Source organism: Daucus carota, chromosome 2, assembly GCF_001625215.2.
Source record: "Daucus carota subsp. sativus chromosome 2, DH1 v3.0, whole genome shotgun sequence".
NCBI lineage: Eukaryota > Viridiplantae > Streptophyta > Magnoliopsida > Apiales > Apiaceae > Daucus > Daucus carota.
Window position 1 is genome coordinate 43234170 of NC_030382.2, and position 123715 is coordinate 43357884.

Consider the following 123715-nt stretch of genomic DNA (forward strand, 5'->3'; position numbering starts at 1 on the left):
TAATTTAATTTTGAATTAAACATTTACTGTATATTTAGTTCTAAAATTAAAAATCTGAGAAATTATGTTCATATACCCATACCCACCTATTCTTTCCGTATCACAAACTCATATTTTGGATGTCTATATAAGAATTTCAATTATTTTTTTTAAAAACCAAACACAAAGTATGAATTTGAAATAAAACAAAATCCAGAATACCCCAATCAAAGACTCCTAATACAATTAGATCTGCTTTTCACAGACAAATTTGGGATCTGCAATCCCATGTAAGATCAGATTAGAATCATGAAATCCTTTTGTATCGGATTGAAAGAGGCATAGCACAAAATATAACTTTTTCACGTATATATATATTTATTAAATATATTAAAATGGTCCATTTCGACCAGTTTGGAAATAACAATAGAATTAAACCGAGAAATAACAATTCCTATTTAGATTAAATCCAAATCAAACCGCCAAACTATAACATTACTATAGGCTGTAGCTCATATTATTTCATATCAACGCACAAAAACAAAAACAAAATTGCCATGATAAATCAAAATGAAAAAAGTAAGGACAGTTGATTTAATACAAAAATACTCAGCTACAAAAAACTGGAACAAATTAATGACACTAAGTTACAAATTGTAACAATACCCAACTGCCAACTTCACATGTCCTTTACCTTTTTTTTCTCCCTCGTCACCAAGAAAAGGTTTAGAATGGTAATTTACCAAACAACATACAGATGTGCAAACATATGTAGTATTTCAGCAGCTTTTATTGTTTTCCTGACAACTCTTGCTGTTTTTCACTATGAAATTTTCTTCCAGCCTCAACAGCTTCCCTGAAAAAGACAGAAAGAGGTAGTGAAACAATTTGATAAAGAACCAGCTTTTTCCTAATAAAATTAATGCCTTTAAGTTGCTATCTTTGTTAATTACTTTCAGACCATCCATAGACTAAGATGCAACATCTTCCTAGCATTGCAACACGAATATAAAAGCCCCAGCAACATTAAGATGTGCTATACATGCTGGAGCAAAATGAGCCAGATAATTATGAAATCGAACAGGCAAGACTTCCATTAATTGGTTCTGGTATTGACATGCAACAGTGATGCGAGTTGGTAAAATATAAAACTAAATAGGCAAAAGACTCCAATTGGAACCTGAAAGAATGTACAAGTTCCTTATTTTCAGGGTCAAGCTGCACGCCTTCATAAAAAGCATTGGCTGCTTCCTCAAATTTCTGCAGTGGACAATGGTAATACATCTCAGTATCAATTACAAGTTGACGAAGTAGACATTCCAAGTATATAACATGCCTGTATTAAACGATAAGCTGCCCCTTCCCGATAACAAGCTTTTGCCCAATCTGGCCTCAGTGCTCTGCAGATTTTTGCATCGGCTAAGGCATGCTCGGCTTGTCCCAGACGTAACCAGCACAAACTTCTATTAGAATGTAAAGTGGCATCTGTGTGATCGAAATCAATTGCCTATAAGAGAAGGAGAACTTTAGCTACTAGCTTAGGAAAAGAAACAAAAGAATATTGATAAGCGTTTATCTTTCTGAGGACTACATAACAGCAGGTATTAAAAATTCTACACTATGAAGTGAGACCAAGAAGTCAATGGGTGGTAAACAAGTTGTTTTGTGTTGTTCTTGTTCAATTTAATCAACTTATTTCTTCGCCTCAAGAACTTTTGGTTAGTATTTGCTCCTCCAATTTATCGGGATCAGAAGATCCTCGGTCAAAGCTGCAGCTCCCAAAAAAAACAGATTATATGAAGATTTGCTATAAACATATAAACAAGGTAATTACTTATTCATACAACTAGTAATAATTGTGATTGATATGAATGCACCAAAACCGTTACGTGTTCAGTTCATCTTGCAGACAATCATAAGATGCTATATTATGTCATAGACTTTTTTCTCATTTGTGAAGACCTATTCCGCAATAACAGCGTGCATACCTGTGTATAAGCATCAACAGCCGCTGAATAATCCTTTCGTCTGAAAGCATCATCAGCTCTAGATTTTGCTTCTGCAGCTTTCTTCTTTGCCTCGGGTGTTACCTGATGCATTATCATAAATTTAACACCATGCACAACTATGATGCAGTTCCATGACAAAACGAATTTGTTACTTTTGGTCAAGTTTATGTTAACGAGTAGACCTAAACAAATAGCATCACAACCCTAACTGAATTGTAATTCCAAATTATTGTCTTGTCCAAATGGAAATTAACTTGTGAGAAACTTGTCTGCGTCAATTATCTTTCATGGTTACAACATTTACATACTAATATAAACACCTTTAATGCAGCTACAGGTAATATATACATCAAACGGGATCCGAAGCTTAAGCAAAAACATTTATGGTGATTACCAATGATCCATGCATATATATCCAGTCTATCAGGCCAAGCTCAAATGCTCAATCAATGTTGGCCTTTTTATTGCGAGCAAGTCATGGTACCACGACTATACATGATAAATTGGAAAAGTAGTCTACTACTGAAAGACAACATACAAATGAGTTGTTTTTCTGTACTAACATTGACGCATGCTGCCAGAGCAATAGCAAATACTTTTTAGTTACTGGAAATTCTACTCTATGAAGCATGGACACGTTACAAGTGAACACAGTGATTACCATATTGATAAGGAAAAAATATGATGTATGACAGAAGGTGAAAAACTAATTCTGGTGAGAAGGTACCTCAACCACGCTTTTTTTCGAGCCTGTTGTATCCCCTCCTGACGTATCAGCAATATTGGTGGATTTTAACTGAATGCACAAAGTAGAGAATTAAAATAAAAAAATAAATTCTGGACTTGCAAAGACAAGATAACAATTGGAGTATTGGTAAATTCACTGGCCCCTACTATAGAAGTCGGACATATCAGACGACAATATATGCTTCAGTTTGTTTTCGAGATAATTTCTCCAAAAAAAAAAAGTTTAGTTGCTTACATGATACACTTGACTATCTAGTTCAGTATATACATAGCCTGCTGCATCCTATAAGCATCTAGAGAAGTTGCTAAAGTAATACCCGATTGAAGGAAAATCCAGGTTACCTGTTCTGTTGCAGCCTCACTTTGCATGTACTGAATGAGCCCCTCCACACTCCATGATGGAACATTTTGGATTTTAGATGTTAAGGGTAGAAGAACTGAAACGGCTGACTTATTACCTGCTGCAGCTGCAACCTGTATTGGTTTTAGGCCATCCTGAAAAGCAAAAAAAGGCAAAATCAACATGAAGTTATGAACGTGCATGCAATGAAGTAGACAATGCCTATATTTCAAATTATGAGAAGTAAAATAACAAAAGCAATAAAAACATATAAGAAATCTATATAAAATACAACAAATGTTCTGAAAGCATCACCTCAACAGCATTAGGATCAGCACCAGCTTTTAATAAGCAATTAATGATATCAGCGCTGCCATTATCAGCTGCAATGTGCAAAGGAGTTGCTCCACCAGCACTAACATCTACACGAGCACCTGCCTGTACAAAGGAGATGCAAATTTAGCCAGGACATTTCTTTGACCAATTGATTCAGGTTATGCTTAATAATATCTCTGTCCACTGCTCACTATTTTTTAAGTGTTATATAAGACAAGTTCCTATGATGAAGACAATTACGCAGATCAAAGTTATCTAGAATTAACCTTGATAAAATTTATAATAAGTTGCATTTATACACTACAAAAAGAAGACTATTACAGATCTTTAAACTTCCATAATATGGTAGCAGACTGGCAGCATTGTATAAGGAGTCGCTTCCATCAAATAGAGTAGTGGGTTATAGTTAGGACTGGGAAGGCTGCATATAATTAATTCTTTCTATTAAGACATCAACTACCAATTAATTTGTAATACTATCCAATATTTCAATATATCATAAGCGTAAGACTGATCTTATCCATTAATTTGGCTGTGGATAGCAGATATGATCTATTCCAATCAGGATTCTCTTCATTGTTCAATCCTATAATGAGGATCATATTTCTTAGCCATTTAAAATAATATTAACATATAAGAAACTAATTTTAATAATATCATTACTAACCAATATAAATTTTTCATAATTTTAACATAAAACAGTGCTAATTGGCTTAGGGTTAGAGAACTTAAATCATTATATGCTAAATTTTGGCCCATCAAATTGTAACAATACGATAAACACATAACACACGTTACGGCTTTAAGCATATAGTATACTACTCCCTCTGTCCTGGTGAGAAGTATACACTTGGGAAAGAGGGCTTGACACGCATTTTAAGGCTCTTGTAAAATATAGTAAATAAAAAAAATTCAAATAAAAATTTTCTGCGGAAAAAACTTTAATGTCTAATTTTTTATTCAGAAACAAAAAAATTTAAAAATTAGTTATAAAACTATACTGTACAGAAGCCTTACAACGCGTGCCTAGCTATGCAAAAAAACTGTATAGAAATGAGTGGGACGGAGGGAGTACATTGACCAAAAAGGAGGAGGATGTTTATAAATACAGCTGCGTGATGTTTCATCAAGAAATTGCTCTTGAAAAAGAATCCAAGAGATGTCAATCAATTGTCTAGGGAACTGAGTGTAAAAAAGTATCTAAATTCTGTCTTAGCTTTACATATATTACAAAAAACAATATTTACACAGACAACAAAAACCTTTATAAATAATTTTCCTTTCGTGTTCAGCAAATCATCTCTTTAGAAGGTGAATATGACACGTCAACAAAGTAAGATGAAATATTTAAACCACCAGGGAAAGATTTGCACTCTGTTAATAGAATCTGTTCAAGTCCAGTAACAATACATGACCAAGCACCTATAAAGTTATATTCTAAGGACAATGAACGGAACAATACATGACTGAAGACTAATGAAGTTAGAAAGTGACCTGAATCAATATTTCTAAGCATGCCAATGAGCCTGCTGCAACAGCGGAGAACAGAGGAGTAATGTTGTCATCAGTTTCAGCATTTGGCTGCAACCAAAAAAAAAAAAGAAAGATATTTTATGACAGCAAAAGGTATCCCACAAAAAAACAATTCATTTAAAAGAGGAATAGATGCCTTTGTTATCTCACTGAGAAACGATGTTAAAAGACATTAAATCATATAGTGGAAATATATAAATACTTATCACGAAAATGTACATGTTTTGAAATTAATTTCAAAAATATTACACTTTCATCCATATTCATGAGCTAAATCGGCGTGACATTCCCTATGTCTAAAAAATTCAAATTCATGGACCAACGCAGGCAAAACAAGATACATACATGTGCTGGTTCCATCTCCTTAAAAAACATAGTCACAAAACATATAATATACAAATAATACAAAAATTGGCAACTTTAATGCTTTTAAAGTTCGAGAATATTAAGCATTTTACAATTCCACCGCTGTAGCTTTTGTTAGGGTTCAAAGCAAAGGATGCACTATTGGAAAAAATATATGAAATAAATGGGCACAAGTTGATCACTAACAGTGAGACAAAAACATAAGATGAGGAAGATCCGCAAAATGAGCAAAAATTAATAATTTAAGCCTCTCCCAATATAATGAAACATCACAGTTGAATCATGAATGGCCTTCGTAAGACGAGCAAACTCACAATTACTTTTATGTGATCTAGAATTTTTTTAACCATTCATTAAATTGACCTAGAAAAAATTGGTGCAGTAAAAAGAAGAGGCTGCTCGTGACTCCCAGTCCACTGCTTGAAAGCATCATATGTTGGCAAATATAAATAAACTTGAAGAAATTAGACAAACCAAAAAACTGCAAATTTGCAAGCTTACATACATCAGCATGATTTTCCAGCAAAGCTTTTACAGCATCTTGCTGAGCGTGACCAGCAGCCCATAATAGAGGACTACCAGAATCACTTTGGGAATTAACATCGGCACCTCTGGATAGTAAGAACTTCAGTAACTCAATATCTCCTACAAGAAAGCAATAATGAATTTTACTAAATGTGAACAAAACTGAAATGGGATGGAAGAGGCTAGAGGCAGTTGTGGTAATTGAGGTATTACATCACTAGAAATGCTACATTTGGGGTCGTTTCCCAAATGTATTTATCAAGTTCCATTTTTAGATTAATAGTATGTGACTTGGCTCATAGCTCAGCTAGTAGAGTTCCGCTCTTGCGATAGGGTCAGCTATTACTGGTTAACAAGGATCCAGCTGATCATATTACAATAACAGAGACAAACACCGCTTAACACAAAGATTATATAGTAATAATAGATATCTACAGCATAATTAAGCTCCAATAACTAATTCACATTGTGATGTAAACAAAAGTGATGAAAATCAGAGGGTGCCTGCCACCTTTAACTTGGGTTATTCAATTTGATTTGCAATCAACTAGCCCTAACGATCAACAAACTCTGGCTACCATATCATCAAATGAAATGCAAAATATCTATATGCAAAGATAATAAAGATTCAACAATGTGTGTGTGTGATCTATATTTTGATGGCAGTGATAATTTCTAGTTCTCTCTTGGACTGAGAAGAAAGATAAGAAACTTTTAAACCAAAATATTATATACACCTATTCCGGCTGAATGATGTAGCGCTGTGGCACCCAATTCACTAGAAGCTGCGACATCAGCGCCATGCTCAATTAGGTATTTGGCTGTGGCAGTATGTCCTTGCCGAGCAGCGTGGTGAAGAGGAGTATCACCTGCAGAACATGTTCAGATTTTAGTTTATAAGAAAATAGAACAGAGATAAACAGATAGCAACTCCAAAGTCATCCGGCAAAGTTATGAGACCAATGTCAATGAAGTGCTAAGTGCTAACAATGCCCAATATGAAATTAAGATCAGTATTGACAGCTCTGAAATAAACAGCTAAACAACTGACACAAAAACTCATCCGGCGTATGCACATATATATGTATACATAACAAACTACACAACATAATCACAAGTAATATACCATCTTCATCTTTTACGTTGATATCCAGCTTCAAATCTTCTATTAAAAACTTGCACATCTCCGTCTTTCCCTCTCTCGCAGCAAAGTGAAGAGCTCCCCTCTTATTGGCATCTTTAACTTCCGCCACGGTTTGCGCCATCCCCTTTCCATCATCCAATTGTGCAGCTATCTCTATCAAATCCCAACAACCAAATCAACAATTATACCCAAAAAATTGTTTTACAAAACAAATAATAATAATTAATTAATACAAACTCACTCTTGAGGACATCGATATTCCCGGTAGTAGCAGCATTGAGAAACTGGTGAACTTTTTCTCTAACTAAAATCAATCAAATCAAAAAAAAAAAAAAAAAACAGAGTAAGCTGCAAATAATTAGAGATATAAATGTTTGTTTGTGATTAATTCATAAAGGAGAAGTACCTTCGAGTGCTTGAGAAGCATCGAGAGACATGATTCAATTCTGCTGCTGTGCTGCCTTAAACCCTGAAAACCCTAGAAACTGCTTCTTACTTCTTGCTAGTATAGCTTTGTGTATAATAAAGATTTTTTTTTCCCTTTTTTTTGGGTACTAGTCAAAAGACTCAAAACGGGGTATACGAAAATAGACGACTGCTGTCTCCCTGTAATCTGTACAGGAGGAGTGCAGCCTTTGCCCGGATTTTAAAAAATATATCAGAATTTGGGTATATTTAATTGAGATTCGAAATTATATTATAAAATTTGGTAATTTTTGATCAAGATTTTAAGTTATGTATAAGAAGTTTGAAGATGTTCATTTGTAATTGGTTAAAATTCATTAAAATCTGATGGCATTCAAATGTGATAGATTTTTATTAGATTTCAAAAACCGATAAATTTATTTTGAAATTCCATTGAATTATATTGAATGTGGTTCAAGGGGTTGTGTATCATTGTGACTGGGTAAAATTATACATATAAGGTACATTAATTCAACAAATATAGTTCATTAAATATAATTATCTTTTTTTTTGCTAATAGATGAATGATCGGAATGTTTCAGATTTTACATATCTTCTAAACATGACACCTAAATGACACATAGATGACAAATGGATAATATAACTAAAGGTTTATATTTTTGACGATGTTTTAAAAGGTCACCTTGGAAAAAAGATGACCAACCATTTTATTTTATATTGATTATATTTAACCGATCTTTAAAATATTCCATCTTTTATTACTATATTAAAATAATATATTTTATTTATGAAAAAAATATTATACTACTTCTCAAAATATATTCTAATTAATATAAATAATTTTACTAAAAATAATATTTTACAAATCCAAGAGGGGTATATTCGATTGGGATTTTAATGGATTATTTTTCATCTATGAATTTTAATGAATTATATGTGATTTTGATTTTGTGCGGATTTTCAATGAAATGTCGTAGAATTGATATGGATTCTTTTTTTTTTTGATAAAAAGAATCAAATCATTAATCAAAAGCCATACGGCATCTACAAGCATAATCGAAATTGGACGGACGCTGAATTATGTCGCTGTTGAGTCCTTCCTTATTGGAGAGGCAACTAAGCGATTTGAAGATGATTTGAATATATGTACTCATTTTCACCTAATTGGTTTTCACCCGATTGGCTTTCACTTAACTGTTCTGAACAATCGACCATAAATGCGATTCCATAATAACCTTCAAACCTGAATCAAACCCATAAAAATCATGCCGATCTATAACCTCGGTTATTGAAAACATCAAAACACACCAAAACAAACAAAAATCAACTCTCACGAGAAGGATAGACTAACAAAACTCAAATAAATTGGGAACTTATTGAAAGGAAAACTAGATTTCAAATAAGAAACGGAAAAAAGAAATTGGGGCTTTCCACCGGTAAAACCGGTGGAAGCTCCCTCAAAAATCTTTAATGGAGCTGTGGATTCTTTAAGATTTAAGCACAATACTTCAAAATCTCAGAGCATCTCCAATAGTCTCTTAACTCACTCCTAAATATAATATAAAATATTGACACTTAGTGAGTTAGAGTAAGTCCAACAGTGTCCTAGTTGGAGCCCTAAATATAATATAAAAAATTATGTCCTAGTAGTTTAGGACATATTCTACCAACTTCAACTCCAACAATGTGCCTTATTTTCACTATATGTTTAATATTTTATTATTAAAAGTTCACTTTCATCATTAAAACATAATATAAAGTAGAGAGAGAAATAGAGTGTTGGTAGGAATTTATTATAAAATATGGGATAGGGCAAGGAGAGAGAGCCTCAAAAATAGGGCTCGAAGGGGTTGTCCTAGTGATATAGGGCATCACTAGGACATTGTTGGAGCAACTTTTTTTTTTATCAAATACCCTAAATTTTAACTTAGGACATGATATAAGGCTTCTCTTGGATTTGCTCTTAATGTGTGTTCAACTCCAACAACACTCCTTATATTCACCCCTTATTTTGTTTATATTATTAAAAGTAAGTCATGTGCATAAAGGTACAAAGGAAAGGGGATGGAAAGAGAAGGTTTGCTTACAAATTTGTTATAAAATAATAATTAAGAGTGACTAGTAGCTCCTAAAAGTGAGGAGAGAGAAGAGAAATTTGAAGAATTTAAGAGTGACTAGGAGCCTATTGGAGCAAGCAAAATTACAATTCTCTTCAAATTTCAATTTAGGAGCTTTTATGAAGAGGCTATTGGAGATGCTTTCATAAATTTTGATGGGATTTCCAAAAACTTAAAATACAGTGAGAAATGTCCCAAAAATCCATTATTTTATGAAATTCAAAAAAAATCCATCAGCATTTGAATACCATCGGATTTTATTGGATTTTAAACAATCACAATTGAATACCATCAGATTTTAAAATATAATTTAAAATCTTAACTGAATACCACCAGATTTTATAGCATAATTTAAAATCATAATGGAATACTTCTATGTTTTAGTCAATTTTGAACAATACCATGAATCCAGTATACCCCTGTGATTTTATCCAGTGTTATAACCCATTTTCAAACTGCTGCGTTTAAATGCCCATTCAAGTACTCTTTTCACGGTTAAAAGAAACCACCGACTTCAATGCTGTCATTAAAATTTCGCCGCTATTAATTGAATAACAATAATCGTATCATCATCACTGTAAAACACACACACACACACACACACACAAACCCTCCTGCACCATCATCCCCCAGATCCTCTCAATGTCGTCGAACCCCACCACCGCTTACACCTCCATCCCCACCACCCACCCTAATCTCATCTCACGCGCCCACTCCATGATCTCCACGCGCCGCCCCTGGCGCCAGTTTTTTGACCCATCAGCCCTAACTCTCCCCCACAACTACACCGAAGCAATGAACGGACTCAGACGAAATGTCAACTACTTTCGAGTCAATTACACTCTGGTAATGCTAATTATACTGTTCTTAAGCCTCATCTATCACCCTCTTTCCATGATTGTCTTCTTGGTTGTGTTTGTGGCTTGGTTGTTTCTGTTTTTCCTTAGAGACGATTCGATTATGTTGATGGGTCGGAGCTTAGACGATCGGGTTGTGCTTGCTGGGTTGAGTTTGGTTACTGTTGTTGCTTTGGTGTTCACTGATGTTGGGACTAATGTTTTGGTTAGTTTGTGTGTTGGGGTGGTGGTTGTTGGTTTACATGGGGTGTTTAGGGGTACTGATGATTTGTTTTTGAGTCAAGAAGAGGCTGCTCAAGGCGGATTGGTTTCGGTTGTTAGTGGGGAAGGATTGCCTTCGACTTACCCTATTCGTTGATTTGTTACCAATTGTCGTCTAATGGCAGAAGTTAGGGCTTGTTTAAGTTAGTTTATTTCAGTACCTTTTAGGCGTTGCTCTTTTTGCTGTGCTGGTCAATGGGGTGAGTTGCGATCTGTGTTTAAAGTCATTTTCGATTATGATGGATATTATCTGGAAAATGGTGCTTTAGGTTGCTGCTGGTTTGTGTAACTTGGATCAATTGATAAACTCAGGGTTTCTTTGAGTTAGTTCCGAGACTCTTTTTCGGTTCTATTGGTGCACTAGTCACTAGTAGTAGTAAGAGAGTGAGTCACAAGCTAAGGCTGAGGTCATTTTATGGTTGGTATTATCTGCAAAAGGCCGCCTTTAGCTGCTACTGGTTTGCTCAGCTCGGAATTGTTGAGGTTTTAGTTGTCATGCTGTAGTTGGTTAGGCGTGTCTCTTGAATTTGTTCTCCAGCATTGGATAAGTGGATGGTTAGGATATCCGTTTTGACATTTTTACGATATTAGATATTTGCCTGTTCCTGTACGTCTTTTTCTGAAGAGGTAAGTTACTGCCGCAAAGTAAGCCTGCTTATTTTGTTGGCTTCGAAGGGTTTATCACATTTCCTGTGTCAGTGGCGGGCATGATCGTCATGTTCTAGTTTCAGTATCTTTCATTGTATATTTAGCTTATTTCCATGTACGTTGTCATACTCGGATGTTACTGACACCTTATAGCACGGCTTTATCTTCAAAATTGTAATTACAACATTATTTTGCAAGGGAATCTAAGTTAAGTAGCTAAATGATATAATTTCTTTTATGGATGATTTATTCACTATTGCTAGATACATAAATTGATAAGTACATGCATTTGAAATGTTTTGGTTCATTTCTTTGTGCAATTAAGATGACATAATAATGAATGCGAACCACAACACATATATTGGTCACAAAATTGTGCAGTATCTCCGAAATCAATATTCTTTGCATCTTTATCATATATATGGGAGATTGGAATAGGAGGGTTGTAGAAGGGTATTGGCTTTATTATTGCTTGTAAAATTAGGTGACATTTGTTGTTGTTGCATGCTTATAAATCTCACAATCGCTGTACCATGCTTGATCTTGTTTCTTTATCTCTGTAACGTTTTATGGCTGTTGCTTGTCATTAAACTATTTAAGTTAATCATGTTCAAGGAGGAACTTTTAACTTCACTACCGTCCATGTACGATCCATGCTGGATCTGACCAACTGCCCATCCTACCTCCTCTACGTTCTTGACAGCCCATCTTTGTCTCAGTAGAGTCTTTCAGTGGCATGTTTCGGTCCTCTTCCCCATTACTTAGAAAAAGTGAGCCACCGGTTCAGGTACAAGATACTCTCATTACCGCCTCATTGTTGTGGCTAAACCAAGGATAAGCATTAGTCACTTAAAAGTTGAAACTTGCCTTAAAATGTCTGTTGAGGCTTGATCCTTAAACCTTGTGTGGATCTCACCAAATCATGGACGAGAGATAAAATAACATATCGTTCTTTCCATCTTGTAGTAGTTTAGGTGATTATGTATGGTACAAATTAACATATACGTGATGATTATAGATAGGGCTTGAGGGTGAACCTCAGGAAACGACCTAAGGTTAAAAGGAATGGAAATGTAATATCAGGGGTATTATGATGAATATAGGGGTTACTGGTTAGGCTCTATATTACATAAATGCCATCTAATGTGTGTAATAAAATCCTTAGAACCTCAGGGCTCAGGCTATTTACCTAAGGTCGATCTCAAGCTATTCTTTCTATTATATCCATGTAGTTTCAGAAATTTGTATGTTATTTGAGCAGTGTAATACCTAAGTTATGTTGTAGTGTAATCCATAAGTTGTGGTGTAGTTACAGGGCTGGACATTTCATTTATTTTGATTAGGAAATCTTGGTTTTGTCTCACCTTCTAAATAATTAATAGAAGTCTTGAAAGTTATGCTCAGGTGTAAAGCCATTATACTAGTTTCAAAACGCTTGCTATTGTAATCGCGTTGATAATTTTTGATAGTTTCGTGTTTTGTAACGGAGACCATCCACGTGTATTGGACATGCCTTGCGCTGATACTATTCAATATGACACGAAAGTTACATGCTAAGACATTCACTTGCCAAAACACCAAGACAACGCATCAGGTCTATGGTGTAAGTGATATATGTGCAGTCTCATTATATGGTTATCATTGGTCACTTGGACAATGTATAGGGCCTTTGGTGTAAGTGGTACTTGTGCAGTCTCGCCTCTCAGCATTCTGTATCATTGATCATCTGTGTGAATTCTATTTGCACCCCGCTGAGTCAGTTTTCTTAGGTTATTCGTTTGTTTTGTATGCTTTTAGGGCTGCAGGCTCGCTGTGGCAATGCTATAGTCTGCAGATGCATTTCAAACTACTGACTGCTGTATATTGTTGCTATGATCTTGTTTGATTTGATATGATATATTATGATGCAAGAAATTTCATATGAAATTTCCAATAGGTGCAATGCAATGTTATGTGCCACCCGTGCTATTTGTACTTTTTAATTTTTTATTTTGTCAAAGATTGTGCATCCGGCCCTATATTCAGGTAAAATTAATGGGGACAGCTTCTACCTGTTCTCTAACAGTCCATTGTCAAAAACTAAACATCAAGAGTTTTATTATCCAGCTTACATTACTTATTGATCTCCTTTCAATTTCAACCAAGTGTATACATCTACTGGTACAACTCACTGTAACATAAGAAGGGTCCTGGGTTCATCATGTACATGTATTAGTAGCATATGTTCAGTGGAGAAAAATGCTGGACAGCTGAACTCTAAATTTTTTATCCAGGGGAGTATCGTTCAGCGGAAAATAACCTCATTCTAAAATTTTTCTCATGCAACACACTAGACGTATGGTACTAACTACCAACATTCGTATGGACCAGATCAGCAGTCAACATAAAAAATACATAGGCACCATGCAAATTATATAAGAACCCTCTCCGTGTAATTTGCCCCCCCTCCCCAAAAAAAAAACCCAACTTCTAATGGTGCATTATGTAGGCATGTCAGATATTTAATAGAGTGACGAGGCTTAGAATTTTCGCAATCCAAGAACCTCTTGCAATTTCATTAGAAGGTATCAAAATATTAGCAGCAACGAAACTTTGTAGAGAAAGTAACAAAATTCATTTCACTGCTGATATGTATACAAACATATCGGCCTGTAATTCATGAAGATAATTCTACAACCTTGATGTAAGTTTCACAGAGTAGCAAGCCACATGAAAGCATAAACATCAAACTAATCCTCCTCGAGGTTAATAGAATCCTTAAACTTCCCGTACAGAATCTTCTTTAATTCAGCCATTTGTGCGGTAATTGATTGCTTCTCTTCCTCCAGCTTCTCTAAGCTCTTGTCAGTCGTTTCTTTCAACTGATCAATTCGAGTCTCAACTTCATCCTTAGACACGTGAGCAAAAACCTCTCCGATCTGGAAGCGCACCACTTCCTCGTCAGTAAGTATCAACTCATTGCTTGCATCCTCGAGATTTTCGTTAGTTTCCTGTTAGTACAAGAAAAACGAGATTAAAATTATAGCTCATCAACAACACACTCTTTATTTTGGTAAACCATAAAGGGAAAACCTTTTTGTGCGCTCTCAGTATCTAGAAAAAGCATCCCGTACACGAGATAACAAGGGAGCACCATTGTAAAGTAATAACATCATAAATGTGGATGGTATTAACAAATTTCTTTTTGCTCTATAAATATAATTAACATCTACAGTCACATATGCTAGGACTGTATCATATAGACAATTAGTTCTACAGCTGTTTCTGGAAATCATACTTCTTAGCACAGGACATAAAGTAAGAACTTATGATAAAAATAGGGTCATGTCACACTTAGGGGAAGAAAGGGTTATAGCACACCCTAATATAGCCAGGAAGGCTTTGATAAGCAACACAGTTTGTATTTTAAAAACTATTAACTGCTCTTCTGTTTTTGACACGTGAGATAAAGCAAGCATACTTATATTAAAGGGTGGACTTGTATACATTGCATTGCCAGGACATCAATACCAGCAGCCAGTACGTATGTATGCAGTTGCATATTTAATTACTGGAATTCATGTATGCATTACAAGTACTCATGTAGGCAGTACACTGACAATTGACAATGTAATATATATCAAATATAGCCTTCTAACTATAGACATAAACTACTTAAACCTTCATTAATGCCAACAAGTCCATAGGATAGGCTGAGGGATATGCACTTCGAATCACAGCGAATAGCATTGCACTTGTTAAAGAAACGAAACAAGGTAAAAATGGGTAAGGTGAGTGATATTTGCTCAACCTAAAAGTAAAAAGTACTTGTGATCCCTTATAACCAAACACAAACACTCGGGAGGGTTGAGAAAGGAAGGGCTGGGTTGCGTTATGAAGGGGAGGTTGGGTTGGATGTAAGGCTTAGGAAGGGTGGGCACAACCCTTACATTATTAAGATGAAGGGTTGTAGTGTAAGGTTGGGTAACAAAATGTAATATGGGTACATACATAAAATTATGCGTACACAAACATCATAAATTTGATATATATCATTTTCTTGCTTAAACTAATTACATATTCATTATGTAAATAAAAATATAACATAGAATACTTTATAATTTGAAAATTTTCGCAAGAATATAAATTTATTGGTGTAAAGATATAAATATAATCATAATAGCCTATTAGGTTGGATCTCTTCTAATCAAACAAAATGCTCATTCACGAAGAAAAAAGAATTGAAAAATGCTCAAGCAAGTGGGTCCACGTGGCTTTATCATCTCCATACCTTACTCTCTTTGTAATCAAGGTTTTTATCAGCTGGTTGAAGTTCATAAAATCAATGGGATGATTACAGACACATAAATAAGTTATTATTATTTATTTACTTTTTCTAATTTTAAGAGATACTCAGATGAGATTTCACCAGCGATGTCAGTTCGTATAGGAAGCTTAGAATATAAGTCGGTGGCAAAATATGGAAAAGAAAGATACGGAAGAGTGTATAAAGATTGATTTTAACCCTTATCAACACCCGGAATTGAGGTGTTAGAATTTATCCTTTTTTGTATCCAAACCTCTTCTAGTCCACCACCAATCCTTACAAACCCAATCCTCCTAATCTGAAATTTTTCCGAACAAGGTTTTCAAAATAATGAATCTGCTGCAGAAACAAACTGGTGCCGGCCTCCTGATAACACGTTCAAGATCAATTTTGATAGGGCATGTCTTTTAAACGAAAAAAAATCAGAAATTGGTGAGGTTGTTGGAGGTTTGGGGAATTTGTGGTTTCTCGATGAATTTAGATAAATATTATGGGCCAGAGGTGGTTAAAGCTATGGCTGCGGTTGAGGCCATTAAGTTGCTCATGAGTTAAAGTTATCTAATGTATTTTGGAGAGTGATTCTATTCACAATTAGAAAATTAAATGCTAGGGCAAAGGAATTTACCGAGAGTGGAAATTATTGCAAGAGGGTAAACAGTTCCAAAACCTTTTACATCACATTGTTTGTAAATTCGTTATTCGTCCAAAGAAGTGGCAATCAAGTGGCTCACATTTTGGCTAGATATGCCAAACATTCAAACACAAGATGCATTGGTTAATAAATGTCCTCAGTTGATTGTAAATACTCTCCACGAGGATTTTGAAATGTAGTTGGTTGGTTTTAGTCACTCGCTCTCAACAAAAAAACCAAACATTCCCTCCACAACTCTCAAATCAAACACCCCCTCGATACATAAAGCATGGAAATGCTCAGCCAAAGGCTTAAAGAAACATAAATACCCGACCTCAGAACAAGTTCAACCCTAAGTAAGCCTCAATTTCTCAACTTTCACGACCCATAAAAAATTAAACATCAGATTCATAAAATTAGCAGGAGAAAGATCATTCTAGCATTACACCACAATCAATACACACAAACTGTACGAGAAAAACAAATAATTTATACCTTAGCAATCTTGATTTCATCAAGAAGGTCGTGCAAACGATTGTTCAATCTGCCAAACTTGTTGATGTTTTGCTGATCTTCCCACGTTACCTCCGTGTCTGAACTTCCTCCGCCCTTTCGATTTCCATTTCAATTTGCACCCAACAATTATTAATAATTACACAAAAAAACAACAAATAGAAGCAGAAAATTAGGGCGGAATTGTAATTAGGGGAACAATAAACCAACCTGTTGCATGATTGAGTTGGAGAAGAAGGCAAGATTATAAATCTGGTAGTAATTAAGTGAGAAACTGGAGACGATGGGACAAGTTGCAAACTAGCAGGGACTAGAAATTAGGGATTTTCCATTCGTCTATTATTTTTATTTTAAGAGTTGTTTTACCTTTTTTTTTTCTCAGCTTACTTCGTTTTTGATAAACTAGTTGTATAGCCTATAACCGTGCGAAACACTACGCGTATATAGTTCGTAATTTATTATTTAAATTTTAACACTATTTTATTAATATTTTGATATTAGGGAGTTGAATTTAATTTAAATTATATTAACCAACCGATTATATGTTCTCATGAAATTATAACTTTTACATCTTATTGTCTATTTATAAATATTTTCTGTTAATAATATGTGATGATTATTATTCAATTAATTTTAAATCAGATTTTTCATACGGAAATTCCAGATAGTAGCATTGTATAATTGGCTTTTCCATTTGATACCACAAGACATTTTGGACTTCCAAGCGGCACTACCGAGCTATTAAATTATACTGTAAATGCCCTTCCGTCAGCTGAAACGTTACTCAGGCGTTTAAAAAAACAAATTAAAATAAACTAAAATAACACGTAATACATGTTTAAACATATAAACAAAAACAAAATAAGTTTAAAAAACACAAAAACGCAGCGTTGAGTAGAAGGGGACTAGGGTCAAGCACGTTGATGTGGATGTCTTGGCCACAATTCAAGGACTTACAAGGGAGATTTGACTGAAAAAGAAAAGAGAGCTGCAAGAGGTGAGACAGTGCTGGTTAGACATCTCAGGGTCAGGGATCAATCCAATGCTGCCAAGGCAGCAGCTACGACATCTCAGCCAACTGAATTCAATGATTCCCAGTTTCCGATGTCTCAACCACACTATCAAGTCTAAGTTCCTATGTTATTGAATTATTTTGGATATTTGTTTTGGTTGAATTTGTTTTGAAACATGTTTGCTGCTGAAATGTATGACTGACGGCACTACTTGGAATGCCATGTTGGTTCTTTTTTGGAGGGAGATGCTTTTTTTTAAAAAAAAATTTAATTGTGCAACTAACGTTTGCTTAACAGAGTGTTATGTTAACATCGTTGTCAATAGTTCAATGGTGCCGCATGGAAGTCCAAAATGTTTTATGGTATCAAATGGAAAAGCCAACAGTACAATGCTACTATTTGGAATTTTCCTTTTTCATATTTTGTATATTTTCATATGTATGAGAAAAGATAGTTAGAAAGAGTTATGTAATGGGGTATTTGTATTGAAATAGAATACGTTAGAGTTTAAGAAAAGTTATAATTTAATTTTTAACATTATTATAATTTTTTTATAAGATATATTATATGATAGTGTATTGCAATGAGTGTTTTTAGTATTTAAAACTATTTAACAATGTAAGAGTAATAGACTTCCATATGTTGTAGCCTTGTAGATTTAGAGAGAGAGTACCAAACCAAAACATATAACTAAAAAGTTAGGATTACAAATTATACCCATGTTGTCTTATTATAGTATTGTATGTATAATATAGATAGCATATTAAAGTTTGATATCGTGAACTATCGGCAAACAATATGACTAAACCACTACGTGATCAACGAATGCTGTAGACTACTAGCAAGACAAAAAAATCAAGTTTAGTTTCGTTAAACGGTCTGCGAACAAAATTGCACATTATTCAGCACAACACAGTTATTCAATAAATGATCGTATTTAGAAGGTGCAAGATGTCCATCCCGATTTCAATCTTGTATCATCGAATGATTTGATTTGTTAATAGAATTCGACTTTCTCTTGGTGGAAAAAAAAGTGTTCGATGTCGTGAAGAATGGTGGGATGGGGTTCATGGAGTCTGCATTGAGGAACCCAATATTCGGCACAAATTTTTATTTAATTATAAATAATATTTTTGATTTTTAAAATCTATATATAATTTATCATTTATAAATAATTTTAAACATTATTATCAAGTAAGTATTAATATTTTTTTGACTTTAACAATTATTAAGATCATAGTTTTGCTTATTGATTATGCGGTTTCTCTGATGGGTGTCATGAGCACATCCTAAACACTAAATTTTATGCATTTAACTCTTTCTGACTGCTGCTACTTCTTAATAATGGCGGACCTTCACATACGGTTTTTCTATGATGTGCCATGAGCACATACTAAGTGCTAATATCTATGAATTTGGAAATTTTTAATTGGCTTATCCCCTCAAATAATGGTGGACCCTCTGCATTTACAACAACCACACCAATCAAAATCATCCAAATTCATAAATTTAAGAGCTTAGCATGTGCCCATGAGCACACACCATACAAACTCATCTACATATACAAAAAAAAAATGTTAGGTACTCAAAAAGTTTTCTCAAATTTCTTCTAAAATTTAGTTGACAATGTATGATTTGTTACCCTCACACTAATAATAATGATGATTTTTGTGATTGCTCAGTGTATTTCAATTTTTTGAAATCTCACCGAAATCAATGAGATTTTGAATTATTGTACTTGAATCCTAAAAAATCTGTCTCAACTCCGCGATATTTTATCAAAAATCCGTACAAAATCAAAATCATATATAACAGACTAACTCAGTTAACTCTTGTTTTCTAAAATCAACTTTCGCCGGATGGTATAAAATCTCAAGATAGTATTAAATATTTACGTCAACTCTGAAAAGAGAAGTTTAAACATATTATAGGAATTTTTTTTAACAAATAGGACTAATATTTGAAACGGAGGGAATACAATTTATTAAAATTTATAGATTAAAAATAATTAAATAAATTCTAACCGGATACACCTCTTTAGTAATAAACAGCATTCCGGCCTAACATTTAGAAAAATTGCAAAAAGAGTACTAACAAGGAATGGACGCATGAAATTTGTAGCCACACATATACCGTAAGAAAACACAAAGAAGAAATTATATACTATCCAATAAGAGATTCGAAATATAAGCCACCAACAATAGTTCTGCTTTGTGCTTTAAGCAAAATAGTTGTGGAGCCCCCGAAAGCAGGCTCGAAAATGAATGAGCCACTCATCTTAATAAAATTATCCAATAGCCAAAAAGCACACTGATATTGAAAAGTCGCATCTTCCTATCCACAATTTGCAAACAATTTTATAACACTTTTCATTGCCTGATTATTTGTCTTTTCTAGCGGGGGCTTCTTTTTATTTTTTAATGAATATTTTGAGCTAGTAGAGGAACAAAGTAATTATGTTATTCCATCCATTCTAACACAAAATCATCATTATTCTCATCCATATCTTAGTAGTTGCTTTCTCTTCTTTTAATCATTTGTTATACTTGGAACTCTATTTTGATCCGAAGGAAATCATGCGAAAATTTTATAAAATTATGGGACTAAAAATTATTTCCTTCAGTCGAATTTATATATTATATAGCACACGGTTATCTGACAAAAAAGGAGTTTTATTTAAATCATATATTAGAATTGTGAGTAATTTATATTGAATTTAAACCAGAAAAAATGGTTAAGAAAATCAGTTTCCATATTCTTTTATTCAATGTTGAAAATTTGGAAAAATCTTTTTTCTGGAAGGGAACATCACCCATTGATTATCAAAACATAGATGTATTTAGATTTTTATTGGTTTTAAAAGATATTTCACCGATCTTGAAAGATTAATACATTGTGAGTAAGCCATAATTGATATAGAAGTAAGAATTTCCTAAATATTATTAAAAACGATTTTTTACTATTTTTAGTGTAAGTTTAGAAAAAAATCATCAAAATATACTATATTTTATGAGTATAGTAATGATTTATTAAATCTAAAATAATTAATATAAAATTAAATTTTTAAATAACCGCTAGCCAGAAAGATTGGTTACACAGAATGGGGGTTCCTGCTGATTTTGATTTTAAATTATTATTATTTAACTTTTAGATGCATTTCATATAAGTATACTTATTATTTAAAATTTCTTTTGTGTGAATAAGAGTTATATTCCTATGTTTTTTATTATATTATGAAATTACAATAATTAAATAATTTGATTAAATAGGATTAGGATAATAAAAAACAGGGAAAGTGAAAAAATGTGATTAATATGGATAAACATAACATAAATCTAGGAGATACAGGAGTAGCTTTGTCAACGAAAGACCAGTCCTTGATTACAAAATGTATGTCTAATCTCTCATCTATATATCTTGAGGAGATTAGTGGCACCCAGTAGTATTCTAGAGAGAGAAACAGCTAACCCCAAATTTTATTCTGATTATTCTAGAGAGAGAAGCGAAGATGGATAGGGTGTTTTCAGTGGAGGACATTTCCGACCAGTTCTGGTCGCCGCCGGCGAGAGAAGAGTCGTCGAAATTGATGATGAATCGGAGTGATTCCGAGTGGGCTTTTCAGTCTTTTCTCCAGCAAGCTTCTGCATTGGAATCGGAACCACCTTCTCAGCCTGTCGCTGTCGCCGGAGATGTTAAGAATCCGGTGGAGATCCCGGCCAATGTTCCAGTGGATTCGGAGGATTATCAAGCTTATCTCAAGAGTCGTCTCGATTTGGCTTGTGCTGCTGTTGCTTTGACTCGGGTTGCTTTTACTTTTCTCTCTTTTTTAATTTTTAATTTTTAATTTTGTGTTTTTGTGTGGTTACAATGAAGATGATTTGTTGATCTTGCGTCTGATTATGTTGTGATTGATGATCTATTTATCTCAAATACTAAATCTTGCATTAGGGTTTTTTGTGTTGATGATTTTTGGGCTTTTTTCTTTGTCAGAGGCATCTTTGTTTTCGCCTGCTAATTTTGAGCTGGCAATCAGTGCATCATATGTCTACATATGTATATCTATAAGATGTGACGGCGGAGCCTGTTTTCTTCAGCTTTTCATGACCAAAGTTTGGAATTTTGATTTGGTTTTTTATGATTTACCAATTTTGTTGGGGGTTGGAAGAATATACACATTTTTGCTATCTCTTTTCGTTTGTGACATGTTCTGTAAACTTAAAAAAATATTAAAAAATCATAAAAAGTTCAATTTAGGGATGTAACTATGCGGAATACATTTGACATGGAAATCTATGCGCATCATTAATGTTTGATGATTTTTACGACCCCGGATAAAGACTTTCAATCAGATAGCCAGTTTTTTCTGTTGGGTTGGATGAGATTATGTTTCTTGTCCAGTTCCACATTAGTCTGCACAATATTTAGTTATTTACGATGGCCGCCAAATGACCGACATTGTCGTTATGTGTTAGGATATGATGTTTTGTTTTATTGCAGGACTTTGCGAGTGTAATGATTTATAGCTGTAGTAAGCGTAAGGAATCTTCCAATCCTTGTATTTCTCCACGTCAGAAATTTTAACTTCTTTGTGTTTCATCAAAAAATTTCTTTCCATGTCCGACAAACTAACCAACAAATTCTTTCAGTAATCTTATTTTAGTTGATTCTATGTCTACGAGTTGAAATGTTTTTTTTTTTACAGAATTAGGAGCTGTAATATGACCAAGTTGAGCTGCAAACATGAACCATATCTAACTCAACTTGTATTACACACTTGTTTCATTATATAGATTGGTTTATTATTGATCATTTTGTATAAATTTCAATCTCATCGATGTATTCTTGCAGAACTGTCCAGCATGTATATGTATCTAGGATAGAACATGATAATATTTAAGAAAATTTGCATGTTTTTGGCTTTAAACTAAGCATCAAGTGTCTGATATGTGTACTCAAGGTGGCATTCAATGTTTAGGATTGACAAATTACATAAACTTTATGATTAATGCGTTTTGTAATAGAAGTTTATGCTCATTTGAACATAGGCCTCCTCTTTGAAACCACAAGATTCTGCTGCTCTGCTTGAGAATGGATCACAAGCATCAAATACATCACAATTGGTATCTCAGGCTCCTCCAAAGGGTCAGTATCTTCAAGCACTATATTGGTTTCTTTAGTCTTTGTTTTGATTCTTTAAGTGTACTTTTAAAAACATTATTGCTCTTGGTGCATTATCAACATTGTGCCCTCTTCTAATAATGCATACAAATGTTTAACTGTTTTAACCTTTTGTTGTGCCGAGAAATGATTTCCAGTCAAGTTTGTATAATTTATGTTCAAGTCAGAGCAGTCAACTTATTATGATATACAAAATAAGGAAAGCATTTAGAAGTTTAGGCTAACTCATTTCCTTCTATTATCTGTGGCAAAGAACACAAGGTTCCATAAAATATGGAGAAAATGCATCTTTGATGAATAAAATGGTCTTTTTTAAGATAAGTTGCTGGAATTGCCATTATTTAGCTTCTATCCTACTATATGACATTATGTTAAAATAAATTAGAAGCGGTCAGAACTTTCAGGTTCTTAAGTACATCTGATTTGTTGTTTTAGGATTTCTTTTCAAAAATAGGCATGCATGATCTTTGTATTATAAATATGTTTGCATATGGTATAATGTATATGGACGGGAAGGTGATGCTTGTTAATATGATATGCAAAGAGGAAATTTTTGTAGTTCGCTTCGCTCTCCACATTTGGCATAATTTTCTGGTAGTTAGAAGTATTACTTGAAAATTATCGATCTTATAAGTTCATGTTTTTTCTTTAACTTTGACATAGCTTGCAGCAGAGACAGAATCTTTTCTGAAATGTTATCCACTTATCTGCAACCTACGTTATGCATAGTTCACTCCCAGTGCTGCCTTATTATAGAACTATTTAGTGTGATGAGCTTTGGTGCTAATTAAGTTGCAAAGCTCTTTTTGCCTGAGAATCTTATTATTTTTAAACCAAGCTACATGATTATAGAACTACTTCTTTATGATTATAGAACTACTTCTTTATGGGTTGTTTAGTTGGAAACCTACAAGGATACACTAATCTTTTAAGAATGCGATAAAAAAGGCAGCTGTGTTAGACATCTGAATTGTAGCTGTGGGTTTAAATTTCACAAATGTGAGAGTATAGTAGAAACATTCTGGATATGTCCTTTTTACCCTTGCCCCTTCCCTCCTATTGCAAAATAGCCCATCTTTGTGCATCGTTTCACCCCAACAGTAACTTTCCACTGGGAAAGTGAAGTGTTAAATGCAACATGATTAGTACACAGATCGGATGTTTAAATACTACTGGCCTGTGTGCAGGATCTGGGCACGACTTATCCAAGGAAGAAGATAAGGATGCTCCTGCAGTAACTCCATTGTTGCCTGCCTTGCAAAAGAAATCTGCAATTCAGGTGAAATCAACTACGAGTGGCTCATCTAGAGACCATTCAGATGATGACGACGAACTTGAAGGGGAAACAGAAACCACTCGGAATGGAGATCCTTCTGATGCAAAACGTGTGAGGAGGTATCTGGTTTCAACTTTTATGTTACCAACCATAGTGAATACAATACATAGTATTTATGTTATGTGTGCTCTTTGTGAATCCTATGTACATGATATAACTTAAATCCTTGTATTCTCAGTTGCTCGTAAACATGGATTGTGTTTTCATTGTTTTCCACTAATTTCATGCGATATCTTTTTTACATTCATATTCCCAAATAATTTTTCAAGCACTTTTTCAGAATGCTTTCCAATAGAGAATCCGCTAGACGTTCGAGGAGAAGAAAGCAGGCCCATATGACTGAGCTGGAGACACAAGTAGGGTTTCCATATGTGTAGCTAGCAAAATTCATTTTCGAATTTACAGTTGGAAGTATCTTTTGGCATGCGTGTAACTGGTTTTGTCCTTGTTTATTTAGGTTTCTCAATTAAGAGTCGAAAATTCTTCGCTGCTGAAACGTCTTACAGACATAAGCCAGAGGTACAATGATGCAGCTGTTGACAACAGAGTTCTAAAAGCTGATATCGAGACCATGAGAGCTAAGGTATAGCTGAGCATCTTGCTTTTGACTGCAAGTTGAAGTCTGAAACCTACAACAGTATGTGGTTTCTCATGTTATTTTTAGTGCATAAAAAAGCTGTCTAAAAGGTTTCCATTCCCATAAAAATTGTAAAGGCTTGTAGGTTGCATTGGAAGCTGTTTCTCTAATTTTTTTTGACATTTGTATTACAGGTGAAGATGGCTGAAGAGACTGTCAAGAGAGTCACTGGTTTAAACCCGATGTTCCAAGCTATGTCGTCTGAGATATCCACAATAGGCATGCCATCATATTCTGGGAGCCCGTCTGACACATCAGCTGATACTATTCAAGATGTTCCAAAACAACACTTCTATCAGCCTGCTCCTATGAGTCACTTGCCTGCTCAAGATCAGAGAGCCCAGAATGGTTTGCTGCAGGTTCCACCCATAGACAATTCACAACAGCATTCTGCATCAGGCCCTGTTGAGGGAAACAAGATGGAAAGAACTTCTTCGATGCAGCGAGTGGCTAGCTTGGAGCATCTTCAGAAGCGGATCCGCGGAGGTGTAAGCTCATCTGAGGCCCAGGCCAGTGGTAAGCAGTAGAAGGTAGTCAAAAGAACTTGAAACGTGAGGATTAGCCAGAGGTGCTGGTGTGCTTCTATTTCAGCAGCCTTTGTTGGTTTTATAGTAATAGAAATCCTCTTATCTCATCATAAATTATTGCTCTGTGGATACAAACCCAATTCCCCAACTTAGATTATGTGTAGTTGCTGATAAAAACAGCATCTTCTTCAAATTAATGATTTGAACTCTTTCTTTGGGATTTCACTTTCTGTGCGTTACACCCGGTCCTTTTAATCTGTTTGGTTGGGCATGCATGCATGCATGCATCTACATAAATTTTATTCTGCTCTTGCCATTGAATGTGCCTATTCCGGTTTTGTAACACAAAGATTGCTCAAAATGTTATATAATCGAGCTAGTAGGTACAGTGTTGGTTTTGGTAATGGCAATAAGTTTGATGAGCGTGAGAGCTTTCTTAGTGGAAACACCTTGATCCAAAAGGTCAAGGGGTTCGAACCTCATTTGCTATGGGCACTCACCCGAGTTGACAGTCGGAAGATTTCATCAAAGGAGATCGGGCCCCAAACCGTGTGTACCATAAGGAGTTTCCTTATTGGTCTTTATCAGCCAGTCATATACTTGTGTTTGATTATGGAGCTAGTCGGGTTCCCCCGGTTAATTTGATGTAGATGTATCGTTTCACCAATACGGTTGATGAGTTCCGGCAACTTTCCAACATCGCGCGATAAACATTTAGCTAGATTTTAATGTCTGGCTAGATTTTAATATATCCCAGACGTATTTTAATTTAGGTGGATACTCTGAAAACGTGTGATACCCGTGAAAATATAGCTCACTTACTGAGGAAATATGAGTCATGTATATGTAAAGTTTATAGTTCGTTATGATCGTCATCTACCAGTCTTTATGCTTTTCTATATTCTTATGTAGTGTCAGTTGAAAGCCGCGTGTCTTACATATTTCATACAATTTGAACAAAACCACCGAAAAAAAAGAGAATGATTGATGTCATATTCTGTAGGGAATATAAATCTCAAATTTATAAAAGAGTAAACTTCAGAGTTGTGGCCGAATTTTACACCGATTTTCAAAAATTTGGCCAGAATTCCAAATTATCAAAAAAGTGGCCAAATTTTGGTTCCGCTTTTCAAAAGTGTGGCTGCCGTTAAATGTCACTTAACGGGAGCCACATTTTTGAAAAACGAAGCCAAAGTTTGGCCAGCTTTCGGAGAATTTGGAACTCATTTTTACCCTCTGTCTGTTACTCCTGTGAGTGACATTTAACATGAGCCACACTTTTAAAAAACGAAGTCAAAGTACTCTAGCCAACTTTTTGAAAATCGGTGTAAACTCTAATCACAACTTTGGAGTTTACTCTTTATAAAATGATGGATTTATAGCATTTTTTATACCTTTGAAATTAGGTGAAAATATATGAGATTTTGAAGTGTTTGTCTAAAATTACTTAAATATATGAGATTGAAGGATTTGTTACAAAAACATTCTACTTAAATATATGTGATTTTAACCCAGGTAATGGGAGTCTAATACATTTTTGTATTGATGATGATCCAAGACTTTGCATAAACTTAAAAAATCAACAACAAATTTTTAAATCTATAGTTTATTATTTTTTTTGACGGATCTATAGTTTATTATTAAATCACAGTAAATAATGTAAAAGGATATCAATCCCTGCCATGAAAAGATAGAGTAAGAAACCCTCTTTCAGTTGCAAACAAGTAACTTTAATCATAACATAATGCTATAATTATTCGTCTAGTACCAATATTCAAAGGCTACCGTGGTGGGATAAAAGGAAATGGATCTACATGATCTCACAACTTCCAAATATGCAATACTATCAATGGTACAAAATGGAGTAAGATATTCCAAGCTTGCTATTACACAAATCTGCGTATGCCTTGAGAGTTCATTACCTGTCCTATGCGCTCGACACTTCCACATCTTTTTTGTTTTCTTCGCTAACTTCTATAACTTTCCCGTCTGCTGATTCTGCGTCAAGCTCTGGCTCTTTTTTTAACTCGGACTCAAACTCTTTTGCAGCCTGCACAAGTATATACATCTTCTATTAATTTCACACTTAAATCTTACACAGACCAAGTGACGTTACAGTAGCATGTGACGTTACAGTAGCATGTGACGTTACAGTTCTTCTTCAGTACAAAGGCAATGTTATGTCGGTATTACACAAATTAGAGATGAAGAAAGGAAAGAAAAGGAAAGGATTTACACAACCTTAATTGATCTAGAAGTCCAGAACTGGCTATCTAATATATTTATAGTTACTAGGAGACTTAATTGATATTCATAAGCAGTTTCAGTGTTTGCTCCACAAAATGTGAAAAATGTAGCATAAAATGCCACACTGGCACACTATAGTACTATACTCAAGCTCAAAATCATATTTCATCAAGATTACATCTAAACGACTAAACCCTATAATGATTAATCCCAGTCTTTGAGGAGCTTGACAGAAGTATTTATTAATATTACGTAAATATACAGTAAATCCAAAAAAAACACAATTAACGGAAGTGGAGAACACTGTTCTGTAATGAATGTTCGGTAACAAGGACTTCTGATAATAGGCAATTAACCCCCATTCCCCACTCCCAGCTGGGACGATCAACACTTGGCAGACAAGGAACTCATCAGACAATCAAACATCAAACCAAAGGTGTCTATTGCCCCAAACCTCCTAAACAGAGGTGCCCCTAAGGAACCTCTACAGAAGACTAAACAATGGATTGGAGAATGCATGACCCAGACCCGAGTAGAAAACAAGAAAACCAATTAATCTCAATCCAAATATACATCTAAGGACCTCGTGCAGGCACACAAAGGCTACCAATTTATCATAAATACTCGTCTTAGTAACTCCTAAGATCATATTCAATGCAAATGCTTAATTTGACATCAAAAATAAAAGAAGAACTCCGATGCAAAGCTAAACATGGATATCGAAAACCACTATGCTACATTTGGCGCTAAATATCGAACAATGCTGTTATAATTTATGCAAAATTATACTGCCATTTACACCAGTCCACTTTCCCTAAATTTTCACTTGCCCCGACTTTAATACAGATCCAAATCCTATCATAAACCCATGCCAAGAACACAACTTTAAACATTTCTTAACAACACAATCACTTCACATGTAAATTTGATACCTAATAAGCCCATCAAACAAAAAGCAGCAAAATCAAACCTCAAAACACACACACACACTATATGGACTAATATATAGATACAAATATATACAACCTGTTGGAAGCTTTTGACAGTCTTGCCAATACTCCGGCCAACCTCCGGCAACTTCTTGGGTCCAAACACAAGTGCAGCTACACCAGCTATAACCACCAGCTCAGGCATGCCAAGTCCAAACATACATGTGCAAGACAGACCCGGGTTGGTTCCGGGTCGGGTCTTGGGTCGGCCCAGAACAAGAGCCTTGGTCTGTCGGGTCAAAGCAGTGGATCTGAAAAAAGCAGAGCTCTTGGAGGAAATAAAGAGAGATTGTGAAATGGGTTTTGTTGAAGTCGGTGACAGAGTTGCAGCGGATGATGAGAGTGCCATTTCCATCGTTTCTTGAAAGATGGAGTGATAAAAATGATTTTCCGGTGTAAATATAAGACTATTGTTTATTTGTCATTATTGTGAAAAATAATGGGCTCGTGTTTTATATGGATGTATGGAATAGAATGATAAATGAGATTATGTTGTGTGCCTAGTTGGTGGCTTTCTAGTGGTGGACTGGTTGGTGAAATCGACTCACTCTTCCTCTCTAGGCACACGAGGTGAATCGGAAGAAGACTGAAGAAGGTTGTTAAAAATAATAAGTAGATATTGTTTTAAGCATGAAATAAAAATAGATAATTAAATATATTTTCAAATTTGATGTCAATGATTAATATTAATTTTGAATATACTCGAATTTATTCATTTGGTTGTTAAATTGTTAATCTCATTTTGTTTTATCTTATGTTTTAATAAAAAATATATTTGGTGCATATAATTATGTACAAAATTTTGTAATAACATGCGGTTAGTTTTAATTGGATTCTTGAAATAGGTCCCCTATATTTATATTGACGACTCCAATTAAAACATTCTATACCATTATCATGTCATTATGTACAAATTTTATCTACAAAATTTTGTGCATCTAGTGTGTGCCCATGGACACATATTAAACGCAAAATTTTATAGGTTTTTTAATTGGATTCTTGAAATAGGTCCCCTATATTTATATCGACGACTCCAATTAAAACATTCTATACCATTATCATGTCATTATATACAAATTTTATGTACAAAATTTTGTGCATCTAGTGTGTGCTCATGGACACATATTAAACGCAAAATTTTATAGGTTTTACCCATTCTTATCAGCTTTCAGGTCTTAATAATGGTACACTCCTGCATATACAACCACCACAACAATTAAAATCTCTCAAACATATAAAATTCTGTACTTAACATGTGCTTATGGACACACACTAAACAAACTTTTTTAAAAATACCTAAAGTGGCTGCCACATCACTTTCATTTTAACATCGTTATCTTACGGCATGAAATGATGAAAGATAGCAACACACATATGGGTGTTTGTTTCAGACTTATAAGTCCAGCTTTTAGATTATAAGTTAGGAGTATTTATGTGTACCGTTTGTGTAATAAATCAAGAATCACTTATAAAAAGCTAGGAATGCTAACTTTTGTTTCAGGGCTTCTACTTATTTCTCAAACACTTTAATCACTTATAAGTCCTATCTTGCTTCTAACTTCTACTCCATTTATTTATTTTAATCTCACCCAAACGCTCCTTAATTTAAAATTTTCAATCAATTTTGTGACTTCTCTGGATGAGATCCACAGAAGGCATCATCTAGTCAGGTCAGGCCTCTGTATCCAAATCCCACCATCCCCAAGACCACCCGCCCCGGTACGAGCTCTATCAGGTCAACTTTAGCAAATTATGTATTCTAATTATTAAATTATTCTAATGTTCAATACATTAACCGATACAATAAATAAATAGAAACAAATTATCACATTTCGTAAACTTTGAAGTGTGACTGTGTGCTCGAAATCTTTAATTTCAATTGAAGAACTGTGCGCAAGATATTTGTTCTAATTCAAATTTAAGGAGAAATTTGATTTCAGGCTAATGATTCTCCATCCTGAAACAAGTCAGCAGAGATTTGATTCTTTGATGTAAGAGAAACATACAGGCAATCCTAAAAAGAGAAACTCTGGCATTAAACTGCTAATTTACACCTACAACTAATTCATTTCATTTGCACTCACAATATAGCAAGTTCAAAATGCTGACAATAGCTTACAAGTCATAAAAGATGATGAGTTCATGATCTTTCTCCGAATCTCAGTTGAGGATTTTTGCTTGGCTCGAAATGTCGACATCAGTAGGACCATTGATCATCTCAGCCACAGCCACCGATGACCAAACTATGAGAGGAGTGAAGAACAGAATGAGACCAACAGGAACCATCCACAGCTCACTATTCAAATCATGATACTGGAGTTCCCAGTAACTCAAAATCAATCCACCTACCAGGCCTATTACAACTGATCCCAACAAAGCCTTCTTCATAATCTTTCGAGACCTCTTTATTCCATCCTTCTCTTCGTCATATGATTCGACTGCAAGACTACTCTGTGAACAATACATGTGATCTTAAGGAATATGCAGTACGCGTAATTATTTATTTATACAGGGAGAAGAGACATACCTTAGTTAAGACCTATGAGGGAAATGTCTGTTTAGATGAAACCAAGAACGACGGTATCTGCCCACAGGCCACAGATAGCTGTAATATAAACAATATATGTGCAAGTAGAAGTTGTCGAATACGTAAGCTAGGAGAGAGACATGGGAGCGAATAATGTGATGAAATTTTGGAAGATGTTCATACAAATAACGTTATTCCTGCTTTCATCAAACGTGCCCCTTTAAAGAAAGGTTGTTGCTAGTAAACAATTGTAGATACGAAAAGAAATATATACGTGTTAGTATACATACTATATCCAAGCAGCTACACGGGTCTACTTAGTCATTTATTTAGTAGTGTGGTCTTTGTCATCTCTACCTCCTACTTTGCAGGTTCTTCTCGCCCATGTATATTGTGTTTACTTTTGGGGACTAGACTAGAAATGCCAATCTTCAAGAACCTTTTATATGGGGAGACTAACCAAGGTTTATAGCATTAGGGGCAATTTTTTACTGGCCCTGAATAAGATATAGGAGGTACATCAGAAGAAAAGAGCGGTCCAGGGGAAAATGAAGAGCAACAAACACAAGATTCACATTACTCGTAATCACTTTACATTTACTGCACCATTTTGCCAAAGACCCTGGGCACCATTGTTGGATTTCTGGTTCCGTTACTCTGAATAGACTTTTTTGGCACATTCTGATTTGCAAATCCGCGGGCATAACTCTACGAGTCAAGTTCTAGATTGGTTTCCTTTACATAAAACAACTCCAAACAAAAAAAAGAAAAAAGGCTACCGCCTCCAAAACCCCGTTTTCCCAAGAAAGAGCCTAATCAGGGTGGCACAGGCAATACAATCCCGTCTATCCCCCTAAAACATGGCACCCAACAATGCAAAACCATTAGTCATGGTGCATCCAAGCACTCCCAAATTTTTTTAAAAAATTCCAACCATATCCAATACACAATCTAGATTCCATCAATTACCAGCACAAAAGAATCGTAAGCAATGTTGTAAGTTTATAGTTCTTGCATGACTTTCAGTTCATCTGTTTCCAATTTATCAATGTGAATATATTTCTACAAATTATAACTACTTTACCTCCATCATATATAGTCTGGTCTTTTATAACATCTCAGTTTCATTTACTTACATTATTATTACGAATTAAAAAGGATACGTCCAATGAAAAGATGTCAAGATAGTCCAATGATGTGATAACAAAGCAGTCACAACTATCTAAATATCCACTACTTTTTCTTCCCCTTTCAGTCGCCCCCCTACAGGCTACAATATAGGGTCAACCCAGAAGCTGTCGAATTAAAATTGTATGACCAATTTGTTATCGACCATTATGAATGACAAAGACATATGCATATGGAAGTGAAATTTCAGTATTTGACTTCACCAGATAAGTGCGCATGTCATAATATCTTCAGTAACTTGCAGCATAAACTAGCTAGATTGATGCAATCTGTAGGCTTTATATACAAATCTATAATATTGAAAACTTCCCTGCTCCTTTTGGGAAAATGATATTTGTGTTACTTCAAGCTAGATCACTTTTCATCATGCAAACTTTGTCCTGATCAAATTGTAAAATTATGATGGATTGTATTCATGTCAATTCCTTTCTGCTTCACAACTGATTCCACATGACTCTTCAATTCTCTCATCCTGCATACCAAAAAATTTATTGTATCAGACCTTCTGATGATTCATGAGCAAACATCTTAATATTTTATGTGTATGAATATATTACAATTTTCCTGAAAAAAAATAATAATATCCTGTATATGCCCGTGTGTGCACCCGCGCACGTCTGTTATCTTTCTGTGTGAATCTATGTGCACGCTTATCCGAAACATGTTATATGATGTGTATTTACGAAGGGCTTACATCCCTGTTTCGCAGTTAATGACCATTCACCTCTACAGATTGACTTCACTGTGTCGATCATATTCGAGTTCTAACAATTTATTTAGGGCACATTGACAAGTAAACACACAGAAGGATGACTAGCTGAGATTCCCCTTCATGCTCAAATTTAGCACGTACTCGAAATGTGCACGACTATACCACCACAAAATTTAACCCCAGTTACAAATTTATACTTAGTAAACGACTGGGTCACAAATGTCACGTAAATAGAATTTCAAGGTGTTGAATTGAACAATTAATGAACAGAAATTAAGAATATAGAAGAGTACAGACATAAATAAGCATAAACACGTCAACACCGGACAAGTTGTGTGATTCTTTATTGCACTTGTGTTAACTATCACTAAAGTTTGTTCTACATTCTTACCTTGCTATCTCCGCCCTTCGTTTGGCTTGCTCGGCAAGTGCTGAAAGCTCAGTGTAGCTACTCTTGTCAGATGCAAGGGTAAAAATTTCAGGTGGTTGTAACCCGTGGAGAGTCCTTTGTGCAGCAGCCCATCGTGCTTCTCTGACATCTTTTCCGTAGTTTGTTTTACTTGTGAAGGCAATCTGTTATAAGTAATAGTTAAGAAAGAGAGTCATCACTGAAAAAACTGGTAGAGGGAAAGGCCAACCATGATTTTACCGACTTCATATATCAAAGTTCAGAGTACCGAATATGTGACTAAAATTTAAATTTCCGCGGACAAATGCTATTTTTAAAGATGAGATGTAAACCTTTTTGTCCAAAAGATTATTCCATGCCTTCCCTCCTAATATATACCGGATAGCAAATTTGAGAAAGTCCAGAGGGATGTATGTTACAAGACTGTAAAGCCAGATAACACCAGCCCAACCCCAACCACATCCTTGTATCTTTGCAAAACTCCATGACATATAGACAGCTAATAGAGTCGCGATCTGCATATGATACTAATGTCAACAGTTGAATCAGAGCTACTAAGAAATTACCATTTCCAACTGCAGAGCAATGTTGTCCAAATTTGGAAACAGATATACTCCAGAAGTTGCAGCATTGCAGAATTTAGTACATATGTGAAGTAATCATATATTCATTTGCATGATGTGAAATTTCACAGGTAAATCCCTATTTCCTGATAATTATTTAGTTTTTAATTTGAGACATTATATTAATTTAGTGGAATAGGAAAACAATTACAAATCTAACATTTTGAATAAGAATTCAGTGGATTGGTTTGTGTTTTACCACACTATAAAATATTACTCATAAAGGGGAAGGTGGACATATAGTTAAATAAACATTAATCTCGAAACCACAAAAATTCTAGTAGCCCTTTCATTTTTTAAGATCCCTTAGACCTTTGAAGTTACCTAACTTTACCTGTATGAAGGATATTGATAAATATATACATTCACTCCAAGATTTTTTTTTCTTTGAAAGGGTCTGTAAATTTAAATGATAATACTAGCTCGGTGCTCAATGCTCATACATGCAACAGAACAGAAAAAAGTATCACACATACTCACCAGCTGAGCTACTACAAAAGCCCCTACCAAGAATAGTCCGGGGCGTTCAGCATAAGACCAGCTACGAGACCTTGTAACAAAGATAAGGGCTTGGCTCACTATGCTGACTTGTAGGTACAAAGCAGACATCATCTCTGCAGGGCTATCTCGCAATGATCTCACACCAAACTTATCCTGCATTTAGAAAACAAGATAGAGAAGTTGAGTTTGTAGAGTTTGCAAAGATGCAGTTAGTTTTTGTACTACTTATGACAGGATATACTCGACCCTACTGGAAAAAAATCAGTTCTCTTCACAGCCCAGAAAAATAGTACAGTCATTAGTGCCAAGTAGCCTCCAAGAACAATGCCAGATGCAAATATCTCGTTTAATTTCCAACTGTCTGGCATTGGAGATGGTTTAACTCGATCCTTTGAGATAGTCATGATCGTTCCTATCAGTAGACAACACATGAAATAAAGAAAAAAAATGCTTGATAGTGAATCAAATTAGATTGGGCAAGAATGCGTTACACAGATTTTGCAAACTGGTAAATTAATTCTCACCATCATTAAGAAGTGCAATAATCAGAACCATAAAAGGGGAGACATCAAATTTCCATATCAATGCAATAAGCATGAAGCCAAACTGCAGATAGTATGTTATAAAATATTTACAATTTTTGTAATCTATAGCAAGGTAGAAACAAACAGATATATGATAGATCTAAGTCCACTTACCACAATACGTACGGTAATAGAAACAGCATATATCTGGAGAGAAAGAGAGTTTCAGGAGGTGGCCAGAAAATTATAATGCAAATAGATACAAGGGAGAGAGTTACAGACCGTGTAATTCTTCATTCGTTGAAATATAGCCCTACTAGTTAATACTGCACTAATAATCACACTAAGCCCAGGTTCAGTGAGAACAATGTCAGCAGCACCTCTAGCAGCATCTGTAGCATCAGCAACAGCAATGCCAATGTCCGCTTTCTTTAATGCAGGAGCATCATTTACACCATCTCCGGTCATACCACATATGTGATTTTTCTCCTGCAGCCTCTTCACGATTTCATATTTATGCTCTGCATGGGCAGAGAACAAATGAAGAAATTATTACGACTGAAAAGTGCATTTCAGGCCAGGTGAAGTATTAACTGATAAGCATTATTTAAGTGTTTTTCTTTGGCAAGGAATATATGTATTTCATTTGTTTTTAACCCTCAGCTAAAATTTCAAAGGAAATAGTTACAGGGAGTAAAGAAAAAAAAACACTTTTGGTAAAGAGTACAGTTAGAAAACACATTAAAGATCCACTTATAAGTACTCAGTTTAAGATATTGTATATAATGCTATGAAGTAGTTGACTGTTTAAGAACCAGCCTGTCTAATATTTGATGACAGCAGAAGAGTTTTCGCTGTAAATTAACTTACCTGGAAACACTCCAGCAAATCCATCAGCTTTCTCAATCAGCTCATCTCTGTCAAGGGTCGCATCCACGTCCTCGCCGATCAATGCAGAAGAAGGATACATATTAGTTCCCATTCCAAGTCTGCGGGCAGTTTCTTTACCAATGGCTAGCTGGTCACCTAAACAATATTGCAGCATATTCAAAAGTAAGATTCACATATATTCAATGACAATAATATTAAATTTGGGAAAGAAATGAGCACAAACACAAAATTTGTATACCGGTTATCATTTTTACATTTACACCCAGATTTAAGGCTCTTCTGATTGTTTTCGCACTATCATGCCTGGGTGGGTCAAACAAAGCTAATAAACCAACAAGTTGCCAAGGTCCCCCTAGACTATCTTTTGATTTCTCAGGTACTTCCTGTAAATATTTCTTAGAAAAGGAAAATTAATAGAGCAATTAATAAAATCAGATATCTCAGTTAGTTCATGTTTTATCATCTTCGTACCTGTCTTGCAACAGCTAAAGATCGAAGTCCACGTTCAGCAAACTTCTCGATTACAGCATGAACTTTCCTTCTAGTGTCCTCATTGCAATTGCATAGTGCTACTATCTATTTATAGTGAACAGTTATTAAACCATGGACACATTTGATCATTATAATCTCAATTTACAGGAAACGCAGGCATACTTGTTCAGGGGAGCCCTTGCTAGCTCGATGCCAGTTACTTTTAGCATCGATATAGGTCAGAGCAGTCCTCTTGTCAACAGGGTTGAAAGGTAAGAAGTGAACTTCTTTGATTCCAGCTCTTGCCTGCGAAAAGTAGTTCACATCGATAGAATTGAAAAGGATGGTTTTGTTGAATCATGCAAGTCAATTATAACACTGATTATACATGATTGGATAAACAAAAAACTATTTAAATATCTATAGCATACCTCCTTGGGGTCGGCAAGCGTTCCAACAATTGCAGCATCAATTGAATCTTGATTCTCTGTTCTTGAAGCCCTTGCTGCAAGTAGAATCAAGTGCTCTTTTCCAGTGCCCTTTTCGAAAACCTCAATGAGGTTACTGTCAACTGTTAGCTTGTTTAGAGTCAGTGTCCCTGTCTTGTCGCTGCAGAGCACATCCATAGCTGCCATTTCCTCTATGGCAGTCATTCTTTTTGTAATTGCACCCTGTAGAGAAAGCCTGTGGGATCCTATAGCCATGGTGACAGACAAGACAGTTGGCATCGCAATAGGAATTCCTCCAATCAAGAGAACAAGTAAATTATCAATTATATCCCTATACTTGCGCTGCTGTATTAACATGCCGATCACCTCTATAACAAGTCCCACTAAAATAGAGCATATGCAGAAGTTACCAATGGATGTAAGAACCTTCTGAAAGTGTCCTACTTGATTGGTACTATCCACAAGATGGGCAGCTTTACCAAAGAAAGTACGTACACCCGTTGCAATTACAATAGCGTTTATTTCACCCTGTTTACAAGTTGAGCCTGAAAATACTTCATCTGATGGATTTTTGGTAACAGGGAGGCATTCACCAGTCAGAGCAGACTGATCAATCTTGAGTGGATCACCCTCAAGGAGACGAGCATCAGCTGGGATAATATCTCCCAACTTTATACTTATGATATCACCTGGAACTAGTATACCCGCTTCTTGCTCACTCCATTTACCATCTCTCAGAACCTACACGAGAGTACAATACTACAATGACATAATTCTTCTTTTTATATTATCTTTTTTACTTTAAGAGTTTTGAGTACGCAAACAAATAGGAGTAAAACCTTAGCTTTTAGGGCAAGTCCAGCCATAAGGGCTGCTGCTGCATTGCCTGCGACATTTTCTTCATAAAAGCTTATAGTAGCATTAATCAGCAATAAAACAATGATTCCCAGAAAATCCTGCCAGTCTGGAGGTCTTCCTTGACCATTCGCCAAAACAATGGCCATCAGTGCAGCAAATTCCATAACCCATGATAAGGGATTCCACATAAAGCCAAAAAACTTCAACATCTTGCTATCCTGTTAATATTACATATGAGAAACTCATGATGTGAACTTTTATCAAATAATGATAGGAGGATCAAGATTAGAAAACCTTAGACCTTTTTTTCTTCAAGTTTGTTCTGTCCGAAAATTTCAATGCGGTGCGCTGCTTCACTTGATGACAGACCTTCTCGTGTGCATTTTAGCTGCTGAAACACTTCCTCTAAAGGAACTCGTTCCTTGTAATTTTGAATTAAAAAGTGAAAATTGTGAAAAGAATTGAGAAGCAAAATTGTACATTTGTGGGGATATCACCAAATTAAGTTTAGCATGTTACTTCGAGAAAAGAAATGTACATAATAGCAATAAAAAAACATTTGACTACGTAAAATAATCAACATTAGGGATTTCAACAAGTTCAATGACACTCCAAATCGAAAGCGACAACACAAATTTGACAAGCAACAACATAAGATGGTACCAGAACTCTATAACTGACTTGTTGAGTTCGTAGGTTTATAGTTCTTTTTAATGAATTCTAGCTTTAAATCTTTAGTTGCTACTCATGTTCAGTAGATTATTATTTTTCTGAGCAACATTGGACGTTTTGTAAGAACAGTGTTCTAACCTTCCTGTCAAAACCAATATATGATTGCAAGATACTTAATGTCCAAATAGGAAATCACGAATCCACTGGGAAGAATCACCAAAGTCAGGGAACATTTAGTAAAACCATAACATGAATGCATGGTATCCAATTACTGAAACAAATCTAATTATACAATTAAAAGAAAATCGCCTGAATATTACAAAAATTGAAAAGTTAGAACTGCAATCACTGCTTTCCAAAGAAAAATATATATACTCCCTCCGTCCCATTTTAACTGCTTTTGACTTTTTTACACGTATTTTAAGATGTTAAAAAAATCACATCTAGACATAATTATTTTTTATAAAATTTATATCAAATAAAAGTTTAGAATCTAAACTTTTATTTGATGTGAGAATTGAATTTTTTTATTGAGTATAGATATTGTTTTTTCACACCTCAATATACGTGTCAGAAAGTCAAACATCAGTTAAATTGGGACAGAGGGAGTACTAATATTCGATTTTATTCAGCGGATATCTATTACAAACTCACGAGAAATAAAATTAACTTGTTGAGCAAATAATGACAGTTAGTTGAGAGTAAGCAGTGAACAGATAGATGTATTGTTCTGTAAAACTATGTGTAAAGGTAAAGTTAAAAATGAAGCAACACAACACAGTCACGTGGTTTCGTGTGATATACGTAACAAATCAACTCATCTTCGAACTTCTATCGTCGTCATCATCATCACACTTTAATTTCTCCGCCATTGAGCAGAGGCACGAGATCGAGCAGAGTGCTTCTGTAATCTCTTTCGTCTCCACACACGAAAGTACTCTCTCTCTCCCTCCCTCCCTTCCTCTCTCTCTCTCTCTCTCCCTCTCTCTCTCTCCCTCCCCCTCTGCCTCTCTCTCTCTCTCTCTATTAATGACAGAAGTACTCTCTCTATTTCTATCCAAGTTGATAGAGAAGAGAAGCTAAACAACAAGCACGTATAACAACAAATTAAGAGGCGGTAGCGATGTAGTAACAGAAACAGTGCAGAGCAAGTATTAATAGTGAAGATTCAAGTGATTGAGATTTGTGTGTGCGTGTAAAAAAAAGGAATATATACATACCAAATCGACAGTCTCGTTTCTGATATCCTCGAGGCCGGAAGCATCATTACGGTTAATTCCTTGCATGACCTCAATATATGGCCGAGACGAAGCTTATAGATTCCGGTTGTTAATGGCGCTTATGCAAACGAGAGAGAGAATGCGAAATAGTAGTGGCAGTGTCATACTAGTGGCAACAGTGTAGAGTGGGGAGTATAAATAACAGATGATTTGTTTGTTGCAACTAAAAATCCTACGTGGCTTATTTGTTGCTCTAAATGGAAGTTTACCTAGCTGGCCTATTTGGTCACTGGTTAGCCGTGCAAGGTCAGGTCACTAGGTCAGGTCTGTCTGATGGGAGCCCAACTTTGCAAAAAATTTATCCATGCTTATTTATTTCATGTTATTATTTTTTCCATCCAGCACCTTAGTCCTTACTCCCTTGAGTTTTAAATAGATATAAAAGCCGATGACTTGGATACTGAGTTGGGAAGTAAGTTTATTAAATTTTCATCCCAAAACTTTTTAAGAAATAAAATGAGTTCGACATACAAAATATAAATAATCTAATGAAAATATCATAGTCCAATCATATTATTCCCTAAATTATTTGAAAATTCGTATATTTATTTATTTTTAGTAGATATTCCCATGAATTTTTAATTATATACTCCCTCTGTCCTACCAGATTTTTTACATCGTAGGACGTAATCTCGACATGTATTTTAAGGCTCTTGGTAAGTATAATTTGATAATTTTTTTTGAATTTTTTTTTTCCTGAATAAAAATTCAATGTCTAGACTTTTGTTCAAAACAATAAAATTTAAAAAATAAATTATGAAATTATACTTAACGGAAGTCTTAAAATGTGTGTCGAGCCCTCGGAGGAAAAAATGCGTGTCGAGTCCTCCATCTCCCAGCCTAAAGAATCTGATGGGACGGAGGGACTATATAATTATAATGAATTTGTGGCGTACTAGCAGAAAACTTTTCTACTAAGACCTTCATATTATTTTCCCCCTTTTTTCCAGCAATATACAATCAGTTACCGACCAAGAACATCAGCTTCACAAAAGAATCCTCACTCAAAATAATTATCTCCAGTTTTCCAACATACTTGAAGATGAAATTCCTTATCTAATGAACACAGCAGAAATTTTACTCTGTCACACTTTGTATATATGCGCATCTTAATCTCTGTACATGCTGATGAGTCATGGTCAGCAAGCCTGGTTTTCCCTTCGAGCTAGCTATGACTTCCGGTTCGGTTCCAAAATTTGTAAAATGGTACTTATTTGTATAAAGCAGTGTTTGCCGAAAACCTAATGGCTTTTCTGCACGGAAGGTTGTTCTTGATATGGATCGATGAAACATTGATCTTCCTTTACTGCAGCATCCCATCGTTTCCTAAATATCTTCATTTCATTGTATGATTGCCTCCTCACCTTTAAAAAAAATTAACAAAAAAACATTAGCGGTCGACTAAGATTGCCTCCTCACCCTTAAAAAAAATTAACAAAAAAACATTAGCGGTCGACTAAGATCAGAGAACATGCCATTTGTAGTAACAATTTTTATAATATGCAGCGAAGATAAAAAGACCTCAATAATTGATTATATAGGAAACTTACTGCTGATCTATTATCAAGCTTGTACGGAAGATGATTGACCTGCAAATCCCAAAAGAGGTAGCAAGTTAATTAGATAGGTGAACGAGAAAGGGAGCTGAGGCTATGTAGTTTATATCATACCAATGGTTCTGAATCCCGCACATGCTTTGCTTGCGAATGATCAGACGTTTCAGTATCATTAAACTACATAAAAAGCCGCAAGAAGAAAACAATCATTAAAGAACCATAAAGGAAGAAAATGTTAGTAATAGCTGCAAAGTGCACAGCAAGTTTGGCTGTTAAGTGCTGAGGTTAATTAGGTTTGCCAAACTGAACCAAATCACAAATGATATGGAGAACCGCTATTTCAGTAGTTTACATATATGGCACGACATGCAATTATTATAATTTTGCGGGAATGTAACACTGATGCTGCTATTAAGAAACTAGACCTACTTGCTTAGGGTGTCGGAGGGAGGCCTTGGCAAGATTTTATATTATTCAACACTCCTCCTTGTCCTACTGAACCAGACAGATAACAAACCAAACCACAGACAAAACGGATAATTAAATTAAACAAATGGGGGTGGGAGGACTAGAACCCGAGACCCTCTCTAAACCAAACAAGACAGGCAAATAGACAATATCCCCCGTTCTTCCATCAAATATTCTGCTTTTTCCCGGATACTCGGGTTTAAATACCCATGGAGTCGCCGTTTGCTTACTGGCTTGATATAATTCAGAAAACACTAGTTTTCTCGAAGCTTCTTGTTCATATCTTTCATCAAAAGGGGCTATTCGATAATGTTTGTCTAGTAGATCGACCCCCAGCTGACCCGAGTGAACATTCAAATATCTGTCCTACATTCATTCGGGAAGGTACTCCTAATGGGTTGAAGACCATATCAACAGAAACTAAACAAACGGGGGTGGGTGGACTTGAACCCAAGACCCGTCCCTAAACCGAATTTTGATACCGTGTTAAGTAACCAACTTACTTAACAAGTGTCACCCTAAAATGGTGGCTTGCTCATTTTCATGCCATATTAGTTTTCAAGAATATGGAGGCAACTTCATTGATCCATATTGGACAACCATATCAACTCCTTCAAGCCTTTTCGGAGAGGGAAAGAGAGTTAATATTTATATCAAAACAATGTGATAATCACTGCCTGCAAGAATTTAAGTAAGTTTTAAATGTATATGCTACAGATACAACCCTGTCGAGAAGGTATATATCAAGTTAAGTTCAAGCATTTATGTATTGACCATGCAAACCAAAAGAATCACCTGATTTCCATTTAAAGCACCAAGTGTAGGAAGACCCATATGAACTATGTACTCTGAGTCTACCACACCAACATTTAATGCCCGATCACCCTGCCATAGATACTCATCTTCAGAAGGAGAAAGTTAAAAAAAGACCATATCAAAGAAGCACAGCATACAATTTACCTGTGCACAATAGCCAAGCTTCATATCCAGGCCCCAAGCATGAATCAAGTCATTCTGTTTAAAAAATAAAAAGCAAAAACACTCAATTCCGTTCCGACATGTAAGGCTGCCAATTCTATCAAAAATGAGCAGATCTAGTACATATCGACTACCATAGCGTCAGAAGTATTTGTTATGTATGACAAATGTATGTTTCATGTATCACCAAATTGATAAGGATATCTGTCCATATAATCTCATTGGTACATTGACTTGTGAACTATGCCAAGAGGCAAGAACCCAAATCTGATTCATTTTATCATAGAGTTAAGGCACAATTTCATAGCTAATACCATAATAAAATATCATATTGATTGAGAAGCAATCTACCTGGACCATGTACCATGCACAACGCCAGGCTGCTCTCGAGAACACAGGAGCCATCATTTCCACCCAACTGAATAAAGTTTATTCATGTAATAAATACGAAAATAATCCATTTTAAGTAACTAGATAAACATTTTTCTACAGCATCATTAAGGGTTCCATATCATACCCTACACAAGGGGGACCTTTGCTGTTGTCATCACACCTTCCACCACCTTTAAATTTGTAATATCTCCTGCTTATAAAGAAAATCATATGAAAATGTATAAAAAAATGAAGCATTATTATAAGAAATTATTAAAATCATCAATCTATAATAAGAATCTGAAAGTGTGAGAGTTCTCATCCTCAGTCAAGGTAGGAGGAAAAAAGGGCACACGCACATACACATCAGTACAATTTTTTTTCATTTACAAGTGCGGATCAGTAATTGGTGTTTTTGAGGCAAATCTAAAGCAATAGATTTTAATTTACTTACAAAAATAATTATCATTGTACTGCCATAAGTAGCAACCCAAAAGGCGATACACAGGCATTCACATTTAATATCAGTACACCACGCTTCTGCGAAAGATAGTGACAAAATATATTTATTTAGCATTTTAAATACAATTTGAACCTGTGAAACTTTACTCTCCTCCTACGTGCAGTGATTTGATGATGCACCTCTGATTTAGCAGGATCAAGTGCAGGCTGTGATATCTCAAGTCCTTCACTTCTAACAATAGCTAGATAACTGCAAAAGAAGTCAAATATGCTGGTGTTAACCATCTTTAGCTACTTTTGCTATATAATTTTTTTAAAGGAAAAAAAATCTGTTAAGGGGGAATAAAATATTGCATTCCGTTCAGAAAAAAAAGATACATACAAAAATCAGGAATTACTTTTTTTGCTGTTTTGCTGAAGCGCCACATAAGAATAGATATTGAAGTTACCATTTTATCATTTTAAAAAAATCTCAGTTTGATCACCTTTTAGGGTTAAAATTTTCAACTCCAAGGTCTTCATCCCACAGGAAAATGTAGTCATATTCAACAACTATGTCTGGATGTAGGAAACGCTTGGCAAACCACCTGCACCATCAAAAAAATTAAATCAAGAAAGTGGATATGGATATAAGTACTTATTTTCAGAAAATGAAGGAGCTTGACTTGGTCAACTATGTATTTACTATTTACCATTTTGTTTGATTCATGGCAGAGACATGTATGGCAGAGGAACTCCATATTAGATCATTCCATTCATCCACCAAACCATCATAATGGAAAAGCATTACATCAAAACCATTTCCCAGAAACTGCAAATTAAGGGAAACAGTCCATGAGTCAATGTATCTTATATACACATTTACAGCCCATATTCCCGATAAATGTTATCTATGTTAACAATGAACATATCTCTATTGGTTGTATCAGAGTCAAACTCTTCCTATAAATTAATTATAAAATCTTGAAATCTATTTTCGGACAACAGGAAGTATATCTTAATGCATGAATATATATATGAACTTAATAAATACATCAAGATAGTCTGCAAGAAAGAAACCAGAAACTAATTGTCCATCACCTTCTGAACGATTTGGTTGACAACTTCCTTTTGCTTTACTCCCACTGCAATAGCCAATAAATTCTCTGAACGTTTGCTCTAGCAGAGAAAATAAGTAATTTCTATAAGTTACTGAATTATACATTTTAGTTTATGGGGTCAGGGTTGCAACCCATTACTAATTTTTTAGGCATAAAAGAGTCAATAATACAACACATCAATATGATGACGTAAATAACTATTGGATGAGGTTTCACCATGAAATCGATAATATATAGTATATGTTTCATAATGAAGTTTACATATAGTTTCTGCATAAATTGAGGATATCATTGATTTGGGCAAACCATCATCTCTCTTAGGAAATTACAATGCATCTAGCTGTGCAAACAACTGGGTCATTGTAATATGTATTATATAGTCCATACCTTTTTTTGGACATTACCCCACAAAGGGCGCATTTCCAAATTAGAGGTTTTAGCAACAATTCCTTTTGGTAATGCTTCACTTCCAAGAGACCTACATTGGTTCTAAGAAGAAGAATATGTCGGAGGTTAACAAAGATTTTATAAAATTGTTTTATTAAACCAAGATTCCTCAAAGCAAAGCACCTTGCAGTCTTTAGTTTGCACGTCCTTCTTTGTTCCAGTTATCTCTCCTATGGATAACTGTGGTGCCTGCACTAGGATAGTTCAGTTTAATTCATCAATATACATTAGATAATTAGCATGTCAGTTTCTTGAGGTTCATTAAACCAAAAGCATAGTCCCTTTCCAAATTCACAGACAAATTAGGCACTCAAATTTTGTTGATTCAGATAAGCTAAATTATTAAATGAAAAAATAAAAAATACTCACACTATACTGGCCACATTTGTTCTGAAATTATATTTGCAGCACATAACAATATGCGCATGTCTCAAGACAATTATATAGATAATAAACGGTTAGAGTATATAGAAATGAGTGTGATTGATTCCTCTTCGATATGGAGCGTCTATCAGAAATAGAAGACAAGACACCTAACTTATTTTTTTAACAGACCAAACCCAACACACTGGGTCAAACTACGAGACAAAAATGCTTAGCAGACATATATATTTACAATCCAGCTAATCTGTGGATCATAATGCAAAAGGTTAATTAAATAATTGATCATAAAATGGGTATGCCTTATGTGTTTATTTAACCTTGCATATAGTATTATGTGTGTATTGTCCATCCTGGATCCATAAAATTATTTCTCGGCAGTAAATAAAAATAGCAAACCCGTGAATAGAAGCACGTACCCTGAAATCATACGCTGGGAAAGCATTCCCAATGAAGTAAACACCGCCAAGCAAAGAAACAGTAAGGATAGCATTCCAGAGAAAAGACCTACACTTAGGATCTGAGAGTACATACACCTGGGAGAAGAATCACTTACACAAGTATTAGCAATTTAATTAAGATATTTCAAATTGATACACAGATCACCCCATATTGGTAATATCAAACCCCGGTAACAGATTAGATACAAAAGAAGATTAAAAGATGTAACAGGCTTAAAGGGATTTAGTAGCAGAAAAACAAGACACAAGAGTGGTGATTTACCGGAGAAAGAACATGTTACATGACTGAATGAAAAGACATACCAATCTCCACACTATGCAATGACGAACAGAAATAAATTCAGCAACTCACGACTCCAGACACATAACTAGATGAATACTTGATATTCTAAAAGATGAGCTACAAAAATAGCTTCACTACTTTTTACTGAAATACTCGTCCCGGAGAACAGTACAAAGTATATACTATTGTCAAAAAATTGTCAGGAATCTTATATTACACCTTCACTGCTACCTTAGGTAGTGCCAAGGACCAAATCTTATCAGACGTACCAGGCTACCAGACTATCCAATTTCAATCAAATATACAGGAAGACAATTTGTGACACGAGGAGGAACTTCATTAAACGCGTTCCCCTGCCTAGCAGATGAACAATTGACAACATGAAAATATCGAAGCAGAGGTTTCAGAGCTGAATGCCACACAAAAGAGTCATCTTCGATATGATCACTATATAACACCATGTAAAACCATAACAAGCTAATCAAGAAACAATCTATATTCATATTCAGCACAAAATTTATAAATATATGTATGAACTCTACCAAATAATAGCATTCCATTGCAACTAAATATCAAGGACAAGAGTCATCAAGCAACCAGACAGAGAAATGAACAGCAAATATAACAGCAACACACAATTTTCTGCAAGTTTACAATAACAAACACAAAAAAATAATAATCATGAATTAAAAGCTCAACTACAAACAGGGCTTGTTTCCACTTGTGCAAGCCCTTACATAGAAACAAAAGCACCCAAAAGAGGTATCCAAGTCCACATATCTATTCAAATTACACCATATGTTTCATGTGCGCATATACATATAAAGAAACTTAAAAGCAAAAAAGAAAAAAAAGAATAGGACTTACAGAACTAAATGACTTGATCATCATCATCATGAAAACCAACAAAACCCCACAGAAAGCAGAAGTTAAATGGGGTTTTTCTGAATGAAGAAAGCGATGCAAAAAGAAAAGAATAAAAAGCTGAGAAGGATCAACCAAAAGGAAAGAATACAGAAGATTACAAAGATTACATTAAAAGGGGTATAATAAAGAGGATAGCTTGTGTAACTGTAAATGAGAAAACTTAAAAGACCAAATAAGAATCTTAATTAAATAAGATTAATTATAATCCAAGAAAAGGGGTGCAAGAAAGTAGTAAAATAAAGACAGGGGAGTAAAAAGACAAGTCTTTGGAATATGTTACAGTGTACTTTGTTCTTGTCTGTCTTGTGATCTGGGTAATATTATGATATCTAGTTGCTTATGTTGTGAAGTGTGTTTCAAGTGTTTGAGAGAGATGAAATGGGTCCGAGGTTGAAGGGGTCGTGCTCAAACGTGTTGTAAAGTTTATTACTACAAGTCTACAACTCCGTTAGGTGTAAATTAGTATCTGGTGAGTATATACAAATCATTGACATGGGAGTGGCTGCCGTGTGACGTGTCTTTGTTTATCTGTATCTGTTTATGTGGGTCCAGGCATGAAGTACTGCTGTAAAGCATTGATTTTTTGTACAGTTTATAAGATTTTTATATTTACGTAACGTGTGAACATATGTCAAGTATGTTATTGAAATAATAAGATGATGATTAAATGCGTCTTTGGCCTGTCCCAAATTTATGGGGGTATTTTGATTTTAAATTCTTTTTACAAAATTAAGATTTTAAAAAGTACATGAGCTCTTCAATTAAAGATTTTAAGTTATATTATAAAATTTTGACACTATTTAATCATGATTTTAGATTATACTTAATAAGTTGATGGTATTCAATTAATATTATAAATTCATTAAAATTTGATGATATCATATTGATGAATTCTTTTTGAATTACGTAAGATGATGGATTTTGTGATGTTCAGTATATTTTATGCTTTTTGAATTCACTATAATCTATGAAATCTTTAGATATTGTGTTTAGAACCCAAAAACTCTATATCTGAAATCCGGCTAAGATCAAAATCAGATACAATCGATTAAAAGTCATAGATTATATATTGGAAATTTAGCAAACATACTACTTTTTCTAAGTTATTCGATGATTTTACTTGCTTCTAAAAATAATTAAGAATATACAGTGCAACTTCAATATTTTATAAAAACATATATTTACAATACACTCTCCTCGCGCTCTTTCTCACTCTATACTCCATAGTAAGTTGAAAATTTCTCCCACACAAGCTGACTATCTTCTTGCACATCCATAGGGATCCTGGGACAACAAAATTAGAATTGTGTCATGCTTGAAAACACAAGCTGACTATCTTCCTGCATATCCATAAACAGGGGATCCTAAGACAACAAAATTGGAGCGTTACCATACTTCAAATGGAAACAACGAAGAAAGAAAACTAATATTTTATTGATAAAAATTTAAAACATATACCATGATGTCTAAAAATAAAAAATAAGAACATATCGAATGTGTTAATATTTGTAAACACTGATATCGTTCAATCACTCATTCTTCTAAATATTTCATATCTTGGTATAGGACATTGTTAGACCCATCCCAAAAAAATTAAACTCCCTCTATGCTTTACAACCAAATAAAAACTTAATTAATAATTCATCATATGCACATACACATATTTCAAAACCAAATTTAAGTAATTAATAGTTAGTAAACAAAAGAGCGAAGGCGGGTGCTGTCACAACTCACCATCTCATAAGATATTATTATTCTATAATTCGCTGAGATAATACAAGTTCTTAACGGGCTCAGACTTTTTATTACTCTTTCTATGGCTTCTCTGTTACTCCGCCTTTCTTTTTTCTTTTCTTTTTGACAGAATTACTCCACCTTTCTTAATACAATTTATATTCTCTTTTATTGGTGAGCAATGTCAACGGTTTGAATAACTTAGCGGTTTATAAAGTGGTTTAGAGCGTGTTTAACTTATATTTTTAAAATAAAATTGTAGGTAATATATTATCAGTAAATTAAAAAGAAACTAGTACTCTATTTGATTAGAATTTCCGCGCTTATTATGTGCCTATGAGCACACAATAGACAAACTCTAGAAGAAATAGTCAAGACTCGAGCAATGTGTAATGTCTTTTGTTCATGAAATTCTAATTGAGTATCATAATTTTTTTTGGGAAAATGAATTGAATCCAAATTTAACACTCTTAGGTGTCGTTTGGCTCGAGAACGTGGAATCAGATTAAGTTTAGGTTTGAGATATCATATTATTTTGGTTGAGTGCTGAAATTAATATATATAAATTTTATAAAAAAATAATCTTTATAACTCAAGTTTTATAAATATCAAAAAATTTAATATACAATTATTTGATTTTTTATAATAATATTTTTTCATTAATATGTTTTTCTAATAATTTTCAACCACCCTTTCGAACCATAAATGCGGCGGAAGGAATCTAAGGTAGATGGAATGTCATTATTGTCTGCTTGTAATTACCGGTGAAAGACACATGCTCTCTGGGATTAGCAGCGCTATCTGAACATGGCCAAGTTTAAAATAGATTTAACTCTCTATATATATATATATAGGGTCCTATTCCAGTACAAACTTCTTACGCTACAAACGTACAAACTGATGATTATGACAATAATATTTAGTGATCAGCCGTTTTTAGTGTTACTAAACTCTAACAACCCCATCTCCATCTCCATCTCCACCAACTCCACCAACTCCACCTCCACCTCCTTCAGCTCCGCTTCCACTGTCACCTCCATCATCACCACCTCCACCTCCATGCCGCCCGCCCCTTCCATAACCACCACCTCCATGTCCACCTCCATTATTTTCTATCACCACCAAATCCACTTTCACCTCCACCGTGCCCTCCCGCCTCACCTCCGTCACCTCCAGCCTCACCTCTATCGCCTGAAAACACAGCCACATCCCGGTGTCACTGTCACTAGCTTCTATGCTGTACCCGCTGTTTCACCAATTTCTAAAGTGATAATCACTAATTTATATAGCACAAATCACTAATTTGCAAAGCGAAAATCACAAAAGTATATAGCAGGAGGCGTAAACAGCGGACTTGTGGAGACGTGGTGGTGGGTGAATTCGCCTCAACCTCTGCCATTATCATTGTACTATCACCGTTGACACCCCATCACCAACATCACCACTACCAAACCGTAGCATCATCAAATACCAAAAGCACCACAACTTCAGCACTAAATTATATCTATATGTTTGTATCTATCTCAATGGGAACAAAATTCAGTTGTAGCAAACTATATTGATTTACATCGCGGCAGGTTGAGAGAAAGACGGAGGTAAGAGAAACGAGGAGAGAGAGAAAGTAGATCTGATTAAAGGAAGAAAAATGGATTACTGTGTATGAGTTTTGTTATTTTTATATATGGTTTGTAGTTTGTATTTTAAGATTGGTTTGTATTTGAGCACTCCCCTATATATATATATATATATAGTTAAGTTCTATGGAGTACAAAAAAAATTGGAGTATTGGAGTACAAAGTTTGATAAAATGTAATCTAGTCATCTAAATTTCAATTTTTTTTGTCTAATAATATTTGTAAATATTTGACAACCTGCACATTATATTCTGCAACATAAACATCGTGATCAAATGGTAGAATAATTACTTTTATAAATCATATGACTCTATGTTCTGCAATATAACTAATAAGCATAACAATAATCTTAATACTTGTTAAAGTTGAAAGATATTAATGATTAATTGACAATTATGTGCAAGACAACTTATAAATGATAGATTATATCAAAATTTGGATAATCAAAGATATTATATAGGATCAAACTAAAAAATTATGATTTGTACTCCAATACTCCAATGTTTTTATGTACTCCATAGAACTTAACTCTATATAGTTATATATATATATATATATATATATATATATATATATATATATATATATATATATATTTAATTCGCTTTTTACAACACTGTTGATAAATAAAAGTATAAACCAAATCTAATATACCTGCTATTCTCTCTTTTAAAGCGTTAATGGGGTAAGGTATAAGAACTTTTTGCTCTAAGCAAATATAAAGAGACCCTTCCGGTGAACAACCATGTTTAAAACTGATAACATATCATAATAACATCTTCCCAGATATTGGTAAAACTGTCACATACTTCAAGGAAGCATGTAGGGTTTCCTGGGGTGTTGCAGTACTTTTGACGCGCCAAACTCTCAGGCTAGAAAGTATACAGATTATAATAAGTTCAACCAAGCATAGTTAGTTATCATAATATATACTAGATTTGTCCTCGATCTTTCAGCAAACTTAGACATATATACGATAGATGATAAGTCGATCTTGTTTCTAGTTCTGAGGGAACAAGTCTAATGCATCATCCAGCGGGATGGCATTTTTTTCACTGTCCCCTGCCTTGCATACTCTGTATTCCGAAGAAGCAGGAGCGAAGGTTTTCAATTGATTGAGAAATTCTAGGGAAAAGGGGCCCTTCTTCTCGCCATCGGGGCTTATGCAGTTATATGTTGGACTTTTAGGATCCTCGAGTTCTTGAGTTTGAGTCGCAGCATTTCGCTTTTTGCCATTGACATCACCAGTGAAGTTGACAACATGCACGCCCATAGCCTGCAGTGATTTTCCTGTATTTAGCTTTATGCTAGGAGTACAAGGACTAGACTGATATGCCTTGCTTTGCTGGTGTTCCTTCTTCTCAGAACCTGGATTATACACAATATGTCAAATGCTTTTGAAATATAACATGCAAGAGCAGGTAGGACACAATACACAATCTCTTCCCTCATATGATGCAAGCGGAGATACATGTGTAATGAGTTTTTAAATTTCAGCAGATAAGCAACGAACAAAAAAAAGGAAGACAATTATGGAATCCTTGCATTTGATTAGTTCTATGATATCTTATCCTATATATTTATCTATTAAATATGTTCTGTCCCCGTATTTGTGGCCAAGACTACATGATTCTGACACAATGTACCCGTGTTCCTAATTCTGATATTTTGAAATTCTGAGTCGGACATTCGATGTTATATTTTAATCACTCAGTTATAAAGTCCAAGCAACAGAGCTCATCATATATCCAATGTCAGATTATGACTTGCACCATCCTTATTATCATGACATCAAGATATTGTTGCCAACGAACAATACAGGCTAAGGGTATGGCGTCATGATATTATTGCCACAAGTGAATTTTATTATGATTATAAAGTACATTCTACATATAGCTGTACAAATAATCTGAGTATTTATTATCATATAGGTAGCGTGATTCAAGATTAACTTTATGCACAGTGATACAAAGATATTTTGTTTATATATGAAAAATTCAGAATGATAAGATAAATACATCATGTATTAGAGTAATTGGTATTTGTACCAAAGAGAGCTTCTAGCTCGATATCTAATGTATGTTATTTACACTTTTGTAAAATATTAATTTTTGATGATTACTAGGTTTATGCGCATATGGATGCCCCGACGGGTGCCATACAGTTATAGTCCAGGAGGCTCACTAGTGTCACACCCCAATGACCTTGCTCACATTAAATTTCATGTTTAGATGGACATTAAGAGCATTCTATGAAACAATGTTGCAATACTAGAACCTCCTATCATATAGAGTTATGTCAATCTTTTAAGGTTGGCACATGTAAAGATACTAATGAGTAAAAGTCAAGAAACTATATACATATAGTAAACATAACACATTCTTTCTTTTATATATGCTAGTGATACCTGATATGAATGAGCTGTCATCTTCTTCTTTATCATCTATAATACCTTCAGGTATAAAGTCAAGTTCGCTAAAATCAGCGGCAAGCACATCCGGAACATTTTGCAGCAGACGTTCTTTCGATGATTGTAGTTTCTCTTGTTCAGCCCAGTATTCATAAAGCGTACACACAGTCTGAGTTAAGGTCCAGGCTAGTTGTTTAATTGTCTCAAATGATGTGTACATTATACAAGAAAAGCAACTTTCTACTTCTAGTTGAGCACATTTAATTCTATATGGTTGATGATAGACAATGAAGCACCTCCACAAAGGCCTAATATTTATCAATGCTATTGTACGAGAAAGATTTAAGCTTGCCTCAAAGAGTCCCTTTAAATCAAAAGGCTCAATTGTTTGATTTAAAAAACAACATAAGACAAGGATATTCTTTTCTCCATCCTTTCTCATTCGCTTGATCAATACGGTTCTGCAGCAGCTTCAGTTCCCTAGCAATCCACTTACAGAAGAAAAAGTATTAGCATCGTTTGAGGGGAGAAACAGGATACCATGAACCATGACATTTTTAATAATGCATATATAATTGCAAGCCTTGAAATTATGAATTTATGAGCTTGTTGGGCCTGCTTTTGTAGTTTTCATCCAATATTATAAATGTTTCAATAAATTTATTCCCCTCCCTCCCAGTCACATTTACATATATTAAACTACAAGAGTACTCTTTCTTTTCTGACAAACTACAAGAGTACTCTTAAGCCATCTCATCTTGGAGTTATCAGTTGTATTGATTGGTTTCTTTAGTTCTTATTAAGGATCCCAACTATTGAGATTTCCTTGTGTCTGGCTTGTTGGGCTAGATGTGTTAACACATAATTGATACACAAATTTGGCGCACTTCGTAACACTCTAATTATCTAGAAGAGCAAGTGATGTATAATGGTAATACAGCCCTTAAAATGTAGCGGTCTCCAGCTTGAATCCACAGACTTGAAAATGAGTGAGGGCCATAACATACTCTTCTATAATGTAGTTTTGAGGCATGAAACAAGAATAGTATTAGTCTATTCAATATTAGGATCACAATGGGGCGGGGTTGCAGTGAGGATCTCAATTCCCGAACCTCTCCCGCACAAATTATAGCTAGTTTTTAATCATTTAATAGTATATAATTGGCAAAATATACTAACCAACAATATAGTAACATACCCTGCGGCGTAATATTATTATGCACCATCTCACCCTGCTTCTCAGAGTAACGGGGTGACAGGTTACCCATTGAGAAGCCTACTTCGACTGAATCTGGTGTGAGCCAGAGGCTGACAACTTTTGTGATGTCTAACATTTCATCTATACATTGTGCACAAATGGCAAAAGCCTAACTAGTTTGTGATTCTTAAGGCAGAAACGAGATGACTAGGGTCATTATTTTTACACAAATCTAACCATGTTAATGAATGAAAGATAAATTTTAAAAATTTACTCGGTTGTTAAACACGACCCAAGTTGTTAATGTATGACTTTCTGACACAATAAAAAGTCCTATTGATGTAACAATATGAAGTATAAGCAAAATAGGGATACATTTTTCTCCCGTTTAAGTTTACCTTGCATCCTATCACAATACTATGAAATTCTGACAAATGGTCAAAATGGTTTCTGTGTTTTGAACAGCTAAAGTGACTGGAATGCAGTATTAAATATAAAAAAAAAATGTTCGATAAGAGTATACATATGAGATAGACATATGCAAGACATTCTGTTCAAGAATACTTGGTCTGAATCTTAATCCGTTTAGACCTCTATCCTCGCCTTTGGAGGGGGCGGAGAGAAAAGGTCTAAATATTATTCATAGCATTTTGTAAATCACAAATCTAAGAGCATTCACATTTGAACCCTCAAATCCAACCCCATCCCCATAATTTAAGAAAATCTACTAACTTTTGTAAAAATATAGTCTACATCCGGAACCCCAAAATAGGGTTTGGTTTTGGGGACTAGAAATAAATCCCCATATTTGGGGTTTCACTATTCATCCCCATACACTACTTATCCTCCATTTCATTATTATTTTATTAAATATCAAGTCTTATCTTATAGTTTTATGGGGATAGAGATTGAATATGGGGAATGGGATGGAAGAAACTTTTAAAAATTTGTAAAACATTTTGAGGAATTACTATTTTTAGTAAGTTTTTGGGGTTGGGGATTGGGGCCCGGATGTGAATGCTCTAAGACAAATTTCTCAAAAACACTTACGTGTTTCATTCTTTCCTCGTGCAGATCTCTGACCTTCTCTTTTACCTCAGCCTGCTCAAGGAAACATGTATTAGGCAACAGATTTCGGAGCTGCTATATGTACACATTAAATCAGGATCAGCATTGTCTAGTAGCTAAATAACTTTAGCTGCTAAAAGCACCAGAAATTTACTTCTAGAAAAGCTAATCACATAACAATTCTACAATTGTCTGATTGCAATGTAATAAATACAGTTTCTGTTCGATATTCATATGTAAATAAATATAGGTACAAGAGTTAATAAAGGACTTTACTGCAAGAATATTATATCTTTGCATAAATCTTGAGCACGTATTGGATGGTAATTGGAGGTGACTTGGGTTGGTAAAAATGGCTCGTAAAAGCTGTATGATGACATTAAGCAGGAGGCAGACAAATTCTAAATTATTAGTAATATATGTAAAAGAGTTCTTACAGATCTCCCTATTACCGTGAAATCTAGATGAGTCAACATACAAAAAAGAAAGCGATTTTTAAACGGGTAGCGTGCTTGTGACAACAGAAATTTTTTACACAAAAAACGCATTATATAACTTCTTTAAATGCTCCACAGGCCACTTTTAGCTGCCTATAAACCACGTATGTCAAACAATTCTGTTCAGTGTTTCCACTTTGTTATACTATCTGCCAAAAGAGTTATACATGTATCACATAATTATTAATGGGTTGTGCTTTAGGTTTTGCAAATATGCGTCAACCTAATTAAAAAAACACATATCAAGAATATATTTTTCTAAATCAGTGCGGTGCCGTTACTACAAAGTTCTTTTGGGACAACATATGTGGGTGAAACCTTGAAATCTCCCCCACAAAATTGATGAAGGTGTTTATTTACACAAATTTAGGTGAACCTTTCACAACATAAATCTCCGCAAAGCTATCTAAACTATCCCAAGGTCTAAATCATGCCAAATACTATATTCCCCATGTACCTCGCAACCTCAGAGTTCAAAAGGAGGCGGGAAACAATGTCAACCAATCCTGTTCAGTATTCCTCATTAGTTATACTAGTATCTAATTATTTTGATGGGTTATGTTTTAGGCTTGGCAAATACACGTCAACCTAATCAAAAAATCACATATAAAGAATACATCTTGTTTAAAAAAATCCCGTGCCATTACGACAAAGTACTTTTCAGACAAGATATGTGGGTGAAACTTGAAGTATATGACAAGTAGAATGGGAAGAGGTAGCTTAATACTCAACTAAGCATACAACTCCAAATATTTGAAATTTTTCTGGGCAAAACACAAATAAAGGTGAACCTTTCACAACATAATCCCCCGCAAAGCTATCTAAACTATCCCAAGGTCTAAAATATGCCAAATACCATATTTCACATGTACCTTGCAACCTCACAGTTCAAAAGAAGGTGAGAACAGATACCGTTCTTGACCAAATTAAAATATTTAATGTTTTCAAAATTTTGAAAAATTTACCAATCATAATTAAATAAATTGAACTTACAATAGTAGGTTGTTTGAGGAGTCCACTTTTTATGAGTTGTCTTAACCCTTCACAGTCCTCCTGAAAAATAGGGAACTAATCAGCAATTTCAGAATTTTTAATATCATGAACTACAAGATCCTCCTCAGTTATCTCTGGAGTCCTCCCTATAATGTGGCGACAACAATTAGAGTGTAATGATGAATTCGGGTATAAGTCCATAAAACATGTTGATCAGATATTGTAATGTTTAAATGAAATGTTCTCGTGTCCTATACTTTGCTCAAGCTGGGTATTATTATATAGAACATCTATGTCCACTATAATTCCTTGGCATTTAACCTTTTAAGAATTAAGACCCATATTTATTATATAGTAATTACAAAATTATCACCCAGTCAGAAAATGAAACTTGTTACAATTTAAAGTAGCAAATTTCATTCTAAAAACTTGTTAATTACATTTTGATGTTGCAGTCTAATTTTGGCACATAACATGTAGTTGCAAACTGTAAATTATATGTATAGGCTTGTCGGCAAATTAAATGTAAACTTAGACCATATTACAGCTATGCGTTACAAACAATACTACGGTTTGGATAATTTGTACTAGCACAAAATGTATATTTTTTCTATTACGACTGGTTATTTGTTGTACTCTAAGTGGTGATTTGTACAACTGCAACTAGTAATTTGTCTCCAGTTTCTAGAATAATCAAGTTAACATAGCTTTTATTCAAGTGCGGCCCTATACATACTATATAACATACATTAATACATACAAATGTTTTTAATGTCAATGACTTGCATGGAAACTCACCTCTAGCCTCTAGGGTAAATCCGAACCCAAATGGCAAACTAGAGATTGTTGATACTTTCAAATCAAATGATATTTACTAAGAAAAAAAAATCTGCCATACGCAATCATAGTCACAGTCCCCTAAACCAAGTGATAAAATTGGTTCAGGTAGGAAGTACACGTGGTTTGGAGGAGGCACAAGGCTTTCACGGGATGGGAAAATGACTTGCCTTTCGATAAGAACAGTTTAGAGCTGGGGACAATATGGTGTGTGCCAACTGGTACAAAGGTTCGGCCTTGTTATTGTACCAAAGAAGAGATCAGTGGGTCTGAATCAGACACAAACTTAGATTATGTTCGTATACTTAATGAGTGTAGTCATGTCCTTATTTACATTATATAATTATAACGTGGAATCTAAAGGTACAAATTTGAGAACTAAAAAAAATTCGCAATTGTGTTATTTTTATTACGTGTCCAATTTTATAGCTTGAGAAGACCCTGTTTGTTTAAAGACTAGAGTTGCTCGTGATTTACCTCAGTGATATCAGTCTCCAATAACATTTTGATACTGATAGGTTTTGTTGAGCCAGAAACCTTAAGTAAAACTTTCATGTCATTTTCATCACTTGAGTCCCTCGTTATACCTGAGAACAGATGTATATCCAGTTGTAAAATAATAACAGGGGTGCTGATGATAATAATAGTATTAATCTCAATAAACAAAGTATGAATACTATTGTTGGCGCAAATGTAAGGGAGAATTAAAAACTTTAGTATGTGATAATCCCACTCATATCAGAATAAACCAATTCTTTTTCAGTATCTTAATGTTTAGGTGTAAAATTCATAATGTAAACAATAACAAAATAATTACCTACACAGGTAAAAATATTGTGTAAGATGGGCAATCTACGTACTAGGTTCATGAAGAAACACAGGAGGATTATAATTCTAGAATGTATGGCAGAAAACATAGGTTCATGGTATTTCATCCAGTTCACAGGAATTAGAATGTTATTTTCAGGGGCTAGTTCTGGTTGTGGAGGTTGTTTGGGTGGAATAGGAAACTCATTTGTCTTAACAGGCAACTCAAACCTAATATACTTAGAATCTACCAAATACTCAAAATTAAGGTAAAACCTAGAAGTAATAAATTCATGCCAATAAAGTATAATCAACACGAACCTGTGACTTGCATAAGCTGGTGAGGCTTTTTCTGGAGGTAATCATTAGGATCTGATTTAACTTTTACAAAGCTTCCGGTCAATTTTCTCCCAAAGGTATCAGGTTCCTCCAATAGCTTCTGAACCAAAGTTCTCTTCAGGTATATAAGTTTAACGTTATCGGCACAAACGGAAGCATAATGGCACTGAGGTCTGCTAAGCTTTTCTGGTTCCTCAGACTTTTTATGTTCACTCATTTTCCTTTGCCTTCTGCCGACTAGAGAGCTCTCGTCTTCAGACACCTTTCTATATTCACTTGATTTCCTCTGCCTTTTACGGACTACAGAAGTTTCGTCTTCTGACAAATCTACGATCTCATCCTCCTCTGATGACAGCTGGTTCTCAGCAAAGTGGCAATCCAAATATTGAGATATTCTGTGTTTGTTCAAAGTCTTTCGTCTGAACAGAGATCGCAGATTTGCATCACATATGACTTGCCTCTTTTTAACTGGATGGAAAAGCTTATTTTCCCGTATATAGCGATTCACAATAGAAGCCACGTTGCGCTGTGACAAGGTTTCACTCACATTTTCACCGATCGACTCAAGAAATTGGACCAGACACTTTGATCCCCAGCCTATGAACTCGGTTTTCATAACCTTTTGTTTCATCGCGGATGTTGGATTCCTTGATCTGTCCAGCTTCTGCTTTGACTTTCTCTTCTTGGCATAATAGGAGTCATCATAATCAGAGATCTCGCTTTCCTCATATTCTACATGCTTTTCTAAATCAGGACTAGATTGTTTTTTGCTGCGCTTCTTTCTTCGGCTGCCTTTCTTTCTTCTGTTGCCTTTCCTCATTTTAGCATCTGCATAGTGTAGGGTTTCTAGAGTCACACCTTCTTCTTTGTTAATAATCTCCCAATATTCTTTAAAAAGACCTTCCTCCGTCTGTAAATCACTAAAGTCTACATGAATCTGCAAAACAAGTAAAAATATGATCAATTTTTATTTTTTTTGCTAAATTAAAATATGATCAAATTTATAGGTTTCTATCTGGGAAATTAAGAATTTGACTAGGTCTCCATCAATTTGAACCAGAAACCTTACGTTAATTATTCCTTGAGGTCACAGCCATTAGTCACACACACTTTCCAAAAACTTTTTTGCCAGTAAACGTAATATCCTAGTACATATTTCAGAAACGACAAAACATGATGTCAAGAGAATATTAGCATAAATATCCCAATTTGTATGCTTGTGGAGAAGATTACGCCATTACGGCTGTTTGTCACGACTTAGGGCCTGTTGGCCGTTTTAAGTGTAAGTCTGAATGAACTTCTATAATGTTTGTCAAAGAACAACTTATGACTTGAAACGGACTAAAGAAGTTGAATTTTAAAAGTAAAAAGATGGTAGTCATATTCTTCACTTATTCTTTAATTGTAATTTGAGATGACATAAAATGATATTACCCTGGTCAGAGGCAATTTTGGACGTTTTGTCATATTTTTATCAACTTATATTATACTATTTTCCATTCCAATTGTACAAAAGAAAATGCATTTTGCTTAGTAGGCTATAAAATAACTTGACAAGTAACTTTTGCAGGGTGAGCATTAGCTATAAAACATATATGAAATCAAGTTAAATTCATAAATGTAACTTTCAAACAAAGCTGTACTCTAATGCAACAAACTCAAAGTCATGAGAAGATTATTCTGTTAAGACATTTAAATTCACCAAAGACACCACTCTAGATGCCTGAACAAACAAACAATTGCCATTACAATTTGTGTTATATCCAAACATTAACAGAAAGCCATCCTGAACTCCCAATGTTGCATAGGGTGCATAAAAATTATATACATGCTCTTATTATCAAACCCATGTTACACAATTTCAGATGATTAAATGATGTGATTTTTTCTAAATAAGAAACATTCTTTCCTATGCAGTACAGAGGACTTGCAGTCTTCCACATTGAATAGACACTTTTAAATTTGAATTCGATAAGAGTCGAAATTGACTACATAAACCATCTTTTGTTTATAGGAGACAGTAATCTACATCTAGTCCCTTGTCACATAAATTCAAGGCAACTGTTCCTTACCATCACAAAATCAGCCTCAAACAGGGGTGGGGGTGCAGAAGTTGAAACTAATGAAGGCTATAGAGCATTCAGGTATCTAACATAATAATTTTTATTTAAAGATCATAGCGACATACCCCATCAGAGTCAGAAGTCTTATTCTCTTCTATCATTAGTGCCAAATTTAAGCATTTACTGCATAGTCCTTTCCCCCCTTCAATTTCAACTATGTCCTCAGACTCAATGCAGTGCTCACACACAGACCTTGGGCAGCCAAGGCAACGAACATCGGAACTTTTACCACATTCACAGATATGTGAACCTGAAATACAATGTGATATCAATAACTTCGTGTTAGTAATTTTTGCATCATGCATATTTGCATGACATATGAATCTTTTGAGTTAACAAATAGTAGCCATCCCAAAAATCTGACCGCCCGAGCTTATATGTAATACTACTAAGTATTACACCTAGTAATCACTGATTCATAGACAAGTGTGTTGGTCACAAAAGGCCTAGTGGTATCCCTTAATAAATGTGCAATTTATATGATTATGCTAAAAAATATTCTACAATTTCCCCAAAGTGAAGGGAATATAGAATGGTCGAGTGAACAAAGGGATCTCCACATTTTCATCTTTTACTGTTTAGCTACTCAAATCTGCTTCTTTCCTTTTCAACATTAAAATTTTGTAGGGCATTCCATTATTCTGTCTCAGACACTAGAAACCTTCTATTGCTACATTAAATATGTGATCATTCCAAATTTGAAAATTCTGCATATTTTATTTTTAAAAAATTAGCATCATGTTTATAAAAATTGGAAATTCTATACAATTCCCTCCATCCAATTTTAGTAGTCTCTTCTGCAAAAAGCAACGCATATTAAGAAAAGTTGGTTGAATTGTATATATCAAGTATTACCCCTAATTATTGCATTAGTTTCACATATAACTATATCAGTGTAATAAATTCGTAAATTTAAAATTTTGTACATACATTTGAATTGGATGTAGAGATAGACAACTATTATGGGATAAAAAAATTCTTTAAAACAGACTAGTATTTTGGGATGGAGGGAGTATTAATTAATAAGAGTGAAGGCAATTGGAGTTGTATACCGCAAAACCATTCTCTCTCATCCTCCAGGAATGAATCATCTTTCTTCACACAATAGGTATGATAGGATTTCGGGCAACCTCTGAAACAAATGGAAACAATCACTTTGCCAGTTGATATACAGTAAAAGCTTTAACATATTAAAAATAAAAAATTCCTTATCAACACTTTTAAGAAATTGGAAAAAAAAAAAAAAAAAGAAGCCAAAATTAAGTGCAGTGAAATGGTCATTTATAAAATGCATAAACTTTTAGGGAAGGCAGAAAATTTATTCCAAATAAGAAACAATAAATTTGCTCCAGAGTCCAGATCATGCTTCCCTCACATTAGACATGCAAAAAATCTTAATATTAGAACAAATTTAAAAGGTTCACAGCTAATACATAAGCTAAGACGTTGTAAGCTATTACAGTAAGGATGACCCATAAAAATCACAGCAAAATACAATTCCTGAACCATGCAAAATAGAAAAGGATTCTATTTCGGTTTTCCGGACCCATTACAATACTGACTTGATTCTCCACCAACCTGACCATTTGCAAAAATAATTTGATTCACCAATCCGACCCGCCAAGGCACCCTGATTGGGCCAGCCCAGCATTTGAAACAAAAAATATAAAAAACACAGCCCTTAACAGAAGGAACAAATTGAGAGATGAGGAACCCACTCGTCAATATAACAAGTTTAGTAATTTCACTCCCTAACAAATCATAGGCTAAAGGTATTAAATTATTCCTGTCGGCCTCCGTTCCCCGATATATCCGCAGCCCTGGAAAACTAGATTTTTCTCGCGTTGACAAAGAAAAAGACCAAGTGAAAGTTCAAATACAGCAAAAAATAGCAAAATGTGTTAAGCATCCACAGAAGAATCACACATGTATTTCATCAACAAAAAACACACAAGAGTACCAAGTACCAACCCCTTAATATAAAATTGACACAGAAGGACTAGAATGAGTCAGATAGCCACAAGTAACTGAAAATACATTAATACCCTTCTTCCCAATTGACATGCATCACTAAAAAAGGGCAAATTTGTGCACAAAATTTGGTAAAGTTGTGATCTCACAACTCCTCCAAGAAACCATATAACTTGCACATAAAACTGATTCAAAACACACACACACACAACAAAACACATACTTGTAATCACAGATTCGAAGATCTCCACCCTCGTAGCAAAAAAAACACCAGTCTTCTCCGACAGCTTCCTCCGGGAGATTCTCCTCACTTTTCCCTTTCATTGTCTTCTTGATTCTCCCCTCAGAAACTCAAAAACTCTTCCACCTGTTCAAAAACACAATCAAAACCCCATTTTATCTTAAACCCTTTTTCTCAAAAATAACCCCCAAGTGAGATAATCATAAGCCAAGAAAACAAGTGTACAACCTAAGACTAACAGAAAGACAAAACCCCAGTTCTTGGAAGGCATGCAAAACAATGAATTTTTGAAAGAAAACCAAAATAAAGTGACAATGTAGCAGAATAGATGATCAAGAAAACAAGGTTTGCAGAAACATACACAAAAACCAAGAAAAAAGAAACTGGGGGTGCTGCTAATGCTACTTCATCGTTTGTGCTGCTGTTACAAACTATGGGAGGAGTGTAATGAAGTACAAACAAGGGGGTTTTGTTTGTGTGTATATCCTCTTAATTTAGTTTTTTATAGAGGAAAAAAAGGGAATTTGTTTACTTTAGTTCATTAATAATTTTAATTATCACACTAATTAATAATTATCACATTCGCGTCCACTTCCATCTCAAATACTACTACAACTTTCCTAGATAGTAGTAGTTGTAATCTGTACCTTAAGAGGTAATTTATACGTACGTGTTTTATATAAACTACTATGCGTTGGGGGTAATCGAGCCGAGTCGAATACTATCAGGTTTGGATTGAGCTCGATTTAAAATTTAGGCTCAAATTCGAGTTCAATAGAGTCTTTAATTTCAAATTCGAAACTCGATTTGTAAACCGTTCAATAAATTAGGTTCACCTCGTAGTCTCGAATCAAGTCGCCAAGTATTGACAAAAGTTTGAAATGTGATCGTTTCGAGTTCGATAAGACTCTCGAACTTTACGAGCCGAGTAATTTAAAACTCGAGCTCGGCTCGGTAAAACATTCAATTAGCTCAAACTCGGCTCGATTATTACCTAATTAAACATGAATATCTTACTAGCCGAGTTCGAGTAGTCACAAACAGTTTGACTCATTTACACCCCTATTAATATAATACATGGCATTTTTCACCGTCTGTCCCTTCTTTTTCCCAGATAATTTATCTCTTCGACAGACTCGACACGTATTTTAAAAATTTTATAAATGAAATTTAATAAATTATTTTTCTAATAAAAATCTAATATTTATACATAAAAATGAAAATTTTAAAAATTAATTAAAAATTGTATTTTTATATACCTTTTTAAAGCAAAGAATATTTTATATATTTTAAAATACATGTAAAAAACGTTCGAGGAAGTATGATATTAAATATTGATGCAATTTATATTTTAAGTGTATAATAAATTATTTAAGTATACACTTGTAACACTTCTGATATTAGAATGGGGGTTATTCGGTAATGGTCTGCAGCTGTTAAATTTGCTAAAGCTGGAAATTCTTAAACGCTATTCAATGGTATTCTGAGCGATCACTCTTCTCTCTCATATCTGGGACACGTTAAAATATCTTCTTTTAATAATTCAATAATTTGACATCGTATCAGCGGATAGCATTATATATATTGTTTTTTTAAAATAATAAACTTTTTATGTGCATATTTACGAGGGTTTGTCTAGTGTGTGCGCCCATGGGCACATTCTAAGCACAAAATTTTATAGGTTTGGGAAACTTTGATTGGTGTAGTTGTTGCATGTGCAGGGAGGTCCACCATCATTAAAAAATACAACAACAACCAATCAAAATGAATCAAATTTGTAGAATTTAGAGTTTAGAGTGTGCCCACACACCAGAGAAACTGTATTTACAAATTAAGAAGTCAACTTGAAACATCGATAAGCACAAAAGTGCTTTTACGCGCTTTTCATAAAATAATGCGTACAACTTCTTGAAAGCTCTGTTCTAAAAAGGGTGTATTGGATTAGGATTTTAAAACAATTTTTTGCATTCATGAAATCCAAGGGTATTCGATTTGAGATTGTTTGAAATCTATTAAAATCCTGAGGTATTCAATTGAGATTTTAAATTTTGCTACAAAATCCGGTGGTATTCAATTGGGATTTTAAATTATGCTTTAAAATCCGATGGTATTCAATTGAGATTCTTTAAAATGATGGATTTTGTAGCATTTTTCAGCATATTTTAAGTTTTTTGAAATCCCACCAAAATCAATGAGATTTTGAAGCATTGTGCTTAAATCTTATAAACTCTGCGACATGTTATCAAGAATCCGCACAAAATCAAAATCACACACAATCCATTAAAATCCATAAACTAAGAACAATCCATTAAAATCCCAATCGAATACACCTCGTGATTAATCACGATTAATTCAAGTTCAGTAACTCGCCGAATTGATTAAATCTCCGATTAATTACTGATCAATCCGATTAATTTCCGATCAATTCAATTAATCCCCGATTAATCCTTGTTCCGTAACTTCACCGATTAAGTTTTTTTACAATACTGCTTAAAAGTGCTAATGCTTGTTTAATTTAAGAAAAGCGAAAACTTCTGATTGTAAGAAACAAACTGGGCCATAGTATATGCTTTGCTGTCTCTGCTTCCGCTTCTTTTTCCTAAAAAATTGCATTCTTTTTTGACTCTGTAAAAAGTTGCATTCTTTTTTATTAGGGTCTGAAAAAACGCACGAAGATCCATTTAAGTTATGGTCCCCCGTTTTGACCAGAAACCCGTACACAGAAACCTGCTCTAAATAGTTTTAGATTTCATGATTTTCAAGAACTGAATTGATTTGGGTCAATTATCAAACTCATCACTGAAGTGGACAAATGTTATCAACTCCATCGCTGATCTCCACGGGATCTCAAGTTGCTCACTAAACTCGCTTAATGGTATCAAACTCATCACTGTCGTTAAAAAAAAATAACCGAGATTAGACGGAGTGACAGATTGGCGGTTGACGTGACACATTAATAAAAAAGAATGAAGAAAAACATATGAAAGAAAATAAAAAAAAAGTAGAAAATAGAAATGCCACATAATTTGAAATTTATATGGAAATAAAGTATGCAAACTTTTTATTAAATTGATTTTAGGATATAATTATCTAAATAAACTTATCGAACTAAATTTTAATATATAATTAACTAAACAATTAAGATTAACTTTTATGTTTTTTATTAGATTACAATTATTTTTGAATAATATTGATATGTTTTCTCTTTTAATAAATTTTATTTATGTGAATATTATTGTTGGCAAAAAAATATTTTCAAATTTTTATTATATCACCAACTTTTTAAAAATTTTAAGAAAAATTTAGAGATAGAACATAAAGAAATTCATTTCGATTTTTAACACTTCTATTTCTTTTGGAGTTTCTTGTACCAAACAAAAACATGAAAATAAATAGGGATCTTTTTAAAAATACCCATCTGTAAAATCATTTTTTTAAAAATACTACCATCTTTTTCATTGTTTTTAAAAATACCTTTTCATAAAAAAAAATTTCAAAAATACGATTTGCAACTTTTGCAACCTCATTTGCAACCTTGGGCGGCGCAGCCGTAAAAGTTGCAAATGAGGTTGCAAAAGTTGCAAATAAAAATGAAAAGTTGCAACGGTTGCAACTGCAATTGCAACTAGTTCAACTGAAAACAGTAAGTTGCAAATGAGGTTGCAAAAGTTGCAACTGCAGTTGCAACTTCAGTTGCAACTTAATGCAACTGAAAACTATATATAGTTGTAAATGAGGTTGCAACTGCAGTTGCAACTTTTGCAACTTCATTTGCAACCTCAGTTGCAACTAAATGCAACTGAAAACTGTAAGTAACAACAGATGTATGGTGTGCCCCTGGCGGGGCCATTAGAATACAATAGAATCAACTGAATGCAACCATATGCAACTGAATACAACCATATGCAACCATATATGCAATTACAAATACTGATTTCAAGTTCCAGTTTTCAAATGTCATTTTCGACCTCATTTTCGGAATCGATATATATATATATATATATATCGATTCCGAAAATGAGGTCGAAAATGACATTTGAAAACTGGAACTTGAAATCAGAAATTCAGTTGCAGATGAAGTTGCAAAAGAGGTTGCAACACGGCTGGCTAGTTGCAAATGAGGTTGCAAAAGTTGCAAACAGTATTTTTGAAAAAACAATTTTATGAAAAGGTATTTTTAAAAATAATTCTGGAAGGTAGTATTTTTGTAAATAATTAAAGAAAAGGTAGGTAGTTTTGTAGATTTCCCAAATAAATATATGTAAATTTAACATATGAAGCAACACACAATGTCCAAATCTTCAAACACAACACATATTTAAAAATATTTTTTTGCCAACAATAATATTCACATAAATAAAATGTATTAAAAGAGAAAACATTTCAATATTATTCAAAAAAAATTATAATCTAATAAAAAACATAAAAGTTAATCTTAATTGTTTAGTTAATTATATATTAAAATTTAGTTCCATAGATTTATTTAGATAATTATATCCTAAAATCAATTTAATAAAAAGTTTGCATACTTTATTTCCATATAAACTTCAAATTATGTGGCATTTCTATTTTCAGCTTTTTTTTTTATTTCATTTGTTTTTTCTTCAGTCTTTTTTATTAATGTGCCACGTCAACCGCCAATCTGTCACTCCGTCTAACCTCCGTTACTTTTTTTAACGACAGTGATGAGTTTGATACCATTAAGCGAGTTTAGTGAGCAACTTGAGACCCCGTGGAGATCAGTGATGAAGTTGATACCATTTGTCCACTTCAGTGATGAGTTTGATAATTAACCCGAATTGATTTTGTGTATATATTATATACATCGAAGTGAGGTCAAAAAATTGAGGAGCTATTAATCAAAAAACCCAACCAACTTATCATTTTTTTGTCAAAAAATTTTTTAACTTTTTTTTTCACTAACAACCCCAATGAACTTTATTCAAATCATATAAAAAAATACAAAATAAACCATGGTTAAAATATACCAATGTGGCCTATCTAAGTATCTATCCATGATTCACATCTTTTTATACACAGGGCCGTGCCTGAAATTCTAGGTGCCTGTGCAGAATTAAAAATATGTGCCCCAACAACAACAAAATAATAGTAATTATATATTAAAAATAATATATTGTACAAGTTGTCTAAATGAAAACTAGTGTTGACCGTTGTATTTAATTATTAAAATTAGTAGTCTAAAATACTAATCAAATAGATTAATATTCTTATTACATATTTTTCTTATTAATTTTATTTAAAAAAATTATAAATCACTTTATCATTAAGACTAATATAACATTTTTTCCTTGGCAAAAAAAAAGAGACTAATATAACATTTTTTAATTTTGCAAAGACAATATATTTTCAAACAATACATACATGCATACACAATGTGCCCCTCAAAATTATGGGTCCGGTTCCGTCGAACACCTCGCACACCCTCAGACACGGTCCTGTTTATACATTAATGCGTCATATATTGCATGTTCATTAATAACACTAATAATTATAATTTTTTAATTTCATAAACCCACATTATAGAGAAAATATAAAGATTTTCATATATCTATCATAAATTAATGAGGTTATCTGTTTTACGTTCGGAAGGTGTGTGAAGAGCTCAGCAGATGGATGTTATTCCTGAGCTCCATTTAATCAAAATTACGTAATAAAAAATATAGTGTCCCACATTTTTATTTTAGTCTATTCTTGTAGTGTGGGGTGGATTATTTGCCAAATTCAGGCTTGGCTCTGGTTCTTTTGTGGTGAGCAGCTTTGGAGAGGGTGGTTCTCTGATTTTATTTGGCTTGAATAACAAAATTTATTTATTTATTTTATTTTTGGATTAGTTGTAATCATATTGTCAAGATATATGTGATGATTATAGTTAGTTCAGGTCAGTTATAAGTAACTCTAGTTAATTTTTTTCAAAGATTTAGTAAAGTTGATTGGGGTTGTTCATGAAAATAAAAGTTTAAAGGTTTTTGGCAAAAAAATGACAAGTTGATTGGGTTTTTTGGTTAATAGCTCAAAAATTGAGAATAAGCACTATATTAGTATCTTTTTATCTCAACCATTAATTAACACACAATTATCATATTATGATTTGTTGATTAATCATCACGTAAATATTAATTCTGGTTAAAAATTTCCAAATTTAATTTTTTATTTATCGTCAAATTCCTTCGTCAAAGGTCTTTCATGTTTCAATGATCCTCTCCCCGTGCCAACCAATTTATTTTTAATGACAACTTTGAGATATGGTACATTGAAATTTTTTTTTTTTTTGACAAATATGGCTTATAGCCTTACAAATGAGTATCTGTTCTACGAAATTCTCGGGGTGAGCCAGGGTCGAACCCAGGACCTGGGACGACAGAGGATAAGCTCATTACCACTGAGCTATCCAACCGTGCTCGGTACATTGAAATTTAATTCAATTTGAACATTGATACGTAGGGAATCGAACTTTATGCTAAAACTACACTGAACTACATGTCAAGTAGTTCAGTATTGTTAAAACTTATTTGAGTCTTCTGGCACAAGTTAAAACTTAAATAAACCTAGATAACCAACTGCAAAAGTTGTACATAATAGCTTCATCATATTAGATCTCTGATGTACGATTATTGATGTTCGTCATGTAGAATGATGAACGCTAGAAGGATACGAGAATCAAATGTTTTTCACAGAGGTTATTGTTCCTGTAAGCTAATTTCTCATGGAAACATTCTTTTGCAAGTATTGTCAAAAAGAACCTGGAGAAGACTTTTGGAGTGTTTTTCTTTTGGTAACTTTAGTAGATGTGCAACTTTTGTGTATCCAGCATGTTGCCTAAACAAAGAAGCTTCTTCGACTTCCTGCCTCATCTCCTGCTTTGAAATTTGTGGTCGACTCAATGCCCACTGCATTGCCCATATGCCCAACGGACGCATGTAGCCAAGAGATCGATATCCGCCTTTCAGGTCCCAGCCCTCTGGAGACTGGAAAGAATAACTGCAGGATCATATAAACATTTCTGAGATACCATAATTGCGAAGGGTTTTAGTAAAAATCAGAAATTTGCTATCTGGTAGTATCACTTAGCTATTTATCTTTAATTTGGTCACAATAATTCAGGACACAGTCCCAGGTACCTAAATAAAATTTTTAATTTGGAAAACCCTACCTTGTAGTAAGTTAAATATTTACACCAACAATATTTTGCATTGCAAGTGTCAGTCAGCAAGGCCAAGCACAAAATTATATCAAGGATAATTTGGTAAATTAGGACCCGGCCTCTGGTTATCTGTCCTCTTCAAGGCCTTCAGGAAGTAAGCTTCTTTGCACTTTTAGTATATTTAAGAGAATTGTCATTTGTTGCTTTTAGACAATAATAATTATTTCAAGGCAAACGAATTTTAACTCACCCTAGCCCTTCTTTTGACCAGACAGTATCATAGACTCCACTTGCAGTTTGAAATCCCATATCCACCAAGTCTTCTTGAACCATATTTGCACCAAGAGCATATGTAACTCCTGCCCATATTTCTTTTGACTGCAGTGATGACAAGTCAGGTTCTCCACTGGGAAGCATTCCATTCAGAGCACCCATTTTTCCCTCATTCACCTTCAGCACATTAAATGAGTAGACCTTCTCCAGGGCAGATTTAGCTTTTTCTGTATCAACGATTGGTGAAAGACCACAGGCTCGCGCATACCTACAGAGTGAATATTTAGTTTTAGGCACACCAAGAAAACTACTTGCATATATGATATAACTATGAACGTACCATTGTCCTGCCAACTGATCAGCTTGGATAGACGAACTATTAGAACTACCACTGTCGTCGTAGTTAAAGTAAGAACCATTCCACAGCTTTTCATAAACTCTCTTTGCTTTCTGAAACTTAAACCAGAAGTAATCCGCATATCCTTCGTCACCAATTTCATGTGCCAGAGCTGAAGTAGCCTGCAAAGCTGCTACCCACAGCCCACCACAATATGCACTCACGCCAGAGACGGACCATGTATCATATGTCTGATCTGGAAAACCATCATTTTCTATCATCCCATCTCCGTCCTTGTCGAATTGCTCCATGTAAGCCATTGCAAGGTAAACAGCAGGCCAAACAGCTTGTGCAAACTTTTTATCACCTGTTGCAACCACATCCCTATAGACTTGGAGAACGAATTTTGTATTCAGATCTTTCCAAGTGTCCGTATTATAAAGATTAAAATAATTAACTTCGAACCACGGATCAAACATTCCGATATCATGAGGAACAGCGCCAAGAACATTCCTTGGGACCAGTGTTCCGTCATGCAGAAGAATCCTTTTCGTAGGATCATGCATCATTACTGCTGCTGCAAAGTCCCTCTGTATACTGAGTTCAAGTTCCGGGAATAGCATGGCTAGCGCAAATGATGAGTAGAAATGGACATCATACGTGTTACACATGTGATATTCAATCCCTTCATAGTAAAGGAATTGACCAATATTTTCCTCTCCCCCCTGGAGCAAATTTGTTCCTATTGCTGAATTCAAGGATACCGGATTGTGAATCTCTTCAAGCAATGCTGCAATGCTCTCAAGTATACATACAGCAGTATCTTTGTGTTTGGAATCGATTTGTTTAAGGTCATTACTGGACCTATCAATGGAGAATTGTCTTTGTCGTATTACAGATAGATTATGAATGGGAGGTGCTCCATCTGCAAGAAAGTAAAAGCTTAGTTATCGTCTAGCTGAACATGGCATGTAGCACATTCTATCTTTACCTGTCCATATTGTCCCCCCTGCATTAAGATAGTAGAGCTCGTTGAAAAGAGTGATCGGATACCTGAGAAAGTCACTAGAAGAATTATTATTCATCTGCGGAAGCTTGGGTGTGACAAGCAAAGAAGTATCTATAAAAGCTCACCATTCAGGAAACCTCTTGTCTTCAAGAATCGGTTTTTGCCACGCTTCTATCTGGGACTCCCAACTGCAGTGCTCTAAAATTTAGATGTAAAAGAACAAAATTTAAACTGTTATCCTTTTAAGAGTAACTCTACATACGACTAGGATATAATCAACAACAAACCAAATTGTAGAATTTGTTTTCCAGTCATCCCACATTAATACCTTAACAGTTAGAATCTTTCATTATCTGAAGAAAGAATAGAAGCTTTACCCAATATAGCATCACGTGCAATATCTGCTGCAGAATCACCCTGAGTGCCATAAAATTTAGTGTAGCGCCTGTTAATACAATTTTCAATCAGTGAAAATAAAAGCATATGTTATAGAATTTTGTTATGCCCAGCAAGTGGGTACCACCAACAAGGGATTACATGACCAGATCTATGTATGAAGGTGCTCAGCTCTAAGTAAGTTTATGCAAATAACATTTATGCTTGTGGGCTAATCAAATTCCGTACTTCAAAATTAAATAGATCCCCACCTGTTATAACTCTTTTTGCTCTGAAAGTGCACTTGAGGACAGTCCCATGCCAATGAAAATGTAATGGAGCGAACTGCATCAGGAGGAACTGTCACGGAGGCTGCAACTGCTGCCCCGATAGAGGACCCTGATGCTGAAGGCATGGCCACTTCAGCAGAATTCAAGTGATCAAATGATCCATGCTTCAGGGCGAAAAAAGGTTTGTTAGTATACAGCACCTGGATTAAATAGATTGAGCAATGGGGTATACAAAGATGGAAGCATCAGATAAGATGTGCATAATAAGTTTTTTGCATGAAAGTTGTGCTTGAGGCAATGGTGTATACTTGTCATCAGCTAGTTCACGAGTTTTGATGTGAAGTGATCTAGTGAGATTTTGTTAAAACATTTGAAATTGATTGTCTTTTAGAAGGCATGGATCTAGAAGACATTCAGTCAGAGCATGTTGATCATCAAGGAGCATAAAAATCAACTACTGAATGAGTTCCACTCAGAAGTTGCTCGATCTAAAATTGTAGTCAAAAAACTTTCTTATGTTATTGATTGTAGTCAAGACTAATAAGTAGTAACAAAATTGTGTTTGAGGTTAATTATCAATCTAGGTCGTGTTTTATCTTACATGAAAGCGAACAGAAAGACATTAGGAAAATTCAGCTTACATGTCTCATTTCAATTAATCTCCAAGAAACTTCCACACTTTAATGTGTAAGTGCCTAAAAAATATGAATTTTTCTGAGGTCACTCTGATTTTCCAAATTTTCTCCTATGTGTATCATGCTCCTAACAAATTATAATTAAAACATTATGAAACACAAGAACAATGACAAGTGACAATAAGAATTATAGGCCCTGAGAGAAAAAAACAGCAGATGTAATCTTGATTGATGAACTTTGAACATGAAGAAATTTTGAATAATCATCAGGTTTAAGTTACGGAAACAGAATCATTAGAATTTATCTGTGAAGTGCGAGCTTTTCTATGACACAAGTGAACAGTAGGAGACGGACCTTTTTTATTTCATTCCACATGTCTTGTGCTGTGATGCCCGGAGAGTTCCCAGACGTTACAAAACAAGGGCATTCAGAGACATGAACATCTCTCGTCTTTTCTGCTGCAATAGCAAAAGTTACAGGTGGAAGTCCACTGGCACTCCTGCATCAATTGGTAGTCAGGGCAATAGTTTTGGATATATTGGAAAAAAAATCTAATCATGGTTTCACATTTTTATCAATTCTAGATATCATAACTTACATGTGATGCAGAAGTACACCACGAACTTCATCCTTTGGCCTAATAAAGTTTAACAATATAATTTAGAAATCAGCCAAGAAATGTTGTCAACCCTCAACACTGGGAAATTGTATTAATCTAATATAATACCAAGTAGCTCAAGAAAATCGTAGTACTTATTGTCTTGACTATTTACAGCAGGCCACAAACTAACAATTGTTAAAATAATAAATTTCTGTAAAGAGGTTGACTTGTAATTCTTACATAATCTTGGAATTGAAATGCTTGCCAGATAATCCAGATACCCCACCAACAGAATTCTGAATATATTTAACCAAAAAAAATTGTTACAAGTTCTAGTTGTTGGTCAAGTAAATGCCTTTATTCTCTAAATATAATGCAACCCGCGGATGGCTCTGGTTGATATAATGGACAGCGGTACCATATGTATCAGTTGATAATATGATTTGTTACTATGGAAAACAGAGCTAATACCTCCCATGTGAAAAGCAGGGTCACGTCAGCTGGATTCTTCCCATAATTAGACAGCTGAAACAAAATGAACCAACCTCTTACAGCAGGCGGTAAACTATCTAGCCAGAAAATATAAAACAATCAAGTGTTACTATCTTACCGTGAAAGTAAATGCTGCTACAGGGAAGCTGCTTTCCTTATAGTTATGAGGTATGATTGGAGAAATCTGACGTGACACTATTCTCAGTTCCGGATCAGGTTCTCCTTCATTTATAAAAAAATTCATTCAGATATATAGTAGAGGAGATACATTTAAAGATCGTTGTGGAAAACGATGGCCCATTTGTTGTCATGAGTCATAAGATTACCCTCATATACAGTCCAAGACCTTGGGTATAATGCATGGTATGTAGAATTATGCCCATTTAGATTCCAGTCCCAAGATCCTATCCCAGTAGCTAAAGCATCTCTGTTCATTCACATCAATTATCATTGATATTTAGAACTATTTATGCAAGAATAAATATGCATACACTTGTAGAGAAATAAGCTAATTATTTTTTCCCTTTTTTAGCTGTAATCAAAATGAAAGGCTGAACATCTGTTAATTACAAGGCAATACATATTCATATAAACAAGTTTAAGACCATCAATACAGTAGCAGCTTACTTTGGCATTTCTGGGCTCCTAGGGCATAGTACAGTCGAATGCTTTTCGCCATTTGGGCGTGAAACAAACACCTGGAAAAGAGATTGTAGGTACAACAATAGTTCAATGTTTTAACAAGCCCAAATGGTACATTAAACTATAGAGAATAATACTAGCAAACTAGTTTTAAGAGCTTATGTTCGAACCAAGATTTGTAAGCTTGGGTCACTGAATGTTTTCTTCTAGAGTTTGGTTCGCGAATCTTTTCTGTAATCCACTTCACCTCTTCTTTTTAAATATCCAAAGAAATTACACATAAAACGAGTGAGCAAGGAAAATAAACTAAATTAGGCCCCAGCATTCTTACATCGTTTTTTGCACCCCAGGTTTAGCTGCACTTAAGCAGTCACATCCTAGGTGCTTGGCAATAAAATTATATACAAAGGGTGCATAATTTACGATGTATACAACTTAATTAAACCAACTTTGTGAAGTGTTCTTCTATCATTATTGTGATGGATGGAATTTTATCTTCATAATCATTTCTGTATTCATACAATGTCAGATTAGAAGTATTAATTATACGTAGGCAAAAGAAAAAATTAGAGGTTCACTAGAATTGGTATAAGGATAGGATAGTGCTATCTAAATAAAAAGACATCATACACACCGAAAATTGATTAGCCAAAACTGGTTTATCTTCACAGATTCTAGGAAATAGTTGCCAACGCAGAAATTCACCCTTGTATGTTCTTCCAATGCTTCCTGCACTGAATTTTTAATCTTCAGACACACAATCGAAAGCTGATCTAGGAATGTTCATATCGTATTACAATACAGTGCAATAGATTTTGTTTGAAATTAAAGGTAATCTGGTAAGCTCACCTTTATCAGAATTTAGTGATATCTTATTACAATTTAGTGATTCTAGTACTTATTTTCTGCATGAACTTGCGTATAAAGTATCTAAACATTTGAGAATGTCAATAGATTGCAGTTTGATTGTTCCGTAAGTTGATACTGTCCTTGAACTACCACCAATATAAACAGCCAGACAGGAAACTCTAAGAGTCTACTAAATTGCGATAGCGTTTGGTGTATTCAAGTGATAGTGAGCATTGTGGTAAGTGCTTATAAAGTGGTCGAGTATTAAATTCTGCACAGAAGCCGATCACTAGTTATCCACACATGATTAATTATGAGGTTAGCTGGTGGGCACTTGTGGCATGGATGCCATGCACGACGCACCGGATGGTTATTTTATGCACACCAAAGGATAGTGATTGTTGGTTCCATTGCCATCAGAAAATTATAAGAAGCCAAGCAGAGTTTTAAAAACAAACATAAAACAGTATGTATCAAAAGAGAGATATTAACACAATCAAAGAACTCTAGAATGAGACGATGATTGGTAACAGTGCTTTCTTGAGAATAAGAGTGAGGGATTAGAGTTCCTCCTGATGCAGTAATATAGAGTTCATTAACTTCTCACAATCAATATCCTTATGAACCCTTGGTTGTCAAAGTTGTATATTTAATGACAAGTAAGCAAGTTTAGGTAATATGATCATCTGCAAGATTTATATGCAAATGTGTTCTGTTTGTACTCTTCCTTAACGCAGGGAATACCCCTAGATATGTAATTTTTTTTCCTTATTCTTCTATAAAACTTTCATTTAGCAAAAAAAAACATAGAAACATTAGTGTTTAAGAAGGTCTGATCAACCAGTAATGCATAAAAGTAGCACATGTTTGATATTTTAATGCTGTAATTAGAGTTTGGGTTTTGTAAAAAAGAAGATAATGTTAACATTTATGTTTCATGAAGCAAAGTGTATATCCAGAAAAATAAATAGACTTACTTGAGAATGTAAAATAAAAATCTTTAATCTTCTGTACAACTCACATTTTAGTACACTGCGTATATGAACAAATCATAGTGGTAAAAGAAGAAATATATACCCAATTCCACCTAATGGAACTCCTTGACATGATGTGACAGCGCGCTTTGTAAATGGATTGAGAGCTATCCCCTGAAATGATGAAAATTATGTGACATCCTGTTACCGTGGTTGGAGACATTTATCAAATAATTATATCAGTTGAAAAAAGAAAATTACATTTCCCTCGGCAGCTTCTTCTCTGAGTTGCCGCCAGATACGATAACCTATTGGAAGCTACAAAAGATAAACAGTGAAATCAATGACAGAAGGAAAGGGCTAATAGGCAGCAGTCATAAATGAAGATTGATTAACTTAGGTGCTTATATAATACTTGGAACCCTGTTATTATTAATACTGTGCACAAGTGTTTAAAAGAATACACATATAAGCACTGAATTGCATTCAGCAACAATGGACAACTTAAGCACTAGAAAACCATATAATTTATACTTGCAATATCAAAAGTTCGCAAGAAGTACGTTGTGGAAGAAGTTTGTCCTTTAAGAATGTCGAACTTAAAAATTTGTCCAATCCTATTTTTCCTTTCGAAAAGAGTCCTCTTTTAAAATAAATGTTGTACATGATACAGCCACTCTTCCAAAGTTGTCATAACAGTTTCATCAGCATAGCACCCTCTAAACCAAAGTTATTTGTCAGATGTAAAAAAGAAAACAGCGACATCATTTATTTTCTCAATCTAGAAATAGCAATCTTCTTTTTGGACTGGACAGAATTTCAGCTTAAAAGTGGGAGTCTGCTTTTAGCGACTTAAGACTTGATACACAAACTCATTGCACAGTCACTATAATGTCCATACAAATAGCATTAGCTTCAAGGGAAATAAATTTTTTGATATTTGGAGGGCAACTGAAGATGCAAAGAAATTTTCTCAGGTTGTGATTACTCCAGCTTATGCCATTTCTCCCGTGTTGGATCCAATAGTGTTGCACTAAGAAAGCAGTAGGTCCATATAAAATGCATACTTACCAAAGAGATAATATCTTTCCAGTTTATACTGAACTCTGAAAGGGGAATTCTTTGGCTGTCTACTTTCCTCTGCCAAGTTATGGATGCTGGCTTCCCAGGATCAACTCTGTCCTACGAATGTCACCATAAAGAAACTCAAAGCAAATTTGACATCAATGAGGACGAAATAACAAGTTCAAACCAAATATTAGCTAGCCTACCTTATCACAGGAGTCAGGAAGTTCTATCTCTTCATCATGACCGTTGACCAGCATTTTCCTGAAATGAAATCATAAGGAGATGAACATCCAGATTGTGAATTTTGGGAAAAAATGGAATTAACATCTTCTCGCTCTCGCTATGAAACATTCAAATAGAGCTAGTCTGGTTGGCCGGCGCACACAGAATATCACCATCACCGAAGAAAATAAAATTTTAATTCAGTCAGTGGTTTTTTGCTCTGCGTAGAGCTTTCAATATATTATGAATTTTTTCAAAAAAACTTCAAAAGTCGATAAGGCTAAGAAACTCCTCAACTATACAAACATCCACACAGTACACGAAGACAAATTACCAACATACTCGAGTCCAAAAATTAATCTCATATCAAGTGTCTGTGTTACTGTACTCCTTGAAAATACTTCTTAATCGGTATCCATTATAATGTTCATACCAACAAAGAAAGCGAAAAAAATCACAAAATTTATACCATAAAAAATTAATCGAATACTAATTTGACTTCCTGCAAAGTTAATTGCATTATATGTTATACATGTTGCAAATTCAGGTGTATCAGCTGAATATAACAACAAAGATGAGCAAAGTCAGATGATCGAAACACAAATCGCGAACAATAAAAATCTAAAAACACAAATCGCGAACAAAATTAAAAGCATGTAATTACATAGATACTGCTGAAACTAGAAGAAGCGGATTATGACAAAAAAGAATGAATTCACTTAGAAACAAAATGTAAATGTGTTTAAAGTGTTGAATCGAATTAGAAATGAAAGATGACGAGTCGCAATGTAGCAGAGTTAGAGTTATTACCTGGCTTTGAGTTTTGTCTGGAAAGGGTGTGTAGTGTTGTTCGGGCAGATGTAGAAAAGAATGCGAGGGAGGGAAATTTATACATTTACGTCAAGCCTGGTTGCAAGGGCCCTACATGTGGGTCCCACGGGTCACGGTCACTATCCTAATTATTTAACTTAAACACTTAATTGGTTAACTATTTTTTACGATAAATGTGTTGACTAAACACCAAATTTTATGTATTTAATTTATTTTAATTTATTATTATTTATTATTAATAATGATGAGCTCTTACGTATATAAAACCCTCACCAATAAAAATAAGTTAAATACGAGCATAGGATGGTACACACTAGTTAAACGTATTATTCTGAGGACTAATTTTACAATTTGGTTACTCAACTTGGTAATTGTTTTTAACGAAGAATGAATAATGCGTACCCGAATAAAAAAGTGCTTGATGTTAACTGGGCACCTAAATGAACCGGTGCTTGATGGATATAGTAAAAATATGGTCTTGCAATTATAATTAACCACATACTCAATTTAAAAAACCGATTAATAATTTGTATTCAATTTCAACACGACTTGATTCAAATTTTAACTGTGTGGACATGAAATCATTATTGAAAAGAATTTTCTTTGTCACAGAAACTTTCATGTTAATGAGTTGTATTAAAAAAAATACAAAAGAAAAATACGTTAACGAAAATTTAGATAAAACACTTTAAAATCTGAAAGAAAAAGTATATAAAATTTGGGAGAAAAATAATGAAATTTTATTATAAAAATATCTACTGACCAAACACCAGTGATGTTGAGATAGCCTATAAATTTAGTATCGGTTATCGGTTTAAAATACAAGCGGCTGGCTGGGGTCAAGTCGTCAAGAATCAATTAAGCGGCTAAAAAATCAATTGATAGAGATAATTATATGATACTGGCAGATAAAACAAGACACTCCATTTGTGGTGGTTTCTTAGGAATAATTCGACCTCACTTTGATTTCAACGGAGGAGCACCCATGCATTGTAGTACTAGTATACATGGAGTTGTCCTGAGGATCGATCGATTTCCACTTATAAATGTTGTCAATTGTCATGAATTTGAATCCTTTTCCATATGCTTTGTATATAAGAATTAGTCTTAGGCATAAAGAAAAGATAGAAAACGTCACAATCTGTTAAGAATATGAACTCGGTTTATCAATGTCACAACAAATGCAATCTAATCTTATGTTGTGTTTGGTTAGAGAGAATGAAATGATTGAAATTAAATGAAAATGGCAAAAATAGTAGTAAAATTTTGAAAAAAATTGAGTGAATGTAAGATTATCATACTGTAATAAGATTTGAAAAGAAATTCCCTCCCAATACGTGATTTAGTACATGATGATGTAAGAAATGAAATTGATAAACATTTGTCATAATATTCTTCAAATTATTTTAGTTCTTTTGATTCATTCGTGTCAATCAAACGCAACATTAGAAAAGGCGTCCATCGTTTGTATTATATATATGCTGTCTTCCGTTTAGATTTGAATCTACATGGCAAGTGAATGCCGGCTCATGAATGCAAATCTGCTAGGGGATAGATGCCATTCCGAAAATAACATCTCATTATACTCAGGAAACAGATCAAGATGATGAGGACTAAGTAAGAACATTCATTTCATATAGTACATTTTAGCAGAACTAGTCTTATTTGTCAGCATACAAACAATTAGGAACAAACTGCTCTTCAACTATCACCGGAAATAGCTCCAGCAATTGGTGCTAAACTGTACCAACCATTATGATTTATGACCTTACAAGAAAACATTACAAGAACATACCCGACAACACAAGAGAATGTATGAAAAAGTCGGTGTCGGATGCCATTCCGCATATAAGGTCTCATGAGATGAGACTCAAGCTCTCAGCAAATGGATCTAGATGTAAGAATTAAGATGACAACTAAATACGAACTTTCATTTCATGCAGTTATCGGTTATCACCAAGCAACTAGAAAACGGATCAGGGCCGTCTTGTGAAAGCCAAGTTACATGTTGACCTAACATACAGGGAGACATCTTCAACTATCAGTGAGATTAGGTTCAGGCAGTTGATGACTTTAGATAAGCTGTGAGATCAGTTCTATCTTGTGGCTTCTTTAACCCGGGAAAAAAACATCTTTGTTTCAGGAATGTACTGCACAATTGAAGTGAAGTGAAACATCTTTGTTCCAGTATAACTTTCATTAATAAGTACTTTAAATTTTATTTATAAACAAATAGCTCAGTTTAGACTTTAGAGAATAAATGAAATAAATCCCAAACCCAAGCTTTTCATTAGGAATCTTGATACTTTTAAATGTGTTAGAGCTGACCCGATGGGAACTGGGCCTTGCCTGATCCAAAGGATCACGGTTTGCACATCACCCGCTCCCGGGCACTCATCAGAGCTGAAGAAACAGTGGGAAGATTTCACCGAGGGGGATCGAGTCCCAAACCATGCGTATCACGGCCATACTCTTGTTAGCAGCATAGTATGAACAACCAGCAGCGGTGCCAGACTGCCTTCAAAATGGACCGTTCAGATTTGGTCCTGAAAAGATCACAAGATAAAGCACAAATCTATAGGTTATACATGCTAAAAATCATTTCTCTCTACTTGCTTTAGAAGCAGTTACCACTTACCGCATCATGATCGCACCTACTATTGCGATCAAAACTGGGGATGTCAACTTTAGATTATATAGGAGTAATAGGTGGTACATGATTTGGGTGTTCATGATCAATATGGGTTGGGTTCTTAAAATGATATGATATGCTATTCTTTTTTTTTTTTCTTTTTTTTTTTTTTTTTTTTTTTTTTTTTTTTTTGCTAAATATGATATGCTATTCTTTTGCGGAACATCCTGATTGAATGTTTTGGATAACATTGGTCATATTTTAACTCAGGTTCTTCTGAACTATATTGTTTTGAGGATTTTTCTTTTAAGATAAAAATATTTGACAAAATGATATCCAATCTTGAATTCTATGAACTAAATTCATACCATCTTTAGTTACTACGTATTCATGAATCGTACATTTTTCTCCGCATGTAAATTATTTGTGTACGTCTAAAATATGTAGATGAAACAAGAGGCATTAAGAGAATAAAGATTCTACGTAAATGAAAACCAAGAAATGATGCCTTCAGTCGGAAGATTATATTGATTATGGACTGATTTTAGTAACAGCATAGCCTGGCAACCCAAAATACAGTGGTAGCAATAAGCTAATGTCAACAAATAGCTAATACTACCAAGTTAACGCTAGATACTTTACAACTTCAAAACTGAGTTTCTGCAATGGCACAACTGCATACCTATTTCACGGCTAATTTGCTTTTAGATCTTATGCTGTTAAGCAGCAGAGAGCCAGGGAGCGTAGGTCATCTAAGAAGCTGAGGTGATCCGGGTGGAGATGAATGCTGGCTAGCAGAGAATAGGCTCAATTCCACAAACCTGCCCATGCTTTCATAATTGTCCATTGTCCCGAACAATGCCGACTCATGCTTATTTGAAGTACCAGAACTACTACCAGCGTCAATCTCTTCAATGGTAGTTCTGTTTGCAAGTAGTGAAATGGTGTCAGCATATTCATCACTTATCCTTCTCATAGCTTCCAAGTCCTGTAAATTCTTCAAGGCTAGCGAATCAGCAATTGGAAAGTACACCAGCAAAAAAACACCCACCCCAGCACAACATAAAAAGGAAAGAAAAGCCAAAAAAGCAAGAGCCTCAAACCAAAAATGTTCAGGCTTCGACAGAACAGATAAACCAAGTAACAGAACCCTCAAAGGAAAGAAACTAGCAACTGAAATTATTAAAGTATAAACCCTCCTCTGCAACCCCTTATTGATGACCAAATACAGAATCCTCCTTCCAAGCAAGAACAAATATGTAGTTATCATCATGGCAAATATACCCAGAAATATGGTGCTCAATAAAGGAAAGGTACAGAGAGCAGTATCATCATCAGCCTGCTTTGTAGCTCCTACTGTGTTTGTGAAATAATGTGGCAAGTGACGCTTATAACTCCCGCCTTTATTGAACTTTGGTCCTATTAAAATCACCATTAACTGAAGAATGAACACAGGAAAACAGAAAAGAAGAATATAACCGGCTGTTTTGTAATTCCATTTTTGGTTCAATGTCCCAGACTCTGTCTCCTTTAATGATGCACGTAGGAGAAACACAAGTGTGAGAAAAAGGCAAGGTTCTGCCATCCCTAGGTTTGAAACAATGTAGCATTTGCAAACAGTTTTCTGCCATTTATAGTTAGCATTCAAAGCTCTTCCTTCACGTCTTATAAAGTTTAACCTTATGATCTCACCAACACCCCACCAAATTGCAAACACGATAAAAGCAATTCGTATAATCCAAGGACCGCTAAAATAGCCAAGCTGAACAAAACCCTGGTTATGGACGCGACTACGAAAATAAAAGGAGTACACGATGCATATCACACAGATCAGAACAAGAATTGCAACTAAACAGATTGTCACCACGCCGAGCGCATCAGCATCAAACTTCTTCTGGGGCATTACCCAATGAACAGACTCCACGCATGCTCTCCGCCAGCATGGATATAGAAAGAACTGCTGTGTGCTTCCCTCTTGCAGGATTCAAGAACTAATACTCTGGTTTACAAAATCACACTCCAATCAGTACTCAGAAGGCATGACATTTTGAGCACAAATTCATGTTTAGCCATTGAATGCAATTGCGCTCGCTCTTCATAGTGTATAAAACACAATCAAATTCTTATAAGCAAAATTTACAGGAAAAAGAGTTGTGTGATTCGTATCTCCATGATAAAATAGTCAAACAATATATCTAAAGTTATGAGCAAACAAGTCCAATAATGAAGCACAAGACACACAAAACCCCTTATTTGACTGACGGTATGCCGGTGACAACATTTATACAGTATAGATCAGATATTATTTGTGCCACTACTATATGCAACTATAAGTCTATAACAGAATAATTAATTTGAATTCTTTGTGTTTAACTTCTTCAAGAATCTGTCCAGAGCTGTCTCAGAAAATCAATCACATATTCACTACTCAGCATACTCGATATAGACAATGATGTGTATCATAACGGTTGTCTCAAACATTAAAGCTACAGGAGCCGCCACAATAGCTTAGGATAATGATGTACAGAAAGTATGCTCCGATAAAGCGAAGTCAATAGCTCTGATCTATCTAAACTAAACAAGAATTTAGTACTACACACACGAACACTCGATAGCTTGCAGCAAAAATGTAACCGAAATAACTAACAGAAAAACGGTACTTAAGCGAATAGTCAACAAGAAATCACCTAAAAATCATCACCCGGTCAACAACGGTATCTTAATCTGACTAAGAAAAATCAAAGAAACAGCAGTTCAATTTGACCGTTGGTTAAGATCTGTCTGACTAGACAAACTAACTCAAAATAAGCAAATTAGTTCCGATTACATATAAATTCTTAATTAGGCTCTAATTACCTACTTAGCTAAACATATAAGAGCTCTCTAAACTATATTAAAAACATATGACACATTTATCGAGGAGTTGAAGTTACGAATCGTTGAAACAACAGTGAATGAGTCGAAGTACAAGGGGATCTAAGAGAGAGCTTACTGTGCGGCGACGGCAAGTCAGCTAGACTCAACGAGAAGTTCGGTTTAGCCGGCGGCGATCGTAAAACCTTGGCTAGGCTAGCAGAGAGCTATGTATGTATGTAGAGACAAACAGAGACAGACGTACGGTTGGAGAGACCTGAGAGAGAATGCAAGTAGAGAGATATGTGGGGAGAGAGAGAGAGAGAGAGGGTGGGGTTTTTGTTTGGTGACAGACTGTATCCAGCAAATAAACCCAACCAACACCGGAATACTGTATTTATTATTTACTTTTTCTTATACTTTATTTTTACTTATTAAAATCAGCAACGAAATTGGAATCCTAAGAAATTTATTTAAAAAGATATTTATTGCATACTCGATGTTTTAAATTGATTCGCATACTCTAAAAATATTCAAATACTACCGAAAAAATAGTAAGATATATAATATGGAAAAAGAACTTCCCTTTTTGGAGATCATTATCAAATTTTCACCTCTTCCACTCCGAGCAACTCATTCCCTGTTTTTTATTATTTGTACTACATTTATTAGACACGCCATTAAAAGTATTTACATGTCTATTTCCTAAAATTTCGTCAAAGGAAAGACTTGAACATGTCTGTTGACTGACGGATAAAAAAAGAGAGGAAACTTTCAAGTAGGCGTGGGGAAAAAATTGTTGGTCTCATTTGTTATATTTTCGTGTTTCATGTATCCGTTTATTTACACGAATTTAAGTTGTATATTTCAAATACTAAGAGCATCTCCAACGGCATTGGCTATAATCGTTGGCTGAATGGGATCTGTAAGATATTATGTAAAATTTGCTGAACGACATTTTGCTTCCATGGTATTGACTATATTGGTTGGCTATAATTTAAAAAGAGTATGTTATTAATATTTTAGTTGTTATAAGTAGAATATATCAGTTTAATATGGTAATAAATGATGTGTAATCATCCTACAGATTTCTTACAGGTCTGTAGAGGTTCAACAAATTTAGCCATCTATAGGAGGTTGGCTAAATTTATAGACAACAGATCACTATGGTTGGAGTGTGAAATTTTGAAGTGGTTGGCTAAATTTTTTATTTTTGGTATGATTATTCACTTTTTAGCTAAGGGGATGCTCTAATATGATATTATTTCAAAAAAATACTAACATGATATAAATTATGTTGATATCATATTTCAAATTCTGACACGTACATAAAATCAAAGAAGAAATTCGAGTATCAGGGATAGTTTCCGCCCTCGTCATTTTTACAATAATTTAAAATTTTCAATATAAAATTCTATATTTCTGTGTAAAAAAATATATTTGATCCACCTTAACATTACTAATTAAATTAATTTTAAGATAAGTCAAACTAAATTTTAATTTTATTTAATGAAATTTTTTACTTGTTGACTATTTTGTCCAAAGTAATTTTATTTTATTTTGACAATTGTTCAAAGTAATATTGGTTAGACTTAGACGTGATTTGTTCTTTAATTAGTTAACCATTATAATTAACCGGATATATATACAAGACAATATAATGATTGTTAAATAAAATTTATTTTATTAAAGTAATAAATATAGGAGGCTAAAAACTTATACAACCTCAATTCTTGATTTAGTGAGCGAATGACGATGTTGCCCATTTTAAGTGTGTCGTTAAATCTTAAAAATGGTTGCAGACTTGCAGGTTGACTGAGAAATTTTACACATTTTTTTCCTTCTTTTTTTATGATGAAAAAATCTATCTAAAGTGTAAACTCCAACATAATGAATTACAAGTTAATACTCATCCCCATATTTAAAGAATGTAAATGCTCTTGGTGTTTTATATATGTCACCTATTAGCAACCAAAGGGAAAGCTAAATGTATTCATTAACTTATATACTATTATGAATTGTCTTGACTTCTAACCTCTACTCCAAAATCTTTCGATTATGAAAATTGTGAAAGCAAGTCTTCAAAATTGAATGAAAGATTGATTTCTCAGATTAGTTGTTAGTGTATATATGGATTACTTGTTAGTGTATATTGTTAGTGTATATATGGATTACTTGTAAGTGTATATTGTTAGTGTATATCGTGGAGAAGATTGCGGAGACCATTCTTGCTGAGGATCATTGACTCATGTTATTTAATTAAGAAAAGTCGATCACATGACAAATAAATCGTATGTTTCTACTTTTATTCATTTTGATCCCTGATAATAGATTTCTAATTCTTTTCTGCATAACATGACACGATGCGAAATGGAAACATATACAAAAAAATATACAATAGGTATAAAAAGATGAAATTCATAATATGCATCATGAATATTTATTCCATAAAAGTTCGTCATCACAAAATATAAGCACTAGTCATGAAGGATAACTTATTTTGATGAATACGTCTAGGAGAGATGGAGCCTCACTTTGGTGAGAAAAAATTAAAAATAGTTCGGAGAATAATTATACTTAAAATTTAAATTTTAAGAAAGCTGATAAAATTTTAAGGAAAATTATTTTTATATATACTGAACTAATTCATAATTTACACTACTTTTAATAAACATACAAGTGTAGAATTCATATACATATTAAAGATGCACGATTTTAGGATTGTGGATTATACATTGATCATGACAAGGTGTGATAAAAAACAATAAGATACATTAAAATGTGACCGTAAAGTAAGGCTCTGTTATTTATAAAAAAAGGTTTTATTTTAAATTTTAAATTATAGAAATATAAATTTTTGGTTTGATTTTTGCAAATATTTTATAAATTATAATATATTTCTGAAATGATATTCTATTAAAAGCACACATTGAACTTCATTTTTTAAAACAACAAATAGTCAATTAACGGGTGTGTATTCGATTGGGATTTTAAAGGATTGTTTTTAGTGTATGGATTTTAATGGATTGTATGAGATTTTGATTTTGTGCGGATTCTTGATAAAATGTCGCAGAGTTGATAGGATTTAGGTACAATGCTTCAAAATCCCATTGATTTTGGTGAGATTTCAAAAAACTTAAAATACACTGAAGAATGCCACAAAATCCATCATTTTATGAAATGAAAAAAAATCCATCAGCATTTGAATACCATCAGATTTTAATGGATTTTAAACAATCCCAATTGAATACCATCGGATTTTAAAGCATAATTTAAAATCCCAATTGAATACCATCAGATTTTGTAGCATAATTTGAAATCCCAATTGAATACCTCAAGATTTTAATGGATTTCAAACAATCCCAATCGAATACCCTCGGATTTCATGAATGCAAAAAAATGCTTTAAAATCCCAATCCAATACACCCCTCTAAGTTTATGCCACTACTACTCGCTCCTTCTCGATTTAAGTTTTATACCTTTAAAAGCAGTATATATTAAAAAGAATATCTGATTTGTGATGTTCAAATTCGACATACCTCGTTTTTAGTGGAAGAGTATTCATGATAGAATTGTTGATCAATGGGCTATATGATGATAATGAACATTTGCACGGTCCACATCGAACAGAGTTAAATAAATTCTGATGCATTCATTTTTGTTAATAGTAATATATATTTGTGATTCGAAATCCGAAGGAAAGTCAATCAAAACAAGATCAAAATACATGGGAAAGTGGATTAACCCATAATTGGGTGAAATAATTAGTATCGACCCATCAGGAAAGCTTGAGTTTGGTCAGATAAAAAGGCTACAGAAACACGATCATCGAATCTAATTGCTTGCAGTTATGCAAACTACACACCCTATTTCCTATATTTTTCATATTTGGGAAGAGTAATTAAAGATGCCCGAGACATGTTGTTTTAAATTTCAGAGATAGATTTGTGAATACTGTAATTCACTGAGTACAATTATTCAGTTGATGATCGTGTTTGTTGAGTGGGAGATGTCCACTCTGAATTTTATAATGCGATTTTAGAAAAGTTTTTAATAAAATTCGATCATTTTGTGACAAATTTTTTTTAGTTATATTAAAAATTTCAAGAACTTGATCTTTTCTTTCTTCATTTTTAGAAAACGCAGTACTTATATAATTTATCGTGCTGCGCTTCGCTAAAAGTTTCATATCTATTGAATTAAATATTAAGATGCACCTGAAGAGCAGCGCCTGCGTTCCTATCTAAAAAAAATAAAAGACATCTACTTATTTTTTTCAAAACTAAAAATTTATTTTCAAAATAATAAGCCAAGCACCCACAAAAATCGTAGAAGTAAGGAGTCCATCGTCACTCCATCCCAATCTTTAAATATTTTTGCACCTTCAATACACTCCGAATTCAACGGCAGACCATTCACATCTGAATAAATAATTTGCAATCCCCCAAATGGATCCGTTAAACAAACTCTAAAACTAACTAAACAAACGCCATAACAACTCCACAACCCATGATTAAGACTTGAAATTGACTCACCAACTCCAAAACTAGTCCTCCTCCACGTACAATACAACACTAATCACACCCTAATAAAAAATCATCAATATCATTAAAATAACAATAACACCATTAAAACAAAATCATTGATGATGAAAACAACAAAAATAAAACAAAGAGAAGATTTCAACAAAAAAGCCAAATGGGCCCCAATTTGAAACTCCTCCTGTTAGCCCTATATAGCACACACGTATAGCACAAAACACCACTTTCTTCTCCTAATTGCCAAGTGCCACCACCAGATAAAACTACCTAGCCTATACTTACACTGTTACATACAACATTATTCTTTTTATATATGTATATATCCTGCGGTGTCTATGTACTGTGGGCCCCTGTCGTATTGCTTGCTTCCTTCTCTCTCACGAGACGTCCATTTCTATCACTTTCTGTTTCTTCGTTGTTTACATTTTGAACATTACTTACTGTGGATATATTGTATATGTATGCGGGTGTCTATAAAGAGAGGTTTTTTAGGTTTTGGGTGGGGATAATTACCGGTTTTTCGCGTTTTTAGGGGAGCCCAGATCCGAAATTTACTCTCTTTCGTTAAAGCTAGGGTTGTTGATTGAATTCAATTTGAATTTTACAAAGGGGTTTTTATTTGCTGCTGCCAACTGGCGTTTTCCTGTGTGTTTTCAAGCTTGGGTTGGAGGAAAATCACTGCTTTTTTCAAGATTGGTGGATGATTTTTCTGGGATCAGAATTTGGAATCAGAGTTTGTGGATTTTGATTTGGTTTTTTGGTTCTCTTGTTGCATCATATACAAAATTGTTGTTTTTTAATCTGCATTCGTGGGAATTTGTGTCAATGTGGCTGGGGTTTGATGAGATATTTGGATTTGGGGATATGGGTTGTTTATGTATCCTTGTTTTGTGAACACCCATTTGGGATTTTCTTTTAATATTGGACTAGGGTTTCAATTATTTGATCTGTTGGGGTGTTTAGTTGGAGGTATTTAATGTCATTAGTTTAGGGAATATTTTAAAATCGATCTGTTTTTTGGGTTGAAATTCTAACTTGTTCATGAGCCACGATCGTGGCTTGGAGGGAAGGTTGTTGATCGTATTGTAAGGTTAATGCCATCAAGATAAGGGTTTTGTGGTGTATTGTTAAAGGGTGGTTTATAAAGTATTGAGTTTGGGAGAGGGAATTGGAGGCTGGTATGGGCTGCATGTGCTCAAAAGGTAGTTCTCCACATTCTCACACTAAAGATAAAGAATTGAAGGTGTCGAAGAAATCAGCTCAGAGGCTGATTAGTTCCTCTAGACAAGAAGATGTCGGTGTGGAGGTTGATGGGAGTGGAAATGATGCCACCACACGGTTGATATCAACTGAGTCTGAGGAAGTTGCTGCAGGGACCACGCCTCCTGTAGTATATGAGAAACCAAAGACACCTAATATGTCAGACAGGCGACCGGCAGTTGACATTGGTATGGGTGGACAGCGACCTAATATGTCTAGGATTTTAAGCATGCGGAATGGAGTTGATGGTGCACAAGTTGCTGCTGGCTGGCCATCTTGGCTTACTGATGTGGCTGGGGAAGCCATCAAGGGATGGATACCACGAAAGGCTGACTCATTTGAGAAATTGGACAAGGTTTGTTACGCCCAACCACAGTTATGTTTCTTTGTGAGAATGCATTCATCACTACTGTTATTTCACAATAATGTGCATTTAAAAGGGTATTACAATATTATATGGTATTATTTCACTCACCACTAGTCTTATGGTGCACAAAAGTAGATATATCTTTTATGTTACTTTTATGTAATCAAACTGCCTCTCTAGGTGATTCTCCATGCAAGTATAGTGTTATCTTGATGTAAAATTTGGCAAGATATTTCTATGGTTCAATTATATGTTCATCAGTGTCCAAGAGAAAGTCAAATGCAATCCTATGCTTGGTTCTATTGCTATCTTATAGCATTAAATGCAACAACACTCAACTCCAAAGGGGTTCTATATATGGATGCAGTAATTGCATAAATGCATCCTTGGTTCTAATTTGAAACCAAGGATGAATCCATCCAACCTTGCCACATTGTCAATAACTACAAATGGAGGGTGAGATTTAAACAATTATTGCATTGTACATCACTAAATACCAAAAGCATATTGAATTGGGTAGAAGTTAAAAAAGTTATTCAAATTTGGAACTAGTTGTGGAACTTGCATTAGAGTGCAACTTTTATTTAGCACTAGTAAACACTTTTCGATGCTATATTATAGCAATAGCAATATATATTTAACATCTATCATTGGACCTTCTCTAAATATGAAGATTTACTCCAAGGTACTTTGAAAAACTTGTGGGTTGCACATAGTATCACACCAACCATGCACAACTAAATAGATTCTACATTCTAGCATCTACATCATGTGAAAAATAAGACCTTTCACATTAACCAGAGCAGTGGAAGATCAGTATAGAAAACACGTGCTAGTCAGACATTCGTTTAATATTTCTGCCATATTATGACGTGCTAAGTCGAGTTTCCATGATCTGATATATAATTTGACATCATGTAGTTTTTTTAGGGCTTCTATTAAGAGTATAATTAGTCTTTTTTCTTATACATCTATGTATGAGCTGGGCTCGTATGGTTTGGAATTGCATTATTGTTGATTAATTCATCGTTTAACTTACATCTAATATAAACTTCTGGCTTTGGTGCGGCTCTTTTTTTTTCTTTTCTTTTTTGTTTGGATTAGATAATTAAAAATGTTCAGTAATTTACCTCCCTAATTTGAAGAAAATGGTATGTACAGATAGGACAAGGGACTTACAGCACCGTTTACAGAGCACATGACCTTGAAACTGGTAAAATTGTTGCTTTAAAGAAGGTGCGTTTTGTTAACATGGATCCTGAAAGTGTTCGTTTTATGGCAAGAGAAATCCTTATTCTGCGAAGGTTGGACCATCCTAATATCATGAAGCTTGAAGGCCTAGTCACTTCTAGGGCATCAGGCAGTTTGTACCTTGTATTTGAATACATGGAGCATGATCTTACTGGGCTTGCAGCGTCGCCAATGGTTAAATTTACTGAAGCACAGGTTTGTTCTCCTCTGTCATTTGCTATTGAGGAAGTTTACTGGGTATAGATTGTTATTGAGTTTTTATAGTCTGATCTATAGCATGGACCAACTAATAATATATCTTGTATGATTTAGTCATTAAAGTAAATTTCTGCTTGGCCCATATAGCTGAAAGTTTTTTCCCTGACTTCCTTATCTTCTTACATGAAGTATTATGCTATTTTTATCAGATCAAATGCTATATGCAGCAGCTACTTTGTGGGCTTGCACACTGCCATAGTCGTGGAATTCTACACCGTGACATCAAGGGTTCAAATTTACTCATCAGTAATAATGGTAATCTTAAAATTGCTGATTTTGGATTGGCGAACTTCTATCACGCTAATAAAAGGCAGCCACTAACAAGTCGTGTCATTACCCTGTGGTATCGGCCTCCTGAGCTTTTGCTTGGTGCAACAAATTATGGTGTAGCTGTAGATTTGTGGAGTGCTGGCTGCATTCTTGCAGAATTATATGCCGGGAAACCTATAATGCCCGGAAGAACGGAGGTACTTCTTTAGTTATAAGCCGAAGTGTCTTCTCTCTATTCTCGTCTGTCAATGAAATGATATGTTCTTGTCTCCATTTAAGTAAGAATGTAATTTAAGCCCCTGGAGTTTCATATTGTGTATTTGCATATTATCCTTATATTTAAATATTTAATTTAATATTTAATATTTAATATTTATAGTTTCCTTGGAAAACTGTCTTAGCATTTTTGCAATTTTGGATTCAGACTATGTTGCATGGGCTTCATAATGGAGTTTGGTGTTGAAGTGATTAACTTTTTAACTCATCATTTAGGTTACATCGAAGAATAGAAAATTTTGCAGATATGGTATTATGTTTACACATGCCATGTATTGTTACTAAATAGTAAATATCAATTGAAGCAAACTAACATTAAAATTTTGAATTTTGAACTGATAATTAATGATAATCAATTGTTCTTTTGGTTTCAGATCTTATTGTGATAGATTAATTGGAAGTAGTAAGTGCTTGTGTTTGTTTGATATATGGAGTTTTAAGATGGGTACATATTTATAATTTTTATTACTTGAGATGTCCAAATAATAAGCTGAAGACTTCACTTTATCCACACCTATGCTGGTATTCATACCTCTGAATGTGGGGGATTGATCCACATTCATAGAATCAGATTTTAGGTGAATATGGTGGCCATATATTGTTGCAAGAAATTGTAGCATCTGGCTGTTTGGAGTTTATTTGTAAGTCCTATAGAATGTAGAGTGTAGACTGTTTAGAATTAGTCAATTAGATAATAAGCCGACTATTAACTGAGGTTTATGATTTTTGATTTAGAAGGAAGCTATTATTTCAATAATAACAGAAAGATTTAACTTTATATTTGAAGGGTTGGTGCATACCATAAAACAACTGCCACACACGCACATATGGGAATCAAGCTAGAGAAAAGATGCAAAATATACAAGTAAAAGGATGTTTAAAACTTTTCTGAAGAACCCAAATTAATGATTGTCTTTACTCACTTTGCGGCTAAATAAATGCATATTGTGTTTATCCAAGTGGGAAAAACTATCACTTCTACCCAATGACTCCTATATACTACTCTGAGACATTCCACGTTAATTTTGAATCTTTATCGACTGTATTTAATTGGATTTTTCCCATGCCTTTCATCCTTTTTAATATCTTTTAATTATTTGTGGATTATTTTTATCACTATTAAAGGCGTTAACATGGAGTTTACAATCTATGAATTGTTGGAATTAATATTTCTAAGTTAATTGACAGTACAAAGGATTATAAATTTTATATTTCTCGTATAGTCCTATGTCAGCCTCTCTTTTGCAATAATAAAAAATAAAATCATGGGACTAGTAACATATTTCACTTTGTGTGCAAGAGTTTTTACTTTTAAGTATGTCATGGATGCCGTTTCTATCAAATATTTACTACTATCCTTGTTCTTTTTCTTGTAGTTTGTTTAAAATCTTATTTTTGTAGTTTCACAACAATGGTAGATTGAACTAGATACTAATCAGAGCTTCTTTCATTTCACCACCTGTAGGTAGAGCAACTGCATAAAATTTTCAAACTCTGTGGTTCACCATCTGAAGAGTATTGGCAGAAATCGAAATTGCCTCATACAACAATTTTCAGACCTCAACAGCCATACGAGCGTTGTTTTGCTGATACATACAAGGATTTCTCTCCTTCCGTGCTATCACTTTTGGATACCCTCCTTGCAGTAGAACCAGATCGTAGGGGATCAACTTCTTCTGCACTACAAAGTGAGGTACATCTGTTCACTGTTGTTTCATAGACTGACTTATTTATTTGTCATGTCTTAAGATTATATCTACTAGGTCTTGTTAATCATTATGCTAGTTCTTAATTTCTATTGCTTTTGTCTTCTCATAATAATTTTTTGTTGATAGAATCTGCTACAAATAGCTGTTATTGACCTTTTGGTTTACTTGGTTGCTATCAGCAAGAAGTTTAGGACCCTGCCACTGTATAGTGTCTTCCCAAGTGGAATCTTCTGTATTGTGGCTGAGATACTTTTCTTTTTAAATTGTATATAACAGCAACATTTTGATGTCTACTTTTATTGGTTTTCTTTTATACAATTATGATCCGGAACTGATTTTTTTTTGTTTTGTTTTTCTTATAGTACTTTACAACTAAGCCTCTTCCATGTGATCCCTCAAGTTTGCCCAAGTACCCACCAAGCAAGGAAATTGATATGAAGCTTCGAGAAGAGGAGGCAAGAAGGTATAAAATTGGTACTTCAGTAGGATTAAATCGTCCTTTATTTTTTGTGATATAGAATTGCTCAGTTCAATCTCCAAATTAATTAAAAAATAGTTCATGAAAGAGTATTAATTGCATAATTTATAGTGATGCAACTGTATAGGATTAGAGCAGAAAGTTGAAATTTGTAATTCTTGTGCTCTATAAGGCACATTGCACAGACAGAAATATTGTAATGTGTGCACGCCATTACCTGTGAGCTGCATGTGGTTCTCAAAGTAGAAACGCCTGTTTGTATTGGATTCTGGTGTTTCATTCTGGTTGGTTCAAAATAGTTGTTTTTGCATAGAGAGTTCTCCCTAGACAAACTTATGTGTTTGAGTCCTAGTAATAGATTATTAATAATTGTCAATAGTTGCTTTCTGCTCAGGGATTTCCAGTTGACACCTTAATTAAGTTTGCACAGCAGTTCTCAGTAATTATAAATGTTTCTAAAATTTATATTGTGTTTTTATTGATCCAGGCAAAAAGCAGCTGGTGGTAAAGGACGCGGGCATGAATCGAATAGGGGGAGCAGAGAATCTAAAGCAATGGCCGTTCCTGATGCTAATGCAGAGTTGCAGGCATCAATACAGGTAATTACTAAGCTTGTTCATGTCTGTTTGTCATGATGTAATCTGTCTACAGCAATTGTATATTGTTCTATTTCCAATATGTATAAACTGATAACAATTTTTATCTGGCATTCAGAAGCGGCAAGGTCGAACAACCCCTACAAGCACCAGTGAGACATACAATCCTGAAGGGGATAGTCGTTCTGGCTTCCCTACTAAAGGCCCTGTACGACATGGCAGTCGCCATGGTAGAGTGATGAACCTAGATTCTATTGGTTCTTCCAGACACGAAACAGAATTTAAGAGCCAAAGATCTTATAGACCTCATGGAGCTGCAGCATCACAGCTGTCCCAGTTTTCTAATTCAGTAGCCGGTCATGGAAGTTCAAGACTTGATCTTAGCAAAGATAATAGTGCTTCTTCAAAGTGGTCAGAGGAACGCCCTAATGTTAGATATAAAAACTTCAATGACTCTGAGTTGTCACATCATTTGCTGGATAAACCAAATGCTTTATACAGAAAGGATGAAGTGATGCCTCAGAAGGAGACTGCAGTGGTAAATCTCATCTTCCTCAGTATTTTATTATTTTCTTAATATACACTGCCAAAAAGCAATTAAATAAAATATAGATCTATCTGTCTAGTGAAATTTTTTGTCGTCATAAATGGTAAACCTTATAGTGGCAGAGAACACGAGGGTGATGAACTTTGTAAAGAGTATTATCTTCTCTAAAAAGAGTATTAATTCGTCATCATGCATCTATGCCCTGATTTGTCTAGTGTTTGAATCGTGATGATATACGTGGAAAGAATAAACTTTTTATGTGGATACTAGGTATTGTAAGTTTATATTGCACTTGAAAACCTGGTTAAATATTATTTTGGTTGTTGCTCTAGGCTCATGTTCCAAGAAAGAGCAGGATCCACTACTCAGGACCATTGCTCACTGCTGGCGGGAACATTGAGGAGATGCTGAAAGAGCACGAAAGGCAAATTCAAAACGCGGTTCGCAAAGCTATTCTTGACAAGACCAATAAGAAAAATGGCTATGCTCAAAATGGACAAAAAGAACCAATAATGCAGTATGGAGCGTATGCACGATAACCCCTTAACTAATATGCATTCCTTCCTAGAATATAATTGGAACTCTAGCGGAATGGTGATTCTCAAGAGGTGCCAAAACTAAAGCCGACTTGGAGTTCCTATGGGGTTGATTGCCTGAGATCTTCTCTCAATAATAACTGAGACGTGCTCTGGGCTTTAAAGATTCAGAAACGCATGAAGCTGGAGATCAAATCATCCATAGCCATCATCGTATATCAAGTGGTGGTTGTAAGAGACTGACACACCGGGAGAATGTTCGGATAGAGCCAAGGGCCAAAATCTGGTGTTTGGTTGGTAGAGATAACTAACTGTATAGCTAATCTTGTTTCAGTGAAGCAGAACAATATCCTCACATTGTGTAAAGATTGAATTGATTTTCCAGTTTAAAGAAGATATATACATCAAACAACCAGCAACTATAATGAAGTTGTGCATAGCAGAAATATATATATATTGTGTCTATATACCAAGTTGTGCTCTTTGTAGTGCTGTTTGAAAATAGTTTTGTGTTGAGGGACATGAATGGGATTGAAAAAAGTCTGCTTCTTCAGTGACTAATAAATATTAAATAATAATCCTGTCTTGCTGGATTTCCTTGTTTGCCTATGCCGAATCGGATCATAAATTTGCAGAGTAGAATCATATAGTAGAATCATATAGTTGTTTTGAATTTTGATTTTGTGCTAATTAAATGATTAAACATTTTTTATGAGCAAATTAAGTTGGTTGACATGCTAATTTTCAATCTTAAATTATTAATATCTGTTATATTATATTTATGATTATAAAAATACTGTGTGTTATTGTAAGCATTAGTTATTTAAATTTTATTACCAACTTATTTATAATTTGAAACTATTTAGAAGCAAAAAAAGATATTTTCTGATAAGGATTGGACCGATACCGAAGAAGCAAGTTCCTAAAAACAAAATCCCTATCCATTTGGGAAATGGCCCATATTTCCTTGGGCGGGACCTTCCAAAGTTTTTACTGTCCTCGCTAGTGTTTTTTTTTCCCTTACTTTTATCCTCATTTGGCCTGGCAAAAAATGCAAAAATAATATTTCACCTATTTTTATTAAAAATATGTTGTTATAAACAGAACATTAATTGTTAAAATATAGGTATAAAATCCATGAAGGGGCCTTCTCTAATATCTTAAGATTTTAGAGGAAATGGTTCTATGCATGATGCGTGATATCAGACTCTGGTCTGCGGGAGGTCTCGGGACAAATAATGGGATTTCAAGTGAGGGATAGTGTTAAAATATAAGTATAAAATCCATAAAGGGGTCTCCACTAAGAGCATCTCCAGCAGTTTAGCTATATGATGTCCTAAGAGCATCTCCAAGAGCCTCCTTGTTGGCTCCTAAATATAATATAAAAAATGTGGCTCTTAGCAACTTAGGACAAAGTTAAGAGTGTAAACTCCAACAATACTCTCTGCATCTCTTCTCTATTTCATATTTTATTCATATATTGGGCTCCACTATAACAAAAGAGATGGAAAGATGGAGGTGAATTGGAGGGAAAGATTTTTTTATTGTGAAAAAATAAGTTAGGAGCAATGTGGTGGCTCTTAACTTTGAGGAGAGAGGAGAGAGAAACAAAAGGCTCTTAGTGATTTAAGAGCCAGTTAAGAGTCTCTTGGAGCAACATTTTTCCTCTCCCTCCTCAAATATCAAGTTAGGAGCCTAAATGAAGAGTCTCTTGGAGATGCTCTAAACTATTATACTACATAGAGCATCTCCAGCAGAGTCCTAACATGTTCCCTAAATATATAATAAAATATTCATTTTTTAAGGGATTACTACATTTTATTGAATTGGAACTCCAACAACATTCCCTATTTCTATTCTCTATTATTATTATAATATCATATTCAACTTGTAAGTAGGAGAGAGAAAGGAGGGAAAGAGGGAGAAAAGGAGAAAAGTGAATATTTTATTCTTCAAAATAGTATGAGGAATGGTTCCACAATCTTTAAAAATGAGGAATGAAGTGGACATCCTAACTTTTTAAGGGATGGCTGGGACTCTGCTGGAATTATATTTTATGTAATATTCCTTATATTAATAGCTTAGGACACCATACAGGGAAGCTGCTGGAGATGCTCTAAGGAATATGATATAAAACACAAACTCTAGTAGAATCCTAGCGATTCCTTAAAAAGTTAGGATGCTCACTCATTCCTCGTTTTTAAGGATGGTGGAACCATTCCTCATACTATTTTGAACAATAAAATATTCGCTTTTCTCTTTTTTCCCACTCTTTCCCTCATTTTATCTCTCATACTTACAAGTTGAATATAATGTTATAATAATACGGTTTGGCTAGTGTGTGCCCATGGGCACATGCTAAGCGCGGAAATTTTTGTATTTGAGAGATTTTGATTGGTGTGGTTGGTGTATTTGCACGGGGGTCCACCATTATCATGAGATAAGAGCCAATCAAAATGATCCAAGCACAAAATTTTCCGCGCTTAGCATGTGCCTATGGGCACACCATAGAAAAACCGATAATAATAATAAGGAATACAAATAGGGAATGCTGTTAGAATTCTCATTTAATAAAATGCATGTTTTATTATATATTTAGTGAACATGATAGGACTCCAAGGGAGATAGGAGATGCTTTAATATTATATATTTAGTGAATATGATAGGACTCCAAGGGAGATAGGAGATGCTTTAATATCTGAAGATTTTAGAGGGAATGATTCTCTACATTAATATATAATTGAATATCATATAAATTATTTTATGATACAAATTCTTTTTATCATGTTGATTTCAACTTTCATCCCAAATGGGCACCAAATCTTTTTAATCCTCTCCATTTTAAAAATCGAAAAAGCACGTAAGCTAGTGCCGAAACATGGGGTTGTATTCTTTAGAAAAAAGACGCACGACACAACTCCCTTTACATTATAAAAATCATTATTATATTATTATTATTATCTTCGATTGATTAGAACAGCAAGCCAAGCCAAGAAGAACCAAGAAGAAAGCAAATCAAGAAAGAGACGAAGACTTCGCTGCTGCCATTTCTCCCCTGCTTCAAACATGAGCAACGACTAGTGGGTCCTCTTTCTTTCTCAATCTTCTTTCAGATTCATCTTCATCTTTTCACTTGTTACTTGTTTCTTGCAGTGATTTTCTCTTCAAGCTTCTCCTCATCGGAGACTCCTCTGTCGGCAAATCGTGTCTGCTCCTCAGATTCGCTGTATGTGTTTTTTTATACCCATCTTGCCCTTTTGGTGTTTTCTTGTGTGTTTATTTAGTTTACTTTGTTCATTTCAGGATGATTCTTATGTTGATAGTTACATTAGCACCATTGGAGTTGATTTTGTGAGTTTTCTTTGACTTTGATGTTGTTTTTTGTATTGCTTGTGGACTATTTGGTTATGTTTGTGCTTTGTGTTTCGATATTATTGGCCTGAATTTTTGGGTGTTGATTCAGAAAATTAGGACTGTGGAGCAGGATGGGAAGACCATTAAGCTTCAAATTGTGAGTGTGGCTCTTTTCGCTGTGTGATATATTCATTTTTGTTGTTTGTGTTCAAAAGCTTTAAGATGAATGTATACTTGCAGGACTAGTTTCGTTTGTAACACACACACACACACATTTTGGTTTTGATGAAGCATTCTCATTGGTTATATACGACATTTTGGCCTATGATTTGTGATATGAAATTTCTATTTTAGTGGGATACTGCTGGCCAGGAGCGATTTCGGACTATAACGAGCAGCTACTACCGAGGGGCACATGGGATTATCGTGAGTGTCTTTGCTTTTGTTATCTCAGTGCAAAACTATCCTTTTGTTATCTCAATGCAAAACTATCTGTGCGTTGTATGGTATTTCACTCATATCTAGTGACGGTTATATGAGGGGGAAAAATAGTACACAATTCACGAGCACGTCATACAAATTCCCGTTCCTTATGCCAGTATGCACGCTTGTAAGAATCTAGAACACTGCTAGTTTCCTTTTTAGAGTTATTATTGTGTTTCATCTCACCTCATAATGTGTGTCGGGTGTACTAGATTTAGGCATAAATAGGGCAACTACCACATTCAGTGTCTATGTTTTTAGGTTGTATCTTCATGTGCTTCAATATATATATAAGTGATGATATGTCATTATTGTGTGACCTACTTTGTTAAAAATTAGTGAGATAATGATGTTTGCATGAAAAGGCACTTGGTAGGGTAAAGGGTGAAGCTGACGTGTGTGGTTTGGCATTATATCTGCTTATTGTTATGTTCATGTGTGTACATGTGATATTATTCAAGTTCAGTCGATTCTGCTTCTCATTGGTGTTGATATCTAGTTTCTAGATCCAGTTTTTCACACGACAACTTAATGCACATCAGAAATAGACATTATCTGAAACTGACAATCGAAAAGCAATCAGAAACTTTTAAAGACATGTATAGTGTATAATCATCTGAAAACTACACCCTGTGGTCAATTCGCAGCTGATAATTAGTTACCTTCCTTTGCTACACCAGCAACATGGTAGCAGTTTATAGGTTAACCGTTCATCCTTCTTATGATGAATAGAGATTTTGAGTAATACTCTTTTACTTGCTTATTATTCCTAATGTTATTGTTCTTGCAACAGATTGTCTATGATGTTACTGACATGGAAAGCTTCAATAATGTGAAGCAATGGCTTAGTGAAATCGACAGATATGCAAATGAAAGTGTCTGCAAGCTTTTGGTGGGAAACAAGTGTGATTTGGTTGAGAACAAGGTTGTCGACACTGAAGTGGCAAAGGTAGAGTATGCTACGTCCTAATTTGATCCTCCTTCACTTAATTGTAAATCAAGATATCTTGACGCTTGTCAATTAACTCCCAAGACTTTCTCTCTATGCATCTTACTTTCTACTTATGGTCTGAAGCTTATGCAGCAGAGATCATTACTTTTCTTATGCCGATTAAAAGAGTCAGCTCTTAAATGAAGAGTCAAACTTTCTGTTTTGGGTGTCCCACAGTAATGGCCCACTTTCAAAATGAGTGTAGCTAATCGCAGTCCATTTCTGCATGGTCTATACTGACTAATTATATGTTAATACCACTTTCTCATTAAAGTTTGACTTGCGGAAGTGGAAATTAGTTTCAGAGAAGGGATAAATGTGTAGAGGTCTGGCAGTATCTGCAAACATTGGTAAATGTAGCGCGGGTTTTTGCATTGCCTCCGCAATTATATCTCCACGTCTCCACTATTGTAATATTGTACAGAAACGTGTATGGAAATTGTGCTGACCATTACATCCCAGTATCCCACCCCTCTCGCGAAAAAAATTAATAATAAGTTAACTTGACGTCCCTTTTTTGTAATGGACTGACGTTACATTTATCATGAATCTTCATTAATTGCAGGCATTTGCTGATGAGCTTGGAATCCCTTTTATTGAGACCAGTGCGAAAGACTCTATTAATGTCGAGCAAGCCTTTTTGACCATGACCGGCGAGATAAAGAAGAAGTAAGATACCTTTATACCTTGTGAAAAAACTATTTCTGATTTCTGATCAAAAAATTGTTGCTTATTATCAGTTGTTATATTTTAAGTGACTGCTTGTGTTCCATAATGCTGTGAGCTGCACTTGAATCACTGATATTTCTATTGTTATCTTACCTGAACAATTATATGCAGAATGGGGAGTCAACCTGCTGCTGGCAATAAGACGTCAAACACTGTTCAGATCAAAGGGCAGCCAATCGAGCAGAAGGGCAACTGTTGTGGCTAAAAATATAATTGTATTCAGGTTTCTCTTTAGAAGGAAAGATGTTTGCACAGATTATAAACAGATGATGCTGAAGTTTGGTTTGGAATTCTGTAAACAGTTGTAGACTTGTGTTTTATTATGGTTATCCGTAATTTATTAATTTCCTTGAAAATAGTCGAGGTGCAAGAATTATAATACTCGCACACCTTATTACCTCTCATGCTCATGCCTACGCTGATAATCGAACTCCTAGTCTCAAGGAGGCGTTTGGTTCATGGTCATACCCTTCATTCCCCCTCAGGATCCAAACGTCCCCTAAGTTGTCCTGAAAAAGAGGTATCTCCTAGTTATGGTAATTGATATTTCTCTTGAAGCTAGTTTTGTACTCGTTTTGTTTTAGTAAACGGGCTCCATTTTTTAGCTTAATGTCAAAAATAATTTAAAGCCCAAATAATTTAAAGCCTGGCTTTAAATTTGCATGGCTCCATTTCTCTTCAAGCTACTTTTAGAGCTTTGTTTCAACCAGAGTGCTAATGGTGAGTCTCAAGTCCAAACTATGTTACTGTAACCTTCTCCGGGACAAACTAGATGCAACCTCGAAGAGGTGAATTTGAGGGTAAATTAGTTCGGATTTTAACAAGTAACTTATAAATTATAAATTCTATTCCATCGTAGTTGATATTCATTTTTATTTACAAACTTGACACAATATTCCGATACATAAAACGTTTTATAATTCATCATTTTTGCACGAGTCCACCCGAAATAGCCGATAAAATACAACACGCGTGAACGGACATGGTGCCATGCTGGCCTCGTGGGTGTATTAAAATGTTGAAGTGTATCCTAGTCAAGTCGTACCCACGTTTTATTTTATTTATTCATCCGATATTACAGAGTGTTTGATATTTTCCTGCAAAATCACGTCTTGCCCTTTAATTGAGCACAAACCTGATTAATTGTGTTTGATTCAGCAAACACCTCTAATTAATCTAATTAGTATTGTTGATTGACAAAAACCACCACTATAAGCTAGCTTAACTTCAGCTTAAGCTATACATAATGTGGCAGCTGCAAATAACGGTGTTACACCACATACGAAAATTATGTATAAATACACGTTAGCTGATGAGTAAGTTAATACGAAACCAATTAATTAGCTTAACCTTTGGTATGAACTTTTGATTTTCTTCATCTTCCGATTTTCAGCTCATTCCTCCGACGACTTACATGGAGTATATTATATACCATAAACTTGATTGTCACATAACATTTGGGTAAGATTTTGTCTTGTAACCATGATTGCTTGACCACACCCAATGGAACTCATTATTCACGTGTTTTGAGATTGAACTTGGCATATGTTAGTTGTTTTGCACAATTTAAAGAATAACAAATAAAATCCCAGTACGCGTAGCAATATCATGATCGTGACGCTGGGGTTTGAACTCGAGTCTCGTGTGGAATTTCCGACACGTTAGTTAATCAATCCTTCTAAATCTTAGAATGAGGATTTAAAGATCTTATTATATTTTAATACATAATTAAACGGAGTAGCTTATATTGTGGTTTCGACTGAACTTCAAAATTTCAGATTATTTTTGTAACTGGTTTGGGTGCAGAGGTGGATAAGAATAAGAAGTGCGTAGGAATGAGCTGGCAGTTTCTCCAATTCCTCAACTCCCATCTGCCTAGTTATAAATGATGTTCCCTCGCAACATTATAAGTACTCCTCATACTTGAATCCATCAGCTACACATAAACATACGTTCTTCCTCGTATCATATAGAGTGCTATTCACGAGTAGTATAACAGAGATGAGTAAAGAAATTCAGAATCGAGAAGTGGAGAAGATGTTAGATGGAAAATCATCGTCATCGTCATCATCATTATCATCACCAAAACATGAGATGCCATTGTTGGCTCTAAATCATGTTTCCTACGTTTGCAAATCGCTAGCCACTTCTGTCAAATTTTACGAGGATGTGCTGGGATTTGTTCTTGTCAAGCGCCCATCTTCCTTCGACTTTGAAGGTGCATGGTACGTAATCATGTCAATGCTACTTTCATTCGGAAGAAAAATAAAATTAAATATATTATGAAATTATATTTTACAATAGTCTTAAAATACGTGTTGAGCTCTCTGTTCCTGATGCAAAGAACCTGGGGACGGAGGGAGTATAATTATGCTGTTATGCTTGTTTATTGAGGTTTGAAATAAATTTGCAGGCTATTCAACCATGGAATTGGCATACATTTGCTAGAAGTGAAAAATGCAGCAACAAGAAAAGGCCAGAAGATAAATCCCAAAGACAACCACATTTCCTTCCAGTGCACAAACATGGACCTCATCATCCGCCAATTGCAGACCATGAACATTGAATACGTGACAGCAGTGGTGTCCGAAGGCGGGGTCATGGTGGATCAGCTGTTCTTTCATGATCCAGATGGTTACATGATTGAAATTTGCAATTGCCAGAACCTTCCTATCCTCCCTCTCTCAGGCCCTGCTTCATGCCCTGTTGCAAAGTCAAGTACTCCTAACAAAAATATGCCGAATTGTGGTAAGTAGTATTGTATTATTATTCTTGTTTTGTAAGATTTAGTCCATGCAAGTTATAGATTGAGTGTGGTTCATTGTATTGACCTGGAGAAAATTGCGCGATTAATTGCAGGAAAGATGTGTTCAGAGGGGAAGATGTGCAGGGAAGTCGAGGCGTTGATGATGGATAACTTGGTTGTGGGGATGATGGATCTTTACTTCTGAGATGTTATTGAGCATTTTATATGCTTGAAGAGTTAAATCCTGTAGTTAATTTGATCAACGAGTCTATGATGAATATGCGAGAGTTATGAAATTGTAAGATTGTTTATTGTTCATGTATATATGAAATAATATTAGTGGAGAGAATTCCTGTATAAATTTTTGTACTTTGCAGATTCAAACTAGAGCTCAGTAATGGGTTTTTAGAATACCTAAAGATTTATAAAAACCTTTGTCAAGAAGAAGAAGAAGAAGAAAGATAGTAGCATACATCTAGCGGAAGAAAGTGTTGGACATGAAAAACTCTATGAAGTTAATTTTTCGTTGAATGATATTGTAGCATTCATCAAAAACTTAAGAGTTAAGCTGTCCATCGCTTTTTTTCGCTGAACGTATGCTACTAACATATGTATGTCAGGCACCCGGACCCATAAAACATTACACCCAAGGAAGAATCGCTTACTGGAACAAATTAGATAAGCTTTCTTCAATCACCAAATATCTGTGTCCTTAATTGGCCAAGGCCTCAGCAGGCCACAGAGAAACAAGGTGTGTCGGTGTGCTCTGTCTGTCTTGAAATCTCAGAACAGACAACCGTAACTATCAAGATCCTATTGGACCGTCCTCTAACGCCTTAAGATCCCCGTCAAATATTAATTTGGATGCATGTGAAGTTACAGTTATATAAATACATGTAGGGATGAGTTGATGAGTTCCTGTTTGTTTGTGCATGTACGTCTAGATCTAAATCTAGACCTCATTTCATCTTCTCTCATGATGTGAAAGAAGATGAGTAGATCTAACACATCAGCAACGACTGATAGTGACTTGAAAATATCAGACCCTTCATCATATATAGTGCATAAATAAATGGATCCTATGAAAATTGCAGAGAAATATTTAAAATGACAACTTTGAATATCAAAACCAAAACAAACTATACTTGATCCCCCTACTGAACTACCTACTAGAATATTTATTCTAAACACTAATTCCTAATGCCTAGCAGAAGACTAGCAGACCTTGGACTAATCACCTAATGATCCTTAATTTTGATCTGAACAGGGAACGACAATACTTTATCTCCGATCATCACCGTGTGCCCTCCGGATGGTAACAGTTTGTAGGCATTGTAGTTCACAACGAAGAAACTCTGGCAAACATTCAGAACAAATTTGACTGTCGCGGTTTCTTTGGCACGAATAAAGACTGACTTGAAAGCAACAACCTGTTTGATATGAACTCCCTCGATGTTTTCAGGTGGTACTGAATAAACTATAACAGTCTCAGTCCCATCCATTTTTCCTTTGTTTTGAATCTCCACTTCAAACTCAATGTGCTCATCACAGTGCATATCTTCCACTTTAACTGCAGGACATGAGGGCTTAAACATACCAGCAGTGTAGTTCAGGTCTCGACAGTGTTGGAATTTGTTCAGCTTAATATCAACTTTTCGAGATGCTTTTTTCAGGTTGTAGGCAAATTTAGTGTAGCTCAGACCGTGTCCGAATGGGAACACTGTTGAGCCATTGTAGAACTTGTAAGTCCTGCCCGGAAAACCTAGAGCATCGTCTGGCCTTAATTGCATCGATGTCATTGGCAACATGTCTGTGTAATTAGCTGGGTACCATGTAAGTGGTAATCTTCCACCTAATTAAATCAAGCATATAAAAATTAGTAACTACAAATAGTAAACTTTTAGATAATTGTGAACACTGTCTAAACATGTATTACCAGGATTGTGCTTTCCAAAGATTACATCAGCAATGGCTTGACCACCCTCTTGACCGGGATAACCAGCCCAGATGATTGCTTGAGTGTCGTTGCTATGCTTCGCGTGTGACAGATCAACAACGCCACCAGACATGACTACAACAATAGTTGGACCTTTAGACAGCTTTGAAACTTGTTCAATTAACTGGTGCTGGTATCCGGGGAGAAGAAGGTCTGTTCTGTCATGCTCCTCTCTTTCAAACTCTAAGGCCAGACCGACAAGAACTATTGTAGCATCTGCATTTTTGGCTGCTTCCATAGTCTGATAAATCATGCTTTCGTTCTTGCAAGCAACATCTCCACACCCCCTATGGAATTCAACTTTCGCGTAATTTGATAGACCATTAATTGGAGATGTGTATTTACACGGATTGCCTGTATTACATCAGATCATATAATTGTCAGAGAATATATATCCAATCGATATGCAAGAACATAAACTATAAAATTCATATTACCTGCATAATTTCCAATCATGATTTCAGTGGCATTAGCATGAGGACCAACCACTGCAATGGTCTTGTGCTTATCAGGATTCAAGGGCAAACTATTGTTAGCATTCTTCAAAAGTACGATCCCTTGCCTAGCTGCATCGGTTGCCAGTTCAATATTTTCTTTACTACAAATATCACTCTTTCCCAGGGCCTCCAGTTTCTTGTTTCCATCAAACCATCCGAGTCTCATAAGCACGGTGTATAAATTTGTCAGTGCATTGTCTATCGTGCTTTCCCTGACCTTCCCCTGAAGAACTGCATTCCCCGTATAATTCTTGTAGTAGAATCCACAATCCAAATCTAAACCTATATATGCCACAAAAAGATAATTAATTACAGAAACTACATTTTAATAGCACTAAGTACAAACTATAATATTAAAACTACCTGCATTTAGTGCTTGTGAAACAGCCTCCTCTGGAGTATCATGAAGCCATTGTTCATTCTTAAACATCACCTTGACTGAATCACAATCCGAGACAATGTACCTTTACAAATAAATCAAACCAAAACGTATTTTGAGTCATGAATTTATCTTTTTAATGTTATAGATGACAATGAAAAATATGTAGACATGGTTTTATTTTGAAGAACATACCCATGAAGATTCCACTCCCCTCTAAAAGTATCGGTTAGCAGATTCCGATCAGCACAAGCAGGAATTCCGTCAATTTCATTGAATGAGCACATGACACTAGCAACATCACCTTCTTTTACACACATTTCAAATGGTCTTTGGAATGTTTCAACCATATCTTGTTGATGCACCTAGCATTCGAAAACATCCTCATAAATTTACAAGACAGATCATATTTCTACTTTAAATCAAGCTCATGAGACTTACCCTAGCATCAAAGGTTCTCCGATTAGCTCCAAGCCACATATCAAGATCATAAGCTGCATAGTGCTTACAACAAGCACCAACCTTCAGAGGCCTAGTGTTCAAATCAGTGATATTTTCGGTTCCTTCAATGTCCTGCAAACCTCTAACATATGAATAAGCATAAACTCCCACCACATAAGGGTCTTCCCCCGGTGTTTCTAGAGTCCGTCCCCATCTGGGATCGCGTACAACATTAATATTCGGACTCCAGAATGTCAGTCCTGCATGTCCTAGATTGTACATTGCCCTCGCCTCATTCGACACCACCTGCAAATAATTACATATAACGCATTCCATCATGATCATATATTTATAGGCTGTAAAATGATCCCGGTGATACCAGATACTTTCTCTCTATATATCGGATCATATTATTTTTAGGCACAGTATACCCCTATGCTCAAGTATCGGATCATATCAAGTTCAGTATCTAAAATAGTAACAATTACATACCTCTCCAATGGCTTTCCAGAGGGTCTCATTAAACGAAGCAACAGTATTAATGACATTTGGAAAACTCGTAGCTCCCGGCACAATATCATCAAAATAAGTAGCTTTCGAGCCTTCCTGTCCCACATCTGCCACTCCATGCAAAGCCTCTGACCACCACTCATACAACGGCAACCCTAATCTCGGAACTCCATAAGCCGTGTCTCCAAGTTGCCTCACCTTCTCCTCAAGCGTCATTCGATCAATCAAGTCCTTAACCCTCACTTGATACGAAAGCGACGAATCACAGAATGCAAAATCTTTTATCTCCATTCCGAGTTGCGAATACCTTTCGGCATCGCACACGTGGCCACTGAAATTGCCGAAAGTTTTTTTGGCGATTATCGTTGAGGTTCGGGGAGTAGTTGAAGGAGTCTTTCTTGCACTGCAAGCTACTAAGATTGTAAAGAGAGTGAAAAGAGCTAGGAGGCTTTTGAGCTTGGCCATTGTTGTGGGTGATTAATGAGATGAGATATTTGATGGAGAAGCATTTGTTACATGCGGTTTATATAGCTAGAGGATGCGAAGTAGTATATCTCTTATCTCAAGTAGATAACAAAATCTCCTTAATCTCCTGGATAAGTTTCCTACATTTTCTTATCTTGTTGATCGAGAGACCAGGTACTTGATTGCATGCAACATCTTTTAAGCACAGTTAAAGCTAGTTTGGTATTGCTGTTACACACAAGCTTTAGCTGATTTGGTATTAGTGTTACACACAGAAGCTAATGACAGTTGTGTAATTGACTAATTGTATAGTTATTTTAGCTAGAATTGGTATTATTGTTATGCACAACAGCAATCACAGTAAGAAAAATCGGTAAAAATGATCGGATAAATATGACTAACTACAAATATGACGGCTCGTCAAGAAAAAGAAAGAGGTACTTTTAGAAAATCAAGCTTTATGTTTTTAGAAAAAAATTAAATGCAATTCTTTTTGTTACATATTCCAATACTCTTAAATATCGCCGGAAATATAAGTTTTTTTATATTATCACTCGAAAAATAAAAAATATTTACAAAATCTCTAACAACACTTTTTTTATCGCGGCACAAACACTCGCAAACATCTGCTTCTAAGATTTTTTTAAATACAATCTTTTCACAAATTGGAAAATGTCATATTATATAATTTTGCACAAATATTCATTCCTATAATGGAAACTTTCCGTGTTCTCTAATTTCTTTTTTTTGAGAGCAAAATTTTCCGTGTTCTCTAATTTCTATTGCTACTTTTCAGCCTATAAAATATTTTATGATCATTCATTGTATATCTCTAATTGAAAAAATATGGCTTATTGTATATTTCGTTTAATATAACAAAAAATATATATAGAAGTGATCAAATTTAAGAGATTTAAGATATAACAATGAGTTGGGTTCCATGGAAACCCCAAAATTTGGAGTCTTTTGAAACCATAAAATCAATCGTTAAACAGATATATCAATTAACAGTCATGATTAAAAGTAGATTGAAACAGTTTTTTTTTCAAATCGATGATCTAATCAATACGCCAATATACATATACCCACCACATATTGCAAATTAAGTTATGCACTTGGCTCAATTAAACAAACATTAAAACAAAAATCATACATATTTTCTTAGCAAACGAAGAATATTGTTCCTCAAAAAATCAATAGCGATCGAAATTTTCACTAGTTAAGTATACTTGTTTGCAAGAAATGCTTCTTGATTTTTTATTTTTTTAAGAAATTAACACTCTGAATGTCCTGCATGTATTTAACTTATACAGATATTTGTGGAAATACTTTTAAAGTCTAAATTCAAAAGAGAACATTTATTCAGAAGAAGGGAGACAGAGAAACTGCAGAACATTTAATAAAGATAGTAGAAACAAATTGCGGAACATTCAAAAAGAGAGAGGAGAGAGAGAGAAACTGCAGAACATATAATAAAAGAGAGTGGAAAATGTCAAATTATAATTTTGCACAAATATTCATTCCTATAAAGGAAACTTTCCGTGTTCTCTAATTTCTATTGCTACTTTTCAGCCTATAAAATATTTTATGATTATTTATTTGTATATCACTGAGTGAAAAAATATGATCAATTGTATATTTCGTTTAATATAACAAAAAATATATATATAAGTGATCAAATTTAAAGGATTTAAGAAATAACAAATTTTAAAAATTTATGTATCTATATTTATGTATTAAAACTAAAAATGTATAAATGTTTACTAAATAATTTATACTCTATATTATGTATTTAATAAAAAACTTTTATATAAGGGAGAAATGCTCGGTCAGCAGTAAAATGTTAAAATCTAAAATGCTTGTATAAGTCATAAAGATTCGTATTATTTTATATTATTCCTTCCTTCTCATTTTATATGAATCACTTTCTTCTTTCGATGTTCCGAAACGAATGACGTTTTCATATCTCTTTTTACTTCCAGTCCACCAAAACACATTCATGGAATACCCTCATTTCATATGTACAATCTCTTCTTATGCGATTAAAATTAAGTATTCATTTTTTGAAAAATTAAAATGAATAATCTAGACGGAGAAAGTAAAATTTAAGATTCCCCTGAATACAATATGGATTTTGTTCCATATATAACCCCATATGTCATATAAACCTTAACCAACACACAACTTCAGATTAATCGTTAGATCTGGATTTCATAGTTAAATTTGAATTTCAAAGGTGTAGAATTCAAACTTCCGCGGAAGGGAGGAAGTCTGGTCTGTCGAAAATTATAGCGGAAGGCAAAAAAAATTACTTGAATCTGGACTCTTAAAATATATATATCTGACTTTCTAAATGTGTATGTTATATAAACTCTCTCTGAGTCCCTGACAACCGGTACCCATACCATATTCATCATAAATCATGTGTTTTGACATTGGCCAAACAAATTTAGGGTCTGTTTGGGAGTGCTGTTAAAAATTGCTGTGCGGTAAGAAAAAGTGCTGGTAAAAAAATGCTGTTGTAGAAATCAGATAACTGTTTGGTAATTTTTTTGATATTTGCTTATTTTAAGTTATAATATAAAAAAAATAAATTTGTTGTGAAGTTTGATAGTGAAATTTGTAACAGCTTCCTACAAAAGCTAAAAGCAGCTTTTTCCAAAAGTATGGGAGGACCTGCTTTTTCTAAAAGCAGCTTTTCAGCCAAAAATTGCTATTCAGAAAAGCTGTTTTTAGATTTATCAAACAATTTTTCACTTGCTTTTGAGCAAAACATAAGCTCTGTCAGCAACCCCAAACAGTACCTTAAACAGGATATTTTGGTCATAATTCGGCGGATAAAATAACAAACACACACTTCCTTTACATTTTCGATTTTCTATAGTTATATATGCACGAAGTTTGTATGTTTACCATATATGCAAAATTGGAATATATCGGGGAACTAGGTCACGTAATTGTCAAAATTAATACAATCGACGATGTAATATATCAGGGGAATTTCGATTTGTCTTAGCCTAGGGTTTCAAGTCCTCAACTGCTCGATTATTACTTATAAGTCGTTAATTTACTTAAAATCGAGGTTAGCTATGAAAGGCGTCGCCGATCGCACCAAAGTGGTGCTAAGGCACTTGCCGCCGACGATTACTCAGCCTGTGCTTATGGACCAAATCGATGATAGATTCGGCAAGCGCTACAAATTGATTTCGTTTCGCCCTGGCAACAACAGGTTAGGGTTTATATGTGTAGTTACGTAATTCATATTTGTGCTGTATTCTGATTTTACAAGTTGAATGGGATTAATTAAATAATGATATTTTAAGTTTGAATTCGGAAGTATGATATCAAGTTAGGAAGGTGTTGACTGTTGAGTGATGATTTTATGATTTTGCGAGTTTGTCGTTTATTTTGCTGTTAAGTGAATTAGGGGAGATTGTTCGACACGCCTTGTTGTATAAATCCAGAAGAGTTTCTGATCCAGAGTTTAGACCACTTGAATGCTAACAGAGTTGGTTATGTATTTTCTTAACTCTAAGTTTGGTCCCTTTGTTCGTTTGCTTAGGAAAAATTGTGAAAGGCAAATATTGTGCAAGCTAAAGTAAAAAATAATAAAATAGATGAGAAATATATTTACATCTTAAAAAGTTAAAAAACAATGTACAAACATCGTGTATTTTATTAACCTAATATATTCCAGAAGACAATATTCTACACCAAATAAACAAAGTCTAAGCAGGAAAAGTTCTACTTCACGACAATTACCTGATGTAAAAATAATTCTATAATGAAACATGTGACTACAGTGATGTTTAACATTGTATCAGACCTCAAACTATCAATGTGAATACTAATTTAATTTCTCATTCCCTTGCTAAATTTCTAATGCCTTCATGAATATAAATTGAAATACTGTTTTAGTTCGGCAGCTACTTCAAAGTAGATCTGAATACCTAATGGTGAATAGATCTGTACATGCTCATGTGCAAATTTAAGTATTGAACATATATGGTTATAGTGCTTGTCACATCAACTGGCATAGATTTACGATCACAGTCTTCATCTGATCTGTATTTTAAGATAGTACGTAGTTTTTGGGAAATGCATTACATAATTGTGATTTGTCTTGCTCATTTAAATAAAAGTATATTGCTCTTGTCTCATATTGCTTTATAATCACTAGTCATTGCAATGTAAAGTTTATTTATAGTTATATGTTACGATATTTGGATATAATATTGTTTATATGTAGCTGTAACTCTGTGCTATAAGTATTGTAGGAATTTTATATAGCACGTTGCTTCTCAAATTCTTTATTCTTGAAAGTATTGGCTTCTAAACCTCTTGTTTAGAATGTATATAACATGTTAGATCAGATTTAGTAGCTCTCGTTTGAAATTTGACTTGTCACAATTAGAGCTCTGTTGATGTCTATTTTAAAGGAGCTGGTCATTTGCAAAAAAATTAAAATTAAACAAATAGTTAAAAAGAAAGGATTGTTTAGGAAAAAAGGATCACCCTTTAGGGTTTTACAGTTTGTGGTTCATGTTCGCAAGGCACATATTTAAGAGGAATTCTTGGAGGGGTGACGTGCAACAGAGTTCCAACTTCCAAATATGCAGTGCACACCAGACAAAAGCAATATCTTGCTTATGGAAGGATTTATGACTTTCTTGTATCTTTCACGATTATATATCATGATATACTTATAGGTTTAATTTCGTATCTTGTTTAAACTCTTTAAATAATCGCAACCAAGATAATTGCCAAAGTAGTTCATAAACTTTTTTCCTTAATTAGCCAAAAAAAAAAAAATTAATTCCTTTCTTGCATTACTCTTTGAATAATCTTTACAAAAATAATCACCGAAGCAGTACACAGTTTTGAATACTTTCATCTCAGCCATTTTACAAAGTTTTCGCTGTATGACTTATATTTGACTTATGGTTCTTTAAATAGAACCTTGCATCTTTTAAGAATGAAACTGCTATGTAATTAGTGAAACTGTTAATTAAACAAACTACATGTCATTGTTTTAATTATCTTGTACGTAACTTGTTTTATACAACTGAATTTGCAGTGCAAAGCATCAGATCTGTGCTAGAGCCTATTTAGACTTCCAGAAGCCAGAGGATGTTATAGAATTTGCTGACCTCTTCGGTGGACATGTTTTTGTCAATGAAAAAGGTAATGATTAAAAAAGAATCTACCAAAGATTTTGCTTAGGCATCTTAATGGCTGCGCCAAAAAAAAAAAACGGAGATAGTAATATTTTCTGCAATCAATTTTTGATTCAAGTAAGATTACCGTGTCTACAAATTCACAAAAGAAGTTTCCTACTAGTATTTTAAATAGCTTGATTTTTCGCTGTATGATCTCATTTTCCCCAAGTCTTATTCTCATGATATCTTGCTTGTGGATATGTAGATCTCCTCTCATATTAAATGTGCATTATATATTCTAGATTGGGATTATTCTTCATGCCCAATTTTTCTTCTGCAAGTAGCACCATTTTTTTTTCAAAAGGGAGATTACTGATCTCCAAAAATAAAAATGAAAAAAAGATAAAAAGCATGAGTGAATATATATATATGTGTGTGTGTATATATATATATATATATTGTTGGAGCTTGAGTTTGTAGTTCAACTTTAAGTGTTAATTGTTTTACTTTATTTCTTGTTCTTTACCTCCCTCGCATACTTGTTGGCATCAGGAACCCGGTTTAAAACAGTGGTTGAGTACGCTCCTTCACAACGTGTAGCTAAGCATTTGTCTAAAAAGGATGGCCGTGAAGGAACTATATACAAAGGTATGCTACGTCAATTTTCTTCGCAACATATACCAATCTTGTTCATTCTTTCTAATAAAGTATATTATGATAAAAATGTAGATCCAGTATATATGGAGTTCTTGGAATCTATAGCAAAGCCTATTGAAAATCTTCCCAGTGCTGAAATTCAATTAGAGAGGAGAGAGGCTGAACGAGTTGGTTAGTTCAACATAACTAGCCCTAGTATTATTTTCAGTGGCAAGAAACTTGAAATAGCTTGTGAACTGGGGTTTGTACTAGACCATGATTAAAATTTATATTTTTTTTCTAGGTGCTGTAAAGGATGCTCCAATAGTCACACCTCTAATGCAATTTGTTCGTCAGAAAAGAGCTGCCAAGGGTGGATCTCGGGTAAAAGAAGCTAGTTTAGTGTTGTAATGTTATGCTTAGAAGTTGCAGTCCATCAGGGATCATTGACATTATGGAACTCTGTTCATTCAAATATTTCGCTAATAATCATAAGATTATAATCTGTCATGTAGGGTTTAGCTTAGGCAGTGAGGTACTAGAGTCTATTGGGACTCTAAGTTCGTTATATTTCACTGATATATTTAAGCGAGAATTAAAACATAAAACAACAAGAATTAGTTAACCTCTTGCAATTTTTCATGAGATGATTTGAAACTCAAATTTGAGTGCTCGGGATGTGTATTGTATACACATATCTAATGAATGGATTTTAAAATGTGCTAATGTATTTAGTAAAGTAAAAATTAATTGATGTTTCTGTATATTTCATTGACATTTATGTATAATCCTACGTATTATCATCTATTTGTTATGCTAAGTGCTAATCATCAATTAATTAATTTATGTTTGATGTGCTTACAAGTCGCAACTTTATGTTTGTGATAGCAGAGATTTTTGGCTAATGGGAAGCCTGCCAGGACTGGTGGAATATCATCCGGAACTTCTGTTTCAGTTGCTGTTAGACGGGGTTCTGAGAAAAACAAGGTCTGCGACACTTTTATTCCTTTTCTCTTCCAGTTTTGAAATTTTCCCTTCAAGTTGTTGGTAGTATTTAAGATAAACATCTACGAATGGTAATTTTGTGGGTGCTTGATTAATAGTTCAATGGCATTTTTCAATTTATGATTACTGTGGTAGTCTCGCTCTGTATAGAATATGTGATTGTTATAGATGATACTGTTGTTCCAGCAATATATTATTGAGACTCGAGGCTATAGCCCGCACTCATGCGGAAAAAGAATTATAGTGTAGAACTAAGCTAGGAAGTGCCTTTATTGTTAGATATTTATATATGTACTACAGGGTGTTTATTTAATTTTATGTTGTTTCATATGTATGCTGCAATTTGGATTGTCACTTCACATCTATTTGAGGCTATTTTGCAACTTAATATTACTTGGTGATCACATTTCTCATGGAAATGCTATTGTTTTCAATCACACTGTTGATAGGAAACTGTGTAGTGTGGTCTATATTCGAAATTTCCAACACTTTTCGATCTTCGCATATATTAGGTGTACCTGAAACGAAACACCAATGAGATAGATCTTGGAAACAAATATTATAAAATCTAAACAATAAGAAATAATTAAGCTAAACTTAATATTGCTGCCTTCCCCGGCAGCGGCGCCAATTTGTTGCAGTGAATTTTATAAAGTTCGTTCTCAGGGAAGGACTGAATACAATATCAAATCAAGTATATTATTCCTTTCTATTTAGAAGTTTGGAGAATAAATTGTGGTTTTTACTATCAACTAAATTAAACTAATAAAGCAATTAAAAGTGTGAATTAACGATGATAAAAAGCAATCCAAGAATCAGGTTTCTTTGCTAGCTACAATGAATGTCAATCAATTGTGATATGCAAGTCTCTACTCTGCTAAAAACAATCCTTCTATTGATTATAATGTTCTCTCCCAAGATACAAAATAATACCTATAATTTAACCTTGAAGTCACTCCCATGATCAATCAAAACCAAATTATAAGCTATCACGAACCAAGAGTTTGCTAGTTCACAACTCACCTAAATATCTCCCGATTAATTAATTGAGTTATGTCTGTCATATCATGTACAAGAAGTATAAATCCTCTCCTGATTCATTATAAATCCTACAAATACAATTACAGGTTCGCGACTCCTATAATTGTGTTAAGCGCTCAATGACAGATTAGTATACATAGAGAAATCACAATATTAGATCAAACAAACATATTAAGCCAACAAATACTCCCCAATCCTCGGATTAGAGGATTAGTTACCCATAACAATTAAAGAAAACACGAATATATATATATATATTACTGAAATCATGTTAAAAGAGTACAAGAGTGAAGAAAATACAACTTGACGAAATCTCTCGAACTTGGACTGAATCCCTTCAATCTTTGGTCAAGTTATCTCCCAAAGCTTTTTCTATCTCTCTCTCTCTCTCTCTCTCTCAATACACACAATATTCGATATCTCTCTAATTATACAAACCCTAATGATAATAGTGTTTCTAATGGTTTCCTTGAAAAACAAATATATTTTCCTAAAACAATTTGGATTCTGAAAAGAAATTCGCAGGCTGACTTTCAGGCCTGATTCTGGGCTGATCCATTTGTCTTTAGAGATCTGGACCACTTTAAACTTGTAGAAAATTCCGATATCTTCGCGTGGGCTGTTGAATCGCTCAATTCTGACGCCCGGAACTCAAGTTATGGCCCAAACAAGATTTTCTGCGCAGGTAGCCCATAAAGTCCGAATTTTCATCTGATTAAGCCCAATTAAGTTTGATTTAATCCAACTTTAGGAATTTTTATAATCCTGCCATTAAACACTTAAAATCAATTAGTAATAACCCGATTATTTACAAAATACTACAATTATGGGAATAAAATCATATAAAAGCATATATAAATATATGCTCTATCAATGGACCATGCAACCTATTAGAAAGCAAGTTCTATTAAATTAAAAGGTCTTTTTTAATGCATTTCCACTATCTGGTAATTTAAATGCTCAGGTCTGCATGAGTGAAAGGGTTGGATTACTGGTGATGCATTCCACTTGTTAACTATATGTCTCTGCTCACAGTATATTACAAGAGATACTGCAAAAAGAACTGGCAGCAAAGAGAAATCAGCATATATCATTGTCCCCAAACGAAATGACCAACAAATTATGGAAAAAGCTATTTCAGATGCAGCATCAGGAACTAAAATTGTAGGAGAGGAAAGAGGTACGGCTCATTATCAGGCTCTTAATGATATTATGTTTCCAATAGTACTATTACTATATTCCTGTTGTTTCGTTTCCGATGACACTAAGGTCGGTTCTTGAATAGAATAGACTGGAATTTAGGTTATTTTGTACATCTGACGGGTCCCCCCTCTCCCTCTCTCATTTCCCATTCTACGCTCCAACATTAAATTTCTCTACCTTTTTATTCTTTTCCCATTCCTATACCCTGGAATTGAACAGCACCTCAATGAATATGTATGTGCCAAGTCTTAGATAAATAATTGTTTCATATTAAGCACACACACATATTATATATTTATGTATGTATATGCATGCATGTATGTATATGCTGTGCAAAGTAAATCGAACATCAAATATTGGTTCTTGCTCTTGGTCTAGTTGTCATCTGACACAATTTAAATTCCTATATACCAATATGTAATTGTTTTTTTTGTTTGCTAATGGGGTTGATAGGATATATTTCGTATCAGAAATTATTCTGCTGTGATGTATTTTAAAAGCCTTAAAGCAGAAATAGAAGAATGAAGTCGCATTTGCCATTTTGACTCCCTTTTTTAACAATATAATGAAACTGGGTTTCAGTACTTCACCAACCCCAAGCAACAGAAACATGTTGGAAAGAGCTTGTCACGTATCAAGGACAACATCTCGCGATAAATGTCCAAGATACCGTATAATAGCCCCAAAAATTTGACGTTTGTGAATGCACAGACTGTACAGAAAGCTCTTAGTTGGAAGGGGAATAGGGAATAATGGAGGCCACGTTTTTAAGTTATATATATCCTGTTACAAGAAATAACTTATACAACATACTCATTCATTTAATGTTGAGTTGTACTTAACTAAAGAGTGATGGGTAAGGACACCACCTGAAAATATCAATCTTCCACGGAAGTACAGTGGCTCATTTGTCCATTTCAGTCTGATAGACTACTTTTCCTAAATGTGTATACATTGGGATAGGTTGTCTTTGATTCTTCTCATATTTACTGTTGATGAATTCTGTTTTAGCGATTTTTTTTGTTTGTTTGTTGTATCTCTTATTGTCATTTGTTTCAGGGCTCCCTGGAACAACTGAAATGGGAAAGAAGAAAATATTACTACTGAAGGGCCGAGAAAAAGAAATCTCTCATGTAAGTGATGCAATATTGCAACCCTGTTCTTTTATAATACGCTACATGGAAACTTGACAATCTATGGTGGTTAATGATTCTCATTTACTGCCGAGCTTTCTCATCAGGAAAGGTCTTTCCTGATAGAAGTCTTATTACAATAAGAAGAGTGGTGACTAGGATGCTAGGATAAAATCAAACAAGTTATTATATGGCAAGACAATTGGGAAACATTATAAAGATAAGCCTGGTTAAATTAACTGCTATTTTTTTTTGACTTTTTAACAGATCATCATTAATAATTGTGTTGGTTTTAATCATGCAGTGATCAAACAAGTATATGTAGGTAATGAATTCCAGGTTCATTTAGAGTAAGCATTAAGCAATGCTAGAAAGCAACACTTTAAAATATTCTTTTCTAAATGATAGATAGAGATATAATGATGCTAACATTTCAACGCTTTGATACTACTGAATCAACAATTTACGTCATGATATCTTCTTCTTATTGAAAAAGAAACCTTCGTAAAATTAACCTAGTGAATTCTCGTGCTTTCTTTTGAGTTGAAGTTGCAGGGTATCCACATTTGGGGGTACATATAATATGTTTTTGTAAAAGTGGCCATAGTTTAAATAATGACACGTACAATAAAAATTTCAGAACTATCTATATGATTTGCTTACATGCAGATGCTTCGTTTTTGCTTTATATTTCTTTGTGTACATCAACAGGCGTCTGTGGACTTGTCTCTAAAGCAAACTACATCGTCACCTGTTAAAAATTCTATTGGGGTAACTGCTCCCAGACAGAATAACCAACAAGAGGCTAGTGGAAAGATTATAAAAGGCATACTTCTCAATAAAGATTTGCGTAAAAATACTTCCATGGTTCAATTTAATACACGTAACCAGGTTTTATATCAAGAGAAGGATAAAAAAGTACCTCATTCACCAAAAGAGAAGACTTTTCTTGATGCAAATGGAAATAATTCCGTTAAGACTGAGAAGCAGGAGAAGCGTGCAAGAAATAAGGGTAGACCTGAGCGCGGTGTTTGGACTGCTCTTAGTCGGTCAGAGGGATCAAATGCAAGTAATGAGTCATTGCCATCTGCTAATTCGGTGCATTCACAGTCATTAGATCCTAGAGAAGGTACGATTATCATTCTTGACCTCGATTATGAAACAAACTTGTGTAGACGGTAGACTGCTATTTAGAGGTGTTTCATAACTGTTACACAAACTAGAGTTTTATATGGCACAGAAAGAAAGAATGACTCCTTTGTTGTTTGCCCTTGCAACTCCTGGCTAGTTGCTGTATCATATTATCTATAACTACTTTTCAGGAGGTCAAGGAGATTCAAAGAAGAACATGTTGGCTTCGAAGAGGGAAGAGCTCAAGCACGTTGGCAGGGGACATCATATTTCAGTTGATAATAGTCAGTCTTATACTTCTAGAAACGTTTACTTCATGGTCATAACTTATATGTCAGGATGTAGATCTGTTACAGCATATTTGGTTGATATTCTCAGTGTCCTAGTTAAATCTTGGGGTTGCTTTTCATAGTAGTGTTTGTATACTTGACAGGTTCTTATAAACACAGTGGTCGCCATGGGCTTCAACATAATGGAAAGGATACAGATGGCCCTATGATCATTGGGGAAGGAAAACCTTTTAAAAAGGGGCTTTCTTCTGGATATAGCTCTCACGAGGTGAGCTGGGAGTTGATTTAGTGCCATGACTTCCTTATTATTTTGGAATTTTTTTTCAGCTTGCCAAAGCTAAGTTGAAGGAATAAATTACTATAGATAAGCAGATCCAGGTCATTATTTTTTTTGGGCTGAACTTTATGTTTGTGTTTTTGTTTCTTACTAATTAGGTTTGATGACATGAAAATGCAGAAACAGGTTTGGGTTCAAAAATCAAGTTCTGGATCTTAGAGTTAATTGAAACGGTATGTACTGTATCATAATTTTTATTATGGTATTTTTCTTACTCTTCATGAATGTGACACACATCCTCTTTCAGGTTGTTTTAAATAGTTAGCATTCTACATACACTACAGGAATCTGATTAAGTTTTGAGAAATATAATTAAGAAAATTTTCTTATAGACAGACTTTTAAATGAAACACTGAAGTATTTTTCATATTCAGAAACTTGGCATCTGCACGGAAGTCAGCCAAGTATATTTAGGTTTTAGTGAAATGCATTCCTATATAATTAACTTTATACAGATATGAAACAAGGTTGAAAGCGTTGATTCATTGAAGATTCCGTTTTATTTCGTCTATGGTCTAAAGTGGTATAAGTAAATTGTGATTAATACTAAATTTTCTGTAGTTGCCAATAAAGTATTATAAAGAGTTCAAATACTTATCAAAGACATTCTGATTGAAGCTTTTAAGTTCTTAGCTACTCTGTCATTTCTACTTGAGGTCCTTTTTTTGGCCATATGGTTTCTCTTCTCCTGAGTTTCGCAAAGGTCAAAGGCATGGACAGAATTGCCATTAGTAGTCTTCCTAGACGCACAACACATTTTGAAACTTATATGGTGTTGCGAATTTCTGTAATTTGTAACCCGAGCTGCACATTCTTAATTTTAAACAAGTATTGGATCCTTAAACATCATTTCCTTGCTAAGATCAACGGAAGTTGTTTGTTAGATATAGTTGTTACTTATCAATATCTTAACTACCAGGTTTTATCCCTCTATGTGGACTCTTACAGAAAATTATTAACTAATTAATTGCCTCAATATCTATGTTAATATACATGTCCAAGTACTTGTATAATCCTCGTTACACTGCTGCCGGTTTTGCTGATCCCCGGTAACTCTTCTTATTCATCCCCATATCTTGTATGTTTGGAGATGGGCATAAATTAAAGTGTAAGCCGATTTATATCAGTAAATTGCTATGCTAATTACACTTTCGATAGTTTAAAATGAAATGCATTTAGACTGGCCTTTATAATACCAATTACCAAGTGCAGAACTGTTTTTCTGTTATTGTTTGACATATAGGTTCATTAACTTGTGCTTGTAACAAATATCGGTTGCCATCTTAGATCAATGATCAGGTCTATTACTAAATGGAGATACATTTGGCCTTTGGCCAGAAGACTATCACTGTGATAAGTTTAAAACAAGTTTGCGGAGGGAATCAGTAGGCATATTTGAAGACCTGAATAACTCCAGCCTCGAGGTTTGCAAATATTGATGTATGTACTGATAGTTGGGCAGAGTCCTAATCTTACTCAAAGATGACCAAGATAGAAGCATGCTGAATGATACCAAAAGATTTTTGATACCCGCTTCAGTTTTATTCGGGGTGTGACATGACTTGGCAGGTTGGGGTGTATGGTAAAGCGACATATAATCTAAAATCTACAAGCCGTATCTTGTTAGGCTGATGATGGTGGTATTTTGGTTTTAATTCCTATAATCCTATGATTTGAAATGCAAGTATTGTGTGGCCTAGTACCAACCAACTGTCTGTAATTAGGTCAAGGAGAGGAGGTTTGAAACTGTTGTTTAACTTGCTGGTGAGCATTTCAGGGATTTGACTATAGTTGTAACTTGTAAGCCGTTGATTTAATATGTTGGCTGTGGGGATGTGAAGGTAATGTTTTAAGATTTGCGCTTAGATGGTTCGTTTTGATTCCATAACATGATATGATTTTTTAATTAAATCGTGATTGTCTAACACAATATATATTATTAGTACAATATCTTTGTGAAGGATTAAGGCTTAGTATTATATTTTAGATTGGAGATGGATCCTTTTGGATTTGAAATTAGTTGTGCAAGTGGAGAATGAGTTACCTCAATTGTAGAAACTATATTTTTATTAAAAGAATAATAATGTAGCTCAAGAAAAGTGACTCATTGGCATCAATAGCTTTTCCACTTGTATCTCAAGGACCACCCGTCAATATCTTTGATTTTTTGCCTCCTTTTGAAAGAACTTTTGCAAAATTCTGTACATTCGAGGATCAAGAATATATTTTATATATGTAGCTCTTGATTACCAAATTTCAAATTACCATTGAAAATATTAAATCCTGCTATAAAGTCGTACACTCATGAGAGATAAATTTGCATGCTGAGTTTAAGCATGATTAAAGGTAAAACCAAGAAGTCAACAATCATATGGAACACTCATTTGTGCTGAGTACTTGGATCAGGTTCGTGGGCCCACTATGGCGTGGTCCTTTTAGTGCAGGCATAATGCCACGTGTCGCATGATTCGGAGGTTCCGGTGTTCGGCTAAGGAGGTATTGGTTGCCACGTGGCATCCTATTTGGGACAACGTTTAAACAAGAACTCCGATTTGCGAACCGTAATATTATATTTATATTTATAATAATAATTTATTAATTTGGACATCAGTTTCAAGATAATAAATATCAGCACGATCATTTCTAAAATTATTTATTTAATTTTGTTGGTAAGAGAAAAATGGATTGGACCAGATTTAACTATATAGAATATAGTATGAAAATTTTTATATCCAGCAAAAGAACATTATATTTAATTAATTAAGATTTTTCATTTTTACCTAATTTATATCTACAA

General features: G+C 34.4%; 16 protein-coding genes across 23 annotated transcripts; 6 read left to right on the forward strand and 10 right to left on the reverse strand.

The window, feature by feature from the left end:
* Positions 1-522: 522 nt before the first annotated feature.
* On the reverse strand, positions 523-7545 carry LOC108205859 (uncharacterized). Its single transcript, XM_017375960.2, has 13 exons — positions 7386-7545; positions 7221-7283; positions 6962-7132; positions 6573-6704; positions 5816-5955; positions 4906-4992; positions 3391-3513; positions 3078-3230; positions 2716-2784; positions 1968-2069; positions 1316-1486; positions 1160-1239; positions 523-835 (listed from the first exon to the last, which is right to left on the reverse strand). The coding sequence occupies exons 1-13, from the start codon at positions 7414-7416 to the stop codon at positions 769-771; spliced, it is 1389 nt and encodes a 462-aa protein (XP_017231449.1). The 5' UTR covers positions 7417-7545; the 3' UTR covers positions 523-768.
* Positions 7546-9981: 2436 nt separating this feature from the next.
* Positions 9982-12041, forward strand: LOC108206612 (PRA1 family protein E). The gene has a single exon (XM_017376967.2). It carries the CDS (start codon positions 10165-10167, stop codon positions 10735-10737), a length of 573 nt encoding a protein of 190 aa, XP_017232456.1. The 5' UTR covers positions 9982-10164; the 3' UTR covers positions 10738-12041.
* A 1822-nt stretch (positions 12042-13863) lies between these two features.
* Positions 13864-17118, reverse strand: LOC108206694 (probable prefoldin subunit 4). Its single transcript, XM_017377075.2, has 3 exons — positions 16949-17118; positions 16721-16834; positions 13864-14278 (listed from the first exon to the last, which is right to left on the reverse strand). Exons 1-3 carry the CDS (start codon positions 16955-16957, stop codon positions 14018-14020), a joined length of 384 nt encoding a protein of 127 aa, XP_017232564.1. The 5' UTR covers positions 16958-17118; the 3' UTR covers positions 13864-14017.
* Positions 17119-21107: 3989 nt separating this feature from the next.
* LOC108210083 (light-inducible protein CPRF2) lies at positions 21108-25654 on the forward strand. Its single transcript, XM_017381340.2, has 6 exons — positions 21108-21553; positions 22797-22893; positions 24117-24324; positions 24546-24621; positions 24723-24848; positions 25037-25654. The coding sequence occupies exons 1-6, from the start codon at positions 21260-21262 to the stop codon at positions 25427-25429; spliced, it is 1194 nt and encodes a 397-aa protein (XP_017236829.2). The 5' UTR covers positions 21108-21259; the 3' UTR covers positions 25430-25654.
* A 1702-nt stretch (positions 25655-27356) lies between these two features.
* LOC108206305 (sec-independent protein translocase protein TATA, chloroplastic) lies at positions 27357-29020 on the reverse strand. The gene is made up of 2 exons (XM_017376557.2): positions 28703-29020; positions 27357-27479 (listed from the first exon to the last, which is right to left on the reverse strand). The coding sequence occupies exons 1-2, from the start codon at positions 29018-29020 to the stop codon at positions 27357-27359; spliced, it is 441 nt and encodes a 146-aa protein (XP_017232046.1).
* Positions 29021-30610: 1590 nt separating this feature from the next.
* Positions 30611-40035, reverse strand: LOC108205904 (plasma membrane ATPase). 2 transcript variants are annotated; one of them, XM_017376029.2, is made up of 17 exons: positions 39711-40035; positions 38120-38239; positions 37800-38036; positions 36943-37701; positions 36695-36817; positions 36512-36616; positions 36279-36423; positions 36020-36175; positions 35432-35670; positions 35324-35356; positions 35150-35231; positions 34877-35037; positions 34605-34778; positions 33834-34016; positions 33484-33665; positions 31193-32852; positions 30611-31111 (listed from the first exon to the last, which is right to left on the reverse strand). In XM_017376029.2, exons 1-16 carry the CDS (start codon positions 39774-39776, stop codon positions 32765-32767), a joined length of 2853 nt encoding a protein of 950 aa, XP_017231518.1. In that variant the 5' UTR covers positions 39777-40035; the 3' UTR covers positions 30611-31111; positions 31193-32764. The 2 variants fall into 2 exon arrangements, with proteins under 2 accessions (XP_017231518.1, XP_017231517.1); XM_017376028.2 differs by having other exon boundaries at positions 30611-31116.
* A 720-nt stretch (positions 40036-40755) lies between these two features.
* On the reverse strand, positions 40756-47655 carry LOC108209591 (uncharacterized). Its single transcript, XM_017380577.2, has 15 exons — positions 47146-47655; positions 45954-46070; positions 45277-45342; positions 45094-45195; positions 44687-44764; positions 44299-44417; positions 44092-44193; positions 43740-43856; positions 43290-43355; positions 43124-43190; positions 42755-42808; positions 42590-42679; positions 41441-41503; positions 41321-41359; positions 40756-41134 (listed from the first exon to the last, which is right to left on the reverse strand). The coding sequence occupies exons 1-15, from the start codon at positions 47173-47175 to the stop codon at positions 41012-41014; spliced, it is 1233 nt and encodes a 410-aa protein (XP_017236066.1). The 5' UTR covers positions 47176-47655; the 3' UTR covers positions 40756-41011.
* Positions 47656-49884: 2229 nt separating this feature from the next.
* Positions 49885-50338, reverse strand: LOC135150541 (glycine-rich protein DOT1-like). Its single transcript, XM_064086900.1, has 2 exons — positions 50304-50338; positions 49885-50185 (listed from the first exon to the last, which is right to left on the reverse strand). The coding sequence occupies exons 1-2, from the start codon at positions 50336-50338 to the stop codon at positions 49885-49887; spliced, it is 336 nt and encodes a 111-aa protein (XP_063942970.1).
* A 971-nt stretch (positions 50339-51309) lies between these two features.
* LOC108209590 (uncharacterized protein At5g08430) lies at positions 51310-63555 on the reverse strand. 2 transcript variants are annotated; one of them, XM_017380575.2, is made up of 11 exons: positions 63419-63555; positions 63040-63183; positions 61898-61977; positions 60911-61095; positions 58705-59659; positions 58054-58163; positions 56740-56799; positions 55232-55282; positions 53404-53474; positions 52981-53141; positions 51310-51941 (listed from the first exon to the last, which is right to left on the reverse strand). In XM_017380575.2, the coding sequence occupies exons 2-11, from the start codon at positions 63138-63140 to the stop codon at positions 51574-51576; spliced, it is 2142 nt and encodes a 713-aa protein (XP_017236064.1). In that variant the 5' UTR covers positions 63141-63183; positions 63419-63555; the 3' UTR covers positions 51310-51573. The 2 variants fall into 2 exon arrangements, with proteins under 2 accessions (XP_017236064.1, XP_017236065.1); XM_017380576.2 differs by lacking the exon at positions 63419-63555 and adding an exon at positions 63286-63408 and having other exon boundaries at positions 51338-51941.
* A 6051-nt stretch (positions 63556-69606) lies between these two features.
* LOC108206679 (uncharacterized) lies at positions 69607-78837 on the reverse strand. 2 transcript variants are annotated; one of them, XM_017377058.2, is made up of 20 exons: positions 78798-78837; positions 77969-78026; positions 77769-77879; positions 76959-77015; positions 76801-76871; positions 75509-75608; positions 74860-74930; positions 74559-74659; positions 74351-74454; positions 74212-74265; positions 73981-74036; positions 73738-73776; positions 73494-73638; positions 72486-72667; positions 72216-72283; positions 71964-72036; positions 71821-71882; positions 70833-71754; positions 70470-70760; positions 69607-70056 (listed from the first exon to the last, which is right to left on the reverse strand). In XM_017377058.2, exons 2-20 carry the CDS (start codon positions 78020-78022, stop codon positions 69780-69782), a joined length of 2838 nt encoding a protein of 945 aa, XP_017232547.1. In that variant the 5' UTR covers positions 78023-78026; positions 78798-78837; the 3' UTR covers positions 69607-69779. The 2 variants fall into 2 exon arrangements, with proteins under 2 accessions (XP_017232547.1, XP_017232548.1); XM_017377059.2 differs by lacking the exons at positions 75509-75608; positions 76801-76871; positions 76959-77015; ... (1 more) ...; positions 77969-78026; positions 78798-78837 and adding an exon at positions 75045-75120.
* A 2755-nt stretch (positions 78838-81592) lies between these two features.
* Positions 81593-84675, reverse strand: LOC108209951 (uncharacterized). Its single transcript, XM_017381167.2, has 2 exons — positions 84443-84675; positions 81593-83449 (listed from the first exon to the last, which is right to left on the reverse strand). Exon 2 carries the CDS (start codon positions 83351-83353, stop codon positions 82199-82201), a length of 1155 nt encoding a protein of 384 aa, XP_017236656.1. The 5' UTR covers positions 83354-83449; positions 84443-84675; the 3' UTR covers positions 81593-82198.
* A 4414-nt stretch (positions 84676-89089) lies between these two features.
* LOC108209291 (probable serine/threonine-protein kinase At1g09600) lies at positions 89090-96817 on the forward strand. The gene is made up of 8 exons (XM_017380114.2): positions 89090-90459; positions 91633-91917; positions 92130-92447; positions 93992-94219; positions 94598-94698; positions 95201-95312; positions 95428-95847; positions 96189-96817. The coding sequence occupies exons 1-8, from the start codon at positions 90025-90027 to the stop codon at positions 96393-96395; spliced, it is 2106 nt and encodes a 701-aa protein (XP_017235603.1). The 5' UTR covers positions 89090-90024; the 3' UTR covers positions 96396-96817.
* Positions 96818-99250: 2433 nt separating this feature from the next.
* On the forward strand, positions 99251-102305 carry LOC108209292 (ras-related protein RABD1). The gene is made up of 8 exons (XM_017380115.2): positions 99251-99472; positions 99546-99618; positions 99696-99743; positions 99856-99903; positions 100101-100172; positions 101023-101178; positions 101786-101889; positions 102061-102305. Exons 1-8 carry the CDS (start codon positions 99459-99461, stop codon positions 102152-102154), a joined length of 609 nt encoding a protein of 202 aa, XP_017235604.1. The 5' UTR covers positions 99251-99458; the 3' UTR covers positions 102155-102305.
* A 1517-nt stretch (positions 102306-103822) lies between these two features.
* LOC108208022 (glyoxylase I 4) lies at positions 103823-105079 on the forward strand. Its single transcript, XM_017378491.2, has 3 exons — positions 103823-104174; positions 104363-104697; positions 104809-105079. The coding sequence occupies exons 1-3, from the start codon at positions 103951-103953 to the stop codon at positions 104898-104900; spliced, it is 651 nt and encodes a 216-aa protein (XP_017233980.1). The 5' UTR covers positions 103823-103950; the 3' UTR covers positions 104901-105079.
* A 715-nt stretch (positions 105080-105794) lies between these two features.
* Positions 105795-109063, reverse strand: LOC108207928 (beta-xylosidase/alpha-L-arabinofuranosidase 1). The gene is made up of 7 exons (XM_017378361.2): positions 108501-109063; positions 108009-108314; positions 107763-107932; positions 107552-107652; positions 107129-107470; positions 106632-107045; positions 105795-106547 (listed from the first exon to the last, which is right to left on the reverse strand). Exons 1-7 carry the CDS (start codon positions 108981-108983, stop codon positions 105934-105936), a joined length of 2430 nt encoding a protein of 809 aa, XP_017233850.2. The 5' UTR covers positions 108984-109063; the 3' UTR covers positions 105795-105933.
* A 2786-nt stretch (positions 109064-111849) lies between these two features.
* Positions 111850-122885, forward strand: LOC108208829 (regulator of nonsense transcripts UPF3). 5 transcript variants are annotated; one of them, XM_017379392.2, is made up of 13 exons: positions 111850-112212; positions 114061-114167; positions 114695-114790; positions 114872-114970; positions 115083-115162; positions 115670-115765; positions 117860-118004; positions 119087-119160; positions 119872-120289; positions 120483-120575; positions 120725-120849; positions 121039-121091; positions 122206-122885. In XM_017379392.2, the coding sequence occupies exons 1-12, from the start codon at positions 112073-112075 to the stop codon at positions 121075-121077; spliced, it is 1512 nt and encodes a 503-aa protein (XP_017234881.1). In that variant the 5' UTR covers positions 111850-112072; the 3' UTR covers positions 121078-121091; positions 122206-122885. The 5 variants fall into 5 exon arrangements, 3 of the variants coding, with proteins under 3 accessions (XP_017234881.1, XP_063943746.1, XP_063943747.1); XR_001804424.2 differs by having other exon boundaries at positions 111931-112212; positions 120725-120959; XR_010288943.1 differs by having other exon boundaries at positions 111931-112212; positions 115667-115765; positions 120725-120959; positions 122206-122288.
* The last annotated feature ends 830 nt before the right edge of the window (positions 122886-123715 follow it).

What these genes read in the sequence shown, in the direction of transcription:
- LOC108205859 (XM_017375960.2), bottom strand. Translation starts at nt 7,416, where the DNA reads ATGTCTCTCGATGCTTCTCAAGCACTCGAAG. An exon ending in TGCTTCTCAAGCACTCGAAG is followed by an intron (nt 7,284 to 7,385) that starts GTACTTCTCCTT and finishes GATTGATTTTAG; the next exon opens with TTAGAGAAAAAGTTCACCAG. An exon ending in CAACGTAAAAGATGAAGATG is followed by an intron (nt 6,705 to 6,961) that starts GTATATTACTTG and finishes CATGTTCTGCAG; the next exon opens with GTGATACTCCTCTTCACCAC.
- LOC108206612 (XM_017376967.2), top strand. Translation starts at nt 10,165, where the DNA reads ATGTCGTCGAACCCCACCACCGCTTACACCTCCATCCCCACCACCCAC.
- LOC108206694 (XM_017377075.2), bottom strand. An exon ending in ATGAAATCAAGATTGCTAAG is followed by an intron (nt 14,279 to 16,720) that starts GTATAAATTATT and finishes TTGTACTAACAG; the next exon opens with GAAACTAACGAAAATCTCGA.
- LOC108210083 (XM_017381340.2), top strand. Translation starts at nt 21,260, where the DNA reads ATGGATAGGGTGTTTTCAGTGGAGGACATTTCCGACCAGTTCTGGTCG. An exon ending in ATCTCAGGCTCCTCCAAAGG is followed by an intron (nt 22,894 to 24,116) that starts GTCAGTATCTTC and finishes GCCTGTGTGCAG; the next exon opens with GATCTGGGCACGACTTATCC. An exon ending in TGACTGAGCTGGAGACACAA is followed by an intron (nt 24,622 to 24,722) that starts GTAGGGTTTCCA and finishes TTGTTTATTTAG; the next exon opens with GTTTCTCAATTAAGAGTCGA.
- LOC108206305 (XM_017376557.2), bottom strand. Translation starts at nt 29,020, where the DNA reads ATGGAAATGGCACTCTCATCATCCGCTGCAACTCTGTCACCGACTTCA. An exon ending in CTGTCAAAAGCTTCCAACAG is followed by an intron (nt 27,480 to 28,702) that starts GTTGTATATATT and finishes ATACTTGTGCAG; the next exon opens with GCTGCAAAAGAGTTTGAGTC.
- LOC108205904 (XM_017376029.2), bottom strand. Translation starts at nt 39,776, where the DNA reads ATGCAAGGAATTAACCGTAATGATGCTTCCGGCCTCGAGGATATCAGA. An exon ending in ATTTGCTGGAGTGTTTCCAG is followed by an intron (nt 35,671 to 36,019) that starts GTAAGTTAATTT and finishes CTGCCCATGCAG; the next exon opens with AGCATAAATATGAAATCGTG. An exon ending in AACGAATGAAGAATTACACG is followed by an intron (nt 35,357 to 35,431) that starts GTCTGTAACTCT and finishes CTTTCTCTCCAG; the next exon opens with ATATATGCTGTTTCTATTAC.
- LOC108209591 (XM_017380577.2), bottom strand. Translation starts at nt 47,175, where the DNA reads ATGATGATGATGATCAAGTCATTTAGTTCT. An exon ending in GGGGTAATGTCCAAAAAAAG is followed by an intron (nt 44,765 to 45,093) that starts GTATGGACTATA and finishes TTTCTCTGCTAG; the next exon opens with AGCAAACGTTCAGAGAATTT. An exon ending in GTGCATGGTACATGGTCCAG is followed by an intron (nt 42,809 to 43,123) that starts GTAGATTGCTTC and finishes TTTTTTAAACAG; the next exon opens with AATGACTTGATTCATGCTTG.
- LOC135150541 (XM_064086900.1), bottom strand. Translation starts at nt 50,338, where the DNA reads ATGGCAGAGGTTGAGGCGAATTCACCCACCACCAC. An exon ending in GCGAATTCACCCACCACCAC is followed by an intron (nt 50,186 to 50,303) that starts GTCTCCACAAGT and finishes TTGGTGAAACAG; the next exon opens with CGGGTACAGCATAGAAGCTA.
- LOC108209590 (XM_017380575.2), bottom strand. Translation starts at nt 63,140, where the DNA reads ATGAAAGGGAAAAGTGAGGAGAATCTCCCGGAGGAAGCTGTCGGAGAA. An exon ending in TGGAGACTGATATCACTGAG is followed by an intron (nt 56,800 to 58,053) that starts GTAAATCACGAG and finishes CCTATTTTTCAG; the next exon opens with GAGGACTGTGAAGGGTTAAG. An exon ending in GAGAAAGGATGGAGAAAAGA is followed by an intron (nt 53,142 to 53,403) that starts ATATCCTTGTCT and finishes GACTGTGTGTAC; the next exon opens with GCTTTATGAATACTGGGCTG.
- LOC108206679 (XM_017377058.2), bottom strand. Translation starts at nt 78,022, where the DNA reads ATGCTGGTCAACGGTCATGATGAAGAGATAGAACTTCCTGACTCCTGT. An exon ending in GACAAGAGGTTTCCTGAATG is followed by an intron (nt 71,883 to 71,963) that starts GTGAGCTTTTAT and finishes TGACTTTCTCAG; the next exon opens with GTATCCGATCACTCTTTTCA. An exon ending in TGGTCAAAAGAAGGGCTAGG is followed by an intron (nt 70,057 to 70,469) that starts GTGAGTTAAAAT and finishes ATGATCCTGCAG; the next exon opens with TTATTCTTTCCAGTCTCCAG.
- LOC108209951 (XM_017381167.2), bottom strand. Translation starts at nt 83,353, where the DNA reads ATGCCCCAGAAGAAGTTTGATGCTGATGCGCTCGGCGTGGTGACAATC.
- LOC108209291 (XM_017380114.2), top strand. Translation starts at nt 90,025, where the DNA reads ATGGGCTGCATGTGCTCAAAAGGTAGTTCTCCACATTCTCACACTAAA. An exon ending in TTAAATTTACTGAAGCACAG is followed by an intron (nt 91,918 to 92,129) that starts GTTTGTTCTCCT and finishes TATTTTTATCAG; the next exon opens with ATCAAATGCTATATGCAGCA. An exon ending in AGTTGCAGGCATCAATACAG is followed by an intron (nt 95,313 to 95,427) that starts GTAATTACTAAG and finishes TCTGGCATTCAG; the next exon opens with AAGCGGCAAGGTCGAACAAC.
- LOC108209292 (XM_017380115.2), top strand. An exon ending in GTCTGCTCCTCAGATTCGCT is followed by an intron (nt 99,619 to 99,695) that starts GTATGTGTTTTT and finishes TGTTCATTTCAG; the next exon opens with GATGATTCTTATGTTGATAG. An exon ending in AGACCATTAAGCTTCAAATT is followed by an intron (nt 99,904 to 100,100) that starts GTGAGTGTGGCT and finishes TTTCTATTTTAG; the next exon opens with TGGGATACTGCTGGCCAGGA.
- LOC108208022 (XM_017378491.2), top strand. Translation starts at nt 103,951, where the DNA reads ATGAGTAAAGAAATTCAGAATCGAGAAGTGGAGAAGATGTTAGATGGA. An exon ending in TTCGACTTTGAAGGTGCATG is followed by an intron (nt 104,175 to 104,362) that starts GTACGTAATCAT and finishes ATAAATTTGCAG; the next exon opens with GCTATTCAACCATGGAATTG. An exon ending in CAAAAATATGCCGAATTGTG is followed by an intron (nt 104,698 to 104,808) that starts GTAAGTAGTATT and finishes GATTAATTGCAG; the next exon opens with GAAAGATGTGTTCAGAGGGG.
- LOC108207928 (XM_017378361.2), bottom strand. Translation starts at nt 108,983, where the DNA reads ATGGCCAAGCTCAAAAGCCTCCTAGCTCTTTTCACTCTCTTTACAATC. An exon ending in TTCACAAGCACTAAATGCAG is followed by an intron (nt 107,471 to 107,551) that starts GTAGTTTTAATA and finishes TGGCATATATAG; the next exon opens with GTTTAGATTTGGATTGTGGA. An exon ending in CTTTGGAAAGCACAATCCTG is followed by an intron (nt 106,548 to 106,631) that starts GTAATACATGTT and finishes TGATTTAATTAG; the next exon opens with GTGGAAGATTACCACTTACA.
- LOC108208829 (XM_064087676.1), top strand. Translation starts at nt 112,073, where the DNA reads ATGAAAGGCGTCGCCGATCGCACCAAAGTGGTGCTAAGGCACTTGCCG. An exon ending in TTTCGCCCTGGCAACAACAG is followed by an intron (nt 112,213 to 114,060) that starts GTTAGGGTTTAT and finishes CTGAATTTGCAG; the next exon opens with TGCAAAGCATCAGATCTGTG. An exon ending in TGTTTTTGTCAATGAAAAAG is followed by an intron (nt 114,168 to 114,694) that starts GTAATGATTAAA and finishes TGTTGGCATCAG; the next exon opens with GAACCCGGTTTAAAACAGTG.